Consider the following 144,179-nt stretch of genomic DNA (forward strand, 5'->3'; position numbering starts at 1 on the left):
AAGTAAAAGAATAACATCAATGATTATGATTAGGTCTAATAATATTAATGGCTACATATGTTTGTTTATAAAACACTTACCTAAATTTCAATTTTTTCAAGACCGGGGGATAATGGATAAGAAAAAAATACCAATTGATAGCAATTGAAAAAATAAGTTCCAATTGAAAATTTTTGATTCATCAGTCATTACGTTATTATTATAGACAGCACTAGCAAAGATAAAGTGACCGAAGTAGAAAAAAAGATTGATTCATCATCTATAACATCTATTCATCCCGTGATTCCGAATCAACAGATTCATTGAACGAGATTTAAATTTCTATTAATAGGAATTGAAATTTTAGGAGAAAGTTTAGGGATTAAAAAAAATCAATGATTATGATTAGATTTGATAAAATCAATGGCTGAATTCTAACGAGATTTAAATTGCTATTAGTAGAATTGAAATTTTAGGAGAAAGAAAGAACAACGAAATAAAAGAAAAATCCAATTATGCTTTGGGAAAAGAATACTAGAAAAATCATGAGAGAGAGAGAGAGAGAGAGAGAGAGAGAGAGAGAGAGAGAGAGAAAATTTGAGAAAGAAAGAGTGAATACCTTAGAATTTGTAGAGAAGATTTTAGGAAGACTTGAGTGTCTACTAACTACTCTAATATTTTGTGAGACGTGTGAGATAAAAAAGAGAGAAAATAGGGAATAAAAGAGGAGATTCAGGAGAAAATAAATAGGGAGAAATTCATGAATCGTGAGTTAGTTTTTATATTAGGATTTAACTTTTTATTCCTTAAAACTGGGGTTTAATGGTAACCATCAGATAATAATTAAGAATGACATATACATCCATCATTTTTATCTTAAACTTTTATTTTTAATTTTTTTTGGGGGGGTCGTTGGAAGATCAAGTGCAATATAGGATTTCAAGACCACATGCTCTAACTTGGAATAAGCCACCTGCAGAATGGGTTTCTCTCAATTGTGACGGCTCTGTCATGGGGAATCATGGAGGATATGGGATTCTTGCAAGAAATGAGATGGGTGAAGTCATATTCGCTATTGCTGATAGATGTCTGGAAACAAACATTCTTTGCATGGAGCTTACAGCCATTCGTCAGTGCTAGCTTTGGAACATTCTATCTAGAGAGTCCAGATTCATTCTAATTCATCGAGTGATATTGCAATGATTTTAAGTAGGTTTACCTAGTATGCAACAAAGGATGTTTGTGACATCCGAGACTCATTGAGACGGTTTTGCCAATATGGGCTTCATTATATTGTCTGTGAACTTAATGATGGGGCGGCTTTTTTGGCTGAGCTTTACTCCTCTGTACATGAAATTTCTTTCTCTCCTCATTCTTTACCTAAAGCGTTGTCGCGTATTGTAAAAGATGACACTGAAGGGAAGACTTATTTCAGATTGTAACTTTTCTTTTCTTTCTAATACATAGCTACCTTTTTCAAAATAAAAAAAGAAGATAGTGCTTGTTGTCACTTGCATTTCATCACATAGAGCACAGGTATTTCGAATATTACAATCCTTTGTAGTTAACAAATCTAGGGTGGAGAGCTCACCCAATAAAATCTTCCAAGATAAAAATTTGAATTCTTGGATATAAATTCAACTTCCATAGCTTCAACAACTTTTTTTAATTTTGAGACAAGCTCAAGTCCTCACTGAGACTATAAGCAGATGCCACAGAAAATTTCCCCAAGGAAGTTGGATACCAAATGACCTCATCTTCTTTCTTATACAAAGGAACTGAAATATAGTAAATTGCATTGACATACAATTCTTTCAATTGATGCAAGATGCGAATTGCTCTTGAATAGACAAAATTATGGTACGCTTAACCCAATCGTATTACTCTAACCCTTGTCATTAGGATTGAAACATTTAGATAGGGAAGTTGAGAGAGAGACGAGAATGATAATAAAAATAACAAGTCTATTTTATTCAATAAAAGAAAAATTACAATGCATATATTAAATTTTTATCTACTTGAAAAGAAAATTTGAACTAAATAAAAAAAATTTTTGAAAGAAAAAAAAAGAGAGACTTATTTGAATAATAAAATTATACTAAAGGTAGCCGACTCCCTTTAAGAGTCAACTGAGGGGATTCTACCAAGGGAGAAGAGCTTGAGTAATTTTCAGTATATCTAGAAGGGAGTGGGGCTTGACTTTTTATAGGGTGAAGATCGAGGAAAAATGCTTCACATTTTCAATGTGGAACTAAACAATAAAAGAAAATATTTCTAAGTTAAAAAGGATATTTATAAAGAAGGGAAAAGAAAAATAAAAACTCCATTTGTCCTTCTGAAAATGGCTTCAAATCTAGGCTCCCAAATGGGGAACCGCAAGAAGAGAAATTGATCATGACTTTTAGACATCCTCCAAAATGTTCATTCTCGTGCCTTTTAACTCTGCATTTACCATTTTGTTAGATTTACCTTACAAATACAAAAATAAGAATATACTTGAAAGTAGTTTGTCTAAAATGTATAAAAATGTATGATTTACGTTTTAAGATTTCATACATAAATGCGCTCATCAGGAGGCCACCATTCTTCTAGTAATTGTTGTTTCCAACAGCTAGATATATGTTCTATGAAGTCAAAAACTGAGGATGGAGTTGTAGATAAGTCCATACCTTCAAAGTCATGCTTAGGTAAATTAGGAGTCCACCAATTATGCCATGGATTGATATTTTTGCCATTGCCAAGAAGCTTATAAAACCCTTGCTTTCATGTAATCTCTTGCCATCAGTATGGATTTCCCCCAAAAGTCGTTTGACTTTGCCTTAACATTGAGAAAGGTGTCTTGCTTCATTTATTTTTCACTGATTAATCTTTACCAAAGGGAAGGCAAATGATAAGGGCACAATATCTCCCGAGCTGTCTTCAACAGTAATGCTAGATTCATTCTAAAGAGACTTTTTAAATTCAATCGTCCACTTCTTTTTGAGGACTAGATGGTTTTCCAATTAATTGTATAAAGTAGGTTCTTGTCTTTGGAAGACCAAAAGAAATTTTTGTCTTAACTTTTGCAAAGTGGAAGAGGGTAATTAAACAACTCATGCAATGATATGGGATTGTAGAAGAGGTAGATTGAATTAATATTGTTTTAGCTATAGGACTGAGAAGCTTGACTTTCCACGTTTGCAGTCTGAAACTCTTTGATTTAGATTTTCACAATCTTGATGTTTTAGCTTGCCATTGATAAGGGGATCCCAATATATAAATCTAACTTAGATGTAAGGTTGATATTAAATCTTCAAGATAGGAGCTGCTTCATAAAAGTAGAAGTGCTGGGCTATAGTGTGCTTTTGTTTTATGATGATTAAGTTGTTGCCTCAAATAAGTGCAATATTTTTCAATCATTTTTTAAAAGTTTGTTGCTTCTTTAGGTGTGGCTGAGCCAAAAAGAATCAAATCATTCAATTTGGTAGTATTCCTATGATTTTTTGTTTTTGGGCCAGGGTGGGTGGACTGTGAGAGAAAATTTAGGTGGGTCAGCGGGGTTTGGAAGTTTGAGAGCAAGGAGTAGTGGGGTAACTCTGAGAAAGAATTTTTGGAAGCATGGAGATAGTGGAGGTAGAAGATGTATCCTTTAAATGGTTGTACTTGATTAAGCCAAAGGAAGGAATGAAGGATCTTCCTCGAGCGAAACTACTGTTTCTGGTTTTGTTTTGCTTCAATGCTCCTTATTTCATAAGAAAGAAAAAGAAAACTTGCATGTATCAGTTTATTTTGATTTTCCTTTTTTGGGTGGATTCCACGGACGCCAAAAGTTGGATCGCATTACGCATCGTCAATAACGGAGAAGGAATAAAAAAATTAATGGTGAAGAAAGAAAGTGGGTTTTACTAATCTCTCAACTTGGAGTTTGTTATCACTTGACATTCTTGCGATCCAGACAAGAAATCAGAGACTCAGAAGATGTGGCGTAGGTGCCTGAGCACCATCACTGGCAGCAGTTTAGGTGAAGCGCTTCAATCGAAGAAGAAATGGGATGCTATAGTGGTGGGTGGAGGTCACAACGGCCTCACGGCGGCTGCATACTTGGCTCGCTCTGGTCTCTCTGTTCTTGTTCTTGAGCGGCGACACGTCATTGGTGGTGCTGCCGTCACTGAAGAGATCATCCCTGGATTCAAATTCTCTCGTTGTAGTTACCTTCAGAGCCTCCTCCGTCCTTCCGTAATCAGGTGAACCCGTTTCTTTATCCTTAAATCATCTTCATTACCGTGATCCTTCGTAGAACAGTATTCAGTGATTCTGTTGCATGTCTTACTCAAGAGTTGGTCTATTCCTTTTCATCAATGTCAGATAATTATTGTTCCTCCTACTGAGTGGGCATGTGTTCATCTCAGATAATTGTTGTTCCTCTGCTGTAAAATTTTGTTTTTTTTGGCTTTCTTCTAAATCCTTATCTTCTTTTCTCCCCCTGAAAATTACTGGTGGCAAAAGGGAGCTTGAACTGGGAAGACATGGGCTAAAGCTCTTAAAGACGAATACTTTATCGTTCACTCCCTGTGTTGATGGTCGTTATCTTCTGTTGGGTCCTGATGCTGAACTTAACCACTCAGAGATTTCCAAGTTCTCTGAAAAGGATGCAAGTGCGTATCCAAGGTACTATCCTATTCTTTATTCTCACTTATGGTATTGCTTCATAGAACATAGCGTTTTATGCTCTAGTGCTCTGTACTCTACACTGGAACGAATCTGGAACTTGAATACAGTAATCTCTCTCTCTAGGGGTGTCGATTACCTTGAGATAGTTTAAATCTGTTTAAGACTGGTTAATGTGTTGGTGTTTTGTAAGATTACCATGTGAATGTCAAATGGCAAACCGTCGAAATTTACTTTGAAGTACCTGACACACATTTGTTGACAGCGTTCATTGTAGCTCCTTTTTGTGAAGCTGGTAATTGAAGTTCATTTAGCAAATATTGAATTTTACGAAGAAGTTGACCAAGGATAGATGACTACCCTTTGCATGGCTGACGGTCTATTTGTTCCATTATGAATTGGTAGTATGTGATGTTCTTTCCCCTAAGGGTGGATGAATTGCTAAATTTACTGGAAGAAGCTGGAACTTCAAAACTTGTGATGCAAATTGTGATCTAATATGGTTTTTATGGCATCTAGGTCACCCAGTGCATTGGAGGGGGTCTGGATGCCAATTGACACCTGAAGTGGATAAGGCGCTCCCCTGTCTGTCCAGGGCCTGGATGCATAGGCATCCCTTCGAGTGCTTGACAACTATGAACCTAATTAAATAACTGATGGGTGGATAACAATCGAAAAGGCCAATAGTTTAAACTCTAGGCTGTGAATAAGTATTTTCCACCTCACTAGATCATGTGGTTTTGGCCAAAAAGTATTGTTTGCCAATCTGATTAGCACACTTTTTTGTGATATGAATAAATAAATTATTAACCAAACTGGAGAAAAGAGGAAGGAAAAAGTACAAAGCCAAAGACAGGCTCTAAAAAACAAGTGCAATACAAATACAAGTGGCACAAAGTTATACAATCAGATGGAAAGTACAACCACAACCAAAAAGCACCAAAATCCAAAAGGGCAGTAGGCCTATCTAGACCGACTTAGTCTCCTAATCAATTGAAGAGACGAAAAGCTTGCATTGCAACAATGCATGGGTAGTTGCGACACCACAGACACTAGGGCTGTTAGCATCATGAAATTGATACAAAGAACAATGAAACCAAATCTGCGTTCGAACTTGATGCGAGGGGTTCAACAATGATGGTCCTGATGGTGTTCCCTTGATGCTAGAGAGGCCATGAAGGGGTGGGGTCCTCAACGAACTGAAGCTAAACCCAAATCAGGAAAAGAGGGGGGGAGAGAGAGAGAGAGAGAGAGAGAGAGAGAGAGAGAGAGAGGAAAGAAAGAGAAGAACAAAAGAAAGGGAGAGGGCAAGAGAAGGAGAAACAGGTGGAGAAGATGAATAACAATGAGAGAAGCAGAGAGAATGAGAACAAAGGTGGAGAAAGCAGAGAGAGAGAAGATGAGAATGAGAGGTGGAGAAAAACACAAAGAGAGAGAGAGAGAGGCCGAGAGACATAGAGGTGACCGCTGGCGTCTCTCTGCCACCAATTGTTAATCTCTGAAACCCAAGAGAACTGCCAGCGACTCTCCAACTGAAATAGAAGATGAAAACGAGAGGTGAAGAAAGAGAGAGAGAGGAAAAAAAGGAGATGAAGTAGCCGTAGAGAAGAGAAGAAGAGAATTTGAGAGAGAGAGAGAGAGGACTGCCAGTGTCTCTCTGCCTCCAAATCAACAATCGCTTTTTCGGTATAGTGGTTTGGTTCTCTAGTGATGTGTGAGATGAACTTAACTTCTTTGATTTCTCCCTGATGAGCATGCTTTTTATGCATAACTCACAAATCAGGTATAGTGCTCATTGTTTTCTTGAATGAACAGAAATAAATGTATGTTCTCTTCTTTCTTTTGGGGTTAAGTAATGTTTCTTTGGACATGAAATCTAGTGGTCCTAGTTGACTAGTTGCACGATTTTGTTTGTCTTTTCCCCCCCCCCCCCCTCTGTTTTTCTCTCTTACTTATCAGAATCTGCTCCTTGCCACGTTTGCATTAGCTAATTGAACCAAATCCTAGTGGTACTTGATGACAACAACTTAAGATTCTCAAGAACCCAAATGAGTTCTGGAAGATACAAAATATCTGCATACAGGCTGAAACTGCCCTGTACTGGTGCTTATCTCTGTTCATTTATTTCAGTAGTCCTTTCTTTAACTCCTTCTAAGCCTAATCCTATTTACAATCTTCAATTTCCTTATCTACGGTTTGAAATTCCTTCTACCCAGAAAAGATTTGCATCTAAATTGCCAGTCCTGGATTGGTTATTAGTCTTTGGGATTGTAGAGTTAATTTATATTTGTAGAATCAGACAGATGAAAGGATGTGAGTGTGAGACATACTAATGACTAGTTAATAAATTGTCTTTGGCAAAGTGTTAAGAGTAATTTCCTTTACCCTTTAATATATATAAACGTTTCAAAGCATGAGCTATTTGTTCCTTCTTAGCTTCTTTTGCACTGCTCCTATGTGTTTTCTAAGTACAAAGCTACTTTGTTTGAGCTGAATTTTAAATATCTTGTTTCTAAATTCCCTAACCTTGATTTGTTCTCCAGCATTTATTATTCGAAATATGGGTTCTATTATGTAGATATGAGATTCAGCTACAAAAATTCTGTGAATTCATGGATTCTCTTTTGGATTCACCTACCCCCGAAATTCTGCATGGGTTCCGTCCTAGCCTTATTGATCAGATGAAGGATAAATTGCAAAAGTCAGCATTTTGGGCTCATTGGATGCGACAAGCTTTAGCGTTGGGGCAAAAAGATATGGTGTGAGTGTTCTTTTCTTCCTGAGCACATTGAGATCTTTTTCTCATTTTCGTATGTTCTGCATTCTCAACTTGTGTTGAATTGATAGCTTTGCCATTTCTTTTCTGTGTTGTCCATTAAAATGGGATACAAATTGAGTTTTAGCTTATGGAACAAACATATTATTTTATTCTATTTTATTTTTTGATGATTTTTCTGTCTCGTTTTAATGTTAACATGTTGTGAATCAATTCTACAGGGCCTTTGTGGATCTCTTACTGTCCCCAGCATCGAAGGTTTTGAATAACTGGTTTGAGGTTGTTGAAATTTCTTAAGTGTTCCATAAACTCCCTTGGTGGCATGTATTCAAGTCAGCTCATACTTTTTAACTTTATTTGTGTCATGATATCAATCGTTTAAAATTTTCACATGCTTCAATATTGCAAGGGAAAAGAGTAGTGGATGTGAGTTTTTCTAACCTCTTTGAATAACTGGTTTGATGTTGTTGCAAAATCTTAAGTGTTCCACATACTCCCCTGGTGGCATGTAGTTAAGTCAGTTCATAGTTTTTAACTTTATTTATGACATAATATCAATTATTTATAGTTTCACATGCTTCAATATTGCAACATGCTCTTTGATGAAGTTTTTCACCATGCAATGCTGAAAAGAATGTTTTTATGCTTTGTGTGAAAACCCTTCAGAAGTTTAAATCCCATTATTCATATCTTAATAAAATAATTGCTATTTTCAGAGTGATGTACTAAAGGCAGCTTTGGCAACAGATGGTGTAATTGGGACCATGGTAAGCTTCTTAACTTATTCTTGCTTTTGAAAAGGAAGGGATATCAATTTTTTTGTTTGTTTGTTTGCTTTGGGTTGGGATTTGTTGCGGGAGGGAGGAAAAAGATGCAAGAGAAAATAGGATAAATACAATGGTAAATTTTGGCCGTAGCATTCCTTGGATTCTATTATGATAAGACCCCGATCTCAAAAACGATGAATAAATTCACTCACAACCATAATAGCAACATTGAATCAAATAATCTCCAAACAAAACACACTACTAGCAGTAGGTGAATCCTACGACTACCCAAAAGCAATAGCTCTCATTTAATCTTTCCCCAATAACTCCAAAAAACTGTCCCCTCTACTATTCCTTCCCCCTATTTATAGCAATTACGTTCCTACAATATAAATTAACAGAATCATCCCAATTCGAATAGGATGCTTCAATTCTAATCCTAAAAAGTAATTCGAATAGGACTCTTCGAATCTAATCCTAATCGTAATATGACTCTTTCCTTCCCTAGATTTTAGGGATTTGCTTTCCACACTATCGAGTGTAGACTCGTGATACAAGGGGCTTATCAATACTCCCCTCCAACAGTTTCACCTTGTCCTCAAGGTGAAAATCTGGAAAGTGGGACCGCATCTCGCCATAAGTTTCCCAAGTATTTTCACAAGGAGGCAGTCCTTTCCATTGAATCAAAACTTCCAAAAACCCCTGAGTAGAGAAGCGAATGCTGAGCAATTGTTTTGGTGTGGGATGTAACTCGCCATTCTCTCGCAAACATGAGGGAAGAGGCTGGGGGACCATGTGTTGACCAACTGCTGGTTTCAACTGCGAAACGTGGAACACAGGGTGGATGCGAGTCCCTTCTGGTAACTGTAACTGATAAGCCGCCGGGCCCACTTGCTCTATGATTTGGTATGGCCCGTAGAAACGATGGCTTAGCTTTTCGTATGGGTGGTTGGCAAGTTTCTGAAAACGATAAGGTTGGAGCTTAAGAAAGACCTCATCCCCCACCCTGTAGTGCACCTCCCAGCGATTGGGATCAGCGGTGGCGCACATCTGTTCTTGGGCCACCCGGAGATTAGATTTGAGATCATCCAATACTCGATTTCGCTCACGAAGGAACACATCAACATCATCAACCTTGGACCGGCCATCTTCCCAACGCAAAAGTGAAGGCGATTCACGGCCATATACAATCTGGAATGGAGACATTTTAGTGGCTGAATTGAATGTCGTGTTGTACCAATACTCCGCCCAAGGTAACCAATTAATCCAATCCTTTGGTTGGCGAGCACAGAAACAGCGTAGGTAAACTTCAAGGCTGCAATTCACCACTTCTGTTTGGCCATCGGTTTGTGGATGATAGGCATTGCTATACTTTGGGTGGGTGCCTGCTAGCTTGAATAACTCCATCTAGAAGTGACTAAGGAAGACACGATCGCGATCTAAGACAATGGATCACGGAAATCCATGCAAGCGGATAACTTCCCTAGTGAATGATGCAGCCACTTCCTTAGCAAAGTAGGGGTGTGAAAGAGCAAGGAAATGGGCGTATTTGGTGAGACGATCCACTACCACCGGCATTGTGTCCCCACCTTTAGTCTTGGGTAAGCCGCCAATAAAATCCATACTAATATCCTCCCAAATGCGTTCCGTAATTGGCAGCGGTTGAAGGAGACCTGCGGGTTTCATAGCCAAGTATTTACTGCGCTGACAGGCATCACAACTAGCCACAAAGTCTCGAACAACAGCCTTCATTCCCACCCAATAGACCACAGCCATCAATCGCTTGTAGGTCCGCAGAAACCCTGAATGCCCACCAACTGGGGTGGAGTGATATTCGGACAATAATTTGGGAATTAGGGGGGATCCTTCAGGGATGACTAACCTGTTTTTATAGAGTAATGTTCCTTGTTGGAGATGATAGTTAGGATAGTCTTGGGATCCTTTCAGTAAGGCCTGAATAATTTTCTGGTAACGCTCTGAGGCGTGAATTGCCGCATCTAAACCCTCACTTTCCTGCCAAGTTGTTGTTGTCATAGAGAGAAGTTGCTTATCATCCTTTGACCGTCGCGAGAGAGCGTCAGCGGCTTTGTTTTCGCTGCCCGGTCAGTACAATATCTCAAAATCAAATCCCAAAAGCTTTAAGACCCACTTCGTTGATCAAGTAGACCCAATGCGTTGTTCCAGCAAATATTTCAGACTCTTTTGATCAGTTCGTACTTTGAAATGTCTCCCATCAAGTAGTGACGCCATTTCTAGATCGCTAGCACAATTGCCATTTGTTCTTTCTCATAGACCGACTTGGTTTATGGCGAGGGGACAACACTTGGCTCCAGTAGGCAATGGGGTGGCCATCTTGCATCAAAACCGCACGCAGCCCAAAACCTGAAGCATCAGTCTCTACCAAAAACTCCTTTGTGAAATCTGGCATAACCAATACTGGAACGGTTGTCATTGTTGTCTTGAGGGCATTAAATGTCTTGGTTGCCTCTTTACTCCACTGAAATGCATATTTCCTAAATAAGTTAGTAAGCGGAGCGGTAATCTTTCCATAATCTTGGACAAATCTACGGTAATACCCGGTTAAACCTAAAAACCCTCGCAAGGTTTTAAGATTGGTGGGTTGGGGCCACTCCACCATGCACTTGATCTTTCATGGATCCGCAGCAACTCCGTCTTTAGATATAATGTGCCTTAAATACTCCAGTGTAGCAATCCCAAACATGCATTTTTTTCGGTTGACAATGAGGTGGTGTTGTGTGAGAAGTATAAAGGTGGTTCGCAAATGACCCACATGTTCCTCCATGGTCCTGCTATACACCAAGATATCGTCAAAGAACACCAAAATAAATTTTCGCAAATGTTCTCGAAATACCTCATTCATAAGGCCCATTATTGAAATGTGGCCGGAGCATTCGAAAGCCCAAATGGATCCCCAGGAACTCATAAGGCCCATTATGGGTACGAAAAGTCGTTTTTTCCTCATCACCTTCCGCCATTCTGATCTGGTGGTATCCTGCTCTCATATCAATTTTGGTGAACACTGTGGCTCCGCCCAACTCATCCAACAGTTCGTCAATTGCGGGAATGGGGAACTTGTCAGGAACTGTGAGTTTATTCAAGGCACGATAATCCACGCAGAAACGCCATCCGCCATCCTTCTTTCGAACCAACAATACTAGACTGGAGTAAGGACTCACACTAGGCCGTACCAATCCTGCTATTAACATTTCTTGTACCAACCTTTCGACCTCGTTTTTTTGAGAGTGTGGGTAACGATAGGGTCGAATATTAGGTGGGTTACTTTTCTCAGCTAGCCGTATCCGGTGGTCTTGCTTCCTTCTTGGTGGCAGTTCAATTGGTTCAACAAATAGTTGAGCAAAGTCGGTTAATAAATTTGATACTATTGTACTCTGGTGTACCTCTATGTCGTCTCCGTCGGAATGCTGAGGCTGCAGCCCGTAGCCATCACCGCCTGCTTGAATAGAATGTAGCACACTTTTCAATGTTGTTTCCAATCGCAACAAGGTCGGATCCCCATTTAGTTTCATGGGTCGTCCTTGCCACTCAAAGTTCAAGGTTCTCAAACTCCAATTACTGCGTACCTCCCCGAGTGTCTGCAACCATTCTACGCCCAAGATTATATCAATGCTACCCAAATAGAAAGGGTAAAAATTTTGTACAAAGACCTCACCGCCCAACTGAATCGGAATCTGTCGACAGATCCTTGTACCTTTGCTAAAGTTCCATCGCCCAAAGCAACTTGAAATTTTGTTTTTTGGATTACCAATCCCAACGGCTCCACCAACTCTTGAGCGATGAAATTGTGTGTTGCACCACAATCGATCAAAAAGATGATTTCACAGCCATTTATCTGTCCCGTTAGTTTCAGGGTATGTGGTGAATCGATTCCCACCAAAGAAGTATGCGAGAGTTCTATCTCGAGCACTGGCTCCATTTCGACTGTCGTATTGTCGTCATCGATCACTCCTTCCGCTGCTGCAACTTCTGGATTATCATCGTCATGGAGTAACAACAACCTTAGTTGCTTCAGAGGGCATCGGTGGCCTTTGGAGTATGGAGCATCACACCTGAAACATACCCCTTTGTCCATTTTATCTTTGATTTCTTCCTGGGATAGCAATCGTGAGTGTCCTGAGTTCACCGTCGCCACTATGGTTGCAAGTCGAGATTGTGAAGAGGAAGACGAGGGTTCACTTCTTTGGTTTGGGCGAACCGAGCTGTTAAAGCTTTGGTTCATTCCGGTTCCCTGAACCGTATTGGTTCCTCTAATATTGGTGTTGGGTGGGCTGAAGTTAATAAAATGTGAGGTTAAATTTTAGGCCGATTGAGTGGGTTGGGCCAAAAAAGATTTCTTATTTTTCCCCACTCTATTTTTGTCCTCCATGTCTTGGACCAGGTCCATTATTTGGCCCAATTTGGTGAGGCCAAATAATCGTTCCTCCGCCCTCACTTCTTCGTTTAAACCAGCGAAAAACACCCCTTTCAACCATTCTTCATCTACCGCTCCGGCTGCCGCTACTAATTTCTCAAACCCTTCTCTATATGCTGCAAACGTCCCACTTTACTTTTGATTAATCAACGCTTCTTGGGGAGTCTTCAGTTGTGCTGAGTTAAATCGATGGATCATCGATTCTTTCAAGTTTCTCCATGATGACAATGGCTGCTGCAATTCTCGGAAGCGTATCCATCCCATTGCCGCACCTTCAAAACAAAGAGTTGCAGTTCTGAGTTTCTCTACATCGCTTAGTTTGTACAGGTCAAAGTACCTCTCAGCCCGTGCGATCCACCCCATTGGATCTTCCCCCATGAAAATCGGCATCTCAAGATGTCTAGGAAGGAAGTCTCTCGATTTCTCTGGTTCGATCGTTCGCTCGCTGTAATCTGGAGTTCCTTCGTTTTCATTCACCTCAGGCGTTAAGGTATGCATCTCTGCTGATTTTCCTTTCAACAGCAGGACCCTTAATTCCTCTCTGAAAGCGTCATTCGCCTTTTCTCCTTTTTCTATGTTTTGTGCCAAGAGTCCAACTTGACCTTGAATCTCTTTCACGATACTTTCCAATTCCTCTACCCTCTGCTCCATTTGGCTCTTTACCATTCCCCTGGAATCGATGGCTCTGATGCCAAATTGATAAGACCCCGATCTAAAAAATGATGAATAAATTCACTCACAACGATAATAGCAACATTGAATCAAATAATCTCCAGACAGAACACACTACTAGCAGTAGGTGAATCCTACGACTACCCAAGAGCAATAGCTCTCACTTAATCTTCCCCAATAACTCCAAAAAACTGTCCCCTCTACTATTCCTTCCCCCTATTTATAGCAATTACGTTCCTACAATATTAATTAACAGAATCATCCCAATTCGAATAGGACTCTTCAATTCTAATCCTAAAAAGTAATTCGAATAGGACTCTTTGAATCTAATCCTAATTGTAATATGACTCTTTCCTTCCCTAGATTTTAGGGATTTGCTTTCCACGCTGTCGAGTGTAGACTTGTGATACAAGGGGCTTATCATGTTATTTGCCTAAGCATTCATTTATCTAACCATCCTTGACAAGAGAAGATAGAAGTTCATATACAAAGCCAAGACCTGGGTTATCATAATGTTGACGAATGCGTTGACACCAAGGATTGAGAATTTGATCTCAGAGGCTGTCTCAGTGGTCCAGAAAACCAAGTTGGACCAAGATCTTACCCAGTCAGAGTGAAGTTCCTTTTTTTTCTTCTTCTTTTTTGGGTTGAAATCAAAGCCAAATTTGGTTGGAGCGTATAATTACAGCAAAATTCCGAGATATGCAGGGATATCCCCAAGATGTGTACTCATATGCAAAGTTGTCAGATTTATTCCGTAAAACATTTTGGTATCCGTGTTTGCTGAGGACACAATTAACAAGTATGGTTTAATGAATCATGATTGTGGAATCCATAAGTGATCAACGGTGCCATCCTTTGATGGTTTACGATTTGACTGTGGAATACTGTTGCTGGCCAGTTCATCTGACTGGGCTGGTTGTGTGAAGAACTGTTTCTTTTTTTCCTTATAATTCATCTGCTCCCAAGAAATTAAAATTTCCATTACTGAGGGGTTATTAATTCAAAGATCTTTGTATTAGCATTTATATATTTCAGAATGTTATCATTTTCTTTATTTGGTGCTCCATTCTTTATTATTTTTGTCGAGTATGTTAGGTATTGTTTTGTTTGTGCTAGGCAAGTGTGCATACACCAGGGAGTGGATATGTTCTGCTGCATCATGTGATGGGAGAAACTGATGGTGATCGTGGCATGTGGTCGTATGTATTACATTTCCCAACCCTATCTGTAGATGTATATTCGGTAGTGTTTATTATCAGAATTTTTCCTGGAGCATGTCTTTTTTTATTGAGTACCATGATCAAGGTTTTCTGTTGGTTGCACAAGCAGCTGAGCTGCTGGTATTGGAGAAAGAATTGTCCTTATCACAATGTTGTGTGCTTTGATTTATTTAAAAATCTGCATATGATTGTATCCATTTATTGTTAGTTGGTACTTGCTGTATTTAGACATAGACAAATAAGTTCTTAGCCTCTGGTAAGTACTATGAATTTGGAGTAGATCCAATGATTATTCACACTCATAAGTGAGCTGCTCAAAGAGATTTTTTTCCTAATTAGTTGTTCTTGCATTTGCATACAAATATTAAGCCTGTTCCCAGTATTCGTCCTCATTTGATGGATCTTGTCCCACATTCTTGATCCACCTTTCTCAGAAACTGGCAATTTTATTTGTTCATTTGATTTTTTTCCCCTTGGTGTCAAAACTCTCTAATGGTCGCCCTCATACACTTGGCTAATGTTGCCATCTGTTGGTTTTTATATTTTTGCTGCAACTCATTTGCTCTAGTTAAGGCCATTTCGAATGATACTTTGACTCTATCCTAATTCCTGTTAACTTGAACCTCTGCTGCAGAATGACATCTCAGAGAAAGAAATATGTGGCAGATTCAAATGTAGATTGACAGCGAATAGTGAGATGAATAAATTCATTTTTAGGCTTAGAATTGAAACTCCAATTTATTAGGTTTTCATGTCAGGTCTAGTACTCTTTCTCTGCATTTCTTGAAGTTTCCCTTTTCTCTTCCCAATTGATGACCATAGTTATGAGTCCTGTAATTGGTGGACCTTTGGTTCTAAAAGTTTCTGGGAGTTTTAATGTTATTATTGGTGACTTGTCCTCATTGTTTCTAAAAGAAAAAAAGAAAAAAAAAATCCTATTTGCTTCTCACGAATTTTGATGATTCAAACCAGATGTTAATAAAGTAGACATGAATAAGTAGGTGGAGAGCCATTTTAGAGTCTAAAGCCCTCGTAACATGTTCTTGTTCGTCCCCTCCACCCTTCTCTGCTCTCACTATTTAGTATACTCTTATACTCTTTTCTTCTTGTTCCTGATGTAAATCATTTCAGAGGCAGCAGCATAGGCCTAGGGTTGCACCCCAAACCCGATGGCCGCTAATCACACCAGGGGTATTTTGGTGATTTTTGGTAATCTTTGATGTGTTCAAGTTTGGGTGTCATTGGTCCAGCATGTTAGTAGGACTAAGAGGAATCCCATGGCTGTGTGATTAATTTCTGCAATTCTTCTTCAAGTTCTTGTCGTTCAAGCCTGTGGCAGCAACTAAACTCAAGTAACACAGCAGCTTTAAGTGAGTACAAACCAGCCCCTCCCTTATCCGTTCCTCGCCTTATCTCCCATGCAACCCTCTCCTCCATTCCCCTTCTTCCCTATGGTAGCAGCAGCCTGCCTTCCTTCCAAAACCCTTGTTCCCCCACCGCATTCAACCCCTCCCTTTCCATATAGGATCTCACGTTCTCCTACACCTCATTTCTACTCCTAGCTTCATCATCAACCCTTCCTCCATTAGGTTTAAAAAATTCCTGCAAATTTTCAACCTCAAGAAATGCTAAACCCTAGTTTCATTAAGATTCACATAACTCTCAAACCCCTCAACCAAACTCCGAACACTTTAGGATTACCTAGATCTCTCTACCTCGCCCTTCAAACCCTAACCCTAGCTGACATCTCTAAAGTCCCAATCCAACTAGGAGACCTAGATTGAAACCCTAATCCCTCAGTATTAAACCTGAAATTACAAAATAAAAACATCAGCATTGTTCCTAACCCAGCCAAACCTTAGTAACTGTCCAGTCAGACCTAGATTCCATTAAAACCTATCCTTAATTACAATTTCAGATCTGAAACCATAGTTGCAGCAAGGTTTAAACCTTCAAACGTGAAAACCTAAGGTCTCCTAGCCTGGCCAAGGCCTATTCTGACCCTAACCGAACCCTAGCTTCTATCTGTTGCTGCAAAAACACTGCATCAAAGGCCATTACAGCCCTAGAAGACTGTTGATTCTATGGGAAGAGCATCCTGGGGTGAGCTTGATTCGAGGGCCATATTCAAACAACTAAACCCTAGAATTTGGTTCAAATCAGTTACCCTCGTGTTGGTTATGTTCACCATATGTTTCCTTACCTTTTTCCTTGTTTTGATTTCTTAAGTAAGGTAATCATTATGAGCAGCTTCCAATTTCCATTGGTTAAATTGCCTCTGACAGCTGGATTGCCTTTGTCAACATGATAAAACAAATACTTGCTCTTGAGGATGACTCTATGATGTACTGTATCCAAGGAAAGGCTCAATGAATATTCAGTCTCTCTCCCATTATTAGTAGCTCTACTCCTATCTCCACTTTCTAGAAATGATCAGCTGAAGATTTCAACAAGGATGAATAAGAAAATGGGATGCCTCTTTTAGCTTTCAAGAAATTTCCTGGAGTGCCATTGGTCATAATGGAATAATTGATTCAGCTACTACAGCCCCTAAAATTTCTCCAGTTTAACCAAAATCTATTTTATTCCAGGATTTAGTTTATCAATTAAAGCTCATTGAGCCAGATATATACTACACCTGAACACTTTAATTAGATACAATGTCATTTCAATCCCTTCGCTCAACTAGTGAAAATTGAGAGAATAAGTTTTCACTTTCTAGCTATTTTTCTTTCAATTTTATCTTTTGAAATGAAGAATGGTGATGAACATCTGAAACCATTCCTCCAAAGTGGATCATCTTGTGAGAGCATAGATTTTTGTGCACTAATTTTAAGAAATATTATGAAGAATTCACAAAACAACTATATTGGGCTTGGATTAGATAATTACTTGTCTCTTTGAATTATAGGAAGATGTACTGGTAAGCGATTCATTGTGATTATGGTTATGAAGGTGTTCCTTAGACATTCAAGATCCTTGGATGCCTTGGATGATTGGGGTTTCTTGTGCCTTGCTGCCTTGTTGGTGTTAGCTTGTTTTGCACCCTCAAATGCGACGGTCTTCTTGCTGCCTTGATAACTATGAATGAAAATGAAAGTTCTTAATGACCTATTTTCTTTTTATTGAACAAAAATGCTTCATGGTTCATATGAAGTTGTATGCACCAAGGATAAACAATAATTTGCTTTGTTTTATAGGCTTACTTCTTTAGTGATTTTTCCATGGTTGCTTGAATAACCTGTAAAATTTATGCATAAAAAGTAGAGAGATTCTTGGTTTGTATGATTGAACCGGCCATCCAGCCTACCCTAAGTCATATGTAGGTTTTATTGGGTGAATAGCTGCCAGGAAAGCTTCAGTCAAACCCATTTTAGCGTGATTTCCTGAAAAGTCTATAGCCCTGGGTGGAAACTGGATGGTGGAACAAGATTCTTATAACTGACTCTCAATGGTAGCAATAAGGCTTGACTGGTAAGCACCAATTTTATTGTTGTAGACATGTGGAAGGTGGGATGGGCTCAGTATCATTAGCAATAAGTAATGCTGCTACAGAAGCTGGGGCTCATATTGTAACAAATGCAGAGGTATGTTTGTTCTTTGGTCTTTATCTATCAACGTCTCTTTTTTTCAAATCTTGTTCTTGATAAAGTTATTTGCATTTTTTTTTTTTTTCTTTTTTCTTTCCCCTCTCCTCTGAATGGAGATGAAAAAAAGGCTATACCCAGTGCAAAAGGCTCCCACCTTTAACACGGTGTGGGGGTAATGCATTCCTACAGAAATCCCCTTATTGACTTGGTTTCAGATGTGTAGGATGTCAAATCTGTTGCCTATCTAATTAGATACAACAGTCCACTAATCTTAGCAGGCAGAGGTGTGAATTATTCTCTCTTGACTGTTCTCTCTTGACTGTTGAGAGAGGGGAATTCTGTGGATAGGCTGCATCTCAAATTTGCTGTCTTGTCTCAACTATATGCTGTCCACCCTGTACATGGATTTTTCTGCTTGTGTCATTAGTCTTATTTCTTTAGAAAGGAAACTCTTTATCAAAGCGTAATTTGAGATTTGATGATATCAAGTCTTGAATGAACATTACACGACTAGATGGTGATGATGGCAATGTGTGAACTGTGAACTTTATGTCCACCAAGTTTGAGTGCTCAACAATCACTAATATATCTGAAATTGCCAGGATGATTTCCACTGTGTCAGTTTTTTAAGCCGGCCCCAGAATAGAATTATCCTGTATGTTGCATCACATCATTAATACATTTTTGTGGAAATAATTGAATCCTTAGTAGATCAATGTGACACCTAAGTTTCTTATTTATAATAATGTGAAATATACGAAGTTACATATTTACCCTCACTAAACAACTGAATAATAATAAATGAACCACAACTTATAATTAAACCAACCCACAAATAAACCACAAATATACCGAACCAAACAACACTCCCCCTCAAATTGAGGCATAGATGTTAATCATGCCCAACTTGCTCAAAATAGGGTAGAAGTCTCCTTCCTTGAGTCCTTTAGTAAAGATGTTAGCTACTTGATCTCCAGATCTCACAAAAGGCATGCATATCAGCCTTGTTCCAACTTTCCTTTGACAAAAAATCTATCTATCTCAATATGTTTTGTACAATCATGTTGCACTGGATTATTGGCTATACTGATGGCAACCTTGTTGTCACAATATAACATCATGAGACTTGTAATAGGAAACCCAATATCTTCTAATAAATCCTTTAGCTATAAAAGTTCACATACTCCTCAAACCATGGATCTATATTCGGCCTCTGTACTAGACAATGACACCACATTTTGCTTCTTACTTCTCCAGGTTACTAGATTGCCCCCAATAAATGTACAGTATCCTGATATTGATTTTCTGTCAGGTGAACTAGCCCAATCAACATCTGTATAAGCTTCCACTTTCAAATTATCGGAGGGTGACAAAAGTATTCCCTTTCCTGGTGTGGATTTCAAATACTAAAGTATTCTAGTAACAACATTCATATGAATCGAGTATGGATCATGCATAAATTAGCTTATTAAAAAAGCAATGCCAAGCCTGGTGTGAGACAAGTAAATCAGTTTTCCAACCAACCTCTGATATCTCCCTTTATGTACTAGTACTCCCTCTTTCTCTTTAAGCTTAATATCTATTTCAATTAGGGTATCCATGGCTTTACATCCCAACATTCCCACTTCCGAAAGTAAGTCTAGGATATACTTATGTTGGGACAAATAGATGCCTTTTCCTGACCTAGCGACCTCAATTCCCAGGAAATAGTTGAGTTTCCCTAGATCTTTAACCTCAATTTCCTTGCCGAGGAAGCTCTTCAGCTTTTGAATTTCTACCCCATCATTCTCAATGATGACAATGTCATTTACATAGACTATAAGAAGCGTGATGTGAGTTCTTGACCTTTTCACAAAGAGAGTATGGTCAACAATACTTTGCTTGTAACCTATCGATGTCACAGCTTTTTGGAGGCATCCAAACCAACACTGAGGAGATTGCTTCAACCCATAAATTGACTGCTTCAACCGACAAACCTTCCCTTTTGTTTTGCTTATTTGAGAATCTATGTGGGATTCCATGTAGACCTCTTCTTTCAATTCTCCATGCAAAAATGCATTCTTTACATCTAATTGATGTAAATCCCAATCTTGATTCACAACTACTGATAATAAGACCCTGACTGTATTCAATTTTGCAACAGGAGCAAAGGTCTCTTGATAATCAATTCCATAAGTTTGAGTGAACCCTTTTGCAACCAATCTAGCCTTTAATCGGTTGACTGAACCATCCATGATCTATTTTACCACGAACACCCACTTACAACCTACCCAGGAGGAAGAGTAACCAACTCCCAAGTACCATTCTTCTTTATAGCCTGCATTTCCTCTACCATTATTGCATTCCAATTTTTATTAGCATAAGCTTCCTGCCAAGTCTTTGGAATAGATGTAGTGGATAAAGAAGATATGAAGGCTTGGTAGGAGTCAAACAAAGAATCATAGGAAACGTATTTAGCTATAGGATGCTAAGTACACGATCTGGTTCATTTTCTAACAGCAATTGGAAGGTCAGAAGAAGACACCTTAGGGATACTTACAGGACTTGAGTATGGATTAGGAGATTGGAGTTGTAACATGTCAACCTTCTCTACCTATTGTTGCCGACTAGTTTTCTTCCTTTGATAGCAAAACAAAAGGGAAGGTTTGTCAGTTGAAGTGGTCAATTTATGGGTTAAAGCAATCTCCCCGGTGTTGGTTTGGACGCCTCCAAAAAGCCGTGACATCGATAGGTTACAAGCAAAGTAATTTTGACCATACTATCTTTGTGAAAAGGTTAGGAACTCACATCACGCTTCTTATAGCCTATGTAGATTACATTGTCATCACTGGGAATGATGGGGCAGAAGAATGAAAAGAAATCAAGAAAGAGAGAGGCGGATGAAAAACAAAAAGTAAGAAAGAGAGGCGGAAAAAAGAAGAGAGTTTTTTTTTGGTTGTTGTTGTCAACAATTGTTATTGTTGTTTGAGAACCCAAAGGAAGAAGAAACAAAAGAGAAGGAGGAGAAGATGCTAGCAATGGCGAAAAGAGAGAGAGAGAGAGAGAGAGAGAGAGAGAGAGAGAGGAAAAAAGAAAAGGAAAGAATCGAAAAGGAGGCGGAAAAAAGAAAGAGAAAAAACAAAAAAAGAGAGAGAGAGAGAGAGTCCAACGGAAGAAAAAAGAAAAGGAAAGAATCGAAAAGGAGGCGGAAAAAAGAAAGAGAAAAAACAAAAAAAAACTTGCCTTGGTTTGTCGATTCTAATTTTAACCTGACTTTGATACCATGTGGAAATAATTGAATCCTTAGTAAAGTTTCTTATTTATAATAATGTGAAATATACGAAGTTTCATATTTACCCTCACTAAACAACTGAATAATAATAACTTGAACCACAACTTATAATTAAACCAACCCACAAATAAACCAAACCAACCAACAATTTTTTTTTTCTTTTTAATTTTTTTTTTTTTTTTTTTTTTATGTGGGATGGGGATGTTGGGGGGGGGGAAGTTGGCTCTTCAATCATAGAAATTAAAAAAATAAAAAATAAATAAAAAAATCCATTTTCTTCAACTTTAATTTCTTTCTTTTAATAATTTCCATGATATGTATCACAAAATTGGTGAAAAGAAATTAAGCCCATGTCTCAGATCTCAATCCTCACTGAAGTCTCTTTATTGTTTATAAAATGTTTTTAAAACCTTTTACTCTTCATCTTTCATTCGTTTAGGTTCTTCAGTTGATGATCAATGACGAGTCTGGCACAACTGAAGGGGTTAGTTGACTCTTTAAGCTGCTCTTGCTAGACAATTTTGAGGCTTGCTTAAAAATAATGAGATATATCCATCCTATGGCAATATGCTTGCAATTATCTAGGTTCTACTAGCTGATGGAACTCCAGTGCACTCATCAGTTGTCTTGTCGAACGCAACCCCTTACCGAACCTTCATGGTAAAAATTTCAACTTACTGCATATTTGTTCATCTGGAAACACATTCATACTATTTAATCGATTTGTATGTTCTCTTACTCAGAAAAGAGTCGTATTTGTGTATTCTCTTTGATAGGAAGCTTAAGTATTGCTGTTAACTATCAACTGGCTGTATTGATTTGTTCATGCTTAACACTTTTGATGCAGGAGTTAGTGCCTCAAAGGTTTCTGCCTGAAGAATTTTGCCGTGCTATAAAAAATGCAGACTATAGCTCAGTAAGATCCTTCTCCAGAAAACACTTACAAACAAAAAGCACTGCATACACATGTGTGAGACCAATTTTATGCATATGCTTGAATACCACATCTCTCAGTATAAAATATAAAATCTTACTTTAAACTCCCCCATATGCATATGCTTAAATACCACATCTCTCAATAAAATATAAAATCTTACTTTAAACTCCCCCATAAGAAGTCAAGAGGGCTAGAATATGATATACTCAAAACTGCATGATGCACTACTTTGAAAAAAGGATATGAATTTAGGACGCATACATAAGATTGACTTGTTTGCATGTGATCTTACTAATGGTTAACCACTAACTGCTCCTTTTAAGTCTTATTTTAGATGTCATAGAGAACATCCGCTGTGTGTTCTGTTGCATATTGGCATCTGATTGGTATATTAGAACAACTGATGCCATGGTTCAAGGTCTTGATTTCAGACCTGGTTTTAGCCAGGCAGAAAACTGGGTTGGACTGAGGTCTCAGTGGGTTGGGGTTTTATTTATTTATTATTTATTTCAATTATTTCGTAAGACTTTACAGTGAATTTTCATATCAAAGTCCAAATAGGAGTTTGATTTTGGAGCCTAGGTTGGTACACTATGGTGTAATAAGAGGCCCTGCTCAGCACGTAATTTAGTAGTAGAAAGGATACAATTAATAAAAAGTATGAATTACTGAGATCTCGCTGAAATACTGAAATAATACCAAGATGTCACTCAGACATTAAGGAAATAGTGAAGATCTAAAGTCAATGCTGTCTCCTCAGCTTGTCCTCTAACATAACGGACAAAATACCATCAAAAGCTAGCTTCTGTACATACAAGATTGTCCATTCTGTTCAGTTAAAAGATTTTGGTACTGTGTGTTGTCAATAAGTCCGAACATGACCTCATCCAACTGGCCTGGATATCCAGGTCCAATTAATGGCACGATCCATCCAACCAAAACAATACGTTGCCTGATTTCTCTGCCCTACCAATAAAAAAGAATAGGACAACAAAAAGTCTCTAAGACCAATTAATCCCCTTTTAAGGTTTTGAACCAATTTACTATGTATTAGCAAAAATGATATGGTTATTCTCGTAAACTTGCATTAAAGAAGCATGATTTTTCTGATAACGTTCATTATAAGCCTTTTCATCCCTTAGAGAGGCTAGTGGCCTCCGTCGGTCAAACACCAAGTCCATCGTCTTCCATGGGTCTGCGATTCTTTATTTTTTTTTAATTTTTTCCTCCTTCCAATTAACCCAATGATGGCATTTCGCATATTCATAATGATGTGGGCTTGGATTGAGTAGGATTAAGTAAGGTCAGTTGCTAGGATGTTAAAATCAGAACCAACTTGAAATCTGAAAAATACAGTCAGGGTGTATGAAAGCCGAATTGGGGCTTTATGGGTTTGTTGATGGAATTTGGGGCTTTAATGGTTTGTTGATGGAATTTGGGGCTGGGCTTCATATCAAACTTTAGCAAGTGGAAAAGGGTTATCTTTACCAAAATCAGCCAAAACTGATGGTTAGAATGTGAGATATGAAAATTGGGTCTTCTCGAGAAAAATTGTTAAGATCCAAATCTAGGGTTTTAGGATGGGGTGGGTCTGTAACTTGGATCAAGTGAAGGGGGCAATTCTTGGTAAAACCATTTGAATATGGAAGGATTTTGATGGTTGAACTCATAGTTGTCAAGGCGTCGCTTAAGCATCCGGGCGGTCTCAGGTTCTTAGCTGTGCCAAAGCAACTGTCGCTTTTTTTGAAACCAATAAAATGGTCACTTTTTTGCAGGTGGGCACCTTGGAACCCTTGGTCGTCAAGACGACCGCTTTATTTGTTTCTATTGAATAATTTTTTTATAAAAAGGATACCAAATCAATGGTATGGAATATAATTGCATTTGATTCTAATCTGAAGGTTTTTATTGGTTAGTTTTACACACCGGTTGTAAGACTATGGTACATGGAATCAAATCAAAGAAAAATAGGGTGGAAAAAAAATAATACCAGAACTTGAACACTCTTCCTCACAAATTCATGAAATAGAACCCTAACCTAAATCACTCTTGCTCTCTCACAAAAGTCTTCTTCCTCACGGAACTCCTTCATTTGTTAAACTTTGAAGTTTGATTTGTGACTTTGATGTGGTTATGTTTGAGCTAATGACTATGTTCATTTTTCAATGTTATATATTGATTATATGAATGAACTTTTCATTAACTTTGCAAAATGTTTCATACTTAAATGCCAGGAATTTTGTGTAACTTTTGATATTTGGATCAAATATCAAAAAATCAACACTAGAATGCCTTGACCACCTAAAAATTAAAGCAAAATGCTTTGACCGCTTAGTTGTCGCTTTATTGGGGCTTTGTCGCCTTGGCGCCTTAGAAGCCCTCCATTGCCTTGGTCGCTTTGTCACTTTGACAACCTTGGTTGAACTGAAACATCAATAGTATCTAGTGTTAGGTTTTCTCTGTTTCTTCTCTATGAACTTGCTGAACAAATAAGGATGGAGGGGAGAAGATGAATTGGATTTTCTTACTGAGTAGCAGACTTCCCAAGGCAGCCACTTTAAGCTAGATCTTTGTAGAAGACTGATTCCACAGTCAAAGAAGGAACTAGGACTTCGAACACCTAGCACCTGCACTGCTCAGACTTTGTACCACTAGGGAACAGCACTTGGACTTTAAAGACCAAGCGCAGTTAATTTTTTTTGGATTTTAAACATCAAAGAACATTCTCCTGCAGAGGAGGAAAGCTCAGCAGCCAAGGCTGCTCAATTGAAAAGCTGATTCTTCAAGTCTAAATTTCAATTTCTCCACTTGGGCTATATATACACTTTTATTTAGCGATATACCCTAAATTCCTATTTACACTTGGAATGGACTAAGCAGAGTTAATTTTTTTGGATTTTAAACACCACAGAACATTCTCCTGCAGAGGAGGAAAGCGGCAGCCAAGGCTGGTCAATTGAAAAGCTGATTCTTCAAGTATGAATTTCAATTCCTCCACTTGGGCTATATATACATTTTTATTTAGCGATATACACCAAATTCCTATGTTCCCTTGGAATGGACTAATCCTAACTTTGAGAGGAAATTAACTCCTAATGGCTGTTTAAACTTAAAAGACTTATCTGTCCTTACCTTGATTGGACACAATTAATTCCCTATTTAAGTCATGTGACTTTTAAGTGGTCATATTGAATAACCTATTTTCTTACTCAAGTCGTGTACCCATTTAGGTCCAATAAGTTGGCCCAGCCCATGTACTTGTCAACCCCTTGTTGATTCTAGTGAAAAGTAGCCCAGATTGGTGCTAGATCTGCATCATAGAATCACCCAAAGAAACCTGGTTGAGATAGAATAAGGTTTCCTATCACAACATAGGGATCTCCAAGAAAAACAAAGTGTAGATTGGCATAGAACATATGGCACGCTTTAGTCAAATTAATCTGTCATCTCAGGATAACAATTTATCTTTCCAGCTTGCTACTTACCTCCTACAACAATGTCCCTGCGGTAGGAGAATTCAGCCAATCAGTGTAAGAGGGGCTCTCAAATATGTAAATGAAGGATTTTCGAGAAACTGATTATATCAACAATCATCCTTAATTATGCCCATGATAAAGCAGCTTCTGTGGCTGGTAATGAGATGACTTGACTTATTTTCATAACAGCTAATGAAAACAATAATATGCTATAAAAGATTACTTTAAACCTTTGGGGAAAAAATCATCTGCGAAAAGGATATGAGAAGGACCAGGGCAACCTCGACGCGGATGAAAATAACTTGCTCAGCCTTCCTTAAAAGAGATCTGAGGCCCCTACATCTTCTACAAGGATAAATAGAGTAGGAGATGTGGTGGTTCTCCTTAGAGGATTTGGGGTAGTCAATAGGACTGAAACCTGTCACAACCAAAAGCCAGCAATTGTTTAGAGTTTTCCCAATCAGCTTAACCATGGTTAGCTGAATCCAAATTCGGGAAGGATGTCAAACAAAAACCTCCATTCTATTCAGTCATATGCTTTTGCCCTGTTCAACTTTAAAAGTGCATTCTGACCTCTGGTTTTCCGACTCAGGACTTGGACTTCCTTTTACAGCAAAGCAATGTTGTCATAAATGCACCTCTCTGTTCTTTAGAAATCAAACTGAGAAGAAGGCACACAAATCCTTTTTAGACATAGTCTTCACAATGACATAATGTGTTATATTTATTTATTTTCATAAAATGAGACATACTGTCTAATTTCATAAATTACCTGCTTTACCAAGTTTATGTGGCTGTCATTTGCTGAAACAGGGAACAACAAAAATTAACTTAGCTGCGGATAGATTGCCCCAATTCCAGTGCTGCAAGCCTTCTCTTGGGGCAGGCCCTCAACATGTGGGAACCATTCACATTGGTGCTGAAAGGTGTGCTACATATCCAATAAAAAAACAGATTTTCTTCATCAAATTTTTCGTACCATCATTGGATGCAGCTTCACTGTTGTACATTTAGTTATTCTAACTGTCACTAATAAAATTAAGTCTCCCAGCTTTGTAATTGTGATGATCCCAGTATATTTCCTGGATCTTGATTGCTTCACATCTAAGATGACCTTAAATTTTGACTCGTTTTTACTAGTATGGAGGAGATTGATTTAGCTTGTCGAGATGCTTGCAATGGCTTACCATCACGGAGACCACTTATGGAGATGACTATTCCGTCAGCACTGGACGAGACTATTTCTCCTCCTGGTATTTGAAATAATCATTATGATTAACTATCAATCCCTGATTTTGATCTTGTATATATATTGTAAAGAGTGCCGCAGACATAGGCACACATGATACTAGTATGACAATATCAATTCAAAAATAAAGATAGATATTAGAACCAAGAACTATGCTTAGTGTTTAATGTTTTGACCACTTGACCAATAACTACACTTGGCATATTTTGTTTATGCAAGTATTTTCATATGTATGTGGAATATCTCTTCATCTTAATGTTTATTGCATTTCAAAAAACGTATTTCCTCATTTGCATTTTAACTATTTCTATGCATCTTAGCAACTGCCACTGAAGCAGTAAAATACAAATATAGAAGACCTACATTCATGTAACCATTAACACCTTGTGGGAAAAGTAACAACATAGGGGGACAGTCAGGGATTAAACTTAAAAGGCAGAGTACAATTCTGGAATTTGTTACGGGTGATCGGTTCAAGTGGAAATCAAGTTCCTCAGTCAGGGACTTTATTATAATAACAAGGGACAGGGAGTTATAGGCATAGAAGAAAGAAGTATCTCCTTCAAACTACGATAAAACAAGGAGGAAAGGGAACAGGATGTGATTGCTGCAGGCCCTTTCTCAAGGCTTCAAATCGATCAGGGCTAAGATGGCAACTCCCCACTGTCTCTTATGCACTGGAAAGCATGCTACAAGATATAAAAAGGAAAAAAGAAGGGGGGGGGGGGAGACAGGTCCAGGCAGAAGTTCAAAACATGCTTTGGTTGCAGGATATGTTCTTCAAAGTAAGCTTCGTCTTTGGAATCAATACTCTTGGGGTAAGATCATCTTTGGGTGGGAAATTATGCCAGAATGACGAGTCCTATTGATAAGAGATTAATTAATGGAGAACTGCTCAGTTCAGCTGTACCTCAAGTTGCAATAAAGTGAACGTAGCATCAGTCAAAACACAGCAGCAGTCACAAGAGCTTGTTACAAGAGGAAGAGCTTTTGAATTTCAAACTTCACCACACAGTGGGTGTTCAACCTGCAGAGTTCATTGTCGTTGTATATGGCAGTGAAAGAGGTGTGTTGGATTGCACCATTGTCCAAAAGAAGTCAGTAAAACAGCTTAGTACCATTAAAATGGCAGAAAGCCGAGCTCTGCTTGATTTTGATTAACTGTATATATATATTGAGATTTATCTTGTTTGTTTATAGTCACAGAGGCACCTGTACCACTTTATTTATAGTTGGAAAATGATTACAAAGATGGAATGATAGCCAAGGATGAGCCACAGTATATATTTATGTGTGTGTGTATTTCTTCTTCATTTCTTTGATACCATGTAGCAAATCCATGAACCTGAAACCCAGTTCAAGGAAGTGTAAAAGAGAGAAGAGCGCACAATGGGGAGAAGCAGGAGACACAGCTAGAACACAGTAGGAATGGAATATCTCTATCGTTGAACTAACCCCATCCTTACACTACCAAGTAACCTAATAGGAGTCTTCAAGTCTAATTACAATAAAGACTTTAAAATAGACTAGAACAGTTCATTTCTCTCTCTCACTCTCTCTCTCTTGATTTAACAACAATGACTCAATCCCCCTCAATTAACAACAGAGAAATGAATCTTTTATCTATATTAAATGGTGGTTTTGACCTCCTTTTTGCAGGTAAGCATGTTATTAACTTGTTTATACAATACACACCTTATAAATCTTCAGAGGGAAGCTGGGAAGATTCTGCGTTCAGAGTGAGCCTCTGTGTGTGTGTGTGTGTGTGTGTGTGTGTGTGTGTCACAGAGACATATGAAGTGTGAACCGATGTTTTGATGTGTCATATGAACTCTGTAAGTTCACCAGGTTAAAATCTAAACCATATGGTGTACCAGGAACTTTGTGCCATGATTTTAACTCCTATTATAATCTCACATGGATCTTAAAGCTGACAAATAATTTGGGTTTTAAATCTTCTGCTTGATGGACCTACCTACATGGCTACATCTAATGTTATTTTCCACATAACATTGTTCACTAATCTTTATGATTATTTTAGTATCCAATTCAAGCCATTTAGCATTCCAAATTGGACTGGTCAACAGGAATTTGGAACAGCAGTGAGGCAGATGAATGAAATTCTGGATACCTAAGAATTACAATGTGAAGAATCTGGTTGAGCGACTGTCCATATTGAAAACTTGACTAGTCAATAAGGTAACAGAATGGATCGGCAATTTTGAGGCCCAACTGATGCTGCAGCTGGCTCAACCAGAAAAGTTTTGATATAAAAATTGGTCTGAACTCATGGCAATTTTAGCTCACTAGAGGCTTAGTTTAGAATGGACAATGCACTGCCCCACCCCCAGAAATCTTATTAGCATTTGTCCTCATGCAGATGTTGGTATTCTTGTTTTTGGTATCCTTGCTTATCCAATATGTGGTTAACTAACACATGACTGCATGATCAGGAATCCTTTGCTCAGAGATGTTTCTCCTTGATAGATGAGTATGCACCTGGCTTCAGTTCATCAATTATTGGCTATGACATGTTGACACCACCAGACCTTGAAAGGGAGTTTGGTCTTACAGGTATTAATTTCTAAGAGACCAATATGAGGAACTTTTCAGCCAGGAATGTTAGATTTTGACTGTTGTTGATTAATTGGAATGTGGCAAAGGATAGCATGAAGTATATAAAATGAATATGAAACCCTGAATAATCTACATCCGATAAGGACATCACATCCTCACAGAAAATTATGGTCTGTTCACTTCTTGCGTTGTAATTTCCATTTTACCTTTTTCCTTTACCTCCCTAGGGGATTTCTTTGTGATGAATTGCATATGATTAGTGAAGTAATATAGGTGTGTGGAGAGTATACTCCACCATACAATGTTGCAGCTCCTCCTGTCTGACTTCTTCAACCCTTTCATCTTCACTATTCTTTCTCCTTTTCTTCCACAAAATTTCCAACTCTTGGTCCATTCACCACTAAATCTTCCATTGTTGCTGCTATACTATTATATGTATGTGTTGCTCTGTTTCTCTCTTTTCCAAATGGTAGGTTTTCTAAGTTACCATTTCCAGTTCCGATTCCTCGTTGATATCATTACAGAGCTGCTGCATCCCATCTTCATTTTACATCAAGTGGAGTCCTCTATTCTGAGTGGCATTTTAAGATTTGAATTCCTTTTTCTTCGGTAGCCTTCACAAGATCATTATGTTTCTGCATGATAGTTTCAAGGCCGAGTAGCTGAGTATCATTAAAGGTATTTGTATCAGAATCAGCCATTTATTTGAGTCCAGATCTCTATCCCAAACCACGTCCTTGTAATCTATTTTATTAAAAATGGGATTCACTCTCACCTCTTAGCAGGGTTGAATCCCTTGCCCCAATCATTATCCATTTTCCAGTCTTGATGAAGCTTTAGTCCTTTGAACCATCTTATTCAAGCATATTCCCCTGAAGCTAAGCCCGTAACCTTCGGGATTCAAGGAAAGGATTTCTGATTAATAGAAACCAGCCTCACTTATTTCAGCAAAGCTTCTTGTGTGGATTCTTGATATTTATTAGTTCATTATGTTTGGCATTGCCCTAAGCAGAATGAGATTCATGTAGTTGACAGCATTTGCATGGAGAGTTTTGAGTACCACTTGTGATTAATGGCTAAAACACCTTTCTAAGTTTCCTCTTTCACTATTACCTACACCAGTATGGTAGGTGGATACCCGGCAATTCCTGATGATTTTATCTCAAACCAATTGAAGAGGTCTATTTTCCTATAGGTGAAAACAAGGAATAACTTCAATGTGGATGCAATTCTTTACCTTAGAAGTTTGAAATTACAATTGACTACCTTGTCATCTTACCTCTAAATCTACTCCTGAGGTTAAAAAAATGTGATACCCAGGCATTCCATTATAGCTACCAGATGCGAGCAAGTTTCTTCTTTTGTTTAAGACTGGGTGTGCCAATCTTTAGAAAGTAAAAATTGTTGGGATCTACTCCAGTCTACTGCAAGAGGACATGTGCTAGTTTGTGGCCATTCTTTTTAGTTTAACTTTATTTTTGAATGCCATATTGGAACCCCAATACAGTTGATAACTTCTCATGAGGGGAATTTTCCCTTTGGTTTACCAGAAAATTTCGCACATTTTAACCATTTCTTTTCTTTGAATCACTTGCAGGTGGGAATATTTTCCATGGTGCTATGAGCCTGGATTCACTTTTCCTATTGCGACCCGTTAAAGAATGGTAGTCCTCACACAACATTAAGTTGAACGATTTTGTATATACCCTGCTTTTCTGCTACCTAGGATTCTCATTAACCATGGCTCTAATTTGAGACATTTGGAATTGAACACATACAGGTCAGCCTATAGGACACCCCTGCCGGGACTGTATCTCTGTGGAAGTGGAACACACCCTGGGGGTGGCATGATGGGTGCACCTGGACGCAATGCTGCACACGTGGTTATTCAAGATATGAAGAGATCAACATAAGTGATTTCTGAGAAACTTTGAATCTTTATTTGGGTCTCCTCCTTTCATATAGTTATTACTCTGTTTTTCCTTTTCGAAATTTATTATCTTGATGTCAAGAATCTTCAAATGCTTAGAAAATGTAAGATCCAAGAATCTTCTTTTTTTTCCCCTCTCGTTCAAAATAGTCCCAAGTCACAATCTTTGAAATCATCTATTGCTTCTCATTCTCTGCAACGTGCATGAATGGGGGAGAGGTTGGAGTGGAATACAATGGGGGGTTTGATCCGGGCTAAGGGTAGCTGATAGATTGTCTTGCAGATGAGAATGTCACTGTGGTTAAGGGGTTCAGAAATCTTGAGATCACTGATCACCAATGTGAAAATTTTCGTTCCTGTTTGGCACAGCTCAACCTAATTTATAATTGTCACTGGCCATCACGTACAGCATGGTTTGAAAACAGAACGATGGTGTTAAGAGAGTCCTCGACTCAGTCCCGACAGGTGACTCAGTAGTATATGTTTTTGTACTATCTCTCTGTACTATAAATACGTGTTCTTACTCTTAATAATACATACAAGATATTCATTACATTATGGTATCAAAGCTATAGAGGAGAAAGCTGGGCAATGATGCTTGAAAGGTTGCAGCAGTGCTAAGCATTGTTGGGGGATGCTTCTGTACCCCAAGTCTCTTAGGCGATTTGAACATGGTGGAGGATGGGTTAAAGCTCTTCTAGAAGAAGCAGAGAAGGAACGAATGCATTTGATGACGTTCATGGAGGTTTCTCAGCCAAGGTGGTATGAAAGAGCTCTTATGTTCACTGTTCATGGAGTGTTCTTCTGTGCTTACTTCTCTGGTTACATGATCTCGTCCAAGTTGACTTACTGAGGTGTTGGCTTGTTGGAAGAAGAACCGATTCATTCATACACCAGGTCCTTGAAGGAAATTGATAGTGTCAATATTGAGAATGTATAATTAGCAGCACCGGCTATTGCCATCGATTCTTCGCAGCTGTTGCCGGACTCGACGCTTTGTGATGTTGTGTTGGTTGTGAGGGCTGACGAGGCTCCTCGTCGTTATGTTAACCCTGTTGCTTTGGTAAGGATCTCGCCTCTTCATTATGTTATCTTTTGAACCAATTACACTTTGGTTGGCTCTAGGGGAGGAGCTTCCCCAGGGCACCTGAATTTTTGATAAAGACAATGAGTAGTAAGATCATTGTAATTAATAGTTAACTGCTAATACCTGGCTCCTCATTTGGTTTGCTTTGTTGGTGAAAGATTAACACCTCATAGTATGAGGTCAAAAATTCAATTTTTCTTGAGTTTAGGGGTGAAGTTCTGCCATATGTTTTATACATACACTATCATTAACTAATGTAATAATAACAAATGCTAGACTTGTGATTCTTTTTCCACTAGATGTATCGATCTTTCCTCTTCCTAACGGAAAGAAGAGATGTGCCGTAACCGTATAATATTAATTTATGTATTATTTATGTTTGAATCATTTATTATGGTTTGAAATTCATGTTAGTTCACTTTTGTGCCTAAAATTATGTTTGGGTCACAAGGGAAACTAACACCATTAAGCCTAGTTACTTTCACTACTGTTGAGGATTGCCACATTATAGCCCTTAATCAATTTTTATGATATCAAACACAAGGCTCTAATGTCATGTTTAAGAAGTGTCTAATTGGATCAAGCCTGGTTAATTAAGTCAAAAAAATGGAATCAAGAGAAAAATGATTAGGGCACAAATGAGCAAAATCAAAGACATATGAAGGCCAAAACCAAGACTCAACAAGAAGTTGGAGTATGGAGACTTGATGCTTGAAGACCATTTAAAGAGTTGAAGAACCAAGATCAATAATCAATCAAGCTCAAGAAGAAGGAGTGCACCTAGACTTAGAACACCACATACATTATATGATTTTCCCTCATGCATAAAATCATATCCATAGCATCACTAGACTAACCTAAGATAGATTAGAGGAATGGTTGTGAACATAGGACTGGTTAGGTGGACCAAAGCCTCATAAAAAATGCAAGGTTCACACTTATTGTCCATAATGGTTTTGCCTTTTTCCTTGCAACGGTGTGCTGCTTCATAATGGTTCACCTTTTCCTTGAAACGATGTGTCGTTTGGTCCAACGGCTACATTTCCCAAACTGCTCGTTGTTTTCTAGCCGTTAGAACTTAGACCAAGGGACTTTATGACTCTCTATTTAAACCCAACAACCCCCATTTAAGAGCCTCTACAGTACATAAACTCACTCTACACTCCTAAAGTCACAAGCCTTAACAAAACTACTTGTATTATTGCCTGTCACCATACCCATTCCTTGAAGTTCATTCCAAGGAAGAAAAGCTAGCTCATAGAAGCGAGGCTGAGGTGATAAAAGGCTTTTAAGGGCATTCAAAGGTGTTGCAGATCATTCTTGTGAGCATTCATTCCATTTGCATAATACTCACTCAAAGGGTAAAGTGTCACATCCCTTGATGGATAAGGTATTACATTATCTCTTAGAATTCTTTATTTTGATGTTACAATTCTAGTCTAAGTTTATTAGAATTATGAGGGTACTCTTGCCCATTAACAAAAATTGTAGAGGGTCATCTTGCGGTAATAGAATAAAAATTGCAAGAAAGGCTCTATCCCATGAACAAAGATTGTAAAAAGGTACTATTGTTCTAACAAACATAAATTATAAGGGTTCGATTCTCTATCCACCATATTGAATGAGAAATACTAATGAAAATCTCTCTTGAAAGAAGTGGATATAGACTTTCTAAGTCGAACCACTATAAAATTCTTATGTTGTGGTTGAATCTGATTTGTTCAACTTACTTTATTTGCCAGATTAATTTCAAACTTGCAATAGACTAAAAAATAGACTAATCTAGTAGTAATAACCTATTCACCCCTTCTAGATTACTTTAACAATTTATTAAATAACCAAAATACCCTCCTGTAAAATTATAAGAGACAAATGTATTGAAATAACCCTATTTCTCATACCGTACCCAACCATTAGGTTTTTTCTTCCTACACCTTCCACACTCAACCCCTCCCCCGGAGAAAAAAGGAAAAAAAAAATGTCGATGGCAATCTGATTTAGGATTCTTGTCACAAGATTTGGGCATGAATTGATTCTCCATGTTAGGGCTTTTCACCACCATCCCACTTCAAATCCCTCCTCCTTAACGAACTGAAACAAAGTTGTATAATGCTGGATCTCGATTATAAATATGGGTGGGAAAGGGGGAAAATTATCAGTCAATTTCCTTGTCCAAAATAGACCATTCATTTCCTTGTAGATGTGTGACATGTGTCACAACATCACATCAAATGGTTGAAATTCATTTACAAGTCCCATTTACAAATGTGGTCTTAAGGATCTCGAAGTCTTATCACCATCGATGAGTCCCCTAGATGTTCTACCAGATAAAGAATCTTCATTTCGGAGCTCTCATCACCAAAAAATTCAAAGTCATAGCTAGTGAGCTTTGGAGTGTTATCGAAATCCACATGTATAAGATGTAGATAGTAAGTAATTGCATAGACTTCACCATCAAAAAATATAATGTCCTCAGAATCATCTCTCTCAATCTATCTACCTCTCATCTGCCCAATTAAAAGAAGGATAGTGACCCTCTATCAAGCACAACCACCACACATTCATTCGATGTGGGAGGGGACAATAATATAATCTTATGAATAATTTTCTATCTCCCTTTTGCCTTGGAAGTTGAATAATGATCTCATTGTTAAAAGGACTCAAAATATATATATTTTCTTACTCCCTGAATTTTATCAAGTTCATCCAACATCATGATTCTGCTCATTATGATTTGGTTAATCCAATAGAAGGATGAAAATATTATTTTGGTACTTAATGTTTTGATAAATCTTTACTCTTCATTTACCTAATTAATTTGAATTTGATACAATTAGTAGAAACTTGAAAGTAGGAAATAAAGTAGCAACAAAATTCAGTGTAGATTCTATTGCAGCAAGACACTTATCCTAATGGTTACTTTAGCACTTCCATAGGACCATTCAGCTATTCACATTGAAGCTTAACATGTTATTACTTCATTTTAGACCTAAAACATTTTTCTTTTCTTTTTTTCCTTTGAAGAAAATAATATTAAACCAACAAGGAGAGAGCAAGTACATAGGTTAGGGGACATGTAAATAGGCAAGAAAGATGATAATCATCAAATGACTTAGGCTAGTGAAAAAGGGTAATTGTATTATATTAAAACCAAATCATTCAAAAAAAATTTGCAAACACTAGTATACATGCCAAAAATGTACATCAAAGGTGTCACACATTTTATAATAAAATAGGTGTGGGACAAAATGAAATAGAAATAAAGAGTACAACATCATCTTTGAAAAGTGGCTTAAAGTTCTTCACCCCAATATCAAACACACCTCTATCAATTAAACCCTCATTTACCTTTGTAAAATATATATAGTTTTCTTTGAAGGTAGAATAATCCAATACAGAGAGACTAACACCATTGGCTGAGCCTACAAATAGTATGTGATGACCGAAATTTTCAACTGAAGTTCAACTTTCATTCTCTTTATCTAACTTAAATATTTCAAACTTTTTAGTAATGTGGTCTTAAAGATCCCGAAGTCTTATCACCATCAACGAATCCCCTAGATGTTTTACCAGATAAACAATTTTCATTTCAGAACTCTCATCACCAAAAAATTCAAAGTCATAGCTAGTGAGCTTTGGAGTATTATCTAACTCCACATATACAAGTTGTAGATAGTAAGTAATTGTATAGACTTCACCATAAAAAAATATAATGTCCTGAAGATCATCTCTCTCAATCTAGCCATGACATTCATGTATGTCGATCCACCTCTCATCTGCCAATCAAAAAAAGGATAATGACCCTCTATCAAGCACAACCACCACACATTCATTCAATGTGGGAGGGGATAATAATATAGTCTTATGAATAAATTTTCTATCTCCCTTTTGCTTTGGAAGTTGAATAATGATCTCACTGTTAAAAGGACTCAAAATATAGATATTTTCATCCTCCCTTTCCATTACAAATCAACCCGAGGAGGAACCATAACATTGACCAAAGGTTTGGAGTAAATTTACCTTCAAATTTTTATTATGATTGAACCTGAAAAATTGAAGCTACTGATGAGCAATTGTGGGATGACCAACCTTTTCTGAAGAAATCATTAGACAGGGGAGCTCAACAAATTGATACGGCTGTCTTTTCTTGGCATCATGAACCATTGATCTCCACGATTTAGAAACAGCTCCCATACATTGAAAGCTCACCTTATCTAAGTTTTACACTATCAAATCAAAGACATCAGTTGGAAGTGCAGCTACATGATTGGTCGAGCTTCTGGTTGACAACAACCTACCCTTTTTATTGTGGAATTTGGTCGAACGAATGGTTTCACAGGGAAGCAAATAAGGCATCTTTCAAGCCTTCAATAGAATAAATGCCAAAGATTGCAAACAAACAACATCTGAAGAATTAGTTACCAAAAAAAGAAAAGAAAAAACTCTTGAGAATCAAATTAATGCACTTACATTCTAAGAAACGAACGCATTATAATTAGTAATAATGTGGAAACCAAGTTTAAATAGGAAAGTATTGTTTAATGAAGTTGGAGTTCCTGAAAGATAAACTAAGGTAATTAACTACAAATTAAATAAGAAAACTTTAGACCCGAAACCTATAGGAACACAAAACCCTTGAGGATCACAAAATCTCAAATTAGATAGTGAATGACGGATATCTTTTTTATTTTTTGAATTCGACCTCTTATCTGAGGAGTTTATTTTTTATTTTTTGGGTAAACCTTACTTGATGAGTCAGCCAGCTATTTAAAATTGGATATCTTTGATTATATTTATTTATTTATTCTTTTTAAAAACTTTCAGAGTGATATTATACCTTTTAGGTTCACGGATTTATTAATAGAGTTTTTTACATGTGGGACTTTTTAATGGAATATAAACTAATGTTTGATCCCCTTAATGCAACGTGTGTGTCCCAACGTTAAGTATATTCAAATTTCAAACGTGAAGGGATCAAATTGTCCATCAGGTTATTTAATTGATTGTGTTAATATATGGTTTTAAAAGAGATAATTGGTCATTAAGCCTTAATTATATTTTGTGGTTAAGAAAAAGAAATATATATATATATATATATATATATATATATATATATATATATATATATATATATCATACTACTATTATAAAAGCATGTACTCTACCTTTTTCGCAAATCTTTTTATGTACTTTTCTGTCCTTATCATTGTTCTAAATACCAATAATGTTGTACTATTTGCTATTTCTTTACTTATTTTTACAAGGATAATTTAGACATTTTAGTCATAAATTATTATTAATTTATCATTAATTTTAATCCCTCTTTCAATCTCTCTCAAAGTCTGTTGCTCTCTATATCCCTCTCCCTCTCGAACTCTCTTTGAATCTCTCTCTAAATCACAACTCTCTCTAAATCTCTCTCTAACTCACCACTCTCTCTAAATCTCTTTCAAGGTTTGTCGATCTTTATATCCCTCTTCCTCTCGAACTCTCTCTGAATTTCTTCTGAATTTTTTTTTGAATCCCTCTCGATCTCTCTAAATCTCTCTCAATCTTTCTTTTCCCGTTCGTTTGATTTCTCTCTTTCATCTAATTTTTCCAAATTCCCAGCTTTCGATTATTGCAGAATTTATCCCTGCAGAGGTTCAGAACAAAGTAATAATTGAAGAGATATTCTGCATCTTCCGCTGAATCGAAGGTAAAAGCTTCTTGAAGTAAACCTTTGCACAATTCAAGTTATTCTTTTGGTATATTATTGTTAACGGATGTTTACGAAAAAGCAAGCTATACTGGGTGAGGGAGGTCGAGCTCGAGACGCCTCTACTAAAAAAAAAAAAGAAAAACAGAGGAGAAGCTTGAAACCAAAGAAGATTGGGGTTGGAAACGATGGCCATGGCGAGCTTTGCTAGGTGAAAGGCTTATATGCTGTCAAGGAACATCTATAACTCGTCAGATGCTCTAAGATATTCTCTTTCTTCTCCAGAAACTTTTCTTCTTCTTGATCCGAAGACAATGATGTCGTGTTGATCGACGGTAGACCTGGTAGCTATGTTGATGCCATTAAATCTGCTCAGTTGAATCTCAAGACTATATGTGTCGATAAACATGGGTTCTTCTCTATCTGTTGAATCGGACGAGTGATGTGTATAACCTATTCTTATCTTGGATCAACTCGACATGTGAACCGGTCTCCATCACCCGTCCGTTTTGCACCACAGCGATCACATCAGCGTTGCGGATTGTGGAGAGTCGGTGGGCGATCATGATTGTGAAGGATTTTAGGTGATTTGATTATGGCTTTCGCTATTGCTATCCTCTATATCAGATCCCAACATTCCTCACTCACCTACCTGGGTTTCATATCCTTGAGGCAATTGATATAAAATTATGAGCATAAGCAGCTTTTGCAGCGGCAACAACCTTTCAATCATAACATCTAAAGGGTTTGTGGCTATCTTGATTCTCGCATCTGGGTACCAATCATCTGGTCATGCTGCTGTTTGGGATGCACAAAATATCAGGAAAGCCAAAATAATAGGGTTGGCCTTTCGTGTACGGTGAACAGAGGAAGAAAAATTGAGAAATTCTCTTTGAAATTTTTAAGCAGATCGTGGACTCCACTTAGGCAGAAAACACAACACCAAGATGGATTCTTGGAGAAGGCGTCCATGGCTCTGTTAGTAGCACGTAGTACAAAAAGTCCTCTTTCCGATGCTACCTCCAAGTGCCAAAAAAATAAAAAGGCATTTTTATTTCATGCATTTGCTTGATGAGTCTGGAGGACAAAATGGAGAACCATGGGATGGACAAATCAACTATAAAGTTGACACCAAAGATATAGATCTACTGCTGGCTATGGGAGATGAATTGGCAACTGATATACTCATTAGGCTCCCTTTAAAGATGCTTTTTAGATTTAAGTGGTTCTCCACTCATTGGAACTGCTTGATCTCAGAATCATATTTTGCCTATAAATTTGTTAATAGACAAGCATGAGGATCACATACACATAAAACCACTCCGGTCAGTTTCTTTTGCCATTTGGATCCTTTTGCACATGATTATGGATATTATCCTTTAGAGGACCTGGGACTTCACTTTTGTCGGCTTGACAAATGGTGTTAAATATGAAAGTGATGACAATAATGTCATCATGCAACACAGATTGAAAAGACCGAATCCATATCAAAGTGGTGGAAGAGATGAATGAAAAGACTTGAAAAAGGCCGAATGTCATCTATAAGAGATATAATCTTCTTCCTCAAGGCTCCTTCCGGCGGCAATTACGGTAAACTAAATTGATTCCGTCCACTTTCTCAATTTGACAAATTTAGAATTTTATTCTCTATCATTCATGGCCTTTTTGGGTGTCTATTTACCATGCATATCATCAGTTTATTCGATTTCCTCTTCAATTCCGTCCATTGTATATGAATGGGAATTAGAAGACAAACGTGGGCTAATTGAGATTAGTATTCCAATGCCACATATTTATTCAAACATATTTATCATGAGACTATTCAGATATATTTTTTCTGAACTCATCATCACATCTATAATCTTGTTCAAGAATCGTTTTTTATTTTGCTGCTTTTATCATAACAATAGTGGCCATGGATTTAGTTCAAACACTGTTCATATGGGTTCTTTATTGTAGCCAGAAGTTGGCAATGGCCCTATTCCTACCACATTCACTTACAATGTGGTTTTGGACAACCTTTGCAAGAATGGGTACAACAGGGGAATATAGCCTGATTTTGTTACAGATGTATCCTTTATCAATTGTCTTTGTAAGGGAAGACATTAGTTGCCCTCTTTCTGCAGGACCAGATGTTAAAGGTTGGGATTAAGCCAACTATCACCATATGCAATATCTTATTGAAATCCATGATTCAAAGTCGCAAACTATGGGACATCATCTTGCTATGGAAAGAAAGGGTTGTAATTGAAAGAAAGGTTTGATTAGATATTTGACAGATACTATCTGTATCTAATATCCATATCCGATTGAAGTTTAATTTTGAGGAATACATCATATCCCTTCATTAATATTCATTAATAGTAGCTAATTCCATTAAACTAACAATAGTTACTCTAATTGGATGTCGTATATTCAAACTACATTTGAATATCTTTATCGATTTGATTACTTTGAATTCGGATAGAATATTATCCGAAAACCCGATTAACTAAACAAATTTGCATTCGGCTATAAATTTACTTATCCAATGGATATCGGATTCGAATTTGTATAATGTGTTTAATAATTGGATTTGAATCTGAATATTACCATATTTGAGGCGAATACGATCCATTTTTTTTTTTTTTTTTTGGTAAACCACATTTCATTCAACTGAAACAAAAGGAGATATATCCGAGCTACAAAGCCTGGAAATCCAGGTAGTGGAAATAGGCCAGTCAAACCTCCCCGGTGAGGAGACAGCCTTCCGTGCCACAGAGTCAGCTACGTTAGTCTCCCTTGGAGAGAAGAAATTTGCAACCTACAAATTTTCTAGCTAAGTACTTAATATCCCATTTCAAATTGTCCACACAAACAGGGGTTTGAATCTTGTCTTCAAGAACATTGTAAAGTTGCAAACAATCGATCTCAGCTTCAATCATCTAGAACCCATCAGCCAAACACTGAAGTAATCCTTCTCTTAGCGCTAGAGCTTCTCCTTCAAGCACCTCGGAGGTGCTCTAAAATAGACACGACACATTAATACGATCCATTTACAACCTTATCTCTCTAATAGTCACGTCCATTTGCACGTAAAATATAATAGTATATATCATATAGTATATATTGGTATTTGATATATAATATGATATATATATATATAAGATTTATATAGAAGTACATGCTATATTATATATATCAAAGGGGAAAAAAATATAAAAACACAATGTATTAAATAATATGCGGGGCATTTTGGTCAATTCACGTTTGAAATTTGAATATACTTAACGGTAACTAACAGTGTTAGTCTAGCTCTAACTCACTCGTAATGTATTGCACTAAAGGGACTCAACATTAGTTTGTGGTCCACTAGGAGGACCCACACGTAAAAACTCTTGTTTTTTTTCGTTGAACTTAAAAATATATATTTTTTGTATAGATTTATTACCCCTATTTCTCATTTAAAAAAATCAATAGAAATATAATATTTATGATTTATCACTATTTAATTATTTTTTGTGGATACAATTAATGATTATGTGCAAAATTACATTTGAGTAAGGATAAAATAGTATAGTTATCAAAATTTAGAACAAAACATTATTTTTTTTCACTCTCTTCACATTGCTCTATTCATGGCGTCTTTGATTTATTGAAAATTTTCAAAATAACCTTAAAATTTAGTAATAATTATTTATAATTTGTAATAGATTATATTAGTACCCTTTATAATTAGAGGAAAAATTAATCATAAACCTAAGATGTGAACGGTCTTCTTCTCTTATCAAAATAAAAAGGGGGAAAATTGCTTTCTTCTGATACTCTTCCATGAATTAAAAAGAGAGAAAAAAAGAGAAAAAAAGGAAAAAGAAATGTCTTAAGAATGATTTTATAAAGAACAAAGTCCTTTTAGTAATTAAGCTGTAATATAGGGGGTAATAGTAATTATCTTTTAGAGCAAATTGCACCGGCATCCCAAAATGGAGGCCTTAAAGTACTTAAACCCCATTTTATTATGTTTAAAAAACACAAAGACCCAAAATTGAATTTTTATGTCAATGCAGGGTTGGTAGAGTGGTAAGATCCATACTTCTCAGTGGAGAGGTCATAGGTTCGACCCTTGCGGATGACAAAGCACCTTTTGAGGATGTAATCGGGTGCGCAAAAAGCGCCCGGATGAACCTCAGATACCAAAAAAAAAATTTGAATTTTTATTGGATATATTTGTCAAATTTTATCACTAAAAACAGTTAAATTAGTGTTTATTTTGTTTCAATTCCAAAAAAATATCCTTATAATAAACAGTCACAGTTTTCGGTTTTTGGACTGTTTTCAGTGATAAATTGGACAAATATATCCAAAAATTCAATTTTGAGGTCTTTGTGTTTTTTAAACATAAAATGGAGTGTTAATACTTTAAGACCTCCATTTTGGGATGAAAGTTAACCCAAACCAATAAAAATAGACTAAAACCAAAACTAAAGTAGATATATCTTACTAGGTAATTAAACTGAAAACAACTCCAAATTAATTGGTGAAATGAAATATATTATCCACCCAATAGTGCCAAACCTATTTCCTGTTGTACAATATATTACGTGTGTTAGAAACAAAACAAACGAAAACTATATATTACTTACGACCTGTTATGTTGATGATTTATTTATTTATATATCTATAAATAAATCATAAACATAAACTTAAATTATGCCAAAGAGTCTAGCAAATTAAAAGGTACTCATAAAGTAACAACAAAAGCTTTTACTGATCACCGTTATATATTACAAGTTACAACCACTAGTTATCCCATAGACGTAAAATATGTAGTGTAACAAAGTTTGTTAGAAGACATTACTTAACTGCTTCAACATCCAATACACAAAATTAAAAAACTAGAAACAAGTTCATCAATCAATAATCAAATAAATAAATATACCAATTTACAATAAACTTTCACCAAGTAGTTTATCCCCTATGTGTCAAAATTATCTCTCCGTTCCTAGACTTCAGTGATAGCCAAGTGGAGCAGGGGCCACCTTCAGCTCATGCCCTTGGTAGTGTATGTCCTGTAAGTTGTAACACATCCAATTAAAATAAATTATTTGTTCATCTTAATTCAATTTCTAATTAATACCTAAACATCAATATATATATAATCATAATCATTTTGCCGTCACACAAGCAATTTCTCATGTGGGTTTACCAAAAAAAATGAATTTATCATGTTGCTCTACATTTGGGTTAATACATTCCAAAACCCTATTCTTTTAGGCTTAAAAACATATAAACGCTAAAACTATTGGGTTAGTGATCAGTAGTAACCATCATCATTTCTCATGTCAATGGTGCGATTTAGGGTAGTTTCCGTTTGGACTTAACGATTTCGAATTGAAATACATCAAAGTCCAAACACAGCATATTTGTAAGAATAGGATTTTTAGTTTGGTTTCAGTTTGGTGTGGTTTGAGTTCAGGTTGGCTAACGGTTTAGATTCGGGTTAAGACGGGTTAAGATAGTTCTGAGACCATTACCAACCCATTATCACTCTCAACAATAGATTTTGAGCATAAAATAAAGAGTATTGAAGCAAAAGGTAATATTACGGCACTAGATGTAACATCAAATGGGATTGGTAAGTTAAAATCCCACACACAAGTTGGCCTAAACCTCTGTTTGGGTTTTGTCCCCCTTAGCATAAACATAATCCATTAAATCCTTCCTTACCTTCTCCTTTTGCGAAAATTGCATCAGTCCCGCATTATGCATTAAATGCGCATGTCAAGCCAAATTTTGGATCATCGGATCCTAAATTTCGGTCAGATTGACCGTTGAATATCTCGACCGAGATTTCAATCCGGAGGCCGGATATATTTTGCTTGAGAGTAAATGCCCAAGGCTGAAACAATTCTCTCTTTTCCATCCATCTTTTAGGTCTCTACAGCATTCCTCTTCTCATTCATTGGGTATGTCCCTTAAGTGTTGAGGTATTTGAATCATACCCAACTTGTGTTGAGGTACTCAAGTTATACCCAACTTATTGTTGAGGTATTTAAGTCATACTCAACTTATGTTCTAATATGAGCCATCAGATTAGTTACGATCTAACAGTGTAATGAGCCTTTGTAGGAAAGTCCAATTACCAATAAAATTCAGTATTTATAGCTATAAATACGGGATTCCAAACTTGATACTAGGATGTAATGTTTTAAGCAACCTCGTGCTTAAACCCTAACCCTAACAAACCCTAACCCTAACAGTCAGTACTAGTGACTGGTTTAATGATGACTTCGTTTTTCCAATTCAAAAATTATAAAACAATGAAATCAAAGGAAAGCCAAGATTGTATCACCAGAAAAATAGGGAGGCCAAGATCCTTACCGATGCGAAATGGTTAACATCACGGTGATGGGCCTCATCAGCCCTCACAACCATGACGACATCACGGAGTGTGGAGTCCGATGGCAGCTGCCAGTAATCAACGGCGATGGCCGGTGCCGGAACATTCTTAATATTTCCCTTGTCAAGTTCCTTTAAGAACTCGGTGTACGAGTGAATCGCTTCTTCTTCCAAGTATCCAACGACTCGGTGAGCGAACTTGGGAGAGATCAAATAACCCAAGAAGTAAGCATTGAAGAACACTCCTTGAACAGCGATCACCAGAGCTCTCTCATACCACCTTGGCTGAGAAACCTCCATGAACGTCATCAGATGCATTCGTTCGTTCTCTGCTTCTTCTAGAAGAGCTCTAATCCAACCTCCACTCTGTTCGAATCTCCTTAGAGATTTGAAGTGTAAAAGCATCCCTCCAACCATGCCTGGCACTGCTGCCACCGTTTCAAGCATCATAGCTCGGCAACCATACCGAGTCTGCATGCATTACCAGAAATCTCGAGTTCAGAAATTAAGAAAGACCCTACATGAAACTAGCTAGTTCAAGAAAACCCAGTAAATTAATCAAAACCATACCTGGAAGAAGAGATCAGTTGGATATCGCAAAGACTTAACTGTCCAGAAAGCCATTTTATCCAAGAAAGTAGTTGGGACATGATGCTTCTTAAGATCGATTGAAAGATTTGATTTGTAAGTCTCCCATGGCTTATTCATCCCAACAGAAAAAGAATTAATCTTTTTTGTAATGAAACAAAATCATGAAAATTGAGATTAGAGTAAGTAAAGCTTTTAATTACATACCCTAAAGCAGGTCCACTTCCAGTCTGTGCCATCTTCCTTGGTAATCTTAGAAGGAACAACGCCCCAGTAGCTACTAATAGCCTTCTCCTCTGGTTCACCGCCGGCACCTGAACCGGTTTTGATTTCTTTTTCTTCCACTTCCTTGTTCATGGACAAGGTACTTGCATGCCTGACCAAGGCCATGCTGGTTGGTGTTGTCCGGAGAAAACTATCTGCAACAGGTTCGACATGGGTTGCCGTGGAAAAGAGCCGTGTTCCTACCTGCTTCACCAGCTGACCTGCCAATCTCGAACTCCTAGACATCTCTGCTTTTGGAAATCAGAACTCAAACGCAAACAAGAAGGACAAGAAAGAAAAGAAACTTGGAGACGTTTGTGATGAGGGTTTTTTGGAGTTTCTTGGTGACGATGATGGTGTTAGATCATTGAGGTGAGTTTATATAGTTTAGGTTTTCGAGCTCTGGAAGGCTCTTTATGACGAAAATGCCCAAGTGAGAAAAGCATCTTTGTCAATGTGCTTCTATAAGACAGGACTTAGTTAGGCGGCAAGAGAAGAAGTAACCAACTCAAGGGAATCACTTTGGTTCCGTGGTTTACACTATTGTTCTCTTATGGTGTATATAACGTATGATTGGAATTCTTTTTAGGGTTTTGATCATTAAGATACCAACTGAACAGTTGGAAACGAGAATTGCTGTGGAGATACGAGCAGGTGAACATAGAGATTAGTTTCTTGTTGCCCAAGAATCTCTGAACTTCACGAAATTCCTGTGCCAGCTGATAATCATGAATGCTCTTCATCGTTAGAGATATTCGCTGTTTGATAAATATACGGAAATGACGTGGGGATACAACGAACGTGGAAATGAAAGGTTCCCGAACAAAACTGCAACGACCACGACGGAAACTGGTATTTAATGTTGATTGCCACCGAATAGGATAAAGCACCAAAAAAGTCTTTTTTTTTTTTTTATTTTTTATGAAAAGCATAGGAAAATCAGTCGAAAATCAGTTATAATGGCGGTTAGTAAAGCAGTTCTTAAATATGTTTAGGAAAATTACATGATTAGTTACCCTATTTTGTTTTAGGTTTTCATTTACAAGCACCTACAGGTTTTCATTTACGAAGGCATCCACTCAATATTTTAATTAACAAAATTGAGTGGATGAATATTTTTAGTTTTAATTTTAGTTTTTTTGATAAACTATAAATATTTTTATTTCAAAACTAATTATATTGACATATTAAACAACCATCATCACCTAGCTTGCCTCCTTCATTTGTGATGTAAGGATCCAAAGAAAGTTAGATGTTAACTTTGGATGGGATTAGATGGATTTTTTTTTTGGAGGGGGTAAGAGAGATGGGATTAAATTAGCTAATGCACTAGAGAAAAATTCATTTTTGGCGACCGTTTAAAAGCATCGACAAAGATGACATATCCGTCGCCAAAATAAAAAGGTCAACGCTCATCTCTCCATGGCGCGTCTGTTGTCTATAATATTGTCGTAGAAAATAGGCAACGATTTTTTTTTATACATATTGGGAAAATATAGGGGTGTAATTTTTGCCCTATCAGCCTTAACCCACCATGTCCTATCCTGAGCCTGAATATGGTCTGGGCTCAAGATTTTGGCCCTGATGGCGGATTAGCCAAGGGTGGCGTAGGATTACTATTTGGCCCACCCAACCCATCCCGATCCTTCTTAATTTTTTGCTTTGACCTAACCCTAACCCTAATTTTAGGTCTGATCTTGAATCTAATCTTGGCTTTGATTTTATCCATAATTTTTTGTTCTGGCCCTGACCTTGATTTTGGCATGATTTTGTCCTTGATTCTGACCATGATTTTAGTATTGATCTTGACCCTAATTTTGTTCCTAATCCCCCAATCTTGACCTTGATCTTAACCTTAATTTTGCCTTGATTTTAACCACTGATTTCATCCTAATATTGAACCTCATATTAACCTTAATATAAGCCTCGATTCTAACCCTAAGTCATTTTGATCATATTAGACAATGAGCATATTTTTCTATTATCTTTTAGGTTAAATTTTATTTGAACCCCCTAAGGCCTTAGGTTTGACCTAACTCATTTTTTAATCCAATATTGACATCTTCCATTTTCCTTCCCTATAATATTTTAAAAAACTGATTAAGGATAGGTAGTTATTTTTGTTTCTAAAATACCCTTTTTTGTATAAGACTAAAATACCCTTGATTTACTTTTTAACAAGATTGTAGAAAAGGATACTAATTTATCCAACAATTGTGAATGAAAACATAAGGCTTAGATGTGAATATAAAATTTTTTATTTTTTTTGGCCAATGGTATGTTAGTTGAGCAGTTAAAAACCCAAACTCCCATGGGGAGGTCTTGGGGTCGCACCCATCCAGCGGCACCTATATTAGTAATATCCCCCCCCCCCCACTAATACAAACTTACCGGCTACACAAAAAATATAAACTTTTTTATTTTATCAAATCCATTGATGAGGTTTATTCATTGATGAGGTGCTTGACATTAAGTGCTTTTTATTTCTAAACCGGGCACTGGAGAATGAAATGGCATCAATTATAGTTGTTGCCACCAACAGAGAGATTACAATCATCTAGGGCACAAACTACAACTCTCCTCATGGCATACTTAGTGATCTTCTTGATTGATGTTGGTAATATCCTATGGCTAGCAAGTATAAGACTATAAAGTTAACAAAATAAAACTTATAAGGTTCAACATGATATACATATCTTTGTAGAAGTTGAAGAAGAAATCGATAACACCACTATGCATCCTTATGTCGCAGAAAAGCATACAATAACAACAAGAAGTACTCTAACCGGGTGAGTTGAGGCATACAGATTAGTACTTTTCCTTAAGGTATGTGAACGTCCACTATAGTGCAGACTGGGTTTGAAATTGGCGTCCTCACCTCTAAGATACAACTCCTTAGTCCCAATGGCATGCACTCCAAAGGAATCTACTTGCAAAGAACGTCCAAAGGTAGTACTCACAAACCATCAACAAAACACACACACTTCGACAGAAAACAAGACTAATATCGGCTTTTAAAATTGTTAGAGTTACTAGGTATTAATACAACCTAGATGGGGTGATTAGGTTGTATCTAGTGAATTGTCCCAATTTCTCTATTTAATTGCAATTTCAAGATAAATGAAGATTTAAATGAAATTAGACAATATCAAAACAATCACAACACAAGAGTTTATAGTGGTTCAACTTTACAAGTCTACGTCTACTCCTCTCTTGGCCTCAAGAGAGTATTTCATTAGTGATTCTTTTTCAATATAGTGGGTAGAGAATCAAACCTATACAATCTTTGTTAAGGGGCAAGAGTACTCTTTACAATCTTTGTTTACTAAGTAGGGCAAGAGCACCCTCTACCAATTCTAATCAACCTAGACTAGAATTGAACAATTAATACAAGTTTAAGAAGTGAAGGATATTACCTAACAAGGGGAGTGCACTTTACCCCTTGTGTGAATGTGATGCAATGAATGAATGCTTCAAGAATTGCAATGCACCAACAAGAAGTCCCAATGACCTTCAATAACTCCAAAGCTTGACTCCAATGAGCTTGCTTGACAACTTGGAATGTTCTTCAAAGTTGGATGGAGTTGGAAGATTAGTAATCAATGCTAGATCACTCAAAAATGGCTTTAAGACTTGTGAGGGAGTAATAGCTCAGTTGGCAAGGTAGAACCCCTCAAATGAGGGTGGTTGGGCTTATAAAGAAGTCAACCAATTACTTGGCCCAACCTCACAACGGATATAAAATTTTAGTGAAATTTTACTCCAAACAGAGCTCCGTCTCAAAAACTAACTGTTAAAATATAGCCGTTGGGCTTGAGTCAGGACCAGACGGACATTCCGTCTGGCCTACTGTGACCAGATGGACGACCGTCTGGTGCACAATAGCCTGACTTAGTTTGGGACTTGAACTTGGCTTGGGTTTTTAATCTTTTTTGTCAAACCTAAGCCTCATACACCTACCTACTATGTCATAGGTCAGTCTAGTGACATGAAATGCATATTATTAATGTAGTTACATATGCGTGTGTATTAGGGTGTCCTAAGTCCTAAATTCATCTAAGTCTTGATTCTTGACTTGATCTTCGCATCTTCTTGTGCATTGAACTTGATACTCATCTTGACTTTGGTTCTTTGTCAAAGATTGCTTGACTTGACTTGGGCTTGAGTATACAGTGAGTTTGGTCGAATGAGATGGAATCGATCTACTTTAGTAATGAGCTGGACAAACATAGCTTAATGTAGACATTAGTAAATTGCGTTTGTTATCATCAAAACTAATGGAGGCTGATGTGGCAATGCTGACATGGTATTTTCCAACACTAGAAATAAACTTCTCTCTTTATATGGAAGAGGAAGAGACACCTACAAAGAGGCATCTCTAGAAGGTACCTCCCAGACCATGTATTTTTCCTTAAGTCTTGTTTGTTAGCCATTCAAACAAGACTTTCCATAGACTACCCATTAACTATTTAGGTATCTAAAGGGAATAACATCACCTCTAACCCTTCATTACAAAATGCATAAAAATATTTTGAATCTCATAATTTAAAAATAGATTAAAATTACAACAATCCCCCACAGATTCAAAATATTAACAAAACAAAAACATTGAGTTCATGAGTAAATTTAGACTTAGTAGGACACATCATTGGAGGTGTCTTATAGACTTGAACCTACACTAGGTCTAATGAACTACACTACAGAGTACGAGTGAAGTTAGACTTCTTGAACCTTTCTTCTTCGATGTAGTTGGCTAACTCACTATCTATATCCCACTAGTCGACGTCTGAACATTCTGAATAATTAATTAGGACATTCTAGGCCCTATCCCCTATTTTGATCTCATGAGTGTTAAAAGAGTTCAACCTTAAAATTCTTATCAAGGGCGGTCACACCCTCTATACTCACTTAGATTAGCCGATGTGCACCACAGTTAACACACCCTCACATTTCGTAGGATTAGGCTAATTAAGAGCCCATTGCTTAACCTCTTATGTTGTGGTGATACTACTTTACCGTTTAACAACCAAAATGAGCAGTAATAATAGAAGTACTAAACATGTCCCCTCGTGACTTCTTTTTTACCCTTTGAATATAATTCAGGATAAAACCTCTTCATATAGGTAGGTTGTCCATCACAAGACCTATGACATAGGCCTTAAATGACATCGTAATAGTGATATGAGACTTTATACAATTGATAGTCAAATTATTCATTGACTACAAATTAATAGCGCAACCTTGTAAGCCTCATTAGACATATGTATTTAAAACATAGTGTCCACTCCACTGGAAGATATATGCATCTATAACATAATGCCTTTATGCCTCCACAATTATGTCATTTACTACTCATGTAAATGCTGATGCTAATTTAGATATGCTCAATATTATATATCTTTCATTGTAACATCACCTTGTGGCTTTGGATCTGGCTTCTTATAAGCCATACATTGAGGATTTATATAAATGATTCATAAGAATCATCTCTAATACATGTTTTACATGTTGCCTCTTTTGAAGTTTTCAAATTAAGCTAAAATGTACAATTCAGTCTTGAACTAAACTTTCCAAGCTGATCAATGCCATACACTCTTTTCCAATACCGTTAATTGAGTCATGAAAACTTGACATAGACACATTAAGTTTTTAAAATGACTCCGCATACCATTACCGACCTAGTTATATTTACATTTGCATTGATAACTAATTGTATAGATATATGAATGCTATAACTTTCCCAAGGTGTCAAGCATACTAGGTATGACGAAAGAAAAGTAAAATAGTATGCCACTTCAATAAAAAAAAATTCTTTCAAAACATATCTGAGATAGATTTGATTGTCCAGTTAGAGAAGAAACCACAGAGCCGTGATTTATGAATTAGTAAATATTCCTGAATTGACCAAAGCTATATTAGGTCAGCAGTGCTATTCTGATGCTCTATAAAACCATTCATGACGGAGCACTCAAACTCTAATACAAGCTTAAGTAACATGACCAAGTTCAATTTCAAGGTCTCTCCTTGTAGGAGAAATGATCACTGGGAGAGATTAATCTCAAATGGTGTGAACAACTTCTAGGAAAGATATCATAGGACAAAGGGTTAGAACAAGAACCATCATATTGCATCATAAGCGTTACTGTTAGACACTATTTTTAATGTGGAGCATCTTTTATGTCAATGTGACATTTCAGATCTCCATAAATCAGACCCATAACGTCAACCATATGTATCAGCAATGTCTATATATCAACTAATGAAGACATGAAGATTTTCTAAAGGATTATATGAACATCAATTGTTTTTTTGCTCTATTCAGAATCATCTCCATACTAGATACATTTAAAACTGATTTAACCGATAAAGTAGAGAGTTGGAGTATGGTCAAATAAACCATCAGTGAGACCATATCCATATAATTGTTAAGGATACACCGTTAGTTTAGTATCGTTGTATACATCTTTATAGTGTACTCTATAAATACCTACTTGTATACCATATTAAATTCAATACATTTTACCTATCTACATGGTATTAGAGCGTCATTTTGGGCATTTGCTCTAAATCAGTTCCTGGTTATGGCTTCCGCAAATTTCTCCTCTATTTCTCCGTCATCACCATAAATATCGGTCAACGCTATTGCTGCGATACCGAATAAGTTGAATTCTTCCAATTTCTTGCTGTGGAAGGCTCAATTCAGCCCGTTGTTGTGTGGATATGATCTCTTGGCTGTCTTGATGGTTCTTGTCCTTGTCTTGTGTCGAGTTCATCGTCTAATCTTTCTTTTGAACCTTCAGCGGCTGTTCTCTGGGAACGGCAAGACCAATTGATCCTCAATTGGCTTGTTGCCTCAGTGTCTAAATGAGTACTTTCTCACATCGTCTTGGCTCAAACTTCTCTTGAAGCATGGGGAAAGTTGAATAAAGTCTTCACTTCTAGTTCGAGAACCCGGATTCTTGAACTCAAGAATCAGTTGTTTCATATTCAGAAAGGCAATTCCACAATTTCTGATTATATTCTTCGAACTCTTTTGATCTCTGACATGTTGGCTGTTGTTAACACTCCAGTGTCCGATAAGGATCTTGTTCTTATTACTGTGCGCGGTTTAGGTGAAGATTTAAGGGATTTTGGCACTTCGGTGCTTATTTGTACAAATCCTATTTCCTTCGAAGATTTACAAGGTCTTCTTATCTCTCAAGAAAGTTATATACAAGCTTCGGTGAGCTTTTCTGCTACAGACAGTGCTTTGCCTATTTTGTCTGTGAATGTTGCTGTGCGAAATTTTGCTAATCAAGGTGTTGTCTCTCATCGTTTTGTTCAAGATTCTTCAAGAGGTACGGCTAGAGGCAGGTATGGTCGACCTTGGAATTGAAGGTATTTTGTTCGGAATGGATATAATTATGGTTTCTATGGTCGTTTTTGAAATAATGGATATAATTCTGGTTATACTTTTAAGAATAGTGGTTTAAACTCTGCTTCAAATTCTAGTTCTGCATCTTAGTTTATGAATGAGCCTCAGATTACCTGTCAATTATGCAAAGTAGATGGTCATGTTTGCTCTCAGTGTCCTCAATGTTTTAATTATGCTTATGTTAGTAATATTGTATGCTCTTCAATCTTGGCTTCTTTTACTGGATCTTTTGATAGTTCTTTTTGGATCTTAGATTCTAGAACTAATTGTCATATCATTGCAGATTTAGCACATTTGGCAATTCAAGAACCTTATTCTGGTTCTCAGCATGTTGTTGTAGGTAATGGAACACCTGTGCATATTTCTCATGTTGGAAGATTACTAGTTCGGTGTTCTAGTCATGAATTTCAGTTAACTGGGGTTTTGTGTGTTCCTACAATCAGATATGATTTACTCTACTGTCTCTAAATTTTCTGAAGACAATGGAGTTATTTTGTGTTTTACTTAGATTTTTTTTTGTGATTAAGGATTAGACTCACAGGGTGCTCTTATGATGACAGATTTGTAATGGATTGTATGTTGTTCGTTTCTCTCCCAAGCAGTGTTCTACTACCTCTTTGCATGCTCTCAAGAATCATGTTGTTGTTGTTGTTGTTCCTTTAGAATTTGTTTCTTTTTCAAATGTTGTTGGCTCTCATACAACTAAGTCTATTGGTTGTTCAACTACTGATTCTGCTTTCTGTGTTTGGCATAGGCGACTTGGGTTTGGGTCTTTGCTAAGACTATTCAAGTTTACGGAAACTGGGTTTGGGTAACTCTGGGTCCTTGTCAAATTGTAATGCCTGTCATTGTTCAAAGAGTCATTGATTGCCTTTTGTTTTGTCTTCTTCAGTTAGTAGAAGACCCTTGGATGTATTGCATAGTGATTTGTGGGGGCCAGATCCTTTTGTTTCTTATGATCAATTTCGTTACTATGTTGTTTTTGTTGATGAGTATATGAAATATACTTGGTTATTTCCTATGAAACAAAAATCAGATTTGTATGTTGTCTTACTAAGTTTCAAAAGCTTGTGGAGAATCACTTTTATAGTCAGATTTGTACTTTACAAACAGATGAGGGGTCTGAATATACTAAATTGTATAAGTTTCTTGATGATATTGGTATAGCACATTGTATCTCTTGTCCCTACACACCGCCCCAAAATGGGGTTGCAGAGAGAAAGCACAGACACATTCTTGAGTATGGATTAGCTCTTCTTTTTCAAGCTCATCTCCCACAAATTTTTTGGACTATTGTTGTTCAAACTGTTGTATTTCTTTTAAATCGAATACCTCTTGATGTTTTAAATCATTGTTCTCCTTTATAAGCATTGTTTGGGATTGTTCCAGAGTACAGTTTTCTGAAAGTATTTGGCTGTTTGTGCTATCCCTGGCTAAGGCCTTATGCTCCCACTAAGTTACATCCAAGGTCTACACCTTGTATTTTTCTTGGATATCTAACAGCTTACAAAGGATATTACTGCTTTGATCCGGTGTTAGGCAAGCTCTACATATCAAAGCATGTTGTGTTTGTCGAAGATCATTTTCCATATAAAAGAATGGTACACTCCTTTGCTTGTTTACCAGCTAAAACTTGGCTCTCTTCAACGTTATTTCCTATTGTGTTTCCCTGTTCTTCTTGGAATAAAAATACAGGTTGTAATGTTAGTGGGGTTTTGCAATGTAATGAGGTTGATTCTTCTGGCCCATCTATCTCCTTGGGACCACATAATGTATCTATTAATAAAATTCTCCATACCCCTCCCTTTTAGTAATGGGTTGTTGGGACCCATAGGTGCTGCTGCATCTAATGACTCATTTCTTCCCTCACTTGCACCAACGAATCCTTCACAACCCTATGATTTAACTGGAACAGCTCATCTAGACATCTCCAAGTGTCTACATTGTCTTCCTTGGCTACTACTGCTAGTGCAAGAGATTCCACAACGGCTCTTATTCTTCCAAATTCAGATTTTGATAACATTGACTTGCCTATTTCGGCTGTTGTGCCTTCTTTACCTATTGATGGGTATACTACGTCTAAAAGAAATGGTTATGTTGCTTGGGTTTATCTAATGGTCATTTCATGCTTACTCGTTCTAAAACTAGATCTCTTCGTCCTAAGATTCCTTTAAATTTGTTAACTACTTGTGAAGAGGCTACTAGTGTTCCATCTACTTATTCCCAAGCTGTCAAGTGTTTACATTGGCGACAAGCAATGCAAGAGGAATTCAACGCCCTTGTACATAATGGAACTTGGGAACTTGTTCCCTTCAGTTCAAATCAAAATGTAATTAGATGCAAATGGGTCTTCCGTGTTAAACACAAATCTGATGGATCTATTGATTGATACAAAGCATGTCTTGTGGCTAAAGGTTTTCATCAGCGACCCGAGTTTTATTTGATGACACTTATATTCCTGTTGTCAAGCATACTACCATTCGGCTCATTTTATCCATTGCAATTTCCAATAAATGGCCGATATGACAATTAGATGTGTCCAATGCCTTTCTTCATGGTGATTTAGAAGAACGCGTTTTTATGAAGCAACCGGTTGGCTTTGTTGATCCTTCATGTCCTTCTCATGTATGTTTTCTTCGCAAATCTTTATATGGCCTCAAACAAGCTCCATGGGCCTGGTATACAAAGCTCACCTCTTTTATTACCTCTATTGGTTTTAAGGGCTCTCGCACAGATACCTCTCTTTTCTACTACAAAAGTGCATTTGTGACCATTTATGTTCTTGTTTATGTGGATGATATTTTGGTCATAAGTAGTAGTTTGGAGGCTATCTCTTCTTTGATTAAGTCTCTTTGCTATTGTTTTTGCCATCAAAGACCTAGGAGATCTTCATTATCTTTTGGGAATCGAAGCTTGTCGTACTCCTCAAGGACTTCTTCTCTCTCAACAAAAATATATTATAGATTTATTAGCATAGGCAAAAATGACTAATGCTAAGCCAGTGACTTCTCCTATTGCTTCTGGTGTTTCTTTATCCTTGACAGATGGGACTCGTTGTCTTGATGGTACTAAGTATCGTCATGTTGTTGGCACCCTCCAATATCTTGCCAATACACTTCTGGATATTGCTTATGCAATGAATCATGTCTCTCAGTTTATGCATTCCCCCACAGATATTCATTGGAGTGTTGTAAACGGATTTTACGCTATCTTCACCGAACTCCTTCTCTGGGTTTATTCTTCTCCTCTAAGTCTTCTATGTCTCTCACTGGCTACTATAATGTTGATTGGGCTGGAAACTCAGATGATCGTCGCTCTATCACTGGTTTCTATTTATTTCTTGGTCATCATGTGATTTCTTGGAGTTTGTGCAAACAACGCATTGTTTCTTGCTCTTCCACTGAGGCTGAGTATCGAGCTATTGCTTGTGTTGCTACCGAGCTTATTTGGGTGGGATCTTTGCTTGGTGAGATTGGTTCATAGCTTCCTGTTGCACCTGTTATATGGTGTGATAACCTTGGAACTACCTATATGACTGCAAATCCTATTTTTCATGCTCATACAAAACATGTTGAGATCGATTTTCATTTTATGCATGACTTGGTGGCATCTCGACAATATTTGGTTCGGTATGTTTCCTTTGTTAATCAGTTGGTTGATTTGCTTACAAAGGGTTTGCCTCGTCCTCGTTTCTTATGGCTACATGACAAGCTTACGGTCCTTGACCCATTGAGCTTGCATGTTAAGGATACACCGTCAGTTTAGTATCCTTGTATTCATCTTTATATTGTACTCTATAAATACCTACTTGTATACCATATTAAATACAATATATTTTAATTTTCTACAATTACAATAGATCTGATCCTAGCAAATTTGCACATTTGTATCGACAATCATTTGCAAATCATTAATTTGCTTGAGGTCTAACGCAACTTTATAAAGAGGGATCCCAGTATAGATGGTTCTAGTTCCTTTTCAACAGCCTCCACAAGTTCTAGGCAAGTTAGTCTTAGTCAATCATTAGAACCAACATCTTGTGAAATCATCTCTTCACATAAATCTTTTCCCAAGACAACATGCATGGCTTGGAGGGCAAATAGATAGTATCGAAGGACAACACACAGTAAAATTAAAATTTAAGAGAGAAACATATAAACTAATCCTTCAAAGAATTATAGCATAACCTCATAAACCAGACGAATGAGCCCTCTGCAACTCCAAGTGTCAAAAAGAAGAAGAAAAAAAAACCCATAATTTGGACAAAGAAAAGATACTGAAACCTGTTGAGTAAACCAACCTAAATCACAGCAGAATTTACACAAGAAATAAAGAAATCAAGCATGACACAGGATGTTACTTGGTTCGGTCCTAGACCTACACCAAGGATGAGTTGAGCACTCAACAAGCTATGCAATCATCAAATAGCAAAGAAAGGTTACAGCCCTAAATCATGAAGTGAATACTCTATACATGGACCAAGAGAGAATACACAAGACTTGGAATGACCACACCTGTAACCGTAGTCCAACCGAAGATTATCTCCCTTCCTACACAAAGCCAAGAACACCATAGCCAGTGCCTTCAACGCATACAATAGCAGATGCTATTAAACCTTCATTAGAGCATCAATCAAGAAGAAGAAGATGTAGAACTCAATGTGCACAACTGAATCACCACACCCAGAACCGAGAGCAAAAAAACCAGAGAAAACCGAGAGAGAGAGATGAGAGAATCGTGTAAAACCTTACAATGAATCGATGCCCTAAAAACCCCAGAACATGATATACAAACATAAGGCTGAAAAAACTACTTTGCCCCTCAAACTAATCCATAAGACAACCCCAGTCCTAAAACTTTGTAAAAGGACAAGTATTCCCCTGTATACATATACAACAAAACCCATTCTCTTTTTACATCAAAAAGAGGAGAACAATAAAGCCAGATCAATTTTTCACAACACAATAAGTTGCAAGTGACAACACTAGTAAATTTGAGTTTCAGGATCCATGCACCTACTTTAAGTGTAGAAGATAAGTGATTCATCCCTAAAGGAAATAAAAGAATGACAAACTCATGCTTGTCTTCGAACATGCACTTGCCAACCAGGTGCAACGGACAACGAACAATAATTGTTAGCCCCAAAGAAACCCTTTCCCAAGCATCACATCCACCCTTAAAGGACTTGCTACATAACCCAAAAATCAATTTTGCATTCAACGAATCTATACCATTTTATGTGATTCATTTACTTCAAGTCCAGTGTAAGGAATGAATATAAGGTTAGCAGAGAACGGGGAAAAATAAGGGAGAAAGTCATGTTGTAAGCAACAGCATCGGGGTCTCTGAGTTCTCTTGGTTTTTGGAGAATAAGATAAAGCTGTAAGCTTTCCATGATTTGCAGAAATAGCTGGCTAAAACAGAAACAAGAAGACAGAGAATAATTTTGACGTAAACCAGAAACTTGCAATGGCCAAACAATTTACGATTTTAAAAAAACTCCTAAAAGAACTACCCAAATTCATTGGATCGAGAGAAAATTAAAGATCTTAAAATAATCATCGAGTCCAACACACAGATGATATGCCTCAAATCATTCGATAGGTCTTATACTATAGTTCAAATACCTTAAGCCGTTGGAAATATCATATGGCCAGCAAGTATAAGAGTATAAAGTTAACAAAATAAAACTTATCTGGTTTAGCGCAATACACATATCTTTGTAGAAGTTGAAGAAGAAATTGATAACACCACTATGCATCCGTATATCACAAAAATCAATACAATAACAGCGACAAGTACTCGAACTGGGTGAGTTGAGGCATAAAGATTAGTACTTTTCCTTAAGGTATTTGAACGCCTCATATAGTGCAGATTGGGTTTGACCTTGGCGTCCTCACCTCCAAAATACAACAACTCTTTAGTCCCAATGGCATGCACTCCAAAGGAATCTACTTGCAAAGAACGTCCGAAGGTAGTACTCACAAACCATCAACAAAACACACACACTTCGACAAAAAACAAGACTAATACAGGTTTTTAAAATTGTTAGAATTACTAGGAATCAACTCCTCTTTTTATATAGAAGAGGAAGAGATACCTACAAAGGGGCATCTCTATAGGGTACCTCCCGGGCCATGTCTTTTTCCTTAAATCTTGTTTGTTAGTCATTCAAACAAGACTTTCCATAGACTACCCATTGGCTATTTAGGTATCTAAAGGAAATAACATCACCTCTAACTCTTCATTAAAAAGCATAAAAATATTTTGAATCTCATAATTTAAAAATAAATTAAAATTCCAACAATTGATTGCTCATCATCTCAACACATTCTTGGCTTCTAATGTCAAGGATCTTACGCATCTCATCTTTTGTAGGGCTGTGTGAAATATTTAAAGAAAAAATATAATAGTAACTTAGAAGTTTTATTGCTTTTTTATGTATTGTTTTTATATATGTGTAGATTCAAAATTAACAATAGGTAAAATTATGCATTTCATCGATTATATATATACGATTATATGTGATTCAAATTCAATCACAGACAGGAAAATGATCAATCAATAGGGCCATTAAAGATAGGACAAGATCAATTAGGGACAGGAAAAAAAAGTATGAAGTTTTTTTTTTTTTTTTTTTTGATAGGGCAAAATAACAATAGGAATTGCATAGTTTGATATATGTGATCAAATCCCAGGGGTCAATCAATAGGGGACAAGGATAATAGGGACAAGGTGGGCGGGATAGGATAGGGTCAATCAAAGACAAGGATAATGACAAGGTGAGAGCCAATCCGTCATGCCCCTGCCCAATCAGGGACAATCAAGGTGGGAATGGGCTTGGCTTTGCCTTATAGGGCTTAAGGTCGCGAACAAGAATCATTGGCCTTAAATTAGGGTCAGGGTAAGAATAACCTTAGCTAAGAATATATAGGGCTGGAATTGGGATTAGAAAAGCCTAGCCCAGTCCAACCCTATTGAAACCATAGGGAAGTATTTCAACTACGCTTTTTACTGTCACCAAAAATAATGATATATGCCGACGGTTGACAAGAATGTTGGCAAAAAAAACCTATATTTGGCAATGGAAATTCTGAAACCATCACCAAAAATCATGTTTAGCCACCGTTGCGGCCATTGCGGAAAATCATATATGGCAATGGTTTTAAAGTGCACTAAGGAGGAGAAAGCCTTTTCTTGTAGTCGAAGCTTCACTAGGATATTACACATTGGAAAGAAGCTTTTTATCTATCTCAAGTAGTTTGGTGAATGAGATATAAATACTTAAAGTTCAGTATAGGAAAGTAAAGGTAATTGCCCTCAGACGATTATTCAAACAAGATGGGAACAACATTGTCAATAATATCAGTAAGAGCAAGTTACATATACACTCTTAGGTTTGTAAATAATTATATTTATACCCCTTAAAATTTATTCTATTATGTTCACACCCCTTATACTTTAAATATATATTAATAGTAGCTTACTATCAAAATGATAGAGTTAATTGGTGGGTCATCCACTGTATTTTGCACAAAGAGATTTCATTTTAGCCCACAACTGTTTACACCTGTTGGCTTCTTCTTCTTCTTTTTGCATGTTTTTGTTTAGGGATAATTACTATTGCCCCTTATACTTTGGTTTTATTACTAATCAAACCCCCTTCTTTGTGAGATTACTATTGCCCCCCTCACTTCTAAAGGTATTAAGTGGCTGTTAAGATCAAATATGAAATGTCTATTTTGCCCTTAAAATTAAGAAGTAAAAAATATGGCATTACCCTCATTTATAGAAACTATATTGCATGTCAATTATATCCTTAAAATCTTATATTTTAGAATTAATTTTGGATTTGGTGGGACCACATACTTATGATTGTTGAAACTTTCACATTCCACTTAAATTTTTCATAATCACCATGATGGAAGTTTTACAAACAAATTAGCATATAAGATCTAATTGATAGAAATTTTGATAACATACATAATGGTTATCATATATTAGGTGATTTTCAATTTTCAGCTTTGAATTAAATTTGATATTTCTTAATATTTTAGTTTCTATTTAATTACATATTTCCTTTATTTAGTGATTTATTTTTAGAAGAAAAAAATCACATCTTTCCTTTATTTGGTGGTTTCTTTTTAAAAAAAGAAAAATGAAATTAAAGTTAATTTTTTCCTATTAAGGGTAGTATTATAACTTGAAAAAGGAGCAAATAAGTAAAAAAATAATTACAGGGTTATTTTTGGGATTTTGAAAAAATATATAGATGCCACATCATCAGTAAACTAACAGAGCTTAATGGTAGGGGGCATTAGTAATTGTTGACAAAGTTAAAGGTTGGAATAGTAATTTTAAAAAGTACAGGGGATAAAGTAGTAATAAAATCAAAGTACAAGGGGGCAACAGTAATTATCCCTTTTGTTTATTATTTTATCATCAATTTTTTGACCACCTACCCCCTCCCCCCTCCAAGTTGCCCTCACCAATTCACCTTTTCCCTTACAACCCAAACCTGTTCATCCCCATTTTTGCACTTGCTCTAACGATCTCCATAGTTGTCTTCGCACTAAAATGTTACAATTTGCTCAATTTAAAATGTTCTTAAATTGTGGCGTCTAAACTTGATATCAATGTTTGAAGTGGTAGGGATTGTGACGCTTCTACTAGAGATCACATACTCACCATAAATGAATCAAGGTTATTCAACGAGATGCTCATCTAGGTTATTTTCAAATAATCTTCCTCCTTTTCAATTTGACGTACAATTTTTGGTTAATATAAAACATATATCAAGTTGGATTTAGTCACCACATTCCCCCACTCCTTCCTAGGAGTTTTAATAGGACAAGCTACTGCAACAATTAATTTAGCCGTTGAAGCCGCACAACATCTGGAGGTAAGGAGTTTTAGATCATTATATATAAAGTATAGAGCAAATTGCACCGACACTCCAAAAATAGAGGCTTTAAAGCACTGACACCTACTTTATGTTTGAAAAACACAGAGACCCCAAAATTGGATTTTCATTGGATATATTAGTCCAATTTTTCATTGAAAACCATTAAGTCACTGTTTATTATAGGGATATTTTTTGAATTGAAAGAAAATAAATAGTGATTTAACGGTTTTCAATAATAAATATGGGAATACTTTTCTTCCTATGGAGGGCCATGTTGAAGGTGAATATGTTTTATCCTTGAATGAAATATTGAATGCTTAGCAAAGATGAATTGCATTCTGACTATCACTCCATAATTTGCTTTTCTTTTACTCTTTTCTCAGCTTCTTCCATAAACCTCTTAAGCCAAATCATCTATGTACTTGCCTAAGTAACTGTTATATATTATGCCTTTATGGTTGAAAGTGCAGCCACCTTCTGTAAGTTTGAGAGCCAACTGACTGCAAGTTCCACTAACAATGTTTTTTTCCTGGATTGTGTATAGATCTGCTAACAACTCTCACTCAATGTACTATATCCAATTTCATACTAATCATCACATATATCAAACTCCCAACTACTAAACAATGACTTTCCTGCTATAAAGTCCTTTTCCTCTTCTGTAGAAGGATATTAATCTTTTTAAAACTTGAAGTCACTTGCCAATAGAGTATATACTAGCTTTGCTTTGTACGTATTCAACCACCTTCTCCATAATTTTCTCGTCTCCCCCACCTTTATGGTCTCAATGGCCAGTGGGATGATTATTATCCATTCCAAGCCAGTGGGAGTCTCTCCAAAACCATGACAATTTTCAAAAAAAAAAAAAAAAAGACACTGGCCCCATTGCTTATAAGCTTTCAAGGGTTATAAATTGGTCACTGTAAACCACATAGAGAACCTTCTGGCCATAAATAGCTGAACGATTAAAAAAGTCAGCCAAATTCTGGCATCTCACCTAATACATAATAGGTAAAATATAAAAGCTCTTCGTATTGAACTACATGGACAAACTCAATGGCTTTGACATCAAGAGACGGGGCATTGTAACATAGTGGTGTAAGTGTAACTCTTTGGCAAATGGCAATGCAATCAGGGTTCCTAGTGACAGTGGTCGAGCCCAGATTTGAAAGACAACACCAGTAAACCTTAGAACAGCATCACCCACAAACTCTTGGCCCTGGTAGACCCCAAAGCAGCAGCGGTCTTCCGTAGATATTACTAGCAACTGCAATCGCCATTGATGATGATGATGGTGGTGGTGGTGGTGATGGTAGTAAGAGATAAAGAGGAAAGTTAAATTCATGACCTTGTGTGACCTTCACCAACCGAGACTGTCATTGTAATCACCTGGTAATTCCACATCAAATGGGTTGCTGGATTCATCCATTATCAAGCATCAAATTTATTTGGAAGTCAACAAATTATGCAGCAGTTAAAGATAATTGAAAAAATGCAATTGTAGTTTTTGTTTGAAAACCTCAAAAAAGGGGGAAGACTAAGCCCCAGAGGAAAACAACACTATCAAAATTCCCTTGAAGTACCTTACGGGATTTGTCACCTGAAACTATCAAAGTACAAAATGTTCTTCTAAACTACAAAATACCAACACCCAGTAAGAGAACCGATGATACCAACTCTCCTCATTTTCCATCAGCGATTGATAGGAGTGTGCATCCGCTCAACAATCCTACTAACAGCATCACGCGTCATCACCAGTGTGTCATGCAACAATATGCTATACACATTCAAACCCTGTACATCATACCAATGAGAAATCCCAAATACCCAGATGAACTTTTTATCGAATAACACATATCATCATTCATAAAGGAGCAAACAAAAGAGGTACATTGGCAAACAGAAAACAACTTTCGGATATTCAGGTTTCTTTGTCTTCTAGTTGACCAGAATATCTCAGTGCATCAAGTATCAACCAAAAAAAGGATCACTTCCAATGTCATTTACGTATTTATAACAGAATAAATGAAAGAACATTTCATCTAAAGTAATTTAACTCTTAAAACAGAAATTAGTGAAGAAACTGCTATGCCAACTTACAATTGAGGGGAGAACGTTGACATAATGAAGATTCTGTGTGGACAATTTAAGTTTCTCATTGATTGGACCACCATCAACCAGCAAAATTTTCTTTGTGCTCTCCATTTGTGAGACATAATTCACAATGTTTTTAGTCTTGTGGGTAGGCACCTCCAGATCTTCAAATACAAGAAGCTGTTCAAAATTACAATTCCATTCATCAGATTCACAGCCAAGATTGATAAACTGCAGCTGTTATTGACCAACAATAGCTTCAAGTGCATAAACAAAAACATTAGTGAACTATACCCTATACGCCAAACCCTAACACTACACCCTACATCATTAAAACCCTAAATCCTATACCCTATACCCTACACCCTCACCCTACACCCTTAAACTTTAAACCCCTAACCCCTAATCCCTACACCGTATACCCTACACCCTACAGCCTAAAACCCTAAAAACCTAAAAAAACCAAAAACTCTAAACCCCATACCGACTTCACACCCTACACCATAAAACGCTATACCATATACCCTAAACCTAAAACCCTAAATCCAAAACCCTTTCCCCAAGACCCTATACCCTAAGCCCTAACACCTAACCCAAACCCTAAACCCCGATACCCTATTACCCTAAATCCTAAAACCCTGAAAACCTGACACCATAAAACCCTGAAAACCTGTAAACCTAAAACCCTAAATGCTAAACCCCTAAATCCTAACCTTATACCCTACACCCTGTACCCCATACCTTATACCCTAAAACCCCTACTTCCTAAAACCCTAAACCATCGTCTACATCATCAAGCCTTGTCCTAACTAAATGGGGTTGACTACATGGATTCTTGTCTTCCAATCAGCTCTATTTGAGACCATGCTAGATACAAGCCAAAGCTATGCATATACTTTCTCACTACTTCTCTTAGGCTGCGTTTGTTTGCAAAGGTGGGGTGGGAAAAAAAAACATGTGGGTCCCATGTGTAGTGGGGTGAGGGAGAAGGAAAGGAAAGGAAAGGAAAGGGTTTTGTGGAAAAGTGATAGGGTGGGTCCCACTTTTTACTTTTCCCAACTTTCCCACAAAGTCCCACCAAATATATGGGGTTTTAAAATGGCATGGGGTGGGAAAGTTGGGCTGCCACATCAGCAAACAAGTTTCCTTGATTCAAGGAAACTTGTCTCCCACTTTCCCACCCCAAGCAACCAAACAATCTACCATTTTGGGATTTAAAGGAAATGTAAAAAATCTACACTTTTTTCAAGAACTTTCCCACCCCTTTTTTCCCACCCCACCTTTATTCCAGCAAACAAACACAGCCTTAAGGTTATTTTAGGTTTGCCCCTAGCTCTTTTAATTCTTTCAATCTGGATTATGTCACTTCTCCATACAAGGGAATTTATAAGCCTCCGCTATGGTCATACCACCTCAAACGACTTTCTTGTAGCTTATCACTTATCGGAGCTACTCCTAGACCAACTCTAATATGATTATTCCTTATCCTATGCTTCCTAGTTTTGTCACTCATCCATCTAGCATCCACATTTTGACTACATAAGTTTATCTATATGATTCTTTTTAACAGCCCAACACTTTGCAACATAAATCATAATTGGTCAAACAACGGTCCTATAGAATTTTCCTTTAAGCTTTAAAGGAATACATCAATCACACAAGACCCCGAACACACCTCTCTACTTCATCCACCCTATTTTAATTCTTTGGGAAACATCATCATTTGTATCACCTTTTTTATTTTATAATTGAACCAAGGTACCTATAATAATCACTCTGAGAAATCTCCTTATCATCAAGTTTCACCATCACATCGTTCGTCCGCTAATGACCAAATTACAAATTAGATATGATGTCTTCATTCTACTCAGTTTGAAGCCTTTTGATTCCAAAGCTGCTCTCCATGATTCTAACTTGGTATTAATCCCTACTTGTCTCATTTACCAACAAAACATCATCAACAAAAAGCATACACCAAGGAACCTCATCTTGAATGTTTTTGGTTAATTCATCCATTATAATTGCAGATAAATACGGACTTAAAACTGATCCTTGATATAGTTCAATTGTAATTGGGAATTCATTACTTTAACCCCCCACTTTCTTACGCTTGTCACTAAACAATCATACATATCCTTAACTATGTCCACGTATTTACTTCCAACACTTCTTTTCTCTAGTACTTGCCAAATTAACACTTTAAGAACTCTATCATAAGCTTTATCTAGGTCAATAAGTACCATATAAAAGTCTTTCCTACACACTCCATATCTTTCCATAAGTCTCCTTTTCTAAGCTAAATAGCTTCCGTTGCAGATCTTCCTAGCATAAAGCCAAATTAGTCCCCCATAATTGTGATTAGTTGTCTCAAACGGATTTCAATTACTCTCTCCCATAATTTCGTAGTATGGCTCATCAGTTTAATGCCTCGATAGTTATTACAGCTTTCAGTATCCCCTTTATTTTTGTAAATTGGAACCACGAAGTTATCCTCCATTCATCCGGGATTTTGTGTGTGTGTGTGTGCGCTCATAATCTTATTAAACAACTTAATCAATCAAGTGAGCCCGTAGGTTCCTAAGCTCTTCCATAGTTCTTTTAGAATTTTGTTAAGACCTTGTATTTTGCCTATTTTCATCCTCCTCTGAGCTCTCTTTTTTTCCTTTTCCTAACTTCAGAAAAAAAATTATTAATGTGTTAGAAAATTGGTGCCTTGGTGAATGGTATAATCGGCCGAATCACAAATACCTTAAATATGCTCATTTAATAGACTAGCAAAATAGATTTTTCATCTCTTCTTAATATCCTCATCATGTACTAGAACTTTACCTTTTCACTTTTAATACATCTAACATGGTCAAGATCTCCATTGTTCTTGCCTTATTTTGGCTATCTTATAAATAGATTTTTTTCCCTTCCTCCGTGCCAGCTTATTATATAAATTTTCCCACTTCTTCCCCCCTTGCTTTTCCTAAAATTTTCTTAGCTTTATTTCTACCCAACATATTGTTGGGAAAAATACCAATAGATGGTTCACTCTTTTCTTGCCTATGAAAAAGATCGACATAGTAAAAAAAAATATTCGTGAATAGTGCCCAAGTGGGGCCCACGTGAATAGTACTTGTGCGGGACCCACGTGAAAGATAACAAAATAAACAATATACATGGTTCGGTTTTGCCTAAATCCACGGGCGTAATGGGACTTTTCACTATGGGAAAGTAAAATACAACACTTGTATAGTGCTTGGATTTATAACCAAACTTAACCCTGTATCCAAAACTGGATACTCTTGTACACCCTCTCTCAACTCACACTCTCAAACCCTTGAAGAGTTTCAAACCCACTACTCCAACACATAAAGCACCTCACTCAAACCCTATACTTAATGAGTTATCTCGTGAGTTCTCTTGCATCTAGCTCAGGCAAACCTCCCATCTATTATAGATGGGGAGGTGAACAATTAAGAGAGAAACAAACCTCTCACATTAATTGCAGTTGTCTTCATGCAATTAATAAAGAAATAAGGAGAGAAGAAAAACTCTCTCCTTTATCCTCTTTTAATATTTTTTTTTCCTTTTGTCAACAAAAATGGCTTAAGAAGAAATGCACAAAATTTGTTAGTCAAATTTGATGTGTCATCTTGCGAGGAGGACCACAACTCCCCCTCCGACTCATAAGGAGGGACAACTTATGTCTATCATGCTTCTACAGTAGTCATGTTTGCCTTTTGGTAGAGCCTTTTTCATCATATCTGCTCCATTTCTATCAATATGGATTTTCTCAAGTTACAACTGCTTCCGTTCCAAGACATCTCATATCTAGTGATACCTTACATGGATGTGTTTGGATTTATAATGGAAACTCGGATTCTTACTTATATGAATTGCACTTTGGCTGTCGCAGTGAACGATATACTTCTCTTGTTTTAAACCGAGTTTTGAGTGAATTGCTTCATCCACACCATCTCCTTACAAGCTTCAAAAGAGTGAACCGTCTATTAGTATTTTTTCCAACAAGTGCTATCAGAGCAATGTTCGCATGACTGTTTATAAAAGATGTCGATGGAAGCAAGCGTCGTAGGACGGATGATCAGCTTGAACGGGAGCAACTGGATGATATGTAAATCTAAGATGGAAGATTTGTTATATTGCAAAGACTTGTATGCTCCCATAAAAGGTGCATCGTCAACACCAAAGCAGATGTCTGAAGCAAAATTGAAAGTCCTAGATCGAAAGGTCGTTGGTTTTATTCGCCAATGGTTAGATGATTTTGTTTAAACTTGATATGGTTAGATCGAAGCAGATTACATCGCTATTGTTGAAGCTTGTAAAGAGATGTTGTGGATAAAGCAATTCACTCAAGAACTCGGTTTGAAACAAGAAAGGTATGTCGTTCACTACGACAGCCAAAGTGCAATTCATATAAATAAGAATCCGAATTTCCATAATAAATCCAAACACATCCATGTAAGGTATCACTAGATACGAGATGTACTGGAATGGAAGCAGTTGTAGCTTGAGAAAATCCATACTTATAGAAATGGAGCAAATATGATGACAAAGACTCTACCAAAAGGCAAACATGACTACTGTAGAAGCATGGCAAGCATAAGTTGTCCCTCCTTATGAGTCGGAGGGGGAGTTTGTTGTGGTCCTCCTCACAAGAGGATACATCAAATTTGACTAACAAATTTGGTGCATTTCTTCTCAAGCCATCTTTGTTGACAAAAGAAGAAAAAAAAAATGTTAATGGAGGATAAAGGAGAGTGTTTTTCTTCTCTCCTTATCTCCTTATTAATTGCAAAAAGACAACTGCAATTAATGTGAGAGGTTTGTTTCTCTATTAATCGTTCACCTCCCCATCTATAAATAAACAGGAGGTTTGCCTAAGCTAGATGCAAGTGAGCAAGAGAACTCACAAGAGAACTCATTAAGTATAGGGTTCTGGGGGTTTCAGTGAGGTGCTTTCTGTGTTGGAGTAGTGGGTTTGAAACTCTTCAAGGGTTGAGAGTGTGAATTGAGAGAGGGTGTATAAGGGTATCCAGTTTTGTATACAGAGTTGGGTTTGGTTATAAATCCAAGCATTATACAAGTGTTGTATTTTACTTTCTCATAGTGAAAAGTCTCATTACACCCGTTGATGTAAGCAAATCCGAACCACGTATATTGTTATGTTTGTGTTTCTTTTATCAACAAAGATGGCTTGAGAAAAAATGCACCAAATTTGTTAGTCAAATTTGATGTCCTCTTATGAGGAGAACCACAACACATATACCTTTGAAGATCTTCAACATCCTTTGTCCTTTGAGCCAAATCTTAAAACTAGCTTTTTTTATTCTTAATGGCTGCTTGAACCTCACCATCCCACCACCAAGTCTTTTTATAGGAATGCAGCTTAATGGTTGCTTAAACCCTAAACCTAGCCTTTCCCTTAGCCCTAGACTAGAGTACCAATTTTGAGATCTAAACAATAGCAAGGTTCAGACTTGAATTCCATTAAACCCTAACCTCTAAGCCATAACTGAATCTTAGTAGCCCTTTTCCAAGCCCTAACAACCCTCAACCAGCCCCTACACCATAGTCAGAGGGTATTGAAACCCTATTGATGTGAACCAAATTTTAGGGTTTAGCTTGTACGAATATTGCCCTAGAATTAGGCTCACTCTAGGATCCTCTCAATAGAATCAGCAATATTCTAGGATTGTAATTGCCCTCAATATAGGTCTTTTGTAACATACAAAAATCATAAGGTTAGGTTAGGGCTAGGATAGGTTTCAGCCAGGCTAGGGGACTTACGGGTTGTTGTTTCTAGGGTTTAAAGTTTGTTGTAATGTAAGATTTCAGATCTGGAATTTAGGTCTGAGGTTAGGTCTATCGGTTTTAGGATTGAACTGAATAGGCTCAGTAATGTAGTACTGTATTTAATTGATCAAAACAGTAGCCAAATAGGACCTTTCACAGGGAATCAAGTTCAAATTTGATAGACTTAAGATGAAACAGAATTTAAATGTGAAAAAGGGTTGAGACTAGAGTGGTATTATAAGGATAATAGCATAACAATATGGGGTGAATATATCTTCAAAACAGGGGCAGAACTATGATGAAGAAACTGAAAAGGCCAATATGAGGGAATTGAGAATAAGAATGTAACATCCGAGTTTCACACCGCAAGGTAGATCGATTGGATCGAACACCAACCTACTTTGATCAAACACAAGGATTCTCCATAGAGAAGGAATGCTAATAAAACAATTTGATTTCAATTGATGAGTTGTGTATTCACCTCTTATATAAGTCTCTTTATATAGCATTCTAAAGAGACATAAATATTAATGATAACATCCAACCACTAGCTAACACCACCTACCTATTAATAATTCAACTACTACCTAACTCTTGACAAAGGAAAACTCCTTTGACAATAAGTTCTTTTATTTTCAAAGCATAGCCTCTTTTATTGACTTTACAAGAACTATAGTTAGACTTAGGTCTAGACCATGAATATGTGGGCTAACTTTAACCCACTAAAACATCCCTAACCCATGAAAGTCATGAGCTGATAGCTTTAGACCTTTGATGGGCCTGACCCACTGGGTGGCTTCTTTCTTAAATATGTCTTCAATTCTGCATCACTCAGGGTTCGGCTACTGCTGTTGTTGAATTTCAAAATTAAAAATTTATGTTGGGGTTTAGGAACTAAGGCTCCAGGGTTTCAGTAAGGTTAGGGGAGGGGTTGTGGTTGAGGTTTTATAAGTTCAGACTTAATTCTATGTGGTTTGGGATTGATTTGGGAATCCTACTTGCGTTAGGACTCTTGAGGTAGTCAACTAGGGTTAGGGAGAGGTAGAATAGGAGCAGGAGATGTTGACCTAAGAGGGTTCAATGTTTTGGTTGAGGTTTTAGAGTGTTATAGTTTTTTGTAAAATTACGGCTCGTAGGTTGAAGATGAATTGCAAAATTTTCCAATGAAGAAGATGAAGTGCAGAATTTTCAGATCGTAATGAATGAAGATCTTCTCATGAAACTGAGGGTAGGGATGGAAAGAAGGGTGTTATGCCATTCAACTAAGAGGGAATGCGGTTTTCCTACTGCTGCAGTGGAGAAAGGGGAGTGGGGAAGCCTGCAGTTGCTAGGGGAGAGGGAGAAGGGCTGTAGAGTGATGGGGGATAAATTAGGACTGCTATGGCTGCACTTGAAGGACTGAACTTGATGAGGAAGATCACTCAAATCCACCATGGCCCTCCCAAGAAGCCCATGACCTTACTTGCCTCCAAACGAATTTTATTCAACTTCAACTTACAATTACAGAGGTAGGAAGCTTTATTTATAGCCTCTAAAAATAATCATAAAAGGACTCAAAGTCGGAAACCTACAATTAGAACTCTACTTTAACTTGCACAAAGAACCTTCATAACTTACTCTAGAGGACTACAATTCAAATTCTATAAGAAGATGTTGGTTTCTTGCAAGGACTAGGACTACTTAATGGACTCCTGCACAAACTAGGAATCCAACACAAACACGAAGGCTTCAATAACTAGCAAATAATGGACTCAAGTAAGAAACAAAAATATATCTAGGGTCCAAACAACAAATTGGACTCAATGGAACCCAGACCTCAACACCACGAAAATGGGCAAAATTACCAAAATACCCTATACTTGAACAAATTTAGTAGTAGGGCTGTAGGGTGATGGTAAACCCTGGAGCCTTCATTTGGTGGTCCAGCCTAATTTTACTGCTGGTTCACTTGGATTGATCCTGAAGACAGAACCTCCATTTGGTGTTTACATCCGAGTGCACGCACGAGAGAGAGAGAGAGAGAGAGAGAGAGAGAGAGAGAGAGACTTGCCTTTCCTTCTGCTGCCCGAGCTGACAAAGCAATTTTAAGTCCTAGGCGCCGTACCTTCTTTTGACACTTGATTGCATGACTTCGTGGCTTCGGTCCGTGCATGGTAGCACCATGTCTAAACTGTCAAAATAATCTCTTCATTAGTTCTATACTTACATTAACATATACAGTAATATTTAGAGCAAAGTAGTACCAAGGAATCAAAAAGCAAAACGTAGAACTAAAATTTACCTGTGGCCCACGCAATGTCCCATGCCTTGCACGCCCTGTGCCCTTTTGTCGATATGGTTTTTTTCCAGTCCCACTGACTTCACTGAGGGTTTTTGTTGAATGAGTTCCCTGTTTGTAGTTGGTACAACAAAAAATTAATATTTCACATTTGCAAGCACAACCTACACAAGACTAACATAGTGATAAGTTCAGTTGGCTAAAACCAGCCATATGTATATGGATTCTTCCTTTACAAGCAATACAGTAGTGATAGCAAATCCCCCCACCAGCACTAAAATCAACAGTGTAGGACAAAATTTTTTTTTTTTTTTTTTTTTTTTTTTTTTTTGTCTAGTTTTGATTTTATAATCCTAATGTAGATTTGACAGTGAACCTTAGTTTTACTGAGTCATAATTTGCATTTGAGTTCTATGTCATCGATCTACCATAAACAATTGTAATTAAAGAGATCTTCTTTTTCACTACTGCCTCCTGAATTAACTCCTATTTCCATCTACTTCAACCGAATACCTCAAGCAACCCCAAGTCTGCCATATTTGATCCCTTGAAGTTCCATTGATGTAGGTCCCCACACCCATCCCCTGAAGGTCCCCAAAGCCCTAAGGAAGGCCTAGGAGGCAGCACATGGCATGGCCCAGCAGCATTGAAGCATGATTTGACAACAGGGACACTTTGGTAATCTTGAACTTCTATTTGAGTACAGCTAGGTCTGGTTTATTCCAGAACTTGTCAGGAGTCTAATTCTGTTTTTAATTGGTTATAGTCAGACTAGGACGAAATAAGTAGGAGTCCTATTTTAAATAGGACAAATTCTGTTTTTGATGTTTACGTACTAGGAGTCAGTAATAAAGGTTATAAATTGCCAGTCTATGCTTGTAGCAACAAAATTTTGATGAATAAACTTATTGAAGAGAGAGTTACAGTAGAGATCAAGGTTTGATTGAGGTTTCTAGGGTTCTAGTTCAGGAAATTTCCTGCAGCGGCACTATTTGACTGTTTTCTTTCAAATAAACAATATTCTCAGCCTTTCTAAAGTGATAAGCAATATCCATAGCCTCCTCTCAGCTTCTCCTCTCACACCTTGATATTTCCCTCCCCTACCCCCCCCCCTTTGACCCTCCTTCTCTAAGCCCTAATTTTTCTTATCTCCCAAACTCCCTCCACAAAATCCCCTCTCCTTCTACAAACATAACTCCACCACTCCCTCTAGCACTCGACCCTACCTCAGCCCCAGCTACCATTAAGAAACCCTAAATTCCCAAATCCCTAAAGCGCTAGGGACTCGATCTGAAACTGAGAATAACAAGGCTCAGAATCAAGTTTCAAGAACACTAAACCTATAACCTCTAGCCGAACCTTGCATGCCCACCCTACAAGCCCTAAAACCCCTAAAAATCCTAGAATCCCTTAAATGTACAAACCCAAATCTTGATTGCTGTACATCTATTTGGTCTTGCATTTTGGCCGTCACCCTGTTGAGGCTACATTATCCATTCTGATTGCTCGGAAATTCTTTGTAAGATACAAGGTTGTCTTCAACCATTCAAGCTGCTATTCAACAAATAGCAAATTGAATAATCCACAACTACAATCCATCTTCTTCTAATCCTCTAAACTCTAAACCTAGCTGTCCCTTCATCTCTGGAAACAATCAACCCCCCCTAAAATCTCCATAGACCAAACCAGCCATCAGAACAGTCCCAAATTTGGATCACTTCTGATAGACCCCTCATCTCACGAGTCTATACTTGCAGGCAAGGAAGGAAGGATACATGATCTGATGCACAGCAGCTAGGAATAGAAGGAAATATTTGAGAGATATTTACTGTGGGGTGATTCTGTTAAGATACAAGATGCCTTTTGAGATTGGATTTGGTGTGATTTGGTTAACGGATTTTTATTAGGAAATTAATTACTATTAGTAGGGGAAGGGAGAATAGTCGATTATGCTTTTGAAGTTGTAAGGGAAATAAGGGAGGGGGCGATAGCTCTCGGGTAGTGTAGGATCACCTACTGATGTAGCGTGTTCTGTTTTGGGTTATTTGATTTGAATCTATTAACGTATTGCTGCTGTTTGTCACTTTTGTTCTACTGGTTTTGGGGTCTTATCAACTTCCCAAACTCATTGGAGAACTTGAACCCAATTGCATCTCAGTCTGACCATTTGACCCCAGATCAAGACCCAGTCTTCCAAGATCAATTCAAGTGAACCAGGAGTAAAATTAGGGTTTTACAATCCCGCGGTATAGGTGCAGGGCTGATTTGAAGGGTTCTAGGGCTTGGGAATTCAGGTATGGCTAATGGTCTAGGGTTTAATGATCTCCAGACCTGAACCTGCTGTACACTAAAATTCAGAACTGAAATTTCAGGTCTAGGGTTTAGGAAGATTAAGGTTTTTAAAATTTAGAGTTTCTGGGGTATTGGGAGTTTAGGGGATATAGTGTTCCTTTGTGATATGGGTTGTGAAGGATGAGTTCTTAGGGGGGAAAAGTTAGGTTAATTCTTTGTGGTCAAATACGTTCCAAGGATCTCTAGGATATATAACCCATCCCCTAGGACATATGAGATATATTCCTTGAAATGGGAAACTGGGGTCTATAGGTGTCAGAATGGTTGAACTTGGAGGGAATGTAGGTAACAATATAGGGATATGATCCCCCAAGTTTGGCAGCGTTTGGATAGCTAAATTAAAAGTTATTAAGGTCTTGTTTTTAGGGTCTTTGAAAGCACAATGATTCAAGAAAATAATTGAATCTAGAAACTGAAATGTCAGAATGAGGTCAAATTGGGTTGAGGGAAGATGTTCCCAAAGTTTGGGACAAAATTAACAGTAAGATTGGTGTAATCTGACCTTGAATTTTGGGTCTCTAGCAAAGTCCAAAAATTCAAAAAAAAAAATGCAAAGAAGGGTTCAATAGAAGCGGGAAGAGTCGGGAAGGCTAGGGATGTTTGTTTATTAGTTTTAGAAGAAGGGGAATGCTGAATTTGCTGAAGAAGACGACACCAATCAAATGCTGCCATCAAAGTGTTGCTCAATTGGTAATAGCCGACACCTCTTAGTGAAGAGGTCACAGGTTCCACGTTCCCTGTGGTACATGTAATAGTCCCCACCCCCTAAAGCCACCATTCCAAAAAGTTTGGGGAAAAAAAACTGCAGAAAATTAATAACCTCCAGCAGCCGTGGGCTTTCCTCCTTGGAAACCCATGACTCCAACCAATTCCTTCAATCAATTATTTATTCAATAATCATCAACTGATTTGTTCACATAGGGGTGGCTCTATTTATAGCCTTATAATTGAAGGAAATCATACTAGGACTCACCAAATAAAAAAGAGTATTTGGACAAGGACTCGACAAGGAATTCTACTTGGATTGGAATTCCTCGTCATACTAAGACTCAATTCACTAGAAGAGGACTTTTAATTAAGAACTCCTAAACAAATTAAAACTTCCTACTTTAAGAAGGAATGCAACTTTAAGAAGGACCCAACATAAATATAAGATTCCAACTAGGAGTCCTAATGGGACAAGGACTCTATTACTTGCTAACTAAGGACTCAAACTCAAAACAAGAAATAGATTTGGACTCCTAGAATTAAGATGAACCTAATAAGACCAAAACAGGACTCAGGGGACAGTAAAATGACCAAATTTCCACTCACTAGGTTAGGCTGCCCTATCAGGTTGCAGGAAAGGGCTGATTTTGGGCCTTCCTTCTGTGTTGCCTTGGGGAGGGGCCTTCTTGGTACCATCACCATTAGAAACCCAAGATTCTTCATGTTTTTCTTTCCCAAGTCTGGAAACCCAACCACAATTTGCATTTCTTTAATCTCAGCAATATTCCACCATCAAAATATTATCCAAGCTTCACCATTGACACCCCAACACTCACTTCCGTGTCACTAAACATTAGATCCAACCAAACCCTAACCTAAATTTGACTACACTATTTTGAGTCTTTGTTATCTTTTTTTTTCCAGAAAAAGAAGGCCGCTCGTTACGACATCAGTTTGATCTCTTTCTTCGATAGGCCGGTCCAGCGCTCCGCTTGGTTATATTCGTACATGTTTCGACTCACCAGCGAAGCTGCTCGACTGAAAAGGAGAGGGTCTGGAGGTAAACTTGAAGGGGAAAGAGAAATTTAACCATTTACTTTTAGTTGCAAAGCATTTGTTCATGTAATGAAAGAACCAAGCAACTCCATAGCAAACAAGCAAGGGATGAGCCTTGCCTGTCTACTTGAGGGAGGGCGCCAGTCAAGAAAAGTGGATCACCACCCTATATAAAAAAAAGGGCATTGGGCACATCTAAATATGGTGCGGAAAAACCCAAATCGGTATGAATGGAAGATGCCTCTGGAACTTCTTTTTCAAGGTAGGCTGAGGTCTTGCTTTTCACGGGTTTCCTCTTTAAGTGGCACAGCTCACCCTCCCGTTTTTTGGTTCCCATTGGGTTTACCTTGTTCACAGGTCGACAGCGGAGCAGCAGTAGGGAAGAAGGCCTTTTATCCATTTGCTTGAAAATCAAGGTAGGTCAGGCTGGTGCCTGCACTATTCAATAATGGAAGGCCCCCCTTCTTGAACAAGCCGGTGGTGTAGGCAAGGTTCCTTGTGGACCTCCTTTGTTGACTTATGAGGGTCAAAGGCAACCAGGGTCCTACTAGTAAAGCACAGGAAAAAGAGGGATGGTCTTTTTTATTTTAGCAAAGATGGATGACCCCCAAAGCTATTCTGTGGCTCTACCCCAAACTCATAAACGACTTCCAACAAGTACATCTTCACAAGCATATCAGCCCAATCATCAAGTTTAAGAGCTCGAGCAAAGTGAGAGGATCACCGGTCCCCCAAGGTCTTGGCCACTCCATAAGAAAGATTAAAGAGTCCAAACCAAAACCAATTAAGCCATTCTAACTTCCTATTCTGTCGCTGCCAGGGACATAGATATGCAAACTTCAGAGAATCAGATCGGTTCTATCAAGGACAGGTATGGGCATAGGTTCGAGTGCAACACCGGAGAAAGAGTGAATGACACCGGATACAAAGTTCACAGATAAGTACAAAGGTCATGTGACCATATCCCCACGCTATTAGCCCAATTCTTCCACTCTTTTTCTTTTCTCACCCTTCACAGCACGAACCCTCACCTGTCTCTTTCTCTCTTTTTATCCTTGTTTATTTATTCTCCCATATGCTTTTCTTTTCAACTGGTTTTGTATTCTCCATTGTAAACGAACAATCAAAGATTCAAAGAAACCCATTGCCAACTCTTTACCCCCAACTGATTGGCTGTGAGTTTTGAGGTGTTGAATCATATCAAGCAAAGGTCATTCAGACTTAAGGAACTCATATCCAAAAGCTTTTCTCTATGTGAGGTTCAAACCCTTGAAAAAACCTGCAACTTGAAGCTTTCTAGGGCTGGTATCAGGGATTCGATACCCGTGTTAAGTTAATAATGGACACCAAATGGTTTTGATTTGAGAGAGATTTGAGTCACATCCCTCTACCTCAACCTCAGTCCCTACTGACAGAGATTGAAGGAGTGGTCTTCGAGAATAACTGTAGTTTCTCTTCCCTTTCTCTTCGCTAAGAGTAGAAGACGACCCCTCCTCCCACCCCACAGTTCTTCTAGTCACCTTAATATATTTTCTTTGATTCCTACCCCTTCCCTTGATCCATTAATCCTTCATGTTTTATCCTGAGTTTCAAGGATACCCTTTTCCCTATCATATGAATCAACCCAATATAAATCTGAATTTAACTACTGTTAGGCTTATCTTCATTACCTACCAATTAGATATTCTGGCTATTACAAAGTTGCTATTATCCTTTTGTCTTTTGATGCTTGTTAATCAAGTGGGCCAATAAATTATCTGAACAGCGTTTCGGACCCTGGGTCCAAATCAGTGAGGGTATTCTACAAGGGCACTGTAAGAAACCTATGCACCACAACCAATGAGGACTGGAAATGGAATCACACTATCACCCACATGAGGCCCACATGGTCACAATGGGAAGAGGTTTTGAGCCCACTGTTTTTATGTGAGGATGCCACAAAGGAATCTGTACAAAGGCAGTGTAACAATCTTTTCCCCTTAAATTATTTCATATTACTATCTACACTCTGTCAGTTTAATTTAAAGCTTATAACCAAATAACTGGCTAGATAAACCAAGTATATAAATAGTGCAGTGAAGAAGTGGAATAGAAAAACATATCTATCATGTGAGCACAAAAAAAAAAAATAAATATATATATATATATATATATATATATATATATATAGAGAGAGAGAGAGAGAGAGAGAGAGAGAGAGAGAGAGTGCTTCTTATATTCATTGGGGATGAGAATCTAAGAATTAAATTTTTTTTAAAAATAAAAAACTATTATTTTTCTTTGCCAAAGCCAACACAGGCACTATGCTATTGACAAGCATAATCACATAAATAGTTCAAAAAATCTCTAATGCAGTAAATTAAACCCGATGGACTTCAGCAAGATAGTTATATAGGGTTCAATAGGATCATACAGCTTTGTGGTATGAAATCAAGAAAGAATATATAGTACCTGCTGCCGCTTTGCAAGTTGCCATCTTACAACACGGTGAACAATATCTTTCCTTATAGGTACATCAAAAACGTCACCAGCTAAAACCATGAAGCCTTTGTCTTCATAAAGGAAATTTGTCACTGGTATTACAAGGTCATCATAGCGTCCTACAGCATCAACAAAAATATTAATAAGGTGATGAAGTAAAATATGTCTATATATCAATATCAATATCTAAAACATCCACCAATTTATCTATTTATCTTCAAATCTTGAATCATCATAGTTTGCTACATGAATAATACAGGATAAAAGAGAACCAAAAAGTTATTTAAAAAAATAAGACAACATGAAATGCAAAATTGAAAAACATTTCCACCTAAGAAACGCTTGACAGTTGGAAAAGAAGGGTGACAATATGCACTGCAGAACAGGAAAACAGAAGCATGCAAATGGACCTTAAAAGATCAGCATGAAAGGAGGCATTTATACTGGGAGATACTACCACCCTAATGTAATGAAATGCTGATTGAAAAGGTTAAAGCAGTAATAAACAGAAGAAAAACAGTGAACAAAATTCCAGCAATAGAAGATGACTTGAATAAAATAATTAGACAACCAGAGCAGGTGAAACTCAAGTTGAATTTGGTCTCTGTTGAAACTTTCAGATCGGTCCAAGCATCCCCAACGGTCAGATCTGAATTAATGGGGCATTCCTAGTGAAACTACGAGATGTGATCATACGCTAAATTCAAGTTCAGACTAATGATCATAATGCGAAGAATATAAACTCAAATAAAACCTGAAAGTTATGGGATGAAATCAGATGGAATGATCATTAGATGGTGAGTGTTGATTCAGCATTCAAAACCACTGATTTAATCCTACTCAAAGTAGGAGTTCACTCAACAGCCAACACACTAAAAGTCTGGAACCAAAAACTCCTCTCAAACCAAAGTCCTAGTTATGATAGGAAGGAACCACAGGAAACCTTAAGTGAAGAACGATAACAGAACCAGGCAATGCAGCAGCAGTTCCTTAAACCACGTTGAACCCAAACAAAGAACCAGGTACAATCCTGGGTCATGGGACTAGTAGGATACTAGTAGTCTATTTGTTTATTTGAATTTTAACTTGTAGTCATTTGTTTTACTTTGAATAGTTTATGATATTCCAGTTACAGGGTTAGTACAAAGTCCTCTGATCTCTTTCTATTTATACATAACTGATAAAGTTTTCAGACTTGAAGAATGAGGCATTTTTTTTCTTTTTTGGGGTCAAAGCCTACCGGCTTGTCTGAACCCCCAACCCTTTTTTCTCTTTTCTCTTTCTTTCCTTTTTTTTTTTTTTTTTTTTCTTTTTTTTTTTTTCTTTTCCTACAACTGTTTATAATGAAAGGTGCAGCTCATATGTGGCTGAATTCATCCCTCTTTCCTCTCCCTTTCTCCCTAACATTTGTGTGTGTGAGTGTGTTAATGGGGGTGGGGGTGGGGTGGGGGTGGTGTGTGCTCCCATCTTGGGCAATGTCAACACTAAACTCATTGATCCTGTCAGCTTCCATGATAAGCAAATCACAACGAACACTCAGGTCTGGAGCTCTTGCCTAGCTCCAGAAGGGATTTCAGTAATTTGCATAGTTGTCAAGGCGTGCCGCCTGGCGTCCCGGCGGCCTTGGGCCGGGCGGACGCCTCGGTTGGGCCCATAAGGCGGCGCCTCGGCTCGGGCGTCGCCTCGGGCTCGCCTCGGCGCCGGCGCCTCGGCCCGGGCGCCGCCTTTGGGTTTTAAACCACCTTTTTTTTTCAAATCAGGCCAAATAAATTGGAAATTAGATTCCAATTGGGAATAATCTAATGGCTGAATGCTTATACAATGTTACACGGAATACATGGGATCATTTGTAACATTAATTCATTACGTTTTGCGCGGCCTCCGGTGATTTTGTTCACCATCTCGGCGCCTTGTCGCCACATGCTTTTTCTTTTTCTTTTGTGTTTTAACATGTTATGTTGCTACTCGTTATTTAATTTTTGTTTGGAGTTATTAACTAATTATTTACTTCTTTGTGCTTGCTTGCATTGTTTCGTTATGGTTCTTGTGACATGCTACTTCTCGTGACTTTCCGTGGTTGTTATCCTGTTGTTCGTGTCATCTCGACCGCTTTGTTCTGCATCCTATCCTACTCCGTGTTTTGATTCTGTTGTTTGGTCATTCAACATCTTTCATACTCGCTCGCTTTCCGTTCTGCTCTTCCTCTCCGTGTTGTCTTGGTTTATTTGGCCTACTTGTGTGGTTTGTGTTTTGGATGACTTGGTAGGCTTGGCTTTTGTTTTTTATTATATATAAGATAGGTTTATAATGAATTAGTGTATGAGATGTACATAAAGTAAAAATTTCACTTAAAACGCCTCGACCGCCTCAAAAGCGCCTCGGAGGGCGCCTCGTCGACTCATCGCCCCAACTAGCTAAAACCGCCTCGCATCGCCTCGTCGCTGTGCCAACTATGGTAATTTGCTCACAAATTAACATTAGATTATCAGATTGGTGTGAAATCCAGCATTGATTCTACAAGGTGGTTGGTGTCTTGTTAGATGAACTGAATACAATTGAATGCTTAGGTGGTTCTGTGAGCTGGTGCTCAGACGAGGTTAAAGAAGGGCAATTTAAAGATAGGAACCCATTTCCCTCTTATTTACTATTTGGATCGATGAAAAATTTGCAGATTATGGTATAAGTCAGTACCTCTTTCAAGCACTGCTAGTCCCATGCAAACCCCTCAAGGGGTATTTTTCTTTTATTTGGTTTCAGTTGGATTTCTAATCTAATAACAGAATCCCAATTAGTTTCTTATTTCAGTTGGAGTTGTCTAGTTTAGTAAGGAGCCCAAGTCTAAGTCAGTTAGGACTTTTGAATTTGATTTTATTTTGGAGTCTTGTAAAGGCTATATAATATCATGCCTACCACAGGAGAAATCAGTTGTGTTCCTTTGAGGGGGACCCAGTGGTTGTCTAGATTTCCAATTCTTCAAGTTTTAATATCAGTTCTGCAGTTCCAACAGCCATCTTCAGTCTTCAAGCAATAATTCCAGCAAGCTTCCTCAGTTTACAGCCACTGAATATCATCTCAGATCCTACCAGGTAAGTACAATCCCTTCTCAACCCATAACAGCCCTCCCACCCCCTTTTCTGCTCTTGTGCAGCCCTGTCTTCCCCTTTCCCTGCAATCACAGGCCTACCTAGGACCCCTCCCCCACCCTCCTACGACTCCCCTAGACCTACAGCCTACCTCCCCAGCTCCTGCAATACCCCCGATAACCCTGCCCTTCCCTCTTGGCCTCTCTGTTTCTCGTGGCAAACCAGAAAAAAGAATAGAAAGAAGAAGAAAAAAGAAAGAAGAGAAAAGAAAAAGAAAGGAAGGAAAGGAAAGAGATATGGAAAGATTCTCAAAGATCCACCCAAGAATTCCCCATTTGACCAGCCCTGCAACTATTTCCTTATCACCCGTTAGGTTTTGAAAAGATCCCTAATCTTCTTGGATCCCTTAGACCACCAAAATTTACCCAATTAGAGATTCCCATGGCCTATCAAAACCATCCAACCCAAGCCCCAAAACCCTAAAATTGCCCAAGACTGGAAAGATCTGAAATTTCATACATCCCATCCTCCTTGGTTTTTATCAGAAAGAAGAAGAAAAGGAAAGAGGGAAGGGCTGTACAGGGTTTAAGGTTAGGGGAGGGTAGGGGATGAACTAGGATTTGTAAGGGAAGGAATCCTAGAGGTGCTGCAGGGTTTTGGGAGGGGTTAAGGAAGTCTGCGATGGAGAGGGAAAGGTTTCTAGTGGTGCCACAGGGTGGGGGAGGGGCTGGGATGCCTGCAATGGAAGGGGAAGGGTGAGGGAGGGCTGCTGTGAGACAGGGGAGAGGGAAGAAGGGCTGGGATGGGGAAGGGAGTGGCTGTACTCACTTGGTTAAGGGTGAGAGGCTGCTGTGAATGCTGAATATGCTGGAATTAAAGATACTTGCTGAGATTGAAGTAGAAATCACCTAAAATCCGCTGTTGCCCTCCCAAGAAGACCAAGACTTACTTGCCTCCAAAACCAAATTATTTGTATTTGATTCAACTTTTAGTTGCATGGTTTGAAGCTTTATTTATGGCCTTAAGTAAAGAAATAAAAAAGAACTCTAAATTGGAAAACTAACTAAAACTCTAATTGGCTTATCCATAACTAACTTAACTACTACTTGACCAAGATTTTGACTCAAACAAGAAAACTCAATAACCAAGTCTAGAGGACTCCATTCCAAATTCTAAGAGTATATATGGAGTCCTAAAAATAAGAAGAATTAAATGGACACAAACTGTGCAATCCCATTATCCCAACACAATTGGGAATCTCACCTAGACAAGGACTCTTAAATAACTTGCAAAATAATTATCAGAAAATAAAAATAAAAATGTCTAAGGTCCAGACAACGCCCTGGACTCAATGAGACCCATATCTAGTTATTACAAATTGGGCAAGATTATCAAAATAGGAATTGTATTTGGGAATTGCATTTGAACCAGTAACTAATTATCCCAATAAGTGCATCTTTAACATCTTTTTGGAAGAAGAAATATGCGAAACAAATTTCTTTTTCATACCTGGTGTACGATCAGGAGTTAGCACAGTCTGCTTGGATAAGAGCTCCGGAGGAAATGAACCTTCACTTGCTTGAGGAGTAAGTATGGAAGTGCAAAAACCACGGCCAGGGAAAAAAGATTGACCATCCTATATAACATAATTGTGGGTTAGCTGTCAACTCAACTACTATTGAGAAAGGCAAACAGAATGGGCAAACAAAATAATGATCGAAGAGAAATAATATATGAAAATACAGTAATATGATTATATGACTAGACACCACATTAGCTACTTTCAGTCAAAACCTAGTTAAACTTAATGAATAGGAGTTCGGCTTCTTGAATGGCTAACTATACATAGTACGCTATGATTATTACACAACAATATCATGTCATGACTACTAGATCCTCAAGTCAGAAGGATCAATTCCAACCCTCCCCATCCCCCCCCCCCAGCCCTGACCCAAAAAACTGAACCCTAGTTTTATTAAGTAATAAAACCCATTTTTGTCTTTTACGGTTCATTGGCATTAATTTTTGAGCTTATCTTACTGAAATATGCATTGATTTACAGTGATTTTCACTTGATGGGTTTCAGCCCAGATTCAGAAACTGCTTAATGGTTAGAGGCCTCAGACTTCCTTGGAATGATATGCTGGTTTTGGAAAATCCAACTTTAACTGCTGATTTGTTGTCATAAACTTAAATTTGATTTTTCTGACGCACTTTCATTATAAGACTTGGTTATTCCCCCGCCTTAAGTGATAAAAGTGATTATTTAAGGGGGCAATGCCAGCCAGCTATTTAAAAAAAGGGGGGAAAAACCTCTCTCTTCCTTTAATAACTTCTACTTCTTCATTCATCCTACTAGAAATGATATATATCTTCAATATATAAAGCTGATCCCAAGCATAGAAAAAACTCATGTTACATCAAGTAAACAGAACAAGTAAAAATTGAATTAGCATCCAAATGTAAGTGATGGGCTCACGCACCTTGCAAGATGTAGAGGATTCCAATACAGATAATTTATTGAGAGTAACAGAACCTAACAGCCCTGTCCAAGACAAGAAGAAATCAAAACCATAGAAGGGCTAATTTTCTTTCAAATGTAAAATCCCACTGCCGACTGAAGAAAAGAAAAAGAATAGCATTCTCACTGCTAGAAGCGTGAAATGATCGATCAATCACCAACTTCGAAGTTTCACAAAAATTGCCAGCAGATAAAGATCCCAATGAGCGTATGAATTTTCTCGACAATGAATAGGCCATCTCACAGCTTCTCTTCACAGAATGAAAATCTCCAGAGAAAATCACGCTTGCATTTCTGGTCAGAGGACTCAAAAAAGAACAAAAATGCACCTAAATAGAAGAACTAAATTAAACTTTGTCGCTCAATCGAACAAATGATTGAGAAAATTTAGAAAGGCTTCTCCAGTATTTATCAATGATGCATTTGCACTGTGCTCTATTGAAGTAAATTTGAAAAGCACACTTAGGGTGCATTGAATAACATTTCTATGCCAGAAGCATTGCTTTAGTACAGATAAACAAAAGAGCAAGCTTTAGTTCAGTATCAGACCATAAACAATATTGATTTAAAAACAATATTTTTCTGCAAGCTTTAGTTCAGATAAATAAAACAGGAACCTAAATATTTTTCTGCATGTGCATTTCCTTCAAGTAACTCCATTTTTCTGTGCCAGCTAGAAACCAAAATTGCAAGCTTCAGTTCAGTCTCAGACCATAAGGACCTCAGACATGAGAAAAACTAAGATAAGATTGCTAACTTTTTCCCTAAGGTATTTCATGAACCCAGCACCAAGATGGGATCAAGGGGGGTGCAAATATAGATATCAAAGAGGGGAGATGGAGTGGTTTTAAATTTAGAATTTTTATTTTTATTTTGTGAAAGGAGTCATTTTAATTACAGCACCTGAGAAGGTGCAGAGGGCACTGCTAGGCACAGGTTATTTTTCCCTAAAGCAAATGTTGAATGTTAAATTCAATTGAACCTAACCGAAATGAAGCTACCGAGCTAGCTTGCCCAGATTTTGAACCCACCTATTCTTCAAAGCCATCACTTCTAACCACCCACACACTTAAATACAGTTATTAAGCTACCACAAAAGAAGTGGACTTTGAAATTTATTGTAAGCCATGAAACCTACATATGACCTAATTCACTACTCATGGATTATCAACAGTTTCACTTCAAAGAATTCAAGTGCGCAAGCATCCACAGTGAAGAATGATAAATAGATTTAACCAGGGGGGAAAAAAGAAGAAGATTGATAGGTAGACAAAGTCACTGTTGCAGACCAAATAAAACACATTTGATTTAACAGAACATTAATTCTTGTTTGCAGATCCACAATGAGAAAAGATAAACAGAGTTACACTATTGCAGCCCAAAATCCATTAGTGATTACTAAAACCAACTCACGATAAGAAACAAAACTGACAGACGGGGTTAAAACAGGGGCACCACAGCCCCACAAGAAATGACAACAGTGCTGAAAGAGGTTAGTAATATCAGGGAACTATAACCAGTATTGCTTGCCATGGAGTCAGCATTGTCAATCCCAGCATTATATATATGATATAATCAACAGAAACAGAGGAAATTAATCCTCACCCCCCATGCAATCAAGCCCTACATAAAGATTGTAATCCCCAAGTCTTACAAGCTTCTAATCTAAAAAGATTTGATATTTTTACACTATTTGTCTCTCTCTGACACACCATGAGCTTTCCTTCTCTATGCTGAAACATGGCTTAGTGATCCTGTTACTTAGACTTCATATTTAACAAACAAATATCAAAGAAGAATAAAAATCCAATAATCAAATAACATAATAATTAGTATAGTGATCTAACATAGTTTTGAACTTAATATTGCAAAACCATGGTTAGATTATACTATCAATTGAAAAAAACCAACCACCACTTTTCTAAAAATTCATTAAAGATGCACCAACTGAATTCAAAACCTTTACTAGGAAGTAAAGACACTCGCACAAAGCCTTCAATTAATAACAGGAAATCCAAAAAAGACCCAAGAATGAAGAAAGCATAGAAACAGAGCCCAGTCAAACTGATACCGAGTGATACTATTCTCACTCACAACAGAGAGACAAATATTATATTTCTTTATAAGAGAGATTACAGAGTAGCTATAATACAATAACAAGAAATAGAAAACAGAATACACCGAGGACAATTGGACTAGTGCTGAGATACACGCTATTCTTAACCGTTCATTTAGAGTTAACCACATTGAGAAGCTAGGTTACAGAGAACTTTCAACCAAGGCTTGTGTACTTAACAGCCCCACTCGTAGGTTTCCTGATCGAACCCTGGGCATTTACATCATATTTCCGAATGACCCATAAATTTGGGAGCCTCCATCTATTGGCAATTGAGTTCTAACTCTCAAGAACCATGAATCACTTAGCAATGGAGGTAATATACTTGGTTTGGTTTGTGACATTGATAGAGAATAGATCTCCACAATCAGCAATCGAATCTTGAATCCTTCAAATGACAAATTCATGTGGTTGTTTTTCCAAAAAAAGAATCTTGTAGTTGTTACATTGCACAAATAAAAACCCCAGATTTTACTTCCAAAAAACTCATCCAAACCATACTTTTCGCAAGCTACCCAATAATCAAAAGCTGATTATAACAATACTACGCGAATAAGATGGTGAAAGAGAAAAAAATATAAAAATCATACAAATCATATCTCAGGTGAGGTGGAAAACGATCAAACAACACATATCTCGCCTGAAGTTGCAATGTTGGCCGGATGAGATTTGAAGTTCTAGAAGGAATTTTGAAGATGAGGTTAGAGAGGAGAAGAAGAACCAGATTAGAGAGGGAAGAAGATAAAGTTACCTGAGCACATCGACACGAGACACCTCGAGTTGCAGAGAAATGGAATCCTCGCAAGTCAAAACTGGGTTCGGGTATAGGGTTTATGGGGCACAGTTTTATTAAAACTGTTTTTGAAATGGAAAACTAGCTTTGCAAAATTTATTTTTTGAGTTAGACTTACCGTATTTTGGAATGGAAAATAAGTTTTGCAAATCTGATTTTTGTGTTGAACTTACCAGTATTTTTATTTTATTTTTTTTTCTTACAATATATGAAAATCAGAAAAACATTTCTCCATACAGTTTTTTTTTTTTTTTTCTTTTTTTGGTTCATTTTCATAGCGTTATCAAATGCTTCCCATTCTTGTTGCTCTCAATATAGAAGCATAATCTATTGAAATGGAATCACTCCTACCACTATTTTGTTTCTTCATCTTTGTTTAAAGATTCAAGGAAAGTTTGGGAACATTATTAATGATATTCGTTAAAGATTTATATTAAATGGACATATCCGTTTCACCCACATTAGACGGGAATGGAACTAAGTATCCGATTGGTATTAAAAGATGTTCTATGAAAATCCTGAAACTCCTACAAAAGCCACTTCCAAAATTAGAGGAACTTCTTCACGTTAATATGTTGGATAGGCCAAATTAATTTTTTCTTTGTTTTGTTTTCTATTAAGTCATGCATGACACAAAAAAAAAATTACCATTGGGTATGGATCCATTATTTTTCTTCCACATAAAAACACACTAGTATTATGAGACACGTTTCAACTGTTTTCTATTCTTACAATATATGAAAATCAGAAAAACATTTTACCAGTTTTTTTCTTTTTTGGTTCATTTCCATACAATTATTAAACACCCCATACTGTGTGTGTATGAGTGTATGGTAACAGGTTTTTTTTAAGAAAGACAATTTTTCGAGAATCATTTTCTAGTGTTTTTATCAAAAAAACAATGGTTGAGCACAATTTTAAGTGTTTGATAAAAAAAAAACTTTATGTACAAAGACACTTTTTATATATGAGGAAATTGGGGATGGGGGCATTAGCCGCCGACAAGAGTTAAACCCACCTCTCCGCGTTTCGTCCCTCTTTTGTTTGTTGAATTAGAAAGAACGGGCCCAACAATCAAACTATTGTGCATGAGAAGTGAGGTTTTGCAATCAACTACTCTTTTGTTAGTGCAATCAACCATTCCACTAGCTGTTTGGTAAAATTTGTATTGAGAACGTTTGAGAATGCCCGTGAAAGAAATAGGCTTTTGGTAGGTTTTGCTCTTAAAATTAATTTTTAGACGAAAAATGTCCATGTATATGAAATAAACCCAAAAAGAAAAAACCTTTTGACAATACATCGTTGGGTTCTCTTTGTGTTGGCTGTCTCTTGGTATTACTTTTATGGATTGCACAAAATAGAGCAATTTATCCATGGAAAATCATATTGATGATTCTATCTATTAGAAGAGGACTGGTTAATATTCTCTAGCTTCTGTAATAAAAAACCATCCTATCATCTCTCTAGCAAAACACAAAACCTCCTTTTTCCTTGGCAAGTGACTACCATAGCTTTAATGGGAAAATATCTTCTTTTGTGCACAAGTCTCTGTTGTGCATAGCAATGAACATATGTACCAAATGATTGGCTAAGAAAACAAAGTAAATATAAGACTATTGAGGATTTTTAAAATTTAAAATTAATCCTAGCCAACTATCAAAAACGCATGCTGTGCATAGCAAGGGATTTTTTTTTTCCAGCTTTAATGATCTTAGATTCCCATCGATACATGCCTATGTGTAGCTAAATAGATCCCTAAAAAAAATATTTTTTTTTTTTTTTTTTTTTTTTTTCTTTCTTTCTCGAACTTCTTTGAGAGCCGGATATTGAGATGACCACCTTAAGAGCTCCCCAACCAAGTTGGAATAAATGGGATGCCTGCACACACAAAGAAAGCAAGAACGGTCCAGCCTAGTTTTGGCCGGGGAACCGCCTCCGACGCTCAAGTCAACCTAGGCAACAATAATGGTTCTTGAGAAAGTTCTCAAGAACGTAATGAGTAAGTACTCAGATGAAAGTTCTCGTACCTTTCTCCATGTAGGAGGTGGGTTTATATAGAGGTTATCTAGAAGCGGCGATTCCTTAAGTTCCGGATCGATAGTTGAGGAGTGAGTGTAGTAGTGGAATAATGGCTCCTTCTTTGTCGCACCTGATAATGCCGTTATGCTGACTCACCTCCCCAATTCTCTGAATAGATATGCTGAGTGTTTATGCGTAACTAACTCTTCTTGACTTAGTCAAGAGAGTCTTCTGAGAAATGCTAGAGTTGGATATAGATATATATATTTTTCCCAAGTGTGGCACTCGGGACCCTTCTCCAACGAAGAAATGAGCCTGCCCAAGAGGGAGGTATCTCTCCCGAATGAGGCCCTCGGGACCTTCTTCAAGGATGAGGTGAGCCATCCCAAGAGGGAGGTTTCTCTCCCGAATGAGGCCCTCGGGACCTTCTTCAAGGATGAGGTGAACCATCCCAAGAGGGAGATATCTCTCCCGAATGAGGCCCTCGGGACCTTCTAAGAGGGAAGAGATGCACCCGCCCACGGGGGTGCCTCTCTCTCCCGAGATGGAGACTCGGGACTTTAACTCCCCACAACAGAGCCCCCCATTCCGTGCGATTGACTTCTCGAACGTATGGAATGTTACTCCCAGACTTCTTAAAAAATTTCTTTTTTTCTTGGAGAAACTTTAAGACGTCGTCTTGAATAATAGCCATTATTCGAGGCCTTTGTAACTCCAACCATTGTGATAATTAACATTTATTGCAGCTCCTGATATGCCAACGGTCACGTTATCTCAGCCGTTAAGATAATCGATCAAGGGCCATTTGATTGAGATCTTGAGTCCCTCAATCTCAACCATTGTGTCTGTTCATTGTTGGTCGTTGGATCGCGACCTTTCATGTGCCAGATCTCAACCGTCACCTTGCTTGATTCACAGCCGTTGGATGTGTCTCTTCATCTTCCTCCTCCTCACTATAAATAGAGGTTCAATCCTCATTTTCAATTTTTTTGCTTGCAAACTCCCTCTGAAGTCCCCTGACTGCGTTGTTTGCTTTCTCCAACTTGCTATTCCAATCTTCAAACCAGTAAGTTTTCTCTAACTTTTCTTCATTTCTTTCCTTTGTCATTTCTGCATTATGGATAATTTAAGAAAAGGCAAGGAAATAGCCCGAGCCCCCTCCCGACTGGAGGTCCCGACTGCCGAGATCTCCAGTCCCAAGTTGTCTTCCCGAACCCAATCCATGCATTATTCCAGTGAAGATGCTTTCTCAGGTTCTTCTGACTCTCGTATTGTGAGAGCAACTGCTGACTTAGCCAGGGACGACCCTCTTGACCAAGAACCTCTATGCTCCGATTTAGGAACGGACTTAGTCAACCTTGGTCTTTCTGTGGATTCTTCGGATGAGCAGGAGGTTGATAGTATTAATCAATCTCCTGGTAAATTCCGAGTGAGTCAGAGGCATTATTCGCCTCGCCCACCCCTTTCTCGTCCTTAGGATTGCCGCAATTGCTAGCCACCTTTTATTCTTTCTGAGTTGCTTTCCGAAGAGGCAACTCTCGAAGAAAGGAACAAACCCAAGACACCCTCTCACATTGACTATGATCTCAAGTCTTCGGATCCCGAATTCTATCCCGGAGATCTCAACCCAAATCATCTCCAGCGTCTAAGGAATTTCTGCGAAATTCCAAAGAATTATCTCTTCCAGCTCCCATCTTCCTCTAGTCGGGTTGGAGAGCCCCCGAACGGGGCCTTCTCCTTTTATTATGATGCTTTCTTAGGAGGTCTTCGTCTTCCAGTTCAGAAAATTATTGAAGACCTAGTTCATTACAGAATTTCTCCCTCCAACCTTATTCCAAATAGTTGGAGAAATGTTTCCTGCTTTGTTGGTTTTTGTCATAATGTTGGAGTCAAACCAACATTCCCCCTTCTTCAGCGTTTCTTTGAAGTTAAGAGTCAATCAAAAGGGGGTTGGCTCTCTCTTCTTCGTCGGGCAACCGACGCTGTGGATTGGTCGGGCAACATCATTTTGCCGGGGTCTATGCCTACCTCCACCAAGGGGTGGAAACATCACTTTTTCTTCTGCCAGCCCCCAGTTTCGCCGCCATTCCCAACTACTTTTGTGAAGAAATCTAAGTCTGATCTTAAAGAACTCAATAATCTCATTGAGTTATCTGCCGTCGAAGAAGCGGCTTTAGAAAAGATCATCCAAGTTGGCGGAGATTCAGCCGCAGTTCATGGATATTTATCTGAGTATCCGTTTGCTCTTCAGTTGTGGGGCTTTTCTCCGGGTGAGCCCCTTCTTCATTGATATTCTTCAATTTTGTATATTTTTCTTATCTTCGCACTTTCTGACTTTCTTCGTTTTTTGTCGCAGTGTCTAGCAAATTGGACATCGACGCTCTTCGGGCACTTACCACTGGGAATATCAAAGAGGCTTTCACTCGAAAGCCAGTGAAGAAAGGTAGCGCCACAAAAACTGGTCCCGCTGTCCAGGCTCTCGGCGCTCCTGGCTCGTCCAAGCCTTCGGGCAAGAAGACTGCTAGGAAGAGTTCCTCTCTGGGAGGAGGAGGGCCTCCCGAGATAAGTGTTCCCCAAGCGTCTCCATCCATCCACTCGGGCAGGCCTTTGAAGAGGCCTCGGGACAGTGAGAAGGCTGCAGAGGAGGACTCCTGAAAGTCCCCTGTTTTCGTTCCCGGATGGGATCTGACCTCATCCGACACAGTGCTGGGGGACTCAAATGCTGCCAGGTCTTGGCTTCTTGAGGGGATGATCCCTTCGGACCGAAAGCATCTGAAGGATCTTCCATATGACAAATTCTATGCCAACGCCTACAGGTAATTCTCGATCCTTAATCCTTTATAGTTCTCCAAGTGATTTCTGTAACATGGTATTCCGTATTTTCTTCAGGTTCTTCTCTGGAGGGGCGCATTACATGGGCGAGTGCATGATTCGTTCCGAGCATTTGAAGGATCAGCTTCAAGAGCTGAAGGCAAATCAGGAACGAAGCGTCGCCGACCTCTTTGAGTCTATCAAGACTATTGGGTCTCTGAAGAAACGGGACGAAGAGAGGAGCTTGAAACTGAAGGAGATGTCCAGAAGCAAGGCAGCTCTTAAGGAGGAACTTTCTGAGGCCAAGGAAAATTTGGAAGAGGCCCTTTAAGAAATGGAGAAGTTGAAGAGCGAGAAAGCTGAGATGGAGACTATTGCCATGCAGCTTCGCGAAGAAGTCCGAGCTGGTAAACTTCCCGTCAGTGCCGATGAGGTGCCCGAGGTTGTCCAGAAAGAGATCATCACTTCTTACCTCGGCACTTCTCAGTTCAAGAAACTCCAGGTGGCTCTTTCTGCTTCTACCTACCGCCTCAGGCTTAATGATGCTTTTACTGTTGTTCTCCGACGGGTAGATATTCCTAACCCGAAGGAATTAGCCGGAATGCTAGACGGTAGAGTTTATGAGACTCTTGAAAGAGCCGTACCCGAAGGGATTGAATGCCAAGAACCTTTCAGCCCTCCCGATCCTTTTCTCTATGTTGATGACGATCAAGAGGTGGGCTCTGGAGGGAGTCTTGAGAAAGAAACTCCTGGTGGCGACGAGCTTGGTGAAGACAATCTTCCCGAACTTGGGAATTCTCCTGAGAATTGAAAGACTTCGACCTTTTCTTGCTTCCGTTTCTGAGAAACTTTGAAGACTTTGAATATTTGAACTTTTGCTCTTGCTTTTTGGAAATTTTTATAAACAGTGTTGAATTTTGCGCAACTTTGCGCTTTCTGTAATATTGGTCCTTGTGGCCAAATGTTTTGAATAGTAACTTGTAGTTGTTTTCTTCAAACTGAGGCATTAAGCTTCTTTTTTGACTGGTCCCGAGTGTCTTCCCGAGTCACTCCTCTAGCGTAATGCCTTAGGGTTGATGATGTTTTGATTTCTCTCGAGCCTTTATTCCAGATGGTCCCGAATATGGTCCCGAATATGGTCCCGAATATGGTCCCGAATGAAGGTCTTGGAGAGAAATGTATCTCATGTGTCGGAGAAATTCATAAGTGATGGAGATATTCTCCTGAGTGGCTACCCGAGTGAAGTCCCGACTATAACGCCATTGAAAATTTCCATCTTATGAGAGTCTGCATTGGACTTTCATAAGAGGTCGGGAAATACTCCCGAATGGCTACCCGAGTGAGGTCCCGAGTGTAACGCCCTTGAATAATTCCATCTTATGAGAGTCTGCATTGGACTTTCATAAGAGGTGGGGAAATACTCCCGAATGGCTATCCAAGTGAGGTCCCGAATGTAACGCCTTTGAAAAAAATTCCATCTCATGAGAGTTTGCATTGGACTTTCATAAGAGGTGGAGAAATACTCCCGAATGGCTACCCGAGTGAGGTCCCGAGTGTAACGCCTTTGAATAATTCCATCTTATGAGAGTCTGCATTGGACTTTTATAAGAGGTGGGGAAATACTCCCGAATGGCTACCCGAGTGAGGTCCCGAGTGTAACGCCTTAGAATAATTCCATCTTGTGAGAGTCTACATTGGACTTTCATAAGAGGTGGGGGATTTCTCCCGAGTGGCTACCCGAGTGAGGTCCCGAGTGTAACGCCTTAGAATAATTCCATCTTATGAGAGTCTGCATTGGACTTTCATAAGAGGTGGGGGATTTCTCCCGAGTGGCTACCCGAGTGAGGTCCCGAGTGTAACGCCTTAGAATAATTCCATCTTATGAGAGTCTGTATTGGACTTTCATAAGAAGTGGGGGATTTCTCCCGAGTGGCTACCCGAGTGAGGTCCCGAGTGTAACGCCTTTGAATAATTCCATCTTATGAGAGTCTGTATTGGACTTTCATAAGAGGTGGGGGATTTCTCCCGAGTGGCTACCCGAGTGAGGTCCCGAGTGTAATGCCTTTGAACTTATCTTAGGTTCTTTTGACTTGAAGAGCGCTCCTGGGTTCTTAAGCTTATCAATAATTCTCCTGGGCTCTTCGTAAGAACGCTTTTGGGCTCTCGTTGATTTGAAGAGCGCTCCTGGGTTCTCGTGAAGAAATGCTTGTGTCTTCTTCGCTATAACTTTCTTTTCAGAAAAAGGATGTAAAAAATGGAGACATAGACTTTATTGAGAATCAAATGGTCTTTCGACTTGGTTGCAAATGCTACATATCTGGACTAACTCTACTGATAGAATTTTCGAAGATTCATGGAATTCCAAGTTCGATCAATTGTCTCGCCCGTGGCTAAGCTTTTTAGCTTGTATGTCCCTGGTTTCGTCTCTTGTTCGACAAGATATGGCCCTTCCCATGTGGGTGAGAGCTTGCCTTGGTTTCTTGGGTCTGATGCCGCAACTTTGCAGAGCACTAAGTCACCCGCATGATGTCTTCTATTTTTTACCCGAGCATTGAAGTATCTAGCTACTCGGTTCTGATATCTTTGATTCCGGTATTCTGACATACTCCGCACTTCGTCTATTAGATCAAGATTGCTCTTCAAGCCTTCTTCGTTTGCTTCTTCATTGAAGTCTGTATATCTCTTTGATTCTGCTAATACCTCTACCGGAACAAGTGCTTCTGTGCCGTAGGCTAGCCGAAAAGGTGTTTCTCCCGTAGGAGTTCTGGCCGTGGTGCGATATGACCAAAGGACGCTTGGTAGTTCTTCAACCCATTTGGTCCGACTTGTCTCCAGATGCTTTTTTATTCCATCCAAAAGCGTCCAATTAGTTATCTCAACTTGCCCATTGCTCTGTGGATACGCCACGGATGAAGTCCTATGTTCGATGTGATATCTTTCACAAAAAATTTTGAAGCCAACTCCGACAAATTGCTTTCCATTGCCGGTCACAAGGATCTTTGGGATTCCAAATCGGTAGATGATCCTTTCTTGAAAGAACTTCTCCATGTGTTTCTCAGTAATGGATGAGAGAGGTTCAGGTTCCACCCACTTAGTGAAATAGTCGATCGCCACGACCAAATATTCTCTATTGTTGGCGGCCTTAGGGAGCTTTCCCACCAGATCCATTCCCCACATGGCGAAGGGAATCGGACTGGAGACAAATGTAAGAGGGACAGCCGGAGTCTTCGGAACAGATGCATGAAGCTGACATTGCTTGCATTTTCTGACATATTCCACGGCATCTTTCTGAATAGTCGGCCAATAAAGGCCTTGGCATATTATTTTATGGGCCAAAGCCCGACCTCCCATATGCGCTCCACATATTCCTTCGTGTACCTCAGCTAAGGCATATTGGGCTTGAGAAGGGCCAACACACTTTAGAAGAGGTCAGTGTGACCGATCTTTTATAAAGTTGTTCTTCAATAATGGTGAACTTCGCTGCTTGATTTTTAACTGCCTTAGCCTCCTTGACGTCTTCTGGGAGGATATCATTCTTCAAATATGTTATAATTGGGCTCATCCAACTAAGCTCTTCTTCAATATCCATCGCCTCGGCCTCCCAAATGCTAGGAATTTCTAACTATTCAATATAAACGGCTGAGCCTAAGGTCGAATATTTGGATAAAGCCAACTTGGATAACTCATCTGCTACTTCATTTTCCTTTCTCGAAATTTGCTTTATTTCAAGATGATCGAAATAATGGCGACAATCATCAATTTTGGCTAAGTAATTTGCCATTCTTGTTTCCTTTGCCTCGTACAAGCCACGAACTTGATTCAAGATCAACTGAGAGTCGCTTCGGACTTCCAATTCTCGGACTCTTAGGGCTCGGGCAAGTCTTAGTCCTGCTAGTAGGGCTTCATACTCGGCCTCATTATTAAAGGCTTTGAAGTTGAATCTTAAAGCATAATGAATAGTGAATCCATCCGGGCTGATAAGCATTAGCCCTACTCCACTCCCCGAAGAGTTGCTCGAGCCGTCAACATGCAAAGTCCATAACTCTGGACCGGGTGAATTTTCTACTCTCGAACTAGGCATGCTATTCTCAAGAATAAAGTCGGCCAGAACTTGTCCCTTTATGGCTGGACGAGTTCTGTACTCAATTTGATATTCGCTTAACTCAATAGCCCATGTGACCATTCTTCCGGCTAAGTCTGGTTTCTGTAGTATCTTCTTCAATGGGAAGTTGGTCAAGACAACAATTGGATGAGCTTGGAAGTATGGTCTGAGTTTCCGAGATGCGATTACAAGTGCTAAGGCTTGTTTATCCACATCCGGATATCGTGTCTCGGCATCTATTAAAACATGACTTATGAAATAGATAGGGTTTTGTGAAGTACCTTCTTCTTTTACTAAGACCGCGCTTACTGCCGCTGGAGAAATGGCTAAGTATGTGAATAATTGTTCTCCCGTTGAAGGTCGGGCTAAGAGAGGTGGAGTCCCGAGCTTCTCCTTCAACTTCTCGAACGCTTTCTAACATTCATCGGTCCATAAGGTATCCTTTGCCTTCCCGAGCTCTTTAAGAGCCTTGAAGAAAGGCAAACATTTCTCACCCGATCGTGAGATAAATCTGTTTAAGGCTGCTACTCTTCCAGTTAGGCATTGGATGTCTCTAACCGTCCTTGGTGACTCCATCTCGAGCAAGGCTTTGATTTTCTCCGGGTTTGCCTCAATTCCTCGTTGGGATACCATAAACCCAAGGAATTTTCCGAAAGAAACTCCAAAAGCACATTTCTCCGGATTTAGCCTCATCTGATATGTTCTCAAAGTATCAAAGACTTCTTCAAGATCTTCCAGATGACTTCTTCGGACAATACTCTTTATAAGCATATCATCCACATATACTTCCATATTTCTTCCTATTTGGTCTTTGAAGACTTTGTTTACCATTCTCTGATAAGTGGCCCCAGCGTTCTTCAATCCGAAGGGCATTACTTTATAAAAGTAACTTTCTCGATCCGTCATGAAGGCCGTATCCCTCTCGTCCTTGGGATTCATCATAATCTGATTGTATCCCGAGTAAGCATCCATGAAGCTCAATACTTCATGTCCTGCTTGTGGCGTCGATCAAAAGGTCGATCCGGGGAAGTGGATAGCAACCTTTGGGCATGCTTTATTCAAGTCTGTAACTCGTACACATTCTCCATTTGCCGTTGGCTTTCTTCACCATGACTACATTCGCCAACCAAGTTGGGCATTCTATGGGTTTTATAAAACCCGATTGCTCTAGTTTCTCCACTTCGGTTCTGATGGCAGCATGTTTCTCGAGCGAAAAATTCCTTCTTTTTTGGATCATTGGAATTGCATCGTCCCTGATCCATAAGCTATGTTCTGCAACTCTTCGATCTATTCCGGGCATGTCTTCGGCCGACCACGCGAATACATCTAGGTTGTTTTGGAGAAACTCGGTGAGTTCTTCCTTGAATTCTGTAGGTTGTTCTGAACTGATCATTGTCCCTCTCTCGAGAAGATCCGGATGAAGTTGAATTCGCTCAAGCTTTTCAACAGGTTCGGCTCTTTGCATAGCTTCTTCATCCCTGTCATCCCGAATTTCAATACTCATTGTATTGCCCGATCTCTCGGCTTTTTTGACTTTCTTAAGATAATTCACATAACATTGTCTGGAGAGTCGCTGATCTGAAGAGCACTCCCCGACTCCCGCTATGGTTGGAAACTTCAACTTCATATGTGTTGGAGAAACCACCGCCCCTAAGGCATTAAGAGTTGGCCTCCTGAGTAAGACGTTATAAGCTGAAAGGTCCCGAACCACCATGAATGTTGCTTGGACGACTGCATCCTGAGGGGAGGTCCCGATCCTTAAATCCAATTGGATGGTCCCTTCGGATATGGCGGACGACCCAGCGAACCCATATAAGTGAGTCCCGCATGGAGTCATCATCTCGTCCTCAAACTTCAATTTCTTAAATGCTTCATAAGATAGTAAGTCGGTGGAAGATCCCGTGTCCACAAGAACTCGGTGAACTTCTCGATTTGCAATTTCATTTTGATAACTATAGCATCGTCGTGAGGAGAAGTGACGCCCTTGAGATCTTCGTCGGTGAAAGTTATTGGATCTGGGCATAAGTCATTTCTTCGTTTTCTTGGCAATTGCATCGATCCAACGAACCGTGCCTTTTGCTTCGCCTTCTTAATGGATTCTTCCGTCGGATTTCCCAAAACAATGTAAATGGGGGAAAACTCCCGAGTGTCGGGTTTCTTCTCGGGATTCTTATCTGCCCTCTCGGGACTTTTGGATCTGAGTCTTTTTGTTGATCTAGGCGGGGACTTCTCTCGGTCTTGGCGGCTCTTCTAAAGATATTTTTCAAGATGCCCTGCTTGGATGAGCTTCTCGATCTCGACCTTGAGATTTTTGCACTCATCCGTATGGTGGCCGTAGTCCTTGTGGAAACGGCAATACTTCGTCATATTCCTATCTTCGGGTCGGGCTTTTATCTTACCAGGCCACTTCAAGTTTTCTTTATCTCTGATCTGTAACAGAATTTCTGACCTCTTAGTATTAAGAGGTGTAAAGTCCCCATTGGCGAGTCTTTCTTTCCAACCTCCCTTTTTGTCATCTTTCGCCCGAGCATTTGAATTCTGACCTCTTTCTCCATAATTCTTCTTTTCCTTCATCCCTCTTGTGGACTCTTCTCGGGCTTCGATAACTTCTGCAACCGTTGCTTGCTTTTGGCATTTCTTAATAAGTGCTCCATAAGTCCTCGGCTTATCTTGAAGCAATACCTCAAGCAAACGTCTTTGGGTTATTCCACTCCATAGCGCATTGTACGCCACCGTATCATCCAATTCTTCAACCTCGATAGCTACTTTATCGAATCTGAGAAGATAGTCCCGAACGGACTCATTCGGTTTCTGCCTTATGGCAAAAAGGCTATCTGCTGTCTTCTTACTCCTGATGCAACTTCGGAACCGGGCAATAAATTTTCTCCCGAGCTCTCGAAAGTTTTGGATGGATCTTGGCGATAGGCTAGAAAACCATTTTATCGTCGGGCCTTTGAGAGATGCCGGGAAGGTTCGGCACAATAGCTCATCTTCTCGGCCAATAATAGCCATGACAGATTTAAAGTAACTAATATGTTCTCGAGGATTGGACTTACCTTCATAGGGAATAAATGTCAGCATGATAAAGTTCGGGTGGAAGAGGTGCTCTCATAACTTCTTTTGAGAAGGGTTCTCTGTCAACCACGTCATAGTTGTCATCCAGGTCCCGATCATCAAGCCGTCTCTCCATGGCATCTAATCTTCGCCCGAGACCATGCGCCTCTTGATGCTCTTGCCGAGACCGAACACTTCCGAGATCAGAATATTGGGAAGTTGGTCCATGAGAAGATCCATAGTGACTGACCGATCCTCTCGGGTCATTAGATCTGGAATGGCCTCTTCCGTGCTTTCGCCTTCTTGTTCCCGAACTCTTTCATTTCTGCGCTCCCTTCTGGGTAAGTCCCGAGTCTGTCTAAGCCTAGCCAAACGATCGAAAATACTTCCCCTCGTCCGATCTCCTCGGGGAAGTGGTTCTTCAATACGAACTCCTTGAGATCTTTCTCCAACTCGTTCGGCTGGTCGTCTTGGTATTCTGGGATTTCTCCTTTCTTCATTCACCGGACGTTGCCTATCCCGAGTTTGACGGACGGCTTCACGCCTTCGTCCCTCTTGGGAATTTCTGGGGGGTCCGGATGGTACCCCGATTTGATGGACTAAGCCTCGAACAACTCCTTGGAGTTCCAACATTTGTTGTTGGACTTCTCTTTGCATATTCTGCAAATTGGCCACTGTCGTTGGAATTGGAGGTTGACTCGAACCGCCTTTTGCAAATGGAGTTGGAATAGTTAACGGGGGATTCTCCGGAACTCCTTCTTGACCTTCCTCTGGAATAGGAATTTGTCGATCTAGAGAAGGGAGAGTTTGTTCTTCAACACGTCCGTTTTCTGTCTCCCTTTCTCTCGCTCGAGTGAGAATTTGAGAACTTGTCAGCTGAGGTGTGGTACGTCTTGTCATGACTTTCTGTGACGTTCCCACAGACGGCGCCAAATTGTTGCGTCTAGAACTTCTTCGAGAGCTGGATATTGAGATGACCACCTTAAGAGCTCCCCAACCAAGTTGGAATAACTGGGATGCCTGCACACACAAAGAAAGCAAGAACGGTCCAGCCTAGTTTTGGCCGGGGAACCGCCTCCGACGCTCAAGTCAACCTAGGCAACAATAATGGTTCTTGAGAAAGTTCTCAAGAACGTAATGAGTAAGTACTCAGATGAAAGTTCTCGTACCTTTCTCCATGTAGGAGGTGGGTTTATATAGAGGTTACCTAGAGGCGGCGATTCCTTAAGTTCAGGATCGATAGTTGAGGAGTGAGTGGAGTAGTGGAATAACGGCTCCTTCTTTGTCGCACCTGATAATGCCGTTATGCTGACTCACCTCCCCAATTCTCTGAATAGATATGCTGAGTGTTTATGCGTAACTAACTCTTCTTGACTTAGTCAAGAGAGTCTTCTGAGAAATGCTAGAGTTGGATATAGATATATATATTTTTCCCAAGTGTGGCACTCGGGACCCTTCTCCAACGAAGAAATGAGCCTGCCCAAGAGGGAGATATCTCTCCCAAGAGGCCCTCGGGACCTTCTTCAAGGATGAGGTGAGCCATCCCAAGAGGGAGGTTTCTCTCCCGAATGAGGCCCTCGGGACCTTCTTCAAGGATGAGGTGAACCATCCCAAGAGGGAGGTTTCTCTCCCAAATGAGGCCCTCAGGACCTTCTTCAAGGATGAGGTGAACCATCCCAAGAGGGAGATATCTCTCCCGAATGAGGCCCTCGGGACCTTCTAAGAAGGAAGAGATGCACCCGCCCACGGGGGTGCCTCTCTCTCCCGAGATGGGGACTCGGGACTTTAGCTCCCCACAACACAATCAACCATAGCTTCAATGCATGAAGTAGGTAAATTGTGAGCCTCAGACCTATGATGCAGGTAAGTTACACATAAGGAAGCTTGATTTAACTACTAAACTATAGTCGAAGTTAACTATGAAGCAGCTCATGTGGTTCTGGCATTGACATGGAAAGCACAACCGCAAGTAAGCACAAAGAAAATAACCTTCCTTCTTTAATTTGATGTTTATAAAGCCAAATTAGGTAATAGTTTGTTTTTCCTTTTATTGATATCATACAAGAATAACAAAGAGAACATGAAAACGAGGAGAAAGGATCCCAAAGCGCATGTCTCACAAAAGAGCAATCAGAATCCCTAGATAATATTGAGAGAAGGGAGGATTCAGCCTTTCAAAACGAGGAAATAGTCGCCATCATCAATGACCTGGTGGATCTAGCAGCTGGCTTGTGTAGGGCTGAAACATTACAAAAGTACTTCTCTGCTGGAGAATTTTTATCAGAAGCAAGTCAGATAGATGCAAAGATCCATCGCTTCAAGACTCATATACAAAGGTCTTATTTCCATGTAAAGCCACTTGACACCCGTCAGTTGGATAATTGGTATAAGCATCTGGGCTTTGTTAAGATGCAAGAAGATTTTTGATTGGGTACATATTGTCATTTGTAGTTGTTGGAGTGACAAAATTGTGTGCTCCATTCATAGCAAGAGACAATTAATGTTGTAAAATATTATGTGCAAGATTGTATGCTCTATTCATGACAAAAGATAAGTATAGCAATATAGTTGTATTCTCCATTATAAATTCAATGCAATCTTCTCCTAAGAAAATAAGAAAACATTGGGAGATTCATCCAAGGAGTAGGCTTATACGGAAGACCGAACCTTGTAAACTCCTCTGTGTTTTGTCAAGTTTCTACACTTATGTTTTGTCGATTTACTACTGATGCGTCCAAAATCTGCTCAGCCCTTAGATCTCCTGAGAATGACCTTCAAAAACAAGCGTCAGATGTGGCCCGACCGCTGGGATCGGGAGTCCACCTCCGAAGGCTAAGTCAGTTGATAAACTTAATCACAAACGGCTCTGCTAAGGCACAAAGCTAAGGAATGAATAACGAGAATACGATTCAGATTGTATCCGTCCTCTACCTTGTGAGTAGGGGATGTCTTATATAGAGTGTACTTTCGAATTTCCATCGTTGGATGTATTTGAGCCTTCTTCGGGTAGTCGTTGGATCTTAATAGATAGATCCGTTGAGTGATAGACTTCTACTAGTTTGGACTAGTAGATGACTCCTAGGATACCATGATCGTTATCTGGTGATTATCCGTATGATAGCGATGAGTGACTGCCGCCGAGAGAGAGAGAGAGAGAGAGAGAGAGAGAGAGAGAGAGAGAGAGAGAGAGAGAGAAAATGTAAATGAATGATGTATCAGGAGCAAGAAAGCACCGAGAGAAGTTGGAATTTCTAGGTGCGTCGCGCGGAGAGAGAGAGAGAGAGAGAGAGAGAGAGAGAGAGAGAGGAAAATGTAAATGAATGATGTATCAGGAGCAAGAAAGCACCGAGAGAAAGTTGGAATTTCTAGGTGCATTCCTGTAGTCACCATCCTTAAGACATAATTCGCCCCCACAGAAGGTTCTATAGGGTACAAGTGAACCATCTCCCATTGTACAAAGAAGCCCAACTCGATGTTGTTTTTCCAAATTTTGCAAAGCATAGACAAAACTCAAGAACAAAGAGAATTTTAGATTTTTTATATCTCTCACTAATGTAAAGCTAGAGGATTTTTATAGCATTAAGGTACCTGTACTGAACAATTTATGACTTTATTCATATAGGTACACTTCTCTATAAGGATACCAATGCCCATGTTCAAATGAGCCATCGGATTGTTCGGTCGCACAATCTGACGATCTAGATTGAACCATCGAATAGATATGGGTTATATACTTATATCTAATATTACAACAACAAATCTAACCGTCATATTTTCTTGGAATCCAATGGATCTGCTTCCAGCACCCTTTATCTACTGTTGATCAAAATATATGGTTCAAACCTAACCTCTCTTTAGGTGTGTGCATGGCGAAAAGTGCCTAAACAATCCACTGCCCACGCTGCACATGTAAGAGAGCAAGCACGCTCGGATGGAACACACTCATTGCTTATATATTGTACACACATTAATGAGTCTTATTATTATAAATCGAAGTTAATAGGTAGCGTCAATTTTAACTTGGATTCCGATTTTTCCATTTATGGGACTAAATAAAAAGTAGGGTAAATATCACTTACCTCCCCTCTTAGCTGGACAAATAGCACTTACACCCCCTCTTAGTTGGATAATATCACTTACCTCCCTTCTTATCTAGCAAATATATCAAACACCTCCCCTCTATTACATTTCTAGGTTAAATTTAACTTTTATTGTTAAATATTTTTCTAAAACCCCAAACTACCCTTGGCTAAAAATATTTTTATTTTAAACCTAAATTATTGTAATCACCCTAATAGTAAACTATTAAATTACCCTCAATTAAAATAATTATTAAACCAAAACACTATAGTTGAAACCCAAATTATCTTTAATTATTAAAAGCCCAACATACCCTTCTTTTTTTTTTTTTTTTTTTTAATTTATCAAACAATTGAAAAAACACGTACTACTATCAAGTAAAATAAAAAAATGCAATTAAAAAAAAAGGGTATGTTGATAAAATTAAACACGTATTACTATTTTGGGGTTTTTTTAATTGTTTGATAAAAATTAAAAAAAAAAAAAAAAGACATGTTGGGCTTTTAATAATCAAAGATAATTTAGGTTTTAACTATGGTGTTTTGGTTTTAATAATTATTTTAATTGAAAGTAATTTAGTAGTTTAACTGTTAGAGTGTACGATAATTTAGGGTTTAAAATAAAAAAATATTGTTAACCAAGGGTAGTTTGGGATTTTTGAAAAATATTTAACGGTAAAAGTTAAATTTAACTGAGTAAGTTAACAGAAGGGAGGTGTTTGATATATTTTCTATGTAAGAGGGGAGGTAAGTGATATTATCCAACTAAGAGGGGGTGTAAGTGCTATTTGTCCAGCTAATAGGGGAGGTAAGTGATATTTACCCTAAAAAGTACTTTACTAAAAAAAAGAATGGAAAGTTTTTACGCACTTAATAAATCCAAGAGAATGGCACCTTTATTTTTATTACATTAAAAATAATACAATAGAAAACTTACCTCAAGACCACTGGTGGAAGAAAACTTGAGTTCTTGTTTGTAGAGAAGGTGGATAGATGGAGAGGATAGAGAACTTTTTTTCCCCTCCTTATGAAGGCTAGAAGGAGTTAGAAGTTGTATGTGAATGAAATTTGAGTCCAACGTCCATCTTTGTGTATAATTCTGAGACGTGTTTTTTGTTTTCAAGAACAATGAAACACATCAAAGTTTTTCTTGCAAAAATCCTTCTCAGACATGAAAATTGGACCAATTCATTTCTTAAAAAGGAAAGAACAACCCATTTTAACAAAAATTTTTTGGCGTTCTTAGAATGAAAGAACGCCAAAGTGCCAAAATTGTTCCTAAATCCCGTTATCAAATGCACCCTTAGAAAAAATCCCGTTATCAAATGCACCCTTAGAATGCTCCCGTTGAAAATGCTCTTTTCTAGAAAGTGTTCTGTTGCACTTCCTTGCTATGATAATAGCCTCATTGAAGAGAAATAGGGTTTTGGTAGAACTACACTTGATTTTTATAAAATATAGAGCTTTCAAGGTTTATCCCACTTATGTTGTGCCAAAACTTATGTTGGCTCCCATAAGTGACCTAAATTACATGTAACCCACAACTAAATTACGTTTAGCTCAAAACTTAACACTCTCATTTAGTGCCAATTAAGTCCAATATGGAACGACCAAAATATCCTCTCAATGTTAGATTACTAAAATACCCTTTTGTCTCATCCCATACCCAACCCTTCAGCAAGTGAAAGGATTCCCCTTTATCCATGTTCTTCCTACACCACTGCGAGAAACCACCACACCCCTTACCCCAACCGGCCACCATCGCCCCCACCTTCACCCCTCTCCCTGCAGTAAACAACCACAACTTGATGAAGAAGACAACGGTTGGTGTTCTTCCTCTGCTACTCTTGTCCTTAGCCTATACTAGAAAAGCAGTAGGACCAGAAACACAACACACCTGGATTGGTAATAGCCTACCAAGCAATGGACTACCAAACAAGCCGATGTGGTTGAGTTAAATTCGGTTAACCTACCAATCTAGTATAATTTGGTTCTTAAGAACCATACTTCAAAATAGTTGTTGCTATTTTTATTTTTTAGGCAATACTTCACAATGTACCTGGAACGCCAAGTTGGCAACGACATATCCAATTGTTGAACTAGTGGTGAGATCGACTGGATGAAGCTCCAGTGAATGGGTCGAGAATAGTTCAAGTAGATCTGATCAAGATTGGCCATACTTGACCATCAGTCAACATGAGCATAAGGTAATCAACCTTGGATCCAAACTCAGTGGTTGGGAGCCGAGGCCAAATCCCATCCGCACATCAGTCATGACCAGATAACGTGATGGAGATGGTACCTCACATCATATTAAACACTATCTTAACAATTCATTTGTCAAACCTAAAAACACGAAACTTGTAACAACCCCCGTATTTTTAACTAGTGTTCCATATTGTAGGTTCGAGTACCCGAAGATCCAAGTGGAATAAATTGTGGAGTATTCGGATTGAAGTCCATGATACCCTGAACCCATGGATCTGGATTCCACCGATGAAGAACTTGCTATACTAGGAACCCGAAGGAGAGCCCGTAGAAACCCTGATGGACTGGGAAAGTGGATCACCATTTGGAGTCAAGTTGTGATTGAAGATGTTTGGGATCAAGGTAAGAACACCCCCACATGTTGGTTAGGGTTAGGTTTATGTTGGGGATCAACCAGTTGAGCAAAGCACCCAAGTACTGAAAAGTACTAGGGGGTGGTTGATTGATCAACCAGCTGCCCCAAGTGACCGGCCATGCTTGCTTATGAGAATTAAACCCTATTTTGCCCTAGACCTCTATAAATAACCAATCACGTCTTATTTTTGTAATATTATATTCATGGAGGCTGTTGTGGACAGTTAGGAGGCAGAGAGTACGTGTTGGAGGGTGAAGAACGAGTGACTTGTGGAGAACTTTGATCCTTGATCCGTATAGCAAGTCAATTGGAGGTAAGATGATCTCACACTCTATTTACCTATTTTTCTTTCTTTAAGAAGTGTGAATCCTTCCTCCATAATTCTGTGGATGGTTAATTGTGATAGTTACGAGCATTCCATCAATTATCTTGATTGGATCATATCCGAAAACGGATCCTTGCATTCGAATAAAGGATTGATTTAATTGAAGGAGATGAGGTGATTACTAAACCATTAATTGTTGTGGGTTTTGGATTGTGTATGAGTTGTTAACTTAGTAAGGACGAAATTCAGAATTAGATCATCCCAAAATCAAATTAAAATTGGGAGATCAAAAGTCAAAATTTTGGACTTGAGTTGTTGTCTGTAATAGGGGTGGTCGCTCAGGGTGGTTGATTGACCCAACCAACAGCCATAAGCGACTGGCTGGGTCACAGAAGCCCAATCAGTCTGATGGTTGCTCTAATTTGATTTTCATTCTTAATGTAACTTTGTAACCTATTTATAAGTGATCTCTGAGGTTTACTGGAACTGTTATTAATTATAGAGGTTTGACTGCACTTTTAATAGTCTTCCAACTTTGACAGGTAAGGATATATTCTTACATATATGTATTGACATGATCTATGATGAAATACCATAACTTTGAATGCATTTACATTCTTGTAACTTGTTGTAACAATATGTTCATATGAGTTATGGTTAGTTATATATGTGTTGTGAATGATCATTAGATGTACTTCAATTGCTATATGATGTTGAATGCTTAATTATATGATGATGGTTGATGATATGATGTAACTATGTTTGAGGGTATCTGTTGGGAAATGTCATGTCAGCATTGCCACATCAGCCTCTATTAGTTTTGATGATAACAAACATGAATTATTAATGTCTATATTAAGATGTGATTGTCCAACTCATTACAAAAGCAAGTAGACCAAACCCAACTCATTGGACCAAACTCATCAGATGCTTAAGCCCAAGTTAGGATCAAGTAAACTTGGACAATGAATCAAAGTCAAGATGAGCGTCAAGATCAAAGCACAAGAAGATGCGAAAATCAAGTTAAGTTCAAGACTTAAGATAAATTCGGGACTTAGGACACCTCCACATGCACTCATATGTAATCGCACTAAATTATACGCATAGCATGTCACTAGACTGACCTAGGACATATTAGGAGAGTGTATGAGGCTTAGGGTTGGCTAAAAATACCAAAAATCGAATCAAGTCCCTATTTGCACCTAACTGTGCAATTTGTGCTTCAGACGGACGTTCGTCTAATCCAAACGGTCATCTGTTTGGTCACAAAGAGCCAGACGGACGTTCTTCTGGTTCTAACTTAAGCCTCAAAGTTATTTTTTAAACGGTTACTTCCTAGACAGAGCTCCATCTAATTCAAACGGACGTCTGTTTGGACTGAAATCTCGACTAAAATTTGTCCATTGGGGGTTGGCTAATGCACTTAAAGGCCATTTATATAAGCCCAATTCACCCCATTTGAGACCTAGAACCTTGCCAATTGATCAACTACTCACTAAGTACATTCAAGCTCTCAAACTACAAGAAATCAATTGGGTTTTGCCTCTCATTCTCACTCAATCTTAAAGAACATACCAAGGTGTTAAGCAAGCTTGTGGAAATCAAGCTTGAGGTGATTGAAGGCATTGGTGGTGGATTCATTTCCATTTGAGCATACACTCTCATTGCATTACATTCACACAAGAGGTAAAGTGTCACACCTCTTGTTAGGTAACATCATTCTCTTGTATATTGCTTGTCTTCAATTCTAAGTCTAGGTAGACTAGAATTGGTTTTGGGTGCTCTTGCTTGTGAACAAAGATTGTTTGGGTGCTCTTGCCCATGAACAAAGATTGTAGATGGTGCTCTTGCCCTAGGATAAACAAAGATTGTAAGGGGTCCTCTTGCCCTTTTTAGAATAAAGATTGTAAAGGGTGTTCTTGTCCTATTGACCATAGATTGTAAGAGTTTGATCTCTACCCATAGTATTGAAAGAGAATCACTAGTGAAAATCTTTCTTGAGGCCAAGAGAGAAGTGGAGGTAGACTTGTAAAGTCGAACCACTATAAATTTTTGTGTTGTGGTTGATTGCACTATCTTATTACATTGAAATTTATATTTCTTCTTAAATTTGCAATCAAATCGAAAAATTGGGCAATTCTATTAGTTGCAACCTAATCACCCCCTCTAGGTTGCACCAATAATTGGTATCAGAGCGGGAGCTCAATTTGAGATTGAAATCAATCTCTAAGAAAGTAAAAGATCATGACCTTCATTTTGACCAAATCCCCTCAAGAACCGAAGGACTTAACCCATCTAAACTTCCATACTTTGATGGAGAATGTTTTGCCTATTGGAAAAATATGTTTGAAGATTTTGTTTGTGCACATGATTTCGATATTTGGAACATCATCACATATGGATCAAACGAAATTCTTAAAGTAAACGAACATGATAATAAAATACCTAAACCCAAAACCGAGTGGGCTTCAACCGACAAGGTCAAAATTCAGTCAAACCACAAAGCAAAAATGTTTTTGCAATGTGCTTTTAAGTGAAAAAGTCTACAATTGATGTAGGATTTGTAAAAATGCTAGGAAATATTTTATAAGTTGGTCATCACATATGAAGGGACAGACCACATAAAAAAGATGAACTTAGATGTTTATATGCTTCAATATGAAGAGTTTAAAATATTAGATGATGAGAATATTACTTCCTTATATACTAGATTTACCAATATCGTTAACAAGTTACATAGCCTTGGTAAGGAGTTGACAAATGATAATGTAACAAGAAAAATTCTAAGAGCCCTTCCACCCTCATGGAGACCCAGAAAGAACGCAATTCAAGAAACGAGAAATTTATCAAAAATCACTCTTGATGAGCTTATGGGATTTTTGCTTGCTCATGAAGTGGAGCTTGAAGAAGACAAGCAAGTTCAAGCAAGTGTGCAACATGATCGAAGGAAGAAGTCTATATCCTTAAAAAGTGTCACCAACGAATAAGAAAATATACTCAATTGCCAAAGAGTTCAAGAGACTTCTCAAAAAGAAAGGAGGAAATCATCCTCACAAAGGAGAACCTTTAAAGGAACACAAAGGTAAAAATCTTTCTAAGGAAAGAACTTGTGTCTCTAATGTTGTTGTTGTAAGTGTAGGACACCGGGTCACATCAAATCCGAGTGCCTGAATGAAGAAAAGAAGAGAGCCATGTGGTCGAAACATCCTACATCACTAGTGATGATGATGAAGAAAATGAGGAATCCGATGATGAGAGACTCAACTTGGCTCTTATGGCAAAATCGAAGAAAGAACAAGAAGACCTTGAGGTAAATTCTTCCTATAGTCTAAAATCCATTAATAATGGTGATAAGAGGTTAAACGAAGTAAATGACATGGACAAGATCAATTTAATTGGAGTCTTGTTCAAAATAATTAAGGACCCTGGAAAAGGCTAATAAGGGAGAGTTTGTTGTCATCTCTTTTATGCATTCATTTAGGAGGAGAGTGCATACATGAGGGAGAGAATGTTGTTTTATGCATTAATTAAGGGGGATAATTATTTGAGGAAGAGCATGTCGTCATTTATACTATGCATCCATTTATGGGGAGCATGCATATGAGAGGGAAGCATATGTTGAGGGGGAAAGGTATTTGAGGGGGAGCATTCCATGCTTTTCTCATTTTTTTGTTGATGAGAAAGAGGGAGAAATTTGGGGAACATAAAGATATGTATGATTTTTTACGTAATGTTCCATGTTTAGGGTGCTTCATAGTGATATGCCTTTCCGGGGGCATTTGAGGTACTTCATTCATAATAGAGAATTTAATAGTAGAATTTTCTGGGTGTGAGAGTAATGCGAAATTTGTTGGAAATAGTAGAACTTCTTTTCTCTATGGTGAACGTAGGCATGATTTTGTCGAACTACATTAAATTCTTCTTGTGTGTTTTGTTTGCAGTTCTTCTTTGTTCGTGGTTGTGCATCTGTATTCTCAACATATAGAGCTGATAATTTAATATCTTTCCCTAGGTTGGCCTTTTTGGTCGAACTGCCAATTGATTGGTCACTATCCAATCCTTGGTTTCTACAAAAATGTCATAGATGAAGCTAATGTTTGTCATTAACTCTTGTAATAAAATTTTCATTAAAAAAAAAAAAAAAAGCTTAAGAACAAATTGAATTTGATAATCTAAGTCAATCAAATTACCTATTTGACATGCATCCTGGTCCTCATGTGTTTATACAATTATCTTATTGTTCCGAACTCAGCTTGATTTTGTCTTCTACCAAAAAACAAAGAAGCTTGATTTGTCACTTGTGACCAGCCATGTTTAAATTGGAACTTGACATACAAGTAACTGGGAAAAATAAACATGCAAGTCAGAATTTGTTTCTAATCCACTTTGACTAACACAAAGAATATGTCAATCTTGGCACCTTTGAATGTTATAATATTCCAGTCGTATTAAGAAAATGGACTGGTTTGAATCTGGTTCAACCGTTCGATTTGGTTGGAAATACAAAAGTCGCTCAAACAGTACATAAGGACAATTTTATTTTATTTTGAAAAACAAAAGACGGGATGCAGTAGCGGTGACCTAGCGCCCCCCGCTATGCAATGTTCGAATTTTTTCTTGAATGCGACCTATGCAAGCATTAACCCTGGTACTACCAACGCAAGCACTGGTCTCGTCAGCGGAGCCCCACCGAAAATCTAGTATAGTCCACAAAATAACAAAATAACGTTTCAAACCTTACAAAATTGATCATTTGGGTTGCCCACCGAAATATATTAAGTTTAAATCCACCTTCAAAATCTAGTAAATGAATTTAATCATGCCTACAACAACATTAACTAATAATAAAATCTCGCAACCAACCATCAAAATAACAAAATAACGATACAAACTTTACAAAATTGATCATTTGGGTCGCCCACCAAAATATATTGGTATAAATCCACCTTCAAAATCTAGTAAATGAATTTTGTCATGCCAACAACAACGTTAACTAATTTTATATCAGATGAGATCACCATAAATGGCAATTAGGGTTCAACACTTCCACCATTCAAATTTCAATTTTGTCTGCTTTGAGTTGTCTACTAAAGTTGGCCATGTCGTTCCACTCATATGTCATCAGTTCTTGAAGCCAAGAGGCACGAGCTTCCTTTGCGTCAGAGCCAACTGCACCTTCCTGCCTTGTTCCAAGGGGCAGTGGGAGCCAACTGTTTTCCCAGCTTCCACCTGAAAACCCAGAAAACCGCCAAAATAAAGGCTGGAACCAGCCATTAAAATCAAAACTAGAAACAGTCAACAGCAGACCAAATCAATGGGCTGCTCACTTTTTGCTTTATTATTTTCTTGTGATTAAAAGTAATCACTTTGATTCTATCCATCACCTTTCCTATATAAATTTCCATCCTTAGTTCTTCAGAGAGTCACAAGTCACTACTTCCATTCAGTTTCTTCCATGGCTTCCCTTGTTCTTCTTCTTTCTGAGCTTCTCCATCTAGACGATGCAAACCTGATTTATGAATACTCCTTGGGGTCTTCTTCTTCCTCTTCATGTGCTGCCATGGCTGCTGCTTCTGCTTCGAACAAAAGGGCTATCAGAGAAGTGGGAGGAAACCAACCCAGTAAGGTCGAACAGAGTACCCAGAAAGCAGAGTTTTTCCCAGAAATAAGAACGGTTTCTGCGGATTTGGTTTGGCCTTGATGTGGGATTTCATTTAATTTTGATCCCTTTAGTGTAAACATCTAAGAGTTTGACACTGAAACTGTGAGAAACAGAAATGATCATATTGCAGTTTGTGTAGTTTCTGTAAATCAATTTCTTCGTTGTATAATCTGTGTTAGTTTTGTTCCAGAGACTCCACAAAGGTGGACTTCTAAATGGTCACCGACCTTAAACATTAAATATGTTTTGACTTTATGGCATTTAATTTCAACAGCTATAATGGTGTTAGTTTTTTTCAACAGCTATACTCGTGTTGTTGAGGTACCTGGAAATGGAAGCCACCAGAAGACCTTGGAACCTCATCTATTATGGAATTGGAAAAAAGAAAAAAAAAAAAACCGAAATTGAAAAATGGAATTAAATAAAAATCCACTATAAATGATCAATATGAATATTTTTTAACACCTAATGTTTTATATATTGGAAATGGGAGTATTACGTAAAGGCATAAGCAGAAAAGAAGGGCAATGGGAATGAAGGCCATCTAAGCCGGCTACGAAGGCTTTGGCCGTGGACATTCAAATTCAGGCTATACGCACTAATGGCAATGAAGGCAGGATAGGATAAGCAGGAAAGAATCAAATCCATGCTTTCATTAACTAGCGAGCGAACCTGACATTGATGGCGCCGGTCCATAAGCCAGATCAACTAGATCAGCTGAAAAGCACTCAATCCCGCGAGAGTACATTGGTAGCTTTGACGAGATTCAAACTCTGATCTCCTACTTTAAAAAGGTGTTTTTTTCCCCCACAAATTTGAACTACCACTTTGGTAAGTGAGGTGGGACTTGATTTGGACTTAAAACTCCCTAATAATATTTTCGGAAGAAAAAAAATTTCAACCAAATGGATATTTTTGGTTTAACACATTAAAGATACTGTTACAAGAGGTAGCAAAGTCTAAAATTTTAAGTTTAGAGAATATTGAAGGTAAAACAGTTTGATACCGTTGATATCATATCTGGTATTGTATTTTCAGCCAGCAATACCTATGATCTCTTCACAAAGAAGTGTAGATCATTTGCTAATGACCCTTTAATGCAAATTTGCACTTTTTTCTTCGCAAATGAAAAAAAATTACACTTCTTTTCTATAACATCTACATGGTATAGTAGTTTGATTAACCAACCACGCAGACAGGTGGGTTGGAGATTTTGATTTGTAGTATGGCTTCCTATTGGACTGATTAAACGCTCCATTCTTCTAGTGCCATCAACTACTGATGTACTAAACTTGTGAACATATCAGTGCATGAAGGGTTAACCGAAATCAGTTGACTGGGCTGTACAGGTTTCTGTTTTTAATTCTCCTTCTCTTCAACATCTTAATGTTTATAGCTCTTTACTTGCAATTAGTTCTCAGGACAGCACAAATCCTCCCAGTTTGGGCAGGGCGTGCGTCTGCCTCAATGACGCCTTGCCCATGGTACCCAGGTTGATGAGTCCATACCATGAGCAAGGCATCGTCAGGACACACGCCCTACTCGGATGCAGAGGGTCAGAAACCATCTCAGGATTGCAACTCAATCACCTTTCATTGTACTAACTATATAAATTTCTTCCATGGCTTCTCTTGTTCTTTTCTCTTAGCTTCTCTGTCCAGAAGAAGCAAACTTAGGTTCTGAACTCTCCTTCTTGGGTTCTTCTTTTACTGCTGCCATCACTGCTGCTACTTCTGCTTCTACCTGGAAAAGGGCTATCAAAGAAGTAACAAGAAACCAACCTTTAAAGGTGACCAGAAGATAGAAGCGTAGCCAGAAATAAGAGTTTCTTTGAATTTGGTTTGGCCTTAATTCGGGGATTTCATGTCGATTGATCTGATCAGTGTAAGTATGTAAGTGTTGACACTGAAATAGCAAAAAACAGAACTGAGTCTATTGCACTTGGGTTCCTGTATTTATAATTCTTTGTTTCTTTTAGTTAGTTTGATAATGCATCTCAGTCTTGAAATTCATTTCGACAGCTACTACGGTAATTAGCTGAGCTAATGTGTATCAGAAGACCATGGAAGCTCATGTCAAGGTTACAGGTGGGGTAATTTTCCATTTTGTTTTCTTCCATCAGCACAGCAGTTTCTAGTTCATCGGAAGGGAGGGGGGTTGGGATTCATTGGGAATGGAAACTGTAAATACACCATGACAATTTTTTAAGTTACAAGTAAGAACCTTCCCTCTTTAGTATAAATCAAAAGGAAAGAATTAAACATACCAACAAAGCAGAACAGAAAGAAAACCTGTGGGGGGGGGGGACTAAAAGCAAAGGCACACAAGGAAGACTTTCTTTCCTAATTGAAGAGAAAAAAGGAATGTTTACATAGCATCCCAAATGGGAGTTCAGAATTCAGCCTTTCTGGTCATTCTCATTGACAGAAGTTTCACAAAATCAGGTATCTATAGCAACTATGTACTTCCCACTCATGGTGACAATTAATTATTGTATATACACTTGGTATGCACGTCAAAATTGAACAAAGCCGAACTGATCAACAGCATCACCGCTTGCTTAATTTTTGTTGCTCAAATCCTCTAGGGCAATTTTTGATTATTAAAAAAAGGCCCCTTTAGGGCAATTGCATTCTTACAATATCGTCTCTGGGGAGGCTATACAATGATCCATTGTTTTGATTGTTAATGGTCTCTGGCTCGTCTAATGGCAACAATTGTGTAACTGCTTTATTTTTCCGGAAAACCAAGAATGCAACTGCGGCCAAATATACCAACATACCTGAAAAACCAAATACCCCAGCAAACACAACCGCGACGACTGTTAACCCTGAATGCAGTAGTAAGTTAACAAAGCCAGTTGCAATGAAATACATGTTAATGGCCATGATCAGGAAGCCTATGACCCATGTGAGCAAAGTTATCTGCAATAGAAAATAGCGTGCAATATTAAAATCAGTCTACATTGTAATATAAAGAATGACAGCAACAAATGATGGGCTGAAGCTTGAAAGATTTGACAGAAACAACCCACCCACTCCACAATAACAAACCAAACACCCCAAAATAAAATAAAATGCTTGTTATTTGCAAGCTCAATGTTCAGATCATCTTACCAATCAAAGAATGTTCAAAATGTTTCATTATCTATTTTCAAACTGTTTGCTAGAGGCTTTTAATGCCATCTGCCAAGTGCCAACCTAACAAAACTCACAACCACTATCCCAGCTTGGCACCAAAATTGAAGCATTGGCAGTGTTTGGTTCAGGCAATAATTGTTTTCTTTCTTTCTTCTTCTTCTTTTTATTTTTTATTTTTTTTTTTTTGGTCTTGTTCAGTAGCCAACATTAATAAAAAGTATCTGATTTTAATTTGTAAAAGCCAGTACAAGCAATGTGCACCTATCATCCATTCATCCTATTCTAAAACCAAAAGAAACAGGAGGAAAAAAAATTAATTTAGCAGGACTTTGGGAGTCTGTATTTATGATTCAGATCATAATAGATCTGTCAAAAATACATTAATAAATACTAAAGTGCCTATGCAGGGACTTCTTTACCGAAGCTGTTATCTTGCCATCAAATGCCTTGAAATGCTTGGCACTTTGACAACTATGTTTGAGATTCTTCACAATACAAGTATATTCAGTCTTGACAATATAGTACAAAGTATAGTGACACTTTGTACCAGTGTCCAAAAATGATACAATTGTCAACATTTTAATTGTTGAACTAATGAAAATTATCTTTTCCAATCAAGACATGGAGAAGTTGGAAACAGCCACTTCCGCAAGCAAGAGGTGAGGCTGTATATGTTTGCCCTCTCTCAGACCCTGCATTAGTAGAAGCCTCAGGCAATGGGATGCTCTTTTAATGAGAATTAATATGAAAATTTATACTCATATGTAACATAGATGCATTTACTGTTGTTAATTCCTGTACTCCTTTAGTTTATGCTCCATTTGAATTATCCAGATATGCAGATATGCAGACTTTTCTAATAATGTAATATCCTATTCTCTATAATAAAAGAAAACCACAAGAAGAAAGATAAGATCTTTGTCTTACATGTGACAAAATCTTGATGAACAAAAGCAAGATTCACCCCCCCCCCTTAATAAACAAGGTGGGAAAAATAGAATAGAACTCTAAATTTCTGGTGTGTGTGGACGAGTATGTAAGCAACAATTAAAGATGAAGACTAGTTCTTTTAAAAAAGCATCCAAGGCTGCACAAATTTGTTCAGCATCCCACCCAAATGACCATCAAGTGTAAAATTTTCTAAGTATAACACACAAACCCCAATTTTTTTTTTTATGAACTTAAAATATTCAAAAAAATCAATCAAGTTTCAGGAATAAACCTATTCCCTCACAGAGTCATCCACCAGTAATCTATACCCAAGAGTCAAACTATTGAGATAGATTAATAGCGTAACAAATCCACCTCAGAAGAAGTCTTACCAGTTTTGAGTTAGCATATGAACCCATTTTGGTTGTGCTGCTAGTGAACTTGAGAAGTGGAACGAGAGCAAAAGGTAATTCAAATGACAGGATCATCTGTCATCAAAACATCAATGAGAATAAGAGCCCAGATTTATAATGCCAATTTGACCAGAACAAGAGGAAACATGATGTTTACAATTATGTTTAAATTTGATCAATCACATTCTCTCATATATGCAAAATATATTATCCTTCTTATTTTTACACTCAAAAGAAAAGAATGACTAAGATTGATCCATTTGGTACTTGGGGTACCGCCAACTAGCCTGCCAAAGACGGCGGGGCGACGGCAAGCCAAGTGCCACAATTAAAATAAAAATCAACGGCCCCGGCGGCGGCCCAAAAAACAACCCCCCCACCAACCCCGGGGGGCGGGGGGGGGGGGGGGGGGGGGGGGGGGGGGGGGGGGGGGCCCCCCCGCCCCCCCCCCCCCCCCCCCCCCCGAGGGGGGGGGGGGGGGCCCCCCCCCCCCCCCCCCCCCCCCCCCCACCACCCCATATATTTCTACGGAAAAAAAGATTCCCCCCCGATAATACGATTCAAAGAGACAAGAACCCATCCAATGATGACTAATGAGACCATGGCATCATCTGTTTCTAGGATTGATTATTCACGTATAGTATGTTCATACCTCAGGAAACTCTAGATATAGGTTTTTTGTTAACGTCTATCCGACCATCAGAATAGCATACTTTCAGTAAAGATGAATCCTTGAACCACAGTTCAGCTGCCCTCAACTAACTACTACTTACATTCACCTGGCATAAAGTGAACTGGTAACTCAGACATATCAATGCTCTAAACTGTTTAAAATATCCATTACTGTCTGAAAGAACCCAACTGAAGTCATAGAAAGCATTATTTGACTGCAAATTGTTTCTTTGTTAAGGTTTGATAGGTTTAATACCAGATAAAGTCTGGAAAATATCTAAGTATTTATAGGAATTCTATATGGTTATAACTTAATTAGACCATTCCATTGTTTTTCTTAACCCTCAGGCCAAACATTAAATTTAGTATTTATACAAAGTTCACGGACACAGACAAGAAACATCAATAAGCTGGCACAATAAAATAAAAAAATTATGTCAGAATGGGCACTCTGAGAGTTTAAACACAGAATGCATAAGAAAAATTTTCTCCTGGCCCACAGTTCATGGGGTCAAGACACTGCCATGTTTGACCAACAAACCAAGCAATTAATGTGGAGAAATTGATAATCTAATCCAGCAGTCGACACATCAGCGAATAGAATACATAGTACTTAAATAAACAAAAAATAAGGCAAAATTTCATTGACCAAGATGTATGGCGAAAAGCATAGACATCCTGGAACTATGCCAAGTTGACAGTCACCTCTTTTTTTGTTAGAACCATGAGTTGATTAGAGGAAATGACAAATACATCCAATGTACTTTCTTATCCCAAAACTATGCCAAATTGACAATCACCTCCTTTTCGGTTAGAACCATGAGTTGATAAGAGGAAATGACAAATATATTCTACGTATTTTCTTATCCAATATATCCCTATCTTCAACCTCATTTTCTATTTATTTAATTAATTAAAAAAAAAAGAAAAAAAGAAAAAAAAGAAGAAGAAGCTTTGAAGGCCAAAAGCAAGCCTAGTTGGCCCCTGGTGCCCAGAACTAGAGACTATGATTAGCATCGAGGAGGTAAGCTTAATTGTTATTAACAGCTGCTGATAATCTCTGAAATGATCACAATAAAAAGGGAAAATAAGATAGATGCAAGGGATTCAGTCAATAAGGACATTTTCAGGCCCCAGGAGATGGAGTATACCTCCATGGCAGTGGCCATCAATGCTGGGTCTCTCTCAGGTTTGGTGAATACTATAAGTCAAGATTCTGTTTCTGGTGAAGGTAATTTGAACCAGAGATCCTAAGAAGGTAAAGTCCAAGAAAAAGGAACAAATGAGAGTTTAGGAGGAGTCTTCTTGGTGTTTCTGTAGTGGAGACGGGAAGTTTGAGAAGATTAAAGGTAGCATAATTTGCAATAAAGGAGCAGCCATGGCCAGGTTAGGTGGTGGGACTGGAGTTCTCATCCATAAGAACAATTTGTTAACGCCCCATGTGAACCTTCCTTCAATGTCAGCAGCTGAAGGATTGGAGATCCAGTTGAACAACCATGTTGCTGCAAAGCTTTTTCCTCACAGGTATGGGTTTGTTTTGCTTGGATCTCTAACATGTTCTCTTGATCTTTCACTTATTTGTTGGTTGTGACAAAATTCAACTTGGGGAAGAGGTTACTGTTATTTTTCTTGTGCAGAGAGGTATTCATGCAATCAATGCCTTAATGACCAACTGCAGAAGTATGCTACTGAAGAAGCCGCTGCCAAGTCGTCAGCACCAGCACTGATGGAGGAGCCCGACAAAGGCAGAGGCTAGTGATGTTGCAGAGCCAGCACTGGCTGAGGAAAAGAAGAAAGAAGAGGCGATGCCATCAAGTGAAAGTCACTTTCAATTTTACTAAGGGTAAAACTGTAAGGTCAGAAGAGGATAAGGGGTAATTTAAGTAGTATCGAATTCTCCAACCATGACCTAATGGAAATTGCTAATGAAGTTGATTATTGTGCATATTTTACGAAAAATTTTGAGGGGTGATTACCAATTTTACTGGGAAAACTGGGCGAAGAGGATAGGGGTAATAGTAGTATCGAATTCTCCAACCATGACCTAATGGAAATGCTAGGTTGTTATGGCATTTTTAAAATTTTGAGGGGTGATTACCAATTTGGAATGGTTTTGAGATGTCTGTGCTTTGTGTCATATATCTTGGGGGTGTTACTGAAATTTTCCCAAACATTAACTAAAAAGAAGAAGAAAAGCAGCTTCAATCAATTGATTCAGATTTTAGGCCTCATAATGTTTAAGTTTCAAACTACTAGAAAGTGAAAGAAGAGTTATGTGTGCAGCTTATCAATTCCAATAACCTTAAACTTATTTTCCAAAGTGAATTCATGGTTCTAAATTGTAATACTCAATAGATAAAGTCAAATGCAGTACCAATCCCAGACAAATGCAAACCAGAGATAAAGATGAGAAGATTTCAGTAAAGTAATGAGTCAAGTACCGATGCAATAATGATCAATTTTCCAGCCCCAGCAGAGCCACCAATGATTGAAACAATTAGACTTGGCACTATTGCCAAGCATCTTGTTAAAAAGTTCCGTATCCATGGTGTGATCTGTAATTGAAGAAATCCCTGCCAACAAAAAAAAAGGGCTTGTCTATCAAACTAATATTGAAAATATTTTAGTGACATCGGAGTTAATCATGATTAAAGCATGCAGTCCATAATCTCTTCGCAAGACAGAAAATTGTAAGAATAGTATTCAAAACCCAATAATTCAGCTAAGAGAGATACCTGCATGACAAATTGCCCAGCATAGGTCCCAGTAATTGTTGAACTCTGACCCGATGCCAATAATGCAATTGCAAATAGCTTTGAACTGAAACTGCCTAAGACGTTCTGTAATAAGTAAGAGAAAATGAAAATTGGAGAAAATGTTACCACCACAAATAAATATCTAATTTCAATGACAAGATCTTCAGCCTAAAATGAAGAACTGATACAACAGGAATCCTAATAGTAATTATTGTAATGGCAAATGACAACACCAAAAAGATAGTTCCAGTATCAAACAAAATGGCTGGCACATCAATAAACCAGACATACTCTTAGTAGAAAAGAGGCTCTGTTCAAGTCCAAGTTCTTGCAGCCAATCTGATCTTCTTGACTCAAGTTTCCAGAATTGCAGACTGCACCACTAACAGATATAACTGATACATTAATCAGAAAGGCTATCATTAGAGCAAATGCACTCTCTATGGTATAAAATTTGCATGCGTCCTGCAAACAAGATAGTGAGAAGATATCAGAATTGGAAGACAACATAAATCCGGCACTAGCCTCCAAGTTATCCAAAAAAAGGACAGGTAATTGGAATGTTCTAAAGGGAAGTAGCTTATGAAAACAATTACATGAAATAAAAATTGTGACTAGTGAGCAGCAACCAAGTGCTAATCAGGCTACCTTCATCTTAAAATAAGAGGACTTGTTCACCTTGTCTAGAAGAGCCACTATAATGGAGTTTCCAACACAAAAGAAGAAAAAGTTGAAACAAAAGAATCTGCAAAAAGCTAACTTTAAGATGCAGCATATGCAAGCACCATACAACACCACCACCACCACCAACAACAACAACAACGACTACAACAAAAACAACAAGAACAAGTAGAAGAAGCCTTATCCCAACTAAATGGGTCAGCTACATGGACCCTTGCCTTCCAATCAGCTCTATTTAAGGCCATAGAAAATTCAAGGCCTCTGTGCATATCCTTTCTCACCACTTCTCCTAAGGTTATCTTAGATCTGCCCCCAATTCTTCTAGTACAATGAAAATAAGAAACTCCAATAAGCCATCCACCAAAAGAGGATCATTTTAAAGGATCAAAACCCAATCTTTTCTTCTGGATGAATGAAAAATTCATTAACCAAAAGGAGAGAGGGAGGGCAGGGTGGCGGGGGGAAGAATAGTAGGAACCAAAGGACGGAGCCAACCAAAGCCAAAAAAGACCCTAAGCAAAAAAAACAAACTAGCTACAATGCATTGAAGCCGATGCCAAGATGCTAAGGCAAATACAAGGGGAAAACTAAATTATCCTCATTTTCTTCTTCTTCTTCTCCTCTTCTTCCTAACTAACTTGAGCTCCACTATGAATTTCCGTTGAGATGATGGCACCTTCTTGTAGGACAATTGCTTCTTCTATTATAGTGTTACCCCAAAGAGGAGGAGAGGGGGTTTCAGTGTTGGAGGAGTCTTGATTGCTTCTGCAACAATTGGAATAGACTCATAGTGTAGATTGGAAACACAAGCAACGGGGGAGGGGGGGTGGAGAGAGGGAGATTTGGCCTCTGAAGGGGATGGGGCCTGGGGATAGGAGAAGGGGGAGGGTTAGAAGGCTACTAGAGGAGAGAGGGGAGATTGAGAATGGGGAGGAGAGGCTTGGGCCGCAAGTGAGATGGATTGGGGAGGGGCTGGACCAAAAGAAGGAAAGGGGGGGGGTGGACAGATAAGAGTTGGGCTAGGCTAGGAAGAAAGGCCAAGGTCCAAAGATTGGGTCCGCGGCTAAAAGGGTGAGATCGGGAGAGAAGGTGCAAGTTGGAGGTTGGGTTGAGTGGTTGGCTCCACACTGGTGGGGCCAAGAGAGATGACTAAAGGAGGAAGAGAGGATATGGGGTAAGGGGGGATTGTAATGGTCAAAGCAAATAGGGGGTGTCATCATTTATTTAGGGGGGGGCAAACAAAGAAGGGGAATTGGAGAGGAGAGTTGATGGAAGGGTCGCAGAATGATCGGGAGGCAAAGCCGTAGAGTAGAGAGAAGGCAATGAGAACTATAGATCTTTAATTGTTGGAGGAGCAGAGGCAATATGATAACGAGGTGTAAGCCCTAGGATGGAAGATGGAGGGTTGCAGGGAGGCAGCTCCCACAGTGGACCACTGGTAGCTATAAGCGATGCTTGTAGTGCACGCAGAGTTATAGGCGATTGGAAGAGAAGGGCACGTGAAGCAGAGAAGATGATAATGTCATTCATGGGTTTAAAGGTAGAGATTAGAGTCAATCAGGTCTCGATCAAAGAGAACCAAGCTGTTCCTATCACCGTGTTGGCCCCTACAAGGTCATGGTACGATGCTAGCGACAGATAGAGTTGACTGGAGAAGCAACTATTGGAGCAATAGAGGCCTTCGTGGTGTCATCGGAGCTAGAGCAGTCAGAGATGGAGCCGTTGAACACCCTACGTTGAACATCGAGAGGAAGGAGGTTTTTAAGTGTAGATTTTGATCAAAGCCGATTGATGTGATCAAGGTTGACCCCCCCTAACTCAGTACAAGACCTAGGCCCAAATGGCCCAATCTAGAGCTGACCAAATACCCCAGAGGTATTTTGGTGATTTTTCCAGCCTTTCTAGGGCTCAAGATGGGTCTGGTTGGAAACCCCTTGATCCAAGGGTTATAGATCTAACTTTTTTTACTTTTTTTATTTTTTAATTTTATTTGGGTTAGAATTATGTGAGTTATGATAGAGTCCCAGTCTAGTTTAAATTCTCAAGTTGAGTTGTGTTTCAATAGGTCATAGGAGTTGTGTTTTGATTAATGTTTGTTTTGCTAAGTCCTTGGTTATCTTAAATTCGCACAAGTGCTTAAAAGTCTTAATTAAAGGGAATTCAACATGGGCTTATTTAAGTAAACTTAAAGTTTAATTATTAGCATGTCTATTAGTAGATTCCAAATCAAGAGTTAAGGTCCTTAAGTAATTAGATTCCAATTCAAGAATTTTGGTCAGGTGGTGGGATCATTGTCTATTAAGGATTCCCACCTAAGTCAGAATCATTGAAGGTAATAAATAGCCAAGTATTCTATGTAAATTTTTATTTTTGATGATTCATAAAATTGTTGAGTTTGGGATCAGGGTTTCCAAGTTGAGGAGGCCTTGGTCAACCAGAAATTGTTCAAGAGCAGCTTCTTCATTCCAGCAGTATACAAGCAATCATAAAGCACTCATTCAAGCAATCACAGCAGCCCAAGTACGTTCAAGACCTCCCCCACCCTTCCCCTGCCTCCCTCTCTCTCCTGCAACTCTTCCCCCACCCTCCCCTGCCTTGCGCACTTAGGTTTTCCCATCCCCTTGCTGCTGCACTACAACAGCAGCATCCCCCATACTCCATGACTCCCTTGACCACCTCCCATAAGCCCCGACCCTCCTAGCCCCTTTTCCCACTGCCCTAGCACCTGCAAGTCTCCCACCTCCCTGCTAGCCACAGCAGCCTTAGGAGGCCTTCCCCTGCAGATTTCAAATCCCAACCCCTTAAGCCTCCCTTTCTTCTCCCCTTAGATTGCACGACCCTTTAGGGCTTAATTCTGTAATTAATCTCAGTTAAACCCAGTTTTCTCAGTTTTTAGAAAATTCTGCACTTCATCTTCTTGTCTAATTCTGCAGTTTTCACTTTTTCTTAAACTTCTGAAAATTTAAAAACTCACACAATTCATACCTTTCTTCAGTCCTAGAATCCAGTTCTGAAGTTGCAGAATAGCAAGAAAGCTAGTTCTGAAACTGCAGAGAAGCAAGACAGTTTCCCTTTCTCACCCTAGCTGAAATTCCCTCCAAACCCTAGTTTAAATTTTAGTTAAAATTTCAAATCTGAACTACAATTACAGCAGGGTTTCTTAGAGCTATAGAACACCCTAAACACCCTGAATCAACTCTCCTCTTTGCTGAAATTCCTGGGCAGCCCTTAGATTTAGGAAAATCACTAAAATCCCTTAGCCCTAGATCTGAGTTTACATCACTGACACCATTTTCATCCTCGACCATAATCGAAGTGATGTGAACAAGGGTCACCCTCTGGCCGAAACCTTGGAGTGGGCCCCAAGGCCACTCCAAAGTGGTGCATGTAGGTGGCTGAACACTCCAAGGGGGTATTTTGGTCAATTTCAGGCCTAATTATCTGCTAGTACTAAATTTCAGAATTTTATTTTTAATTTTCAGAGTCTTGTTTAGTTTAGAGGTCTTGGTTTGATTTCTGCATTGGGTTCTTGAGTCCTTAGGAGTCTTTCTTTAAAGGACTCTCATAAGTCTTTTATTTCAAGAAGAGTCCCTTTTCCTTTATGTTTGAGTCTTAGTATCTTAGGGAATCTATTTTCAAAGCCTTTTAGTTGTGTGACTGAGATTTAATGCAAGGGAGATCCTAAATTATAAAGGATTCCCAAGTAGATTATAAGTCTTTTAGTGTAGGCTATAAGTGGCCTAGTCTTTTCATTGTAGTCTCTAAGTCTGGATTAATAAAATTATTGAAGAACTGCAGCAAAGGAAGTGCCGTAGGGTCCTTTTGAGGGGGACCTTGCAGTTATCAAGAGCTCTCTTATCTTCTACATTCTGTCTTGCGATTGCAGCAAGAAGTCCAGCAACCTTTCTCTTCCAGATTCAGAAAAGCAGTAAGTTGAACCCCTCCCCTACACCAGCCTAATCTCTCTTCTTCCTCCTCTCATCCCCATACACTGTGGCTCCAATTACTTGCTGTTTCAGACCTAGAAACATTAAGAAAACACCAAAATCTCCAAGAAAGCCCTCCCCCCCTTCTTTTCTGTTTTTTTTTTGTTTTTCTTTGGATCTTGCAGAAGTTCTGGAATTTCAGAACAAGAAGGAAGGAAGGAAGGAAAAAAGAAGAAGAAGAAGAAGAAGAAGAAGAAGAAGAAGAAGAAGAAGATATAAATAAGAAAATAAAGAATCCAAGAATCCTCTTCCAATATCTTCAAACCCTACCCAAGAACTTCCCTGAAACCCTCCAGACCAAACAGTAGGTTTCCAAGAAACCTCCCATCTTTTTGTTCAATCCTAGGAATCATCCCCACAATCTTTCCCTAGCCATCCCAAGCTAATTTTGATAAACCCTTTCCATCCCATAATAAATTTGAAAGAACCCTAATTTTACCTTCCTTCCCAATTGTTCCAACTCATTTAGATTTATGTTAATTGACCTTTCCCATATTAATTTTGGGTATCCCTAGAAGCTTGTCAAAACCCTAATTATTTCCCATATCAAGCCCATTAACTTTGGGATGATAAGTTTTAGTTTCCCTATTCATCCCACATGAATTTGGTAAACCTAACTTTTCCCTATCCACCCATTTGAATCCCATTTTATCTCCTTGTCCTTCCCTACAAATCATAACTATCCCACCATATTATCAATGAATTTTAGAATTAGTTGATGGAAGATTCTAGGCAACCCTTAATTTGGGGGGATCCATCCAAGAACCCCTAAATCTAAAATCGGGTTCACATCATGAGAGGGCAGGGGGAGGAAGTGGAGACCTCCACGCAAATTCTAGTGAATGACAGGTGTCCTTGCTTGAAGGTGGTGGCATCCATTTGTAGCATCTTTCCGATGAGAGAGGAGATACGACAAAGGTAGTTTGAGTATCAGAAATGCAACAGAAGGACTAGAAAGGAAACCCAGAGGGAGACCTTTTTTTCTAATCTCATTTCAGGATCCAATTGCCTAAGGTAAATCCTCTTATTTCCAACCTGCTAAGGGGCACCGCTGATGGCCTGGAGCTTGCGTCTTTGTTGAAGAAATGGAATATGAAAGCACAGCTGTTGAGCAAGTAGGACTGGGGAAAATCGACAGCTTTCCACTGTTTAGAGAGAGGGACGTGTGAACAATTTTGATGGGAGGATGAGGGCCGATCAAGTTTCCGATGATATGAGCCTGCCATTTTGCTATACCAAGGGATAGGGATGAGGAGGGATAGAGGGAAAACTTGGTTGAACCATCAGTGGAAGGTTGAATGAAGTGTAGCAATAGGCTGGGGTTTGCAAGGGAAGAGAATGGAGAGAAGAGAGAGGACCAACAGGGAGTGTCAGCAAGCGCAGGAGGAGGTAGAGGTGGTGCCCGGGGGGGGGGGGTTGTCATCTCTACTCACTTCATTCAGCCCCCCCCCCCCCCCCCCCAAAAAAAAATAATAATAATAAATAAAGAAATAAAATAAAAATGTCATCTTGATATACACTGTAGGACAGTATCATCATCTAAGCACCAGTCAGAGACCACCCAATAACTTATGGATTGTCTTTCTAACCCTCAATGCAGTTCCTATAACAGGAATACTCACTTCTTACAGAAGTCCAAGGGCATTGACATCAATAAAATGGCTGTTCCCAATTGTCCAATTATCGGTTGCCTTTCTTGAATATACTTCACTCTATACAAGCTACATGGCATATTGCTTGCAAACAGATGGTTGTGAATGTCAACTGATAAGGCTTAAAGCCCATTGTTCACCAAATAGATGACCCAGAAATTGAAGAGTTTTTGTATTTGTTTTTTGGGCAACTGAAGAGTTAAAAGTAATGTATTATTTGTGTTACTTGTTTCCCTATGATTCAAAAGATCCAACATATATCACAATGAAGGATTAACCTCTAAAGCTAAGAGGTTTACCGTAAAATGATGGGTCATCATGACCCTCAATGCAGTTCATGCAATAGAAATGCTCAATTCTTACACCAATTCCAGCCTTTCTTGAAATGCGAATGTTCACCAAAAAGAAAACCAGCAGTCGATTAGTAATGTTCATGCGGCAAGTGTCTAAATTGGTTCATATAACTCGAAAAATCCAGTAATCTACCACATTAAAAAGCTAGATTTGTACAAATTGTACTAAATAATAGGCTTACCGTGATGCCCTGAATGGACCGTGGAACTTTTCTAGAAAGCACCAATGCTGAGTGAAGGAAAAGATTATGCCTGTCAAAAAGAGAATTAGAATAATAGGAAAAAGATTTGCTTCAAGAAAGGACCATTAGGGAGTTAGAAAGAATCTTACGGCATCACCATAGCACCAAGAAGTGAAATTGCAAGGCCAGTAGCTCCGTTGCCTTTGAGTGAGGGAACAAAAAGTCCCTTCAGAACTTCTGAAGAGTTGGGCTTTGCATATCCAAGCTCCGCACAGAAGCATGCAGCAATAGTAAATACCAGAAATGCAATTAAAAACTCAAGTTTTCTCACCTGTTTAAAAACAACACCAAAGCTTAATGAATCTGGTCTGATACAAGAACTAGGTTTCCTTTTTTTCTTTCATCATATGTAACTATACTAAATTTATAATCATAATCCTGAAAAGTTTGAACTAATTTTCCATAAATCTTCACTGAGGATTCAGGAGCACAAGGGCATATGACAATACCCCATATCGTTGCAGCGCTAGAAAAACTAAAGTACTGATCCCAGTAAGAAGAACACCCAACCATAGAGGAATATTGAAGAGCATGTTCAGTGCAAAGGCTGTTCCAATCACTGGACAACAAGAGAAGCAGCAATTACTATTGAGTGCAAATTGCAGTCAGAAAAAGAAATAAAAGGTTCCCAAATATTGCAAATCAAAAGTAAGCATTAATAAGATACAGATGCAACTTTAGAATCCATTAATATATCAAAGTGTGCAGGTAACAGTAACTCCCAAGGCAAACCGTCACATACAGATCACTTATGCAATATCTGGGAAACAGAGATTTCAATTATATACAAGAGTGGTCAACATGCAAGCCAAATAGAGTTCTTCCTTACTAGAAGGTATGACAGACTTTTATATAAAGATTGCAAAGTTATACCTGGAGAGAGCTTATCTATGCAACATAGAATAGTAGTTTAGATATGTTTCTGGGTACAAGGAAAAACAAGAAGGTGACTCAGGCTAGCCCTAAGATAAGTTGGAGGCAACTACAAAGAGATTTGCTGAAATCTTTTAAGGATAAGATGGCTCTACATGGAAAGTGGAATTTTGAAGGAGATACTAATAAAATGTCGATTGAGTTAACAACTTCCATCAAAAGGGTTGCTAAGGAAGCTCTAGGGACTTCAAAAGGTATGAGTCTTTGCTCCTGGGAGACATGGTGACTGAAAGATGAAGTCCAAGCAGCAGTTAAGGATAAGAAGGAGCATTTTAAGATTTGGCAAATATCTAAAAATGTAGAAGATAAACAACAACATTATATGGAAAAGAAAGAAGCAAGAAAGTGTGTGCAAAAAGCAAGAGCAAAGTTCTATGATGATCTATATGGAAAACTTAATACTAAGGCTGCAGAGAAAGCAATCAAAGACTAGGGATTTGGATCATGTAAGATGCATCAAGAATGAGGATGGTAGAGTACTAACTCATGATGAGGACATTTTAGAGATGGGGATACTCTTCTAAATGGACCTCCTTAGATTGACAAGATAGAGTTTGGTGTGGGAGAGAATAATTGGCATGGAAACCTACAACAATGATAGTGAGATAGAAATCAAGGAGGCCCTATGAAAGATGAAGGGAGGTAAGACCCTAGGAATGGATGATATCTGAATTGAAGTTTGGAAGAACTTAGGGGAATAAGGTGTTTCTTGGATAACAAAGTTGTTTAACAAGATTTAGAGTACTACGAAAATGCTAGATGAGTGAAGTACCATAGTGCCAATTTTTAAGAACAAAGGTGATATCCATAATTGTAATAACTATAGAGGTATTAAACTTATGAACCACAACAAGAAAATATGGGGGAAAAATGATTGAAGCCCACCTAAGAAAAGAAACTGCCATACCAAGGAACCAATTTGGCTTTTATTCCAAGAAGATCAACAATGAAGCTATTTACTTGCTAAGGAAGCTTATGAAAATCTTTAGGGGCCACAAAGAGGACCTCCATATGATCTTTATTTATTTAGAAAAAGCATATGATAGAGTACCTAGAGAGCTCATTTGGCAAATCCTAAGGAAGATAGGAAGCTTAAGTAATTACATGGATATAGTTAAAGACATGTATAAAGCCACTGTGGTGAATGTTAGAACCTAGAACTGCAGAAGTGCAAAATAAGGAATTCCCTATTACAATTGGGTCACACCAAGGGTCTGCTCTAAGCCCTTATTTGTTTGCACTCATAATGGATAACCTTACTAGCCACACATACAAGATGAGGTACCTTGGTGTCTGCTATTCGTTGATGATATTGTTTTGGTTGATGAGACAATAAACGAGATTAATGCAAAGTTGGAGCTATGGAGATCAACTTTGGAATCAAAAGGCTTTAAGATAAGTAGAAAAAAACACAGTATATGATGTGTTACTTCAGTCAAACTGTGAGAAGCAATGAAGTAGTGAGACTTGAGGATCAAGAGATACCACAAAGTAATAGTTTTTGGTACTAGGGTTGTACCATTAACAGTAAAGGTGATATTGATGATGATGTTTCTCAGTTCTCATAGGATTAAGGTAGGATGGTTGAACTGGAGAGGCGCTTCAAGTGTCTTATGTGACAAACATATGCCTATTAAACTCAGAGGAGTATTCTTTAAAGACAGCTATCATACCAGCTATAATCTAGGGGGCAGAATGTTGGGAAACCAAAAGAAGCCATATAAAGAAATCAGTTATAGCAAGTGCGGATGCTGAGGAGGATATGTGAAAAACTAGAAGAGAAGTAAGAAATGACTATACTAGATCCAACTTGGGTATAGCACCAATTGAGGACAAGCTAAGAGAGTGTTGCTTGAGATGGCATGGGCATGTCCAAAGAAGGCCATTAGAGGTAAGGAAGAGTGAACAGATCCATCTGGATGGAGCTAAGGGAGGCTGAATTGACTATTGTAGAAGTGGTAAGGATATGCACATGCTAGGACTAGACACTCATACCAGTGCTGATAAAACTGTCTGCTAGACTAGGACCCGTGTAGCTGATCCGATATAAAGTAATGTTCTTGGAATGCTATCTTGACTTTGCTCCCTAATTACCTTCATATATGCTTTAATCTACTATTGTTACTTCTCTTGTCTCTTTTACTTAACCTTGTTTGGATCCATGTAGCCAACCCATTGATTTAGGATAAGGATATGGTTCTTGTTGTAGAGATCTCAATTATAAAGACATGCATGTATCTATAGCTATTTCTTTATCCTACTCGAACTAAAAAAAACAACAAGAAGCTTTGTCCCAACTAAATGGGGTCGACTACATGGATTTTTACCTTCCAATCAGCTTTGTTTAAGGCAATGCTAAACATAAGGCCTAAGCTATGTGCATCCTTTCTCACCACTTCTCTTAAATTTATCTTAGGTCTATCCCTAGCTCTTTTAGGTCCTCCATTGTACAGGCCTCCATTGAACGTGGTTGTGCCACCTCAAACAACCTTCTCGTAGCTTATCACTTATTGAAGCTGCCCCTAGACCAGCTCTAATATGATCATTCCTTATCTTATCCTTCCTAGTTTTGCCACTCATCCATCTTAGCGTCCTCAATTCCGCCACACTGAGTTTATCTATATAATGATTTTTAACAGCCCAACAACCTACATCATACACCACAACAAGTCGAATGACAATCCTATAGAATTTTCCTTTGAGCTTCAAAGGAATACGTAGATCACACAAGACCTTGAACACGCCTCTCCATTTCATCCACCCTATTTTAATTCTTTGGGAAGCATCATTCTCTATATCACATTTTCTATCTATGATATGATTGGACCAAGGTACCTAAAACAATCACTTTGAGGAATCTCTTTATCATTAAGTTTCACCACCTTATCGTTTGTTCAATCATGACTTCAGTTACAAACTAGATATTTTGTCTTCATTCTACTTAGCTTTAAAGCATTTTGATTATAAAGTTGTTCTCCATGATTCTAACTTGCTATTAATCCCTACTTGTGTCTCATTTATTAACACAACACCATCAGTAAAAAGCATATACCAAGGAACCTCAAATTGAATGTCTTTGGTTAATACATCTATTATAAGTGCAAATAATATAGGCTTAAAGTTGATCCTTGATGTAATCCAACTATAATTGGAAATTCATTACCTTGTCCCCCCACCATTCTTACACTTGTCACTAAATTGTTATACATATCCTACAAAATTTCTTTTCTCTTGTACTTGCCAAGTCATTGCTCTAGGAACTCTATCATAAGTTTTTTCTAGGTCAATAAATACCATATGAAGATCGTTCCTACACTCACTATACTTTTCTATAAGCTTCCTAGTAAGGTAAATAACTTCCATTGTAGATCTTCTTGGCATAAAACCAATTGGTTCTCCGTAATTGTGGTTACTTGTCTCAAATGAGTTTCAAATACTCTCTCCCATAATTTCATACCAAGACTGATTAGTTTGATGCTTGTATAGTTGTTACAGCTCTGAGTATCTCCTTTATTTTCATAAATTGGAACCACGATGCTTCTCCTCCATTCATCTGGCATTTTCCTTGTGCTCATAATCTTATTAAACAACTTGGTCAGCCAAGCAAAGCCAATAGGTTCCTAAGCTCTTCTATACTTCTATTGGGGTTTCATTGGGACCTTGTGCCTTGCCTACTTTCATCTTCCTTAAAGCTTCTTTTATTTCAAGCATCAAAATTCTCCGTATATAAGTTCGAAAGTTGGTGCCATGGTGAATGATGTAATCGCCCGAATCACGGATACGAGAAGTATGCTTGTTTAGTAGACTATAGAAATAGATTTCCCATCTCTTCTTAATGTCCTCATCACGTACTAGTACTTTACCATCTTCACTTTTAATACATCTAACCTTGGTCTAGATCTCTATTCTTCCTATCCTTTATTTTAGCTACCTTATAAATAGATTTCCCCCCTTCTTTTGTGCCTAGTTTATTATATAAATCTTTATACTTCTTCTCTCTTGCTTTTTCCACAATTTTGTTAGCTTCATTTCTAGTCAACTTATACCTTTGAGATCCTCTACATCCTTGGTCCTTTGCCATGTCTTAAAACTAGATTTATTGTTTTTAATGGCTGCTAGAACTAAAACCAACCATAACAAATCTCTGTAAGTCTGAACTTCCATAATATCTTTCAGTTAGACATGCTAGCCACAGAGTTGTGTGTCTAACATTGAATGTTGCTTCTGGTGTTTTATAGTGAAGTTGTTCCATCCTTGCCATGCTAAGAATATTAAGAAAGCAATACCCAGCAACCATCAAAACCAAAGCCACTGCTAACTTTTTGGAAGCTGTTCTAATCTGGCTAACATAGAGACTTATGGAGACAAGGGATCATCTCTCTCTCTCTCAGAAAGAGGGCCTTATTTCACAGAGAATGTACCTATTCGGACAATATATGACACTCTTTCTGGTCAATTTCTTCTTCACTCAAGCCCAAGCATACTTCTTTTGAATAGATGTGATAAGAAGAGTGATAACATTAGTTGATGTCATGCCACATCACATACCACATGGATTGTGAAGGTGACAAAAATCTGATAGTGTGTGGTTTTGTCCTGATAAAATGTTTAACATGTCCAAGATTCAATTTTTCAAATTTCACAATTATTTCAACCTTAGGAGAAACCAAAATATTCAGGAAAGTTTTGATAAATTTAGGTACGTTAGAGAAATTTTAGTAAATTTGGCACGTAAGTTTTGAATAATCTGTTCTGATGCTTTGTTCTGTTTATTGCATTTGCACAAAGTTGAATATGAAAGGCTATGGTGACATCATCGACATGATTCACCAAACAAAGTTGGAAAATAAGAGGTAAACAGTATTTGCATCCAAAATTTCATTCAACAGCAAAGCATGAATACCTTCAGGAATGTCACATGCAACTATTGCAATTTCAGCTAGCACCCATAGGATGAAGTTTGGCACCCTTGGATATTCAGCTCTACAATGCTCTGCTAAATGTTTTCCTGCATCGGAGGAAGGAGAACTAGCTGAAACATTGCAGGTAACTAGTAACAACCAACAAAACCATCTTGATATCCATTTTGGAATCAACATAACAATAAAATTGATCCTGATGAAGAGGCCTCAAACCTGTGACCACCCCAAGGTTGGCTGCAAGGGACTGAATGATAAGGGCAGCAAAGGAAGCAACTAGGATGATCCAGAGCAACTGCCAAACAAAGAAATTGCTTGATGTGAACAGACAGTAAGATATGGAAAGGAAGCCAAAAGAACTCTGGTTGAATTGTCAGAGGGCCTCCTTTTTGTTGTAGATTTATCTTGATGTTTTGAACTCACATTTAGGAATGCAGTTGAGCTGGTTAATTAAGGGAAATGTGCAGCATCTTATTCAACATTCAGATCTTTTAATGTGTGCCAAAAAGAGTGCTTCACTTTGTAAGTTATCAGTATTAGAAATCAGTCAAGTCATTACTAACTACTCATGTAGGTTGTTTCATTCTTCATTTTCTGTGGGTTGGGGGAACCAATCCTTTTGGGTACTTTGCATTTCCTAAACTCCATCTGCAGATATAATTAGGGCAGTACATAAATAAGGGCCCTTCTAAATTTTATGATTATAGAATAAAATTTTCTAATTTTCTGGCTCGCACGCCAAGCTTAACAAATTCACAGTACTGATGCTGAATTAGCATTCTTTTCTTATTAATCTTCTTCTTTGCAGTTGTGTAGTTACAAATCTGAACATGTTGAAGATTCAAGAAGTACTCCCCCATCAACCCAATTATAGCTTTCATCACAATAACACCTCAAATCATTCAGCCATGCATTATCCCCCACGTCCACAAACCAAGAAAACCTTCTAAACCAATAGCTCCTTTCAAGCTCCAACAAGAAATCTTCTAAAATATTCAGAGAAACCAGCTTTTGTTCAATGGATCACCATAAAGCTACACCATATACCTCCCTTTTCTATTTCACATTAATCCTAAGCCTTCTCAATCTGCATCATGAAAGCCCCAAACCTTTATGGACATTGTTGAATTTTTTAAACTTTAAATCAAGATTAACCCCATAAATTTTTCCATCCAGATCTATATAGTCAATTGAGTTGTAACCTGAGATATTTACAAGTACGTCAATCGTATCAGAAAAATGCTAGAAAGAATTCATTTTGATATATAAGTTTTGATGGATCTTCTACTCAATGAAAAAAAAAATCGAGGTATCAATTGCTTCAGTATTCATATTTCAGTTGGTAAAAATTCACATAAGAAGTTAGAACAGACCTCATACTTGTACTGAGCCCCTGCCTGTAGGTCTGTTTCAACTGTACATTACCAAACATTACCAAAATGTATGCAAGGATCAGAAGTTTAAAATCAGATTGCAAAAAGAATTACAAAATGAAAAAAATAAAAATGGAAGTAATCTTACAATTCCCAGGATCAATATATGCAATGGAAACAAGAAATCCAGGACCCATATATGCAAATAAGTTTTTCCAACTTTTTCTCTGCAATGAAATATAGAAACAATACAATCTACCCATCAGTCTTGATCAAAGTTTCATCTTTCAAATTCCTATCAGAATTAACTATGTAAACTCCTCAATCAAGCCACCATTAATGAAACAATAAATTTGGGGGGGGGGGACTAACTTTTTGGATAAGTATCTAAGACTTCTAATGTCCACCACTTTTTGCAAATGTATTTCCTCTGTTGTTATTTATGAACTAAAATGCAAATTCACATGTTTCATTATACATGTCTGGGATTCAGCCATAAGCCTAAATGGTGGGAGTCCTGCTGTATGGGAGGTAATAAAGGTGCCAAGAATCAAAACTGAGAAGCAGACTGGAAAGTTGATTTTAAGGGGCATACGGGAGAAAAGCTAGATAACTTTGATATGTATGAGTTTGCTTATCATACATAATTTCAGCCTCGTACATCGTAAATAAGAAACAAATAACAAGAGTTATTACATTCTCTCAGCTTCTATGCGATTCACATCTTCATTGGCAAGTTGCAAGGGTAACATTGCACCTACTAATAGATAATAAAAAATAATTACGCATTATTTGAAAGACAAAAATCTATTTGCGGGTTAAGACTCCAGCTTAAAGCAATCTCCAAAGGTCTAAACCAAATATTATTACACAAGTATTAGCATACTACTAAGTATTAGAAAACATTCATTAAGTAAATAAACATTAGCCTTCTACTACTACACTAGTGGCATAATAAAGAACCTAAAAGTAGTAGGGAGCCACACATAATAAGTACACCACAATGATCTATTTCATTGATGAGCACAAATCATTCAAGATGATTCAAATAAAGTTCAGTTCAAGTTTAGATGTGATACAAAAGGGCAAAAAGAGATTCAACCAAAAAAATCAAAATTTTCAACATATTCATCTCAGGGCTTTGATGTTTGATCGGCACTTTGATTAGCATTAATGCAATCTTGCCATTTAATCAATCCTATTATTTTATTTTTTTTAGTGTACAAGGGATCCAATTAGGTCTTGTCTAAAAATAGAGTAAGAAGTTTTCCTTTCAAAAATTGGGAATCTTGGGTTTGGGCACTCTGTGTATAGAGTTTCAGTCTTCAACAGTAACCAATCTCCCATACCAATCATTGGTCTTGTATCATATCGACATGGCCAGTCTCAATATGCATTGGCTGTATCAATACTTGATACCATGAGCAGCAATGCCACCATATGCCTACCTAACAAGCACAGTGTGCCAGCAAAATTCAGCTGTCCACAAAAAGAAAAAAGTACTTGCATTCAACATAAGTAATTTCTTTCGTACATGAGCATTCTCCTGTCAATCTTAAGACCCTGCAACAGGAAGTAAAAGCTCCGAAAAGCAACCTTTATTACTGCCCTTTCATTAGGATCATTTTTTTATAGTTTTTTTCCATTTCTGAAATTCATAATCCAGCTTTGTCAACCTAGTTTGTGCGGCTACTAATTGATCCAGTCCACAATTAAGCATAGAAAGATGGCATACATGTCGAGCTTATCAAGACTGGGTTGGGGAATGGGGATTGCATCACAGTTTCCTCAGGGTTGAACATGACCAAAACGCGAAACCAAAAAACCATGATAGGAATTTAATTCCTATACATAAAGCCGAGACCAATTCCCAGCTCTGTAGACCTCTCGTAACCTTCAATATCCACCATAAGAAAACATTTGATACAGAAAATGGAACAAAACAAACAACAGTAGACAGATATAACATAAGTTACTGGTCACACTCACATCAGGAACAATGATCTGATCATAGTCTTGATTCTCGATCAACGGAACATTTGTTGAAGTTCGATTCTCAGCACTAGTGATAAACTGCGGTCGGTCACTTGAAATCAAATCTGTTATTGCCATCTTTGTCAATCTTGCAAACACCGCAAAGATCACTACTCCACAAACTAAAATGTCTCTCCTTAGAAACTCTGAAAACACAATAAAAAAGATACCAATCCGATGAGAAAATTAAACACTTCAATAGCTTTCGAACGTTATATTAAATCAATACATTTACCAAAGCTTCACTGGTACAGAGAAATCTCCAATTAATGTGATGTTTAGGGCTTCTCTTTGCCAAGCTTGAGCTCAAGAACTCAACTGCGTCACAATTCTACCCAGTGTAAGGCTGAAATATCGAAGCTTAAAAGGAAGTGATTCGCCAATCAAAATGTGCGAAGCGTGTGTGATTCGGTGCTGTGCGACTCTCGTAAATCACACGCAGGACTCTTCCGGTATAGCGTAAACGATGCCACTTCAGCAAGAAGGATTTTTCTGGGACCAGACGTCGTTTATGTGGGGGCTTGACGTTGCTTTCTTCTTTCAGTTGAGATTTTGTCCGACGAAAGCCTTCGGAAGTGTTACTCGACTTTTGACTTGCGTTCGTCGTTTTGCAGTTGGGCCCTACTTCTAATTTATAGCTGAAAAGCATCTAAAAGCATATTATTCTCCCCTAATGCATGGCTGACCTCAACTTGTAGGGAAATACAACTAGTCTCTGTGAATTCGAAGGTCTCCATCTTCTATTCTTTTTTTTTTGCTGTGTCTGAGATTCATTTGGGTCAGCTTGAGCACACTTCAGAGGTAGCAGGGTCAAACACCTCTCTGCTGAGAAGTATGGATCTCATCACTCTACCAACCCGTATTGACAATCTCGATCCTCTATTCATAATGATAGAGGTTTACACTTCCCCCATAACTTTTCATCATATAATAAGAAAGATGATCATTTTCTAATATGTGAGGGAAAAATTCAAAGAAATTGGAAAAGGTAGAGAATTTTGGACTTTGAATACAAGAATGTGTTCGATATATCTGTGTTTCATGTGCATACAACTCAAATCTCTAAGATCAAAATTAATCACTCAAAAGCCCAAATTCATTAAGAAAGATGTAATTTTTTTTCTCCTTATATTCTATTTCATGGTACAAGCTGAGATTTATGGTCAAATCTTGAGCCACTTCATTATTGTATGGTCCGAACAAAATCTATTTCGTTAAATTGAAAATTGTTGGAAGCTATCATAACTTAATATTGCCCACTCAACAAATTTCCGAATAAACACAAAAAATAGGAAACAGATGGCAAAAAAAAAAATGTGGATGGCTAATCCTTTTTGGATTTATTCACATCCTCTACAGTTCCTACTCTTTGCTATGCACAAGGCCTTGTCGTGGGCCTTAGACCTCAACCTCACAAATGTTCACGTGGAAAAATGATAATCAAACACTCGTAACCTGAAAATTCATCAGGTCCATTTCTTTGTCCATTTCTTTCCAGATGTGTGACAAGTGTCCCAGCATCACATCAAATGGTGAAAAACTATTTACAAGTCACATCTGTAAATGGATTTTCACCATTTGATGTAATGCTAGGACACTTGTCATACATCTACAGTCCATTTCCTTATAAGAAATGGACCTGATTTTGGTAACCTTTCTCACTCACTCGCCTCTCACCCTGTCTGAAAAGTTTCCTTTTTAGTTTAGGATATCCTTCAGCTAACATCCATTGAGAGGCTAACTTTGCAGCGGACGTTCTCGCCAAAACAACGGCTAAATCTCAAGAGTGGCTCTTGTATATTAATATCTCTCACCCTTTTCTATCTTTGGTGGTGCTTTTTAATAATCTCAGATGTAAAATTTCTCCTAGTTTACCAGGGGGTTCTTGCTTGGTAAGACTTACACTTTTTAGTAAATAGTTCATGAGTTCCATCTGCCTGATTATATATTACGTAATATATTCATCCCACAATACATAAAAATTGCCAGTTCCAGAAAGAACAAGAAAAAGAAATCCTCGAAAGGTTTTCATATAAATCAATGAATAGACTTCCTTCGCACCTCTAAAAAGAACGAAATTAAAAGATTATCTTTACTACAGCAAGAAGTCTTGAATCCTAACAAAAGAAACTACAAAATAAGCGAACCAATCCTGATCTCGTTCGTGTCATCAGAATCACCAAATCCTTCTTCAATTTGTTGGTTTCGTTGAAAACTTGTTCGATCAATCTTGTCTACGATTCCATCTCCTCTCATCTTGGATGCGACCAAGTCTTGCAGAGTCTTTATCTTGAGAAAATCAGCAGCAGAGCGTAGACCAAGCAAGGTATCTTCATCAACATCAACAAACAAGAAATCCCATATTTTGATCTGAATTTCTTTCAAAAGCCCAAATGCATGCATGTTACAGAATCCGATCACCTTCACTAACACTCTCCAATTAGCTTCTGGCACCATAATTTCGATAGGCAAGAAGTCGTTGTTTGTCTGCATATGATCACGAATCGTTTCGGAAAAAGATGACATCGTTTCATCAGCTACGAGAGCACTATTATCAGAGCTCTTCAGAAGGATTGAACTCACCATTGTGGAGTATATTGTAGAAGATGAGAACAAAGAATCAAGAGAGCACGAGTAGAATGTAGAAAGTAGATACAAAGAGTCTGGGGATTAAGAAGAGAAATAAGCTCTAATATATATGGATTTATTATCCTAATTTCAGCAACATAAATGGACTGGTTGTTATAGCTCGGTTCTTGACTTCTTGTTTAGTATAAGAAAATGCTTGTGTGAACCGAAATCAAACCGAATTAGATTCGATTCTTCTTACAATCGGCAACCGGATTTGGAGCAAATTTGTTTGAGTAGCCGATTAAGGATGTAAATAGATGGTTGAAAATCTGAATTCGATTCCTATTCGTATCTGTTTAACAGCATCTGAATTCGATTTGGGATTGGGATTTAAATTCGGAAGATCCGATTATAATCGGAGTTGAATTCGGATATGCTAATTTTAAGACGGATATTATCCATTCGATTAAATGTTTGATACTATCTATATCCGATATCCATGTCCGATTAAAGTTTAGTATTGAAAAATACATCATTATCCCTTCATTAATATTCATTATAAAAACTGATGACATTAAACTACCAATACAACATTAATTGGACCCAAGACTCAAGAACGAGTTTAAAACCCATATATATTCTGATATTTTTGCCTATATGATTTCTTTAAATTTGAATAGGATATTATCTGAAAATCCAATTAACTCAACAAATTTGAATTCAGTTATAAATTAGACATACAAGGCATGTCAGATAATGTGTTTAATAATTAGATTTGAATTCAGTTATTACAATATTCGAGCCGAATTCGATCTGATTACATCCCGAACCGATCTAATTTCCAATTTGTCCCTCTCTTCCTCCTTTCAAAATATGCATGGGTAGCAAATCTCACTAAGCCCACCTGAAGGCTTCAGTACACATCATATGATCTCTACAGATTGTGACAGCCCTACAAGTTGTCATGATCCTCCAATTATTTGATCATACGAAGGGCCACATAAGACAGTGGTTGGAATTAACGATTCTGATATTGTCTCCAAGTAAACAAAATTTTGAAATGTTGAAGAATCTTTGATAGTCTTCTACCATAGCCATCCTTATCCATTACTGGATTGAGGAACCTTAGCCCTTTATTAGGCTGGGTTGATGTTGCTGGTACTAGAGTTGGTAAATATATCGTTATGTGACAGGGTAATGAAAACATGTACTTTGATGACACAGGAGTGGAATTTCACTTTGCATAGGGTGATAAAGGTCATTTTAGCCTCTCTATGCCTAACCAAAGTTTTGTGGGGAACTAAGGTCCCGAGTCCCCCCCCCCCGGGAGAGATACACCTCCCTCGGGCTGGTGCATCTCTTCCTTCATAAAAGGTCCCGAGTGCCTCACTCGGGAGAGATACACCCCCTTGGGCTGGCTCATCTCTTCCTTGACAAAGGTCTCGAGTGCCTCACTTAGGACAGATACATACCCGACTTAAGTTGGTTTATATCTTCCTTGGCAAGCCACGCTCGAGGCAAGTCCCAGAAGACCTTTTTGACTATGTCAACGAGAGTTAGTTACGGATAACTACTCAGCATATCCGTTCCGAGAATTGGGGAGATGAGTCAACAGATAATGGCTCTATCTGGTGCGACAAAGAAGGAGCCGTATTCCAAGGATACTCCACTTACTCACCAAACCGTTGATCCGAAACTCAAGGAAGCGCCGCCTCCAGGTAACCTCTATATAAACCCACCTCCTACATGGAGAAAGGTACGAGAACTTCATCTGAGTAATTACTCATTACGTTCTTGAGAACTCTCTCAAGAACTCTTATTGTTGCCTAGGATGACTTGGGCGTCGGAGGCGGTTCCCCGGCCAAAACTTGGCCGGACCGTTCTTGCTTTCTTTATGTGTACAGGCATCCCAGTTATTCCAACTTTGCTGGAGATCTTAAGGCGATCATCTCAATATCCGGCCCTCGAAGAAGTTCTAGACACAACACAAAGCAAAACCTTTTTCTACGGAAAAAAATACTATGAAAGGTGGGATCTCACACTTCTCACTCTATTAAGGTGACAATACTTCATGGACTAATCTTGGGTTTGAGGATTAACTTGTTAGATGTTGGATTGTAAGTAATTCTGGTAATGCTTGTTGCTGGGGTCCAAACTCGGATTTGCACAAAGATGAGGAATGGTAATGAGATCAATAGTAGGTACTTAAAAATGAGTATGCATCATCTCCCCTGGTAGGGAAAACTTTGTGCTTCTCTTGACGACTTTACAACCACAAATTATGTGGGATCTACAAGTAAAAAATAATAGCACATTTTTATTTTTAAAAACCCATCATCCTAATCTTGTGGGCTCCCTGTAATTTGTGGTCAATAGTCGTCAGGGAGCACTCTATGCTTTCCTTCGGGAAGATGATCCGAACTCCTTAAAAGTGGAATTTAGCCAAACATTTTTTTACATGAATTCTACAACTTTATTTGACAACATTATATATGTGTAATGGTGAATGGATAGGAACTTGCATAAGCTGGCCTTGAGAATTTCATCATACTTTGAAAGGGGTTAGTACGTTACTACTCATTTGATGGCATTTACAAAGGTTAAATCACTATGAAGTTTCAATTCCATGGCATTTCCTTATTCTGGACATAATTTTTCTCTTTTTTATTTTTACCTAAAATAAAAAAAAAAGTTTTTCTCTTTTATTAATTTTTATGTAGTTCAAAGTTTTGAGAGAGAGAATGGAATGATAGAGGAGCATTGACTTCTACCCTCTACCCTAGTTCAACTGAGGATCCAAGCTAAGACAATCAGTGGGATCGAAGAGCAACACCAGCAGTAGCAACTCCGTGGTCTCTAACAACCTCCCTAAGAACTTGGAGACCTCTGGCCTGAAACAACAGCCAAAACATTAAGCAATAGGGTTTTCAAGAACTCGGAGACCTAACTATTTATGTGCTGCTAGTGTGTGGTGGTGTTAACAAAAACAGGCTGAAAAAATGCACCGCCTCACCGCAAATGCAAAAACAACGGTGTCTCTCTCTCCTTTATCTTCTCCTTCCCTCTTCTCTCCCTCTTACCTTGGCTACCATGCGTAATCTCCTAACCTAAGGGGCGTTGATCTAGTGTTGTCTTCTATCGCGAGTGGGCCGACTGCATTAATGTCTTGAGTTTTGCTCCTTTATTGTCTGATGAAGCCGAATAACTCTAATTCCCCCTGTCACCATAGCGGCTGCTCAAACTTAACTTCCAGTGAATTAAATGGGGATTTATGATTTGTATGCAGGAGTTCTACAACCAACCACCATTTCAGTGGGTTTAATGACAATTTCATCAACATTCCCTTTGTTAAAACCCCCTGTCCCCATGCCGATCCTATACAACCTTTATCTGAGTTTTTCCTCTTTTAGATCTATACTAACCTCTGCTCTATCGAGTGTTGTGCTTGTTTTGGCCTTTTCTTGCAGTGACAATGGGAAGACAAAGTGAATGTATTTCCCCACATCATGGTAACAGGCAACACAAACATGCCTCCCCTGCCCAGTATACTTAGAACCGAACTTCTTCAAAATTCGTGGTAAAAGATGCTTCATATCTTGATACTTGGAAGGCAATGCATTCTTCAAGTATTCAATCTTCGGCTAGTGGAGAGTCATCCCAGCGTAGAAGGGCTCTGAGTCACTCCCTGTTTGGGTATGCGATAGGCTACCCACACGAGCACATCACCATCACCTGCCAAAGGCTTGTAGAGGCATGGACCCCTCTTGGAGCAATGGAGGTGATAGCATTGGGAGAGATACTTTCAGAGCTATGTTTCTTTTTGAAGATTTGAGGAATGGAGTTGTCTCACTCTCTCCATGGTGGCTAGAGCACTACCTTCTCCACCTCACCTTGGAGCCTCTGCCTGAAGGAAGGCGAAATACTCATCTCCCCCCATAGCTTTGTGGATTCAACGTAAAGGCATAAGTTTCGATTGCTACAATTATGAAAGGATCAGGAAGGCTGCAACAGGTATTGGCAAAGTCATAGATATTCAGATGCAACCATATATGGCTAGGCTCTCAGTTGATGATGTTAGAGTTAAGATCATGTTCAACATCAATGAAAAGGTTACTCCTAATATTTCAATAAGAAATGCACAAGATAAACAACTGAATCTACAAGTCCTGTATGAAGTTAGAGTGTTGTGTTCCAAGTGTGGCAAACTAACACATCAGACGTGGTACTGCAAGTCGAGTGATGATCAAGGGGAAGATGGAAGTGGGAGAGGTTTTGAAGAACATATCCCTCTCTCGGTTGAAGCAGAACCTTTTGCAGGGTTAATGACTGAGCCTCTCCTTGCCGGGTTGCTAGGCTTCATTCCACAAGAAGCTTGGGAGAGTTGTACAATCTCCCAGCTGATGATGATGGGTAGAGGCAAATTCGGATCAGCAACAACCTTGCCCAACCCGTGGACTCAACCCATCTTTCGAACCAACTTCAAGGTGCTGAAATTGCCAAAGGTAAGAACATCTACTATGAAAGTAACACTCACAGTGGAAGAGAAAGCTTGAAATCTATGGAAGCAAATAAGAGGGCAAAGCACCTACAAGAAACTGCAAATCTTAATGATTGTTTACCAAGAGAGCCGACTGCTGCTTCAAGCCCCAAAGGAAAAATTGATGAAGCTTTGCCAAACCTTAATCTTCTGTTAGATGGAATTAAGGAAAAATTTGATGAATCCTCTTAGGTTGAACTCCTTAACCAACCAAAAGTTCAAAAAATGGTGAAAAAGATCGAGCTGGAAGGGAAAGAAGTGATCCATTCAATAAGGGCAAATCCGGTGATTTTTAAATCGATCACCTACTGTAAGCACAAAGCAAAGAAGTTTAGAAGGGCTGAAAATGGACAGAATGAACGGTTGGCTAGGGTAAGATGTGGGGAAATAGAAAGCTTACGGTCTTCCCATCTCAAGCACCGAAGAGTAGCTGATCCAACACCCTCAATGCATGAAGACCTACCTAATTGGGACCCTGTGGACATCCTTCTTTGTAACCTGGAAACAACTCTCATGAATTGCTCTGAACCCATCACTATCTTGAATAGGTTTGTTAGTAGGGTCCACCTTAAATATGGTAACATCAGTGCCCAGGACATTACTCACACCATGGACCATGGCTACAATGCTCACGATGGGATGACAGCACCAGCTCCTCACGCCTCTCAAGTTTTTTGCTATCATCATTATTCCTTTTTCTTTTATTACTACTTAGTTCTCTTTATTTCAATACTTGCTATCCTTCATTGTTGGAGTAAGAAAATTCAGTTTATGCCTAGAAATTGATTTTATGTCTAGGCTTGTATTTAAACATCTTGGTTGGGAATATTTCTGGTTCTTTCTCAAGATTGCTATTTGCTGTTGGATTAATTGGTTGTTTGAATCTCACGATCTTGTCTCTTATAAACTCTGCTTTGGGGCCTTATTAGTAGAAGGGACTTGTTCTATTGAGCTTGGATTCTGTATTTTCTCTCTATTTTGTCGAAACGGGCTGGCTGGAGAGAAAATGAACATTTTGTCCTGGAATGTTAGGGGTATGAATGGAAGATTTACACAACATTGTATTTCTAAAATTCTAAAAAAAACATCCACCCTGAGATCACTTTCCTATGTGAAACAAAATGTGCCAATCATCTTACCTTTATGGAGT

At 38.3% G+C, this 144,179-nt stretch overlaps 6 protein-coding genes and 1 pseudogene across 7 annotated transcripts; 3 read left to right on the plus strand and 4 right to left on the minus strand.

Moving 5' to 3' along the window:
- Nucleotides 1-3,647: 3,647 nt before the first annotated feature.
- LOC149005564 (uncharacterized) lies at nt 3,648-31,720 on the plus strand. The gene is made up of 16 exons (XM_089168104.1): nt 3,648-4,202; nt 4,465-4,626; nt 7,205-7,387; nt 7,624-7,681; nt 8,119-8,169; nt 14,411-14,493; nt 18,014-18,101; nt 21,815-21,859; nt 21,961-22,035; nt 22,223-22,291; nt 26,602-26,714; nt 26,929-27,041; nt 28,697-28,776; nt 29,491-29,611; nt 31,212-31,278; nt 31,395-31,720. The coding sequence occupies exons 1-16, from the start codon at nt 3,937-3,939 to the stop codon at nt 31,525-31,527; spliced, it is 1,707 nt and encodes a 568-aa protein (XP_089024230.1). The 5' UTR covers nt 3,648-3,936; the 3' UTR covers nt 31,528-31,720.
- A 458-nt stretch (nt 31,721-32,178) lies between these two features.
- On the plus strand, nt 32,179-40,381 carry LOC149005565 (ubiquinol oxidase 1, mitochondrial pseudogene; annotated as a pseudogene).
- A 2,704-nt stretch (nt 40,382-43,085) lies between these two features.
- Nucleotides 43,086-45,890, minus strand: LOC149005566 (ubiquinol oxidase 2, mitochondrial-like). The gene is made up of 4 exons (XM_089168355.1): nt 45,503-45,890; nt 45,278-45,406; nt 44,690-45,178; nt 43,086-43,377 (listed from the first exon to the last, which is right to left on the minus strand). Exons 1-4 carry the CDS (start codon nt 45,803-45,805, stop codon nt 43,318-43,320), a joined length of 981 nt encoding a protein of 326 aa, XP_089024481.1. The 5' UTR covers nt 45,806-45,890; the 3' UTR covers nt 43,086-43,317.
- A 6,714-nt stretch (nt 45,891-52,604) lies between these two features.
- Nucleotides 52,605-53,441, plus strand: LOC149005567 (uncharacterized). Its single transcript, XM_089135940.1, has 2 exons — nt 52,605-52,896; nt 53,257-53,441. Exons 1-2 carry the CDS (start codon nt 52,605-52,607, stop codon nt 53,439-53,441), a joined length of 477 nt encoding a protein of 158 aa, XP_088992066.1.
- A 9,447-nt stretch (nt 53,442-62,888) lies between these two features.
- Nucleotides 62,889-87,293, minus strand: LOC149005568 (Ribosomal protein L4/L1 family). 2 transcript variants are annotated; one of them, XM_089169163.1, is made up of 9 exons: nt 87,121-87,293; nt 84,381-84,547; nt 84,216-84,277; nt 83,242-83,368; nt 78,620-78,768; nt 72,056-72,163; nt 71,825-71,944; nt 63,979-64,152; nt 62,889-63,672 (listed from the first exon to the last, which is right to left on the minus strand). In XM_089169163.1, the coding sequence occupies exons 2-9, from the start codon at nt 84,490-84,492 to the stop codon at nt 63,571-63,573; spliced, it is 954 nt and encodes a 317-aa protein (XP_089025289.1). In that variant the 5' UTR covers nt 84,493-84,547; nt 87,121-87,293; the 3' UTR covers nt 62,889-63,570. The 2 variants fall into 2 exon arrangements, with proteins under 2 accessions (XP_089025289.1, XP_089025288.1); XM_089169162.1 differs by having other exon boundaries at nt 84,381-84,582.
- A 26,855-nt stretch (nt 87,294-114,148) lies between these two features.
- LOC149005569 (metal transporter Nramp1-like) lies at nt 114,149-136,493 on the minus strand. The gene is made up of 14 exons (XM_089168574.1): nt 136,157-136,493; nt 135,877-136,067; nt 134,036-134,114; nt 133,888-133,928; nt 132,731-132,809; nt 132,499-132,603; nt 127,112-127,221; nt 126,752-126,933; nt 126,603-126,672; nt 120,040-120,213; nt 119,728-119,832; nt 119,434-119,565; nt 116,300-116,395; nt 114,149-114,761 (listed from the first exon to the last, which is right to left on the minus strand). The coding sequence occupies exons 2-14, from the start codon at nt 135,997-135,999 to the stop codon at nt 114,456-114,458; spliced, it is 1,602 nt and encodes a 533-aa protein (XP_089024700.1). The 5' UTR covers nt 136,000-136,067; nt 136,157-136,493; the 3' UTR covers nt 114,149-114,455.
- Nucleotides 136,494-138,051: 1,558 nt separating this feature from the next.
- Nucleotides 138,052-138,507, minus strand: LOC149005570 (SKP1-like protein 3). Its single transcript, XM_089135941.1, has one exon. The coding sequence runs from the start codon at nt 138,505-138,507 to the stop codon at nt 138,052-138,054; it is 456 nt and encodes a 151-aa protein (XP_088992067.1).
- Nucleotides 138,508-144,179: the final 5,672 nt, after the last annotated feature.

This window comes from Hakea prostrata, chromosome 9 (genome assembly GCF_041222555.1).
Source record: "Hakea prostrata isolate BN-2017 chromosome 9, UWA_Hpros_2, whole genome shotgun sequence".
In the NCBI taxonomy this organism is placed as follows: Eukaryota; Viridiplantae; Streptophyta; class Magnoliopsida; order Proteales; family Proteaceae; genus Hakea; species Hakea prostrata.

Excerpts from the sequence above, each read along its gene's own strand:
- LOC149005567 (XM_089135940.1), top strand. The coding sequence starts at position 52,605 with ATGTTGGCTGTTGTTAACACTCCAGTGTCCGATAAGGATCTTGTTCTT. Across the intron at positions 52,897-53,256 it reads TGTTCAAGATTCTTCAAGAG|ATTTAGCACATTTGGCAATT; the intron begins GTACGGCTAGAG and ends ATATCATTGCAG.
- LOC149005566 (XM_089168355.1), bottom strand. The coding sequence starts at position 45,805 with ATGTCTAGGAGTTCGAGATTGGCAGGTCAGCTGGTGAAGCAGGTAGGA. Across the intron at positions 45,179-45,277 it reads CAACTGATCTCTTCTTCCAG|ACTCGGTATGGTTGCCGAGC; the intron begins GTATGGTTTTGA and ends TAATGCATGCAG. Across the intron at positions 43,378-44,689 it reads ATGTTAACCATTTCGCATCG|GACATACACTACCAAGGGCA; the intron begins GTAAGGATCTTG and ends TACAACTTACAG.
- LOC149005570 (XM_089135941.1), bottom strand. The coding sequence starts at position 138,507 with ATGGTGAGTTCAATCCTTCTGAAGAGCTCTGATAATAGTGCTCTCGTA.
- LOC149005568 (XM_089169163.1), bottom strand. The coding sequence starts at position 84,492 with ATGGCCTATTCATTGTCGAGAAAATTCATACGCTCATTGGGATCTTTA. Across the intron at positions 84,278-84,380 it reads ATCATTTCACGCTTCTAGCA|GGCTGTTAGGTTCTGTTACT; the intron begins GTGAGAATGCTA and ends TGTCTTGGACAG. Across the intron at positions 78,769-83,241 it reads AACTCCTGATCGTACACCAG|GACGCTATGATGACCTTGTA; the intron begins GTATGAAAAAGA and ends TTGATGCTGTAG.
- LOC149005564 (XM_089168104.1), top strand. The coding sequence starts at position 3,937 with ATGTGGCGTAGGTGCCTGAGCACCATCACTGGCAGCAGTTTAGGTGAA. Across the intron at positions 22,036-22,222 it reads CCCCTTACCGAACCTTCATG|GAGTTAGTGCCTCAAAGGTT; the intron begins GTAAAAATTTCA and ends CTTTTGATGCAG. Across the intron at positions 28,777-29,490 it reads GGGAAGATTCTGCGTTCAGA|GAATCCTTTGCTCAGAGATG; the intron begins GTGAGCCTCTGT and ends CTGCATGATCAG.
- LOC149005569 (XM_089168574.1), bottom strand. The coding sequence starts at position 135,999 with ATGGCAATAACAGATTTGATTTCAAGTGACCGACCGCAGTTTATCACT. Across the intron at positions 132,604-132,730 it reads CAACCTTGGGGTGGTCACAG|GAAAACATTTAGCAGAGCAT; the intron begins GTTTGAGGCCTC and ends CCTCCGATGCAG. Across the intron at positions 126,673-126,751 it reads CTTGGTGCTATGGTGATGCC|GCATAATCTTTTCCTTCACT; the intron begins GTAAGATTCTTT and ends TCTTTTTGACAG.